Consider the following 108,036-nt stretch of genomic DNA (forward strand, 5'->3'; position numbering starts at 1 on the left):
TTACTGGAACAAGATGTTCTCTTTCATAAGATTTAAAATACAGATTTCAATAGGGGTCACCCACAGTACAAAAGCTGTCATTCACAAGCCCCTTCTTGATTATAGTCCCAGTCAGCACTATTACCTCTAAAATCCAAACCTGTCTTTAGAAGTTACTAGCAGATTCATTTCTCGTCCTCCTCTGAAGCCCCACAGATCAGCCATTGTTTGAACTGGGACACTGAGTGGAGCATACTGGTGCTCTTACCTGTATTAAGTTTTGGGTATGTAGCTACTGTGCCTCACTCAAGGTTAAACAGACAGTTAGATTTCAGATCAAGAAGGAATTTTCTCCCCAGTCAAACTGGCAACAGCTGCTGGATTCCTGCCCTCCCCTGCTGCATGAGCCATAACTCTCTTCCTAGGATCACCCAGGAATTTTTGTCCCAGAAATCTCCTGCCACAGCAGAGGTTGTCATGAAGCACCAGCAACGACCCAGTTCTCTTCCTTCTGTGGCACGCTGGAGTTTACAGCTTCTGATCTTTTGTGCTAGAGGGATTCAGGTTGGTAGAGGGTGTTAGAGTGCCTTCCAGCTCACAACCGGAAGAGAAGGAGCACAGATTTTCTTGTGGACCAAAGACTTAACACCTATTATATCATTACTTAAAATCACAGGGGACTGATCTCAGCAACACAAGTCATCTTTATAAGTCCTATACAGAAATGCCTGAAGTGCCATGCCAAAGTCATCCATTGTTACCACCACAAGCTTACATGGACTGGATAAGGCAAAGCACATCAAGCAAAGCTCCATTAACTGTCTTCCCTGGCTGATCAGTACTATTTACAGTTGCAGAAGAGTAATTTCCCCCCCAAATACTCAAGGCTACTAAATACACAAGTCATTCCTGAAAAACAAACAAGAGTCAGCTCTATTCATATTTTGTCTCTAATTCCAGCCATATAGTACCCTCAGATACAATTTTAATTCACTAACCAGACTGGACCACATAAAAAGTTAAATCAAAATTCAGCTTGGGGACCAAAGGGTCACTTCATTAATGAATTGAGCTCCATGCAAAGCAAACAGAAGATATTTTAATAACAGCTTTCTTCAGCAGTAAGGACGGAAACCTGACTGGTACACCTGTAGCACCTCAGCTGGGAAGAAGATGATAGCACCCTGCATTCCCCCCTTCTTCTCTGCAGCTCCGAAGAGAAAGAAGGAACTCTTCTCAGCTAAATACAACATTTCTTTCTCCTCCTCCACTCCTCACATGATAAAAGACGTGATTATTGCAACGGTACTTTCTCCTCAATCTGTGTGGCAGTCAACCTCTTCTGAAAAGCAGCAAAAGCAGCTGCATCAACAACCACATTTGGGTGCTGTTTCATGAGTGACTTAAGCCAATATAACTTCCCCCCACCCTGTTAAGGACTATTTTTACCCAGATCAGCAAGCTGATCCAAATGATTCAACATCCAACCCAGCAAACAGAGAGCAAGCTAATTCCGAGCTAGTATTTAAATAGTTAACAAGAAGCAGTACCTTTAGGGCCCCTTCATTTCCAAAACTTACAAACATACCCAAATACTTCCAGGAGATATTCCTGGCTGGTTTTACTTGATTTTTGCCACTTATGGACCAAAAGGAGCTAAAAAGCAGCAGCTTGTTCTGGACCTTTTCCTCCCACGCCAAGATTAACAGAAATACGTCTCCAAAGCAGAGAGCAGCCATGATCCGATTTGTCCCAATCCCAACTCAAGCAGCTTTACACCACCCTCCTAACAAGATCAGCACTGACCAAACACCATTTATCCGGCCTGATCAGAGATGGATTAGATAATGAAACCCTAGCTGCATAAGCTGTCTGAGCATGCTGGCCTGAGACAGTGAAAAACTAGAAGCCCAATAAACTTCTGGGTTAGTTTAAGCTTTAAGGCATTCTGCCCCACGTTTGTAGGAACTAGATACTATCTTGAGCATCTTCCTATGGCCTAGCTTTTATATTTCATGTTAACAGACAAAAAAATACACCATTAGTTTTAAGGTTGCATTATTATTTTCTACAGTTCAATGACTTATTTCAGCATTATAAACTGTGCTCATAACCTGAGCCATCAGTACTTCAGGGCTGCGCACAGAAGAAACTGTAGCGAGTATAGCAACCCAGGATTCCTCATAATCGGCCTAGAAACACGAGGTCATGAAGTTTACACAGCAACACCCTGTGGCTCTGGAACAGGAAGTAGAAAATTGACAGGATCTGCAGGAAAAACAAGGTACAACAGTTGCTGGTGTTATTTCTAACTTCCAGAAAGCCTCTGGTACATGGGGGGGAGGGGGGGACACTGAATATTTATTCCTATCTCTCAAAGAACAGGCTCTTAATCACTTTTGTAAACACTACTTACACTTAAACGTGGAGAATTTACTAAAAAAGAAACCCTTTTTCTAAAATAAGATACTTCAAAAGATTACACTATCTGAACAGAAAACCTCATGAAGGGCAACCTTCTGTTAAGTTTTGGCTTTTGGTTAAAAGGATAGAGAATCTTCAAATTATTAAAGAACGCATCTTCCTAGCTAAGAAATTATTTGCAAGATTGGCTTCATATTTGGTATTTTGCACTTACAACCATGAGAAGATTCTTCAAACAAACACACCACCCTCTTTAAGCCTAAAAAATGTCAAGTGAAACTTCAGGGGGGGAAGGGGGAGGAGGAGAGTTATAGCAAAACTTAGAGAAAATATTTATATCATGCTAAAGATACCAAACAACCACAATATGGAGCTCCTAGTCTGAAGGACAGAATATATGGAATATAAATAAATTTAATTTTAAAATTAAATTCTACTAATTGCATTTCTCTAAGTACTTTTCCCCAAATACTGCTAGAATTGTAACTGTTTGCCAGCTCACAACATGGAAAACCATAAACAACCCAACCCTCTGCTCAGATCCATAATTAATCCCTGCTACTAGTAACAGCATTATGCATTGTGTGCATATACTGTGATAGTCCCATGGGTGAATGCTCCAATCTCACTATTTTGTACTATTCATTGAACAGATAACAAAACACTTTCTGATTTAAATCTAAAGGGGAGCCTTTTCTGTACTTAGAAATTGTACTAGTTTACACACACAAAAAAATCAAGTTTTAAGATGGTTCAGTTAAACCAGTTTAAGACCCTTTGTGGGAGATTTTCAAATGATTTGCCACTGGCTTACATTGATAGCAACCAGTTTAACCATTAATTGTAGTTAAACTGACACATCTCACATAGCTACACAGGACCTATGCCTCAGACCAACTCCTAAGAGCTAGAAAAATTTCCTATCACTGTGTTGATACATTCATTCATAATTCTCTAACTATACACAATGCACAAGCATTTCTTCAATACTGGGCATCTTTGCCTTGCAGTTATGCACATTGTCTGAGTCATACTTTACACCTATGTGTGGGAGAAGATACTATTTCAAGGAGTAAAAGAGCATAGTGTGCTTCTCACTGGCCCTTATAGGAGCATGAGACGCAGCATTCAGGTGTGAAGCTCCAACCTATGTCCAGCCCACACCATCAGACCGGGCAAAGAAGTGATTCTGTGAGGTGGAGAGACCAACATGAAAGGCTAAACATCAAACAGAAGTACAAACAAAACCCTCCTGCTGTAAGACATTAAAAAAAAGTAAGTCTTGAGCGTGCAATCTGGGGACAGCCTAGAAAATAAAAAGGGAAAATAGTTGGCCAACAGTTGGTATTTAGATCAGAAGAGAAACACATTAGAGAGGACAGAATTCTCCCCTATGAACAGGATATATCAGTCCAAGCAAAAGTGAGAACAGAAACAAGTTTAGTTGAATAAATCACACCATTTTCAAAGAGCTCTAATATATTTGTTGCAAGAATGGGAAGCAAAAAAGCACCAACTGAATTGCCATAATAAAACAACCACACGTAACATACAGGCAACAGAAAAGAGAAATATCTGTACCTCTCTCCCCCTACAAATGCAAAAGCAAATGCACCTGGAAAGACCAATCCTTCTGCGATGATCAAAATGTATAAGCAAAAGAAGACAGGAACTTAATTTCTTATCCAAAGCTGTCATTCTCTTTACCAAACTGGAAGACTCTCTCACATGATGTCCTAAGACCCCTTTCTCTGTTCCCAAGAAGCACCTGAAATTAATCCTTATCATTTACAAACAAAGAATCAACAGAAAATAGAAAACATTCAATGCACGGTATATATATAACATGGAGCATATTAAAGGCCAATGATGATTTATCTTTCGCCACTCCTTTCCACAGCCTCTCAAGGCAAAGCTATCAGTACTTTTGCAGAATCTAGAGCCACAGAGGGAAATGCAATGACAGGAGAACTAAAGGCCTATTAAGCATCAAACAGGACAGACCCCTCAAAAATTAAAACTGTACATTGCAAAAACATATGCTCAGCTGAATTCATAAAACTCACATAGATCTCTGTCTGTGCCAGAGAAGGCATCAGATAACGTGAATTAACAAGGAGGATCAGGTCTCTTATCCCTTGCGTTATTCGATACCTCTACTCCATACACTAAATATCCCATCTCAACATGCTTTGTACTATACTTCCAACAAGCATTAGCTAGCCAACGCGCATGTTTTCCTCACTGAACAGGAAAAATTACGGGTAAGGGAGCAGCAAATTAAATCCATAACAAATAACTCATCCCCAGTCTGGGACAATAGAGGCACAGAGGAGTGTCTGGTCACTCAGACTAAGAAACTTATGAGATTTGGCAGACGAAAATATGCTAAAGGAGAGCAACTCCTTTTAAGGAAAAGAGCAGCAAGAGATAGCAGCAATTCTACAGGATTTATTTTGTATCTTTAGGCGCTATTATAGTTCTCAAGAATCAAGAAAGGGCTTCCCTAGGAAAAAAAAAAGCGGGCGTAGCTTGCGCAGACCGTTCCTGTAAAGGCAACGGACAAACTGCAAGAAAAAATAAAATAAAATATAAAATAAAATAAAATAAATCCTGTCCAAACCCTGCCTATCGTTTCTAGCTGCAAGTAGGAGTGGAGAGCCGGAGCGAGGGGCAGAGATGTCCCCCCCCCGCCATTGTATTTCCGACAACCCCACCGCGTGTCCGTCTGTCCGTGCGAAGGCCGCCCCGGGCAGCCCGCCCGCCCGCCCGGCACCGGCCCTGCCCGCTACCTGCATGCCGCCGCCGTCGGCCTCCGCCTCCGTCCGCAGCCGCTTGCTGTGGCCGCCCTCGGCGTCGTCCCCGCCGGGCATGGGCTGCTCCAGCTCCGGCTCCCGCTTCACGCCGCGGGCGGCCCCGCCGCCGCCGGCCAGGAGCTGCGGCTGCTGCGGCGGCTGCTGCTGCTGCTGCTGCTGCGGGGGCTGGCCGCCCTCCGCCATCCGCGCCGCCGGAGCCCCGGCCGCCCCCCCGCCGCGATCGCCCCGCTCTGTCACCACGACGCCCGGCCCCGGCCCCGGCGGCGGCGGAGGAGGAGGAGGAGGAGGAAGAGGAGGAGGCGGGCGAGCGCCGGCCCCGCTACCAGAGCTCCGGGCGCGGCGGGCTCCGACCCACCGGACCGGCTCGGTCACGGGCTCGGCGGCGGCCGGGGAGGGGCCGAAGCCCCTCGGCAATCTCCGGAAGCGGCCGCCGGGGCACCGAAGCAGCGCGACCCCCGCTCGGCAACCTTCGGCGACGGGCGGGGGCGGGGCCGCGGCGCGGGGCGGGGCCGTCGGCGGGCCGCAGGGCGCCCGGGCCGCCGCCGCTGCCGCCGCTGCCGCTGCCGCCGCCGCCGCGCCGCAGGGGGCGGCGGGGAAATGGCCGCCCGCCGCGGCGGGGCTGACGCCGGCCTCCTCCCCGCCCCGCAGCCCCCGGTCCTGTGCGCGGCGGTGGACACGCGCAGCCAGGGCCCCGCGTGGGCCCCTGGCAGTGCCCGCCCTGCCCGTCGCCTGCGGGATCGCCGCCTCCGAGGCGTCCCCGCAGCCCCTGCCCGACCCCGGCCCCCGAGGCCGAGCTGGGCCCTGCCCTGCCGCCTCGGTGCACCCTGCTCTCCTGCCTCGCGCCTTTCCACGGGGCGTGTGGCATGGGCCCGTCGCCCCTGCCTCCCCCTGCCCGCTTGTGGGGAGGTTTCCGGGGAGCTGCTGACCCCTCCAGCGTCCCCCCCGCTGGCTCCTCCTCTGCCCCTCACCACCTGCTCCTCCGTAGGACAGGCACGGCTGGGGTGTCAGCGGAGACAGGACTGCGTAATGCCGTGGGCATAGTGCTCTCACACCAACAATTTCTAGTCTACCTCATCCCCTGGCCACGAAGCATAAGCTGAGCTGAAAACGGGTTTTTGTCCCATTGTACAAGTATCTACGTGGGGAATCATCACAGGGTTTAAGGTGTGCTGTACAAAAAAAGTCGTTTCATCTTTGTCTGCTCCTAAAGGAGCCTTTCGCAATAAAAGGGTTGGGCCAGAGATGTTGCATTTTGGCTGATAAATCTTTGAACAGACCACAGGGGATGTCAGATCCCATACAGCAGGGCTGTTGCTCAGGGCATGTATCTGGTCTCCTGGACGTTTCTGGGCTTCCTCTGTGCTGTTCTGGGGACGTCTCACAGTGCTGGTATCTGATTTACTCAGAAAGTGGCTCATCTGTTTTTATAATAGCCTTGGTGGGATTTTCCTGCATTTTTCTACGTAATTCCTAACTTGTTCTCCTGCAAATGACTTCCAACCAGATGTAGACATCAGTCTTTAAACCTGAAGCCTGTTCATCAGCTCTTTTACACTCTTCCATGTTTTTGATTTTGAGAACCAAATTTTGAATCCTTAGCATGAATGTGAAGTTGATTTTATTACACAGCTGCTGTCTGGTAGCACCAAGGACAATGTCTGTTCTAGAAAAAGGAAAACACAAGCAGCTTTTGCTGTCCCAAAACTAGTTTGGAGGCCTTGGTAATTTGGTGGAGAACTAATCTGCAGATCCTAATACAACGTGCAGTTGGTTTTATTATGGCATGGGAATGGGTATTCTTCCTCTGATGGTCAACCCTTGAGAGGAAAAGGAGAAAACCAGGAGTGGAGGTGGTCAATGTATGTCAACACACGTGACAAGGAACCCTTCTTGACTTTTCAGATATCACCATATTCGCTGAAGCCAGTGGAACAATAGATTCTCTTGGTGTATCTTTACTCATCTGCTGATCTTCATGAAATGATAGAGCCTTTGATTTTGAATGACAGTTACAATACTTGACTCCAGTCTTCCCATACACCACATTCTTCCTGATCCAAAAATAGTTTTCAAGGCCATGTTTAAAACTATTTTAAGTGGTATGCTTTTGCTATGAGGTGCCAGTTTGTCTCTTCTGGTGACAGGGAAATCTCTTTTTTTTCAAAATGATTACAAATCCCCATGGAGTGGCAGGCACCCAGAGAACAATTACATGCAGTTTTTGTCTGCTCGCCCACCAAGGGTAAACATATGTCTCATTCATCTTGACTGGGCTTGATAAAATGAGCCAGACTGTCAAGCAACATTGAATGAACGTGTTCACTCCACCCTTAGCTTAAAAAGAAGCAGAGATTCTCATGACTAGGGTGCTACTCATTCAGAGGAAAGCTTTTCTGTATTTCTCTTCATCTGCATGCATCTTCCATAATTAACATTTTAATGGGGGGTTCTAAATGAAGATTACTGATTAAGATACTGCCTATCAGACACTGCAGAATGCTTCAACTACATTTTTAAGGGAGCCAGCCTGAAGAAAAATTAGGAGTAAACTCTCCCTCTGCCATGTATGTGTCTGCTTGATATTCCCCTTAAGGAATATCAAAAGAAAGAGTTGTTCTATGGTGCCCAGCCTCCACTTTTCTCTTTATCTTCCCCTAATCCCATTTCCACCAGCTGCTGCCATACAGGTGCCAAAGTTGCTGCTGGTTTCCCCTCACACCCCATGCTCACATAGCCTGCTCTGCAGAAGAGCGCCCAGGAGAGCCTGCAATGCATAGGCAGGGCCCTTGCTCAGGCATCTTCATCTGGCTGTGGTTGGCAGCCTGCACGTGAAGGAGTCCAGGACAACTGCATAGCACAGAGTGCCCTCAGCATGAAGAAGCTAAGACAAGGTACTGTGCCCTAACTACTGCAGTGACCTGCAGTTACCACTGGTATGCTGAATGCTGTCATCTGCTTTCTGTCATTATTGTAGTGATATTTGGTATTATTATTTTTCTGTTTTTTTCCATTTGCACTTAAAAAAGGTTAATGATTTAATCTTCACGGTAGGCTTGTGGGATAGATATTGTGTTCATTTAATGGAAGGGGTATAAGGCATTCCTGAAGTCACAAAAAGCTTTTGAGCTGGGACTACAGTCTTAATCCGTTGATTTCCTTTCACACAACCCAGCTGCCTTTTAGGTATTTGTATGTGACATCTGAGACATACTGAACAGACAGCTGACTCTTCTGTTAACCCTTTCACTGCTGCACAGCACTGTTGTCTGACTCCTACATGCCATTATTTTATGTACAAGTTTGTGGAGCACTCACCAATGCTTTGTTTCTCGACAAATTAAAAAGAGGCAGCTATATTAAATGTTATCCTTACAGAGCACACTCAAAAATTGGTGTGAAGAATATATCTTTCTGAACAAATTCACATCATTTGAGAGTAAAGTTTCTTTTTTCTTTTTCCCAGAAAGGCACCGTATGAAGGGGCTTGAAGGAATATGTTCTGGTGCTCCCACTGGACTGGAGATCAGGTGGCATCAGGACACTGGGTGTGAAGTGCAGAGAGTTGGATCTCAGTATGTGCTCTGGTGGAGCAGAGGCAATGACTCATGCAAGCTCTAAGGCACAGGCATGAAATGAGGCACAAACTCAGCTATTAGTCTTTGACCCAAAGGCATAGAAATCATTAGGAGACAGTTCAAAGTGAATCTCTTCGCTCCACCACCACAACAGAGAAGGGTTTCTTGCCGCTTCCATTGTCTACACACGATGTCTCACCCTGTTGACCTCACCAGCTCCTCTCACCCTCTCAGCCTCCTGCAGCTTTCCCCTCTCCTTTCCAGGGGATTTTATCTCTCTGCTAAGTGGGTCAGTGGAGATTTAATGGTTTGCCCAGCCCTACTCATTTTTGCTGCTTCTATCCTTCCAGCCAAGATCTTGGAGCCAAATGCTCTTCCTCCTGACAGCAATACTCCCACAGGTAGTGAAGAGCAGCTGAGGTAGTTTCTGCCTGCACTTTGGTCCCAGTTTCACAGGAAATGGTGATACAGCTTTCCTTAGTGACAAGCATGGGTAAATGTTTCTCCTTGCTTATCTATAGCTGGCTCTTCAGAACAAAGTTTTATTAACATAAGTTGCCTTTTTTTTGTCGCAGGTTAGCACACAGCCAAAAATATATAACGTAAGTCAACAAAATTCAAAGTTTTTTGTCATCTGACTTAAACAGTCTGTATGAAGGATGCCAGTCCTCAGGCAGTGGCAGGAGGCCAATATCGATATGTTACTCTGATGCAACAGTGCTGGCAGCTGTCAGTCAGCAGGTCAACACCCACAATGCACCCAGTCTTTTGCCAGGGCTACCTCTTGCAGCGAGGACATTGGGCTTCAGCAAACACCGCCGAGCACCTCAGCACTCCAGCAATGTAGCAATGGAGGCAGCTGGGAACCACCAAAGAGCTCCTAGCAAAACTTGCCTGTGCAGCCATGCCTTGTTATTTTCCTACCTGCTTCAAACCTCACTGAAGTGAAATTATCATTGCTGCTAATTACCAGTAGGCCTGTGCTTCTGTGGGGTATCATCATGTACAAAAGTTGTATTATTTCAAGTATACCAATGCTGCTAAAGCTATACGACACCTGCAGTGCAGATGCAGTTATCTGCATATATGCAGTTAGCATAAAGATGCTTTCTGCCTGCACTGCTTATGTCTGTAAGGGCAGGGAATAAAGTAGGTCTTTCAGCAGTCCTAATTTGAAAGGACCTTATAACTAGTTCTGCAAAGGAACTACACTCCCCCAAACATATGATAATAGATAACTGTGCGAAGACCTTGTCTGGGAAACAAAAGGTCTTTTGCTTTCATGTTGAGAAAGTGGGGTTGACCTCAAGATAAATAGTGTGAACCACAGAGGTGCCACAGAGAGTACGTGGGGACACAGACCAGAAAAACATTGGTTCTCCCCTACCTTCTGGATGCCAGAGAGCAAGGAGCAGATAAGTACCTGGCATTTATTTCCCTCAACTACCTCTCAAAAGTAAACCAGAGGTTAATGGAGGCTTGAGTTTACATCGATGGGCTAGTAGTGTTGGCTATTGATGCAATGCTTTGGTAGGCTAGTTGAAGCCACAATCCCTGCATATATGTGTCACTGGTTATATCCCTCAAGTACATCAAAGCTGTATCACCCTCTCCTCTCTCAGACCAGAGCCTGCAGGATCTGAGTGACTGTTACATTATTATTCAGGGTGTCAGTCTGGATCGGCTCACAGGCAAACAGACAGTACTAATCATTATTTGCAATTGCTTGTTTCCAAATATGCTGGAGGCTGTGCAGCTAAAGAAGGGCAAATGCCCAGCCTGAGACAGCTTTCATTCCCAATGTAACAGGCAGACAAAGCAAAAAGACAAAGCAAAACACCCACTGTCATGACTGGCCACATCATGAGAACAGAATGGTTTTGATCCTGTAACTTATGCTTGTTTTCAGGGAAGCACTCTGTCTATTAGAGCTCCTTAACTACAGCTCAATTTACTACATGGCTGATTTCTTGAGTCAAGGCTGATTCTTTTTCACTAATCGATTTATTGAAAAGCATCTCAAAGTGTATTGTTATTCACTGAATGCCAAAATAGGCTGGTCCTTAACATAACTAGCAACAGGAGAGATTCCCTAATGCAGAGGAAAGCTTGCATGTGTTTTCTACAGCAAGTCCTGTATCACCTTTCACTTCTGTGACTTATACAGGGATAAAGAAAGGGTGTGCGGTTGAAGCAGGCCCACACCCTGATGTTTCCCAGCTGTTAGAGCCTTCCCTTGAGACTGCAGCCGTCTGTGCAAATTACAACAGCATGAATTACGCCTCGGGATCCAAGCCACAGGAGTGTCTCCAGGATTGCTCCAGCTTTTTGCTATTCCAAACATTTTGCAGGCCCCTCCTCTTCTGCTGCTAAAGTTTTAGCTCTTTGTGTACTCCACACTCTCATCGTTTTCCAGTTGCATTCCTCATATTTTCCTTGGCCTCAACTTCCAACTGAAATTTCCACGTGTCCAGTTGTAGTTATTCAACTTTCCATATCATGCCACATGCATTATAGATGACTCCACCTGCTGGCTATTTAGTAGTCCAGCATTCGTATCAGATGTGTAATGCTACTTACTCATAAAAATATGATTACAAGTCATACCCTTAGATTGAACGTTTTCTGTAACAGATTATCAGTTTTCCTTTGTACAGAAAAATACTATGTGAATTTATGATAGTGTCATACCAATATTATACTGACATACCAATAAGCATTTCCAATCTGATTTTATCCTTTCACAAGGTTATTTGTTGCTGGTACAAAACACATTTCAAATAAGATATGAAAACACACATTTTTTAAAGTGGTTTCTCAACTCTAGGGATAGCTACTGCCTCTTTGGCTTCAAATCCAAATTAGAAAACATCAATAAAACCCAACAAATACTCTTCGTACAAGCCAGGAGGATATTTTCAAAGACAGGCAAACCCCACTTTGTAAAGAAAATCCCCCATACATGGTAAATGTGCATAAATACTAGGAGTTCACATAAAAACCCAATACGTGCATGAACACAGAGCCAGCTGGGTCAAGCACATTGACTCTGTCACGAGTGCACAGAAATCCTTTGTTGGAATTCAGCATGATATTTAAGCACTTGCTTAGTTTTAAGCATAAGGAATACCATTGCAATCAGTGTGATTATTGACATGCTTCTGGACCAGGCAAATACTTTGGTATTGGGCTGAATCAGGGCCATGCTTTGTGTGCATGGTCAGAGCAACTGTGTAACTTGCAGGCAGGAAAGTTGCATACATCTGTCTCAGAATATGTCAATCTGGTCTGCCAATTGCCAGTTCTCTCTTATCTCCAAGAAAATGAAATTATTTCAAATGTAATTTATAGTCCCCACTGCAAAAGTCTAACCCTCTGCCCCTGAATTATAGAAAATCCAGACAACACATAATCCACTACAGGAAATATAAATGTCTAATGCAGTTTTATAGGTGGCTGAAGGGTGCCAAGTTTGCTAGCCCAGACAATAGGTTGCAGATTTCTCAGTGGAAAACAAAAAAAAGGGGGTGGGAGGAGGGCTGGACTGCAGCTCTTCTTGGTGCTCCTCAAACCTTGGGAACTCCAGCTGTGGCTGCTGGCAAGAAGGGGCTGCTAATCTGGCAGTCTGTAGCAATCAGAAACGCAGCCATATTTAGTCATGTTTTTCAGCCCCTTCTCCTATTCCTGCCTGCTGAACAGCCATTTGGAAGGCGAGCCGGGCTACAAATTCAAATCAAAATAAAACATTATCATCCCATGCAAAACTCAGAAGGGGATATCCACAGACCTGCAAGGCCAATGACAAAACTGTGGTGGAATCCCTGACTGAGTGACACTGAAGCTGGCCAGAGATATGAGCCATGCGGGTAGGGGCCAAGTGTCCCAGAAATCTTCTGTATGACTCAGGATTACCGCTGTTGTGCTGGACCCACTCCCTCCAGAGGCTTGCCTCATGCTTTATTAATACCACTTATCTTCTCACAAGTTACACTCAGATGGAGTTAAGGTGGGAAGAGTAACTTGGGTTAAATATGGAATGGGAAAATTGCAATAGTTTCCCAAGTATGTGCTATAAATTCAAGCAATTTAGGGTGGAGAGGAAAGCTGGAAACAATCTGAGTATATTCTTCAGCAGTGAGAATGCACAGGTAAGCCACCTAAATAAATATAATTGCAATACCAGGCAATAACCATCTTATTCTGAAGGAGTCAATTTAGTTTTATCACCCAGACTCACTTACACTGATTTTTAAAGATACAAGAATTTTTTTTCTCCTCCTATTTTCCATTCTCTGGCCATCAGCTTGTTTGGGTGTCTCAGCTGCATGTCTCTTACCTTTATACACTTGCGTTTCCTTTCTATTTGACGTCAACGCTGTGTTTCCTCAGTTTGCAGTATTTGTTTAGAGGTTAATTACAATATCCATGTAGTGGACTTTGCCCTGAATAATATGCATGCTCTGTTTAATGCAAACTTGCACACACACATATAAACTTAAATATACGTATGTGCACACACAAACACACAGAGATATGTAAGGGTTTAAAAAAGCCTCAGGACCTGCCTTCCTGACTCAGCACTGCTCATTTCCCCTTCCAGCACCCGGCTGCTTTTTTGTGCACCGGCTGTTCACCCCTCGCCAAGTGCTTCCCCCTGGCTGCCAGGGCCTCCACCTTCTCCAGCTGCCTAGTGCGGCAAAGGCAGAGCCTCTCCACCTGGAGAGGGATGCTTTGGCCCTCCACTGCCCCTGGGGCTCCTGCTCTTGGGAGGTTACTGGGGATTTTGCAGGCACTTCCTCAGCTTGTGCCCTCCTCCATGGCTCCCTGCTGGCCAGGAGCGATGGAAACCCAAGCCTGGATGTGTGAGCAGATGGGTGGTGTCCGTCCACTGCAGCCCTCTCGCCCCCATCCTTGCCCCTGCTCTGGAGGGACACTGGCTCTCAGAGGTTGGATCCCCCTCCCCCTGCATCTCTCATCCCTCCGTTTTCATTATTTTTCTTTCCTCCCCTTTCCTGCAGCTGGAACTTTCCCTTGGGAGCCATTAGTAGGGGAAGGTATATGAGGAGAAATGAGAGCAAGAGAGGTTCATGAGCAGACCTAAATTTACCCTTTGACTGCCAAAAACTCATCAAATGCTCCAGAGCTACTGGGAGCAAGAGCCTACAAGCTGAGGGCTTGGTGCCCTGCCTCCCGCTCTTTCCAGGCATCCACTGTAATTAGAAAAGTCACTGTCCTTCAGCAGCCTGCTCACACTGCCAATGACTCACCTCAGTCCCCGGCAGCAAATGAGGCTGCTCATAAATATACACTCTGACCCCTGTTTTTCCCTCTGTGGAAGACATGTCATTTTAGCCCTATTTGCCTTCAGCCCACATGTGGCTTTCAGGAAATGCTGACTCACAGAGCTGAGGCTATTGAAATATAAGCTGAGACGAGTGCCATGTCTTCAAGGAGGTTCTCAGTCTGCCTTGCAGGCTGGAGCAATCCTTTCCAGGGCATTCTTGCAAGGCCTGAGGCAGCATGTTGTCAAAAAAGAGAAGGAAGAACTGCTCCATCTTTCCTTTATAAATACTCAGATTTAATCTTTAGATAGCAGACATCTATTTTAAGATTGGAAAGGCCTTGCTGGGTCACTGAGCCCAGACCCCTGCTATCACAGACATCATGTCAGATAATCCCTTTCATAAATTGCTCAAGCTCCAGCTAAAACACTGTTAGCAATTTTCTGCTTCCTCTCCTTCTGCAGGAAGAGTGTTTCAGAATTTGTTTAATAATGTGCTCCACTTAATCTAAAGTTGTTATTTTCATTTAGTTGCTTGATTTTGAAGAAAAAAAGCTAATGTTATGAGATTCATGACAAAATATGAGCTCAGTTATTAAGGTAATGTGAACACCATTGCCACCAAGACAGTCAGTAACAGGAAAAAAATGTAGCAGGTAAAACAGACTTCACCCATGTGCTTTAGCAATCAATCATAGACTGGTTCATCTGCAAAGGATCCCAAACCCACATAAACAACCTTCTGCTTCAACATGTACCCAGTAATCATGTTTCATCCCAGCACAGACAAATACCTATGGCACTTCCTCCATGCATCTAACTACAGCATGCACATCCAGATTATAATCAAGCTAAGTAGGCATCATAATCAACAGGTAACCTTGCCTGACTGTAATTCAGAAATAAATAGGATAACTCCACTTTGACCTGCTGTATCCTTGATAATTCATCCCCTTCTTCCAGCTTTCAACCCACAAGAAACTCTACAGCCAAATCCATTCTTCATCAGTTTGATATGATACTGAATTTTTAAATACATCCCAACCCATCAGTCACAGCTGGCATTCTCCATCCACAATTTTTACTTCTTCCTCTTGGACTGTAATTTAGCAGTAAAACCCTACCAGATCCATATGTCCCAAAACTTTGTCTGACAGCTTCTTTATAAGCCTATGTCCCATTGCAGACGTGGGTTTGAGCATCCTCTAATGGCAAGTTTCATATTTTCACCGCTGGTCTTTCTCCTGTCAATATTTCTCTCATTTTTTTACAGGGGACAGGAATTCAAATTGCAGAGCAGTAATTAAAAATACATAAAATAATGAAATATTTGAAATAATTAATAATGTAATTAAAATAGGTAAACTTATTTTCTGTGAAATATTGTATTATGACTGTCTTGCTCTGGTGTTAAAGCATTTGCTGGGTGGTTTGGAGAGGAGGGGAGATGGAAAAAAAAGAAAAAAGGAAAAATTTTTAAAAAGGGAAAAAGGAGAGAAGAGATAATACAGTATTTTGTCTATTCACTCCTCAGCAAAACCAGAATGCAGTGACTTCTAAACCACATGGGACCAATCAATATCCTGCCACAATATCTGGCCCAGTTAGCGAGCAGGTCTGTGCTGTGTATAACCAGAGAAGAAGAAAGAGAACACTCAAAAGCTAAGCAGGTAAAGTAAGGCCTGAGTCAAAACATAACTTTGCTGTCTATATAATCATTGCTTGAACCTACTGCTTGCTTCATTCTCACCTGGAGACTTAAATATGATTAATTAGTCCTGGTCTGTGCATAGAAGGGACCCAACTTTCAGCCACGAGAGGAGCTAGGCAGTGCCACTATCCAGTGAATGTAATGGTGTAATCATATTCAGTGAAGTATTCTGGTGGCTGAAATCAAGCCTTTATCTCCAGCCTAAAAAAGACCCTAAATGCCTTAGTTTCAGTAAAGGTAACAGACTGGTTTGCCTCTTTAAGCACCAGAAGCTCATAGCCTGCCCTGGGTAGAGGCAGGGATGCTGTAAGGGCTGGCAGTGAAGGTTGATGGAGGTGCTGCTGGGACCAGCTGGAAAGATGTCAAGGGATTTCTAACCTATGCTGTAAAAATTAAGTGCAGAGGGAGTTGTGGGCTCTTCTGGTTGGCCCCAGTGCAGGGAAAGTCCTACCAGCCTGCTTCAATTAGCAGGGAAAGCTCTGTCTGGGTGGGATGTGGCTATGTGAAGGTCAACCCAAGCTCAGAATGGGTTGTGAAGAGGGCATGAGCGTAGCACGTGGGGACATCAGCACTGCAAGACACCCAGTCAGGCACAGGAGACCTGGGCCCTGTACCTTGCCTCCTGCAGGAAATACCAGGAGATGTGATCAAGGTCGTGTTGCTCCCTTAGCAAAATATACATATATGCTGTCCCTGCAAGAGATCTCCCGCTTCTGAAATGCACCAACCCCCTCAGGAGACACCAGCCCAGGGCTCAGCCCCACATCCCAACAAGCAGGGCCACAGCTGAGAGGTGCCACAGGCCAGGGGCAGTGCCAGTGGGTGGCATCCTCCCCAGTGCTCTCCCCTCACCTCCCACAGCCAGGCCTTGCCAAGAAGAAAGTACGGGTGTTTCCAGAGAAGGCACTTAATGCAGCTGTGTCTGCTGAAGGATATTTCCTTCCTTCATCCCAATAGTCAGGAAAGGCTTTGTTTGAATGGGGAAATCTGAGTCAGCTGCCCACAGCAGCTCTCCAACCCACACACAGTTTGTTGCTAGCTGGAAAGAAGCCGGTTTGGGGAGCCTCCTGCCAGCATTGCCCAACTGCTTCCCAAATTCAAGGCATTTCTGTTCGTATAAATATAGATTATCTTTCCTAGGAGACTAAGAAGTTCAATTTATGCTTTCTGTTTGGTATGAATGTCTCATGACAGTTTATTTTAATAGTCTTGCAGCTTTTAAGAGTTCATGGTGTTGTTGTGAGGCAGTTTCTCCTGATGTGAGAACTATAGGTACTGTGACCCTACAGAGAGCAGGTGTCCCATAATCCAGTTTGTTGAAGTGTGGGGGGGTGGGGGGGTTGTTGAGGCTTAAAAGCAGTTCAGGTGGGGGAAGCTTTAATTGCATACAACTGCCTGTCATGGGCATTTTATGTTTGCATTCAATGAAGTGAACTGCTGCAGCGCTTCATGGCTCCATTGTTTTAAGGAGCATGTGTCTTAGCTGAGGTGCCCGGTCTGGCTGGCATCTCGGGGCAAAAACAGCCCTGCTGAAGGTCTCAGCTACAAAACGGGGCTTGATGGAAATACCTGAGGCCTCTGCTTCCTTCTGCCAATACTGAGAAATGTATTAATAATTGATGGCAAGGATGTTTTAACCTGCCTCAGGAAGATTTTTCAGGGCCTGGGGTCTGCCAGAGCCCAGACAGTACAGTTGAGCAGTGAACAGCCAGTCCATCTGCAAAAGAGACTGAGACCTTGAAATCTGGCTTTGACCTGAGAAAATATTTCCAGGTTCTCCTCATGATTATTCCAGATGCAGCTCTAGCCAGCACTGTGCCCTGTGGCAGGTACTCTGACACGGGTACACAGAGGCTCGGGCTGCTGGGAGCCTGCTGCAGGATTTGACAGGAAAAACACCTCCAGACCTCCAGCAGAAATTCACCCAAGCTGCAAGGACTGGTGGAGCCCTACGGTCCCAGTGGTCCCCAAACACTGCTACGTTATCCCACTCTCAATTCCCGACTGCCTTCAGGCCTTGGCACAAGGAGTCTGGCTGCAGCAGGACTCAGGGGAGGTGCAAGGATGGTGCCAGAAAGGCTGGAAAGGGCTGGACACCATGGTCTGAGTTGTTCCCTCCTCATTCCCAGTCAAAGCAAAACAAGGCGCCCCATCGTTGCCCAAGCCAAGCTCTCAGATGTGTCTTCTCCCTGGGTGGTAGTGTCTGATGCTGGATGCTGCTGACACCCCAATGTTTAGCACCATGCTTGCCATGTAATCTCCCTCTGCCTGTATGCTCATCCAAGCCTCAGGTGGCTTTTCCCTAAGTGATATGACTAGGCACACTTCCCTGAAGGTAGAACTTGCCTGTGGGATCCAGCCAGCTACCTGTCTGGTTTGGGAATTCATTTCAGAGAGGGGCAGGCAGCTGGGCTTAGAGGTGAAGGCAGCTGTGGGTTGAATGCCCACCTTCCACCCTCTTCTTTCCAACAGATATTCATTTCAGCCTTTCTTTATTGCATTGATTTAGTGTTAGACGTTCTTGTTTCCCTGAGGGACATCCAGGCTTTTCTTGGCTCTTGCTGAGTCTTTGGACCTGACACATTTCCATGCACAGTCCAAGGGCTAATTATGTGCAGGGCCTGGCAGCTCTTCTGAATTTCTACCTTCTCTCTCCATTACATGCCTCTTTGCTCCAGGGTTATGAGAGAGGGGCCAAAGAGAAGCTCTGATCTAGTCTCCTTACATGTTTTTTTTCCCCTAACCTTCCCATTCAGCCACTGTCCAAAGCAAGCAAGTCAGATCTTTTCCTAAGGAGGCCTTTCCAGACTTTGTTCATTCTCAAAGTCTCCCCCTGCAGCCTGCCTGGGGCTGCACTGTGCCCTGCAAGGCAGGGGCCAGCTCTGCAGGCCACATAACCCGTGGCATTGGAGAGTCTATGCTGATTCAATGTCCTGATGTTTCTACTGGTGGCAGTGGGGACGTATGGCCAGAACCAGTCATCCCTGCAGGTATTGTAAGAGAGCAAAACAGTTCTGTCAGCTTTTCCATTCAAACAACTCTGGTTTTCCTATCTTCTACCCAGGGAGTGGTTTAGGTAAATGATCTCAAGGGTAAGTGAAGTTTACTGTTTGTGCAGACTTCCTCTCTTATGCTGTACAGTTTTCTGCATTTTTCTCCACTGAAACGGGCCTATGATCCACACCAGCCTTCTCTTCTTTGTATCAGTCTCACTGGCTGTAAGAGAAAGGTGAGCACTTCCCTTAGCAAAGGGAAGGGGATGTAGCACAGAAAAAAAACCTTTAGTTTGACAGCAAAGAGAACAAAACAACCACCACAGCTCCCATGAGGGCAACACCAGATACATGTCAGACTGGGAGCTTTGGTTCACAGTTATGTGTCCAAGCTGTTCCTGCCACAGGGTCCCCTTTTCCTTGTGTGGGATCCCACTGAAGTCTCTTAACTGCAGATCCTTGCCAGGGGCATAAGCATTGTCCTTGAAGTCACTTCCCAAAACTCCCCAGGTGATGGGAACTGCCAACAGAAAAACAGTGAGCTGTACTTCAAGCAAGAGCTGATCAAGAGGTCTATCTGTGCCTTACCCACAAGGGCACATCAGTGCGAGACAGCTGGGTGCATCGTGCTTCCAAAAACGATGAGCCGGCTCATTGCAAGCTGCACGGCACACAATTACATTGACAGTAGAAAGGATCAAAAGCCTGTACAGCAAATTGGGCTGTGTGTTACCTTGTTAAAACCTTTTTTGGCTGAGCCAATACCTCTGCTTCAAAGCCTGCTGCAGTTCCTAATGACAGCATTAGCACTTCTTATGAAAGCTGATAGGAGTTGCCTGACATCTGAGCTGGTCTGTCCTCCAGAGGTGAGATCCTCACGTGTGCACTGGCTGCAGAGGATGCTTCAGGAAGCAGAGAGAGGCTCTGAAAGAGCCACCTCCAACCTGGGATGAATTTGGCAGTGTAGGCATGGCACATGCAGCCCCTGTGCCTTTCTCAACCCCGTGGGCTCAATGGGGAAGTGTCAGGAAGGAAATGAAACAAGAAGCTGTTGACACACACCCGCTGGCCACAGGGCAGCTTGGAGAGGCTGCATCAATCCATCAGGCCCACAGGGCTGTACAGTTTGCCACAGTCCTCTCTAGCCCTGAGAAGAGCCCAGGTTTGGGGAAAGGGTTCCAGAGGGAAGAGGCAGCCAAAGTTGTCTCAGTGCTCTTCCAGCTGTGCCTGGGCTAGGATTTTTCCCCTGATGGAGGGGAAGTGAGTACCAATTGCCTGATGATTCCTACCCAATAGCCCACCTTGCTGGGACCGCTTCCTGCTGAAGCTCAGCCAGGAGTTTGGGGGAGAAAAAGTGAAAGGCGGGCTCTGTTCTGACATGATGCTGTTTCTTTATAAGGCAACACACAGAGATCTGTTTCCCTGGATACAGCAGGAATGAAGAGCAAGAGGAAAATTTCTTCAGTTGGTTTTTTTTTTTCATTTAGTCATCACTTCACCCCCCAAAAATGGTGTAGATTTGCTTATGGGTCCAGCTGGTCAGTGTATCTTTTGGCTGTACAGTTTGGCATTTTGCTGCTTCTAGGAAAATCTATCAGCTGAACAAAAACAATTTTCTTCACTAGTATTTTGTCTCCAATAAGACTTTTTCCTGCCATGGAGCTCCACTTCTGTCTGGCCTTACATTAGGTTTGGGATGATGAGTGATGGCTTACACCCAAAAAAGCAGTTCAAGAAAGTAATCCATTTATCCTGAGTGATATGCCCTATCATAACACTCTTTTCCATGAGGTTTCACAGACTTTACATCACAACTGGGTAAAAGTTAATTAAGGCTGTAGTGTACCCACAATATAATTCCAGATAATTTAATTTTGTGCTGCTAATTAATGAGTAATATGGAATACTGAGGCCAGGCACTCTGTCATCATCAGTTCTCCATTTTTTCTCTCGTTCTTCCTTATGACCAGGATGCTGAGCAATAGTGAAACTTTTAAGGCAGACTTCCTAGTCAGGGGCATGCATAGGTATTAAGGCACTCCAGTGTCCAGTGCTGCAGAAAGAGGGTCTTCTGCAGCCTGTACACTCTCTTAGCAGCTGTAGGTAAGCAGAGAAGGTAGCCTGCCTTAAATATCCCTTCTGCAGAAACAAGCAATTGCCTAGTCCAAAGGTAACTGTACTTTTACCTAGTGGATTTTTAAGTGTCTTTCTCTGCAAATTTTTTTTAGAATTGAAAGGACCTTTGTCTGGCCACCTCATCTTGGTGAGAGAGGCTGCCTCACCGCACACAATTGGCTTGAGAATGGATTCCAGCATCTCTCCTCTCACGTACCAGACCATCATCACTTGAAACACTTCACAGAATCACAGAATCACAGAATCACTGAGGTTGGAAGGGACCTCTGGAGATCATCTAGTCCAACCCCCCTGCTCAGCAGGGTCACCTAGAGCACATTGCACAGGATTGCATCCAGGCGCGTTTTGAATATCTCCAGAGAAGGAGACTCCACCACCTCTCTGGGCAACCTGTTCCAGTGCTCTGTCACCCTCACAGTGAAAAAGTTTTTCCTCATGTTAAGATGGAAGTGTCTGTGTTTCAGTTTGTGCCCATTGCCTCGCGTCCTGTCGCTCGGCACCACTGAAAAGAGTCTGGTCCCATCCTCTCGACACCCTCCCTTCAGATACTTGTACATGTTGATAAGATCTCCTCTCAGCCTTCTTCACATTTTTCTTTTCTTTTTGCTGCACTGCCACGCATCCACACTGGCTTAAAAGGGTAGCAAGGACTGGAAAGTCACAGATTTAGATCTGGAGGGTTTTTTTTTCCCCCTTTTCTTTCTGTTTTGGCTCACTGTCTTGGCACCAGAGCAGGGAAAAAAGTAAGTCCAGGCAGATGGCAAATGGTTCTCTACTAATATTGATTACTTGTCCTGGAAGAAGGAAGGTTGTGTCCAAGGACATCTGGAGGTTCAAAAGGACATGTCCCAGGCAAGGCTTGGATCCAAGGCTTTTCAGGGAATGCTACGCAGTGGGATCTTGCCAGCAGGATTGGGACAAAGCATCTCAAGAATAGTTGGAGAAGCTCTCAGAGCTGGGCTGGGCTGGGCTTCCAAGACAGAGAGACCACCGCTCTGTCCAAGCCCTCCCTCACCTGCATCTCCTCCAGACACAGAAGGGCTGTGCTGCAATTTTCCATCATAGCTTACTCCCTCCCTATTGTTTGTGCCTGTCACTGAAGCATCCTAGGCCCAGAGCCATCTAATCTGTGCCCTCCTTTTAGACAAAGGTGAGGCTCCATTAATGTAAATGTTCCAAAGAAGTGATATTTGAGACAAGGTGGGGAGGAAAGGGAAGGGGGTTAAATCCCCTTCCTACATCTGGCAGGTCATTGTTGTGTTGCATGAAACCAACCGCAGCTAGCTCTATTAGAGATTATCTTCACTCTGCCCTTGGGCAAGCTGTAGCACAAACAAGACTAACATTCAGCTCCTATCTGTGCAGAAAGGATCTCCACAGCACAACTTGATGCTGCAGGTTTAGCAGTTCGCCTCCACATCCCTGAGGCTGTGACAAGGCTGACTGCTCTGCCCCCTCCACCACTCCTTTGTTCTGCCGTTAAAACAACCTGTAAGGGCCATGCTGTAACCTGTATCACTAAGATTATTTTTAGCCTGAGTTATTAATTTTAATTAATTTTAATTTTAATGATCTAGGTTACAGCATAGGCCCATAAACCACTGTGTCAGCACAACAGTCTGGTGCAGGGACAGGAATGCTTGCAACTAGCTTTACCACCAACCCTTGCATCTTCTGAAACTATACCCGTGTGTCTTCTCTTGCTCACACCCTTCCAATGCCTACTGAAGATCAAGGCTGAGGTTGGCTCATGCAGGCAATAGACAGAGCTAGAGCTTCCAAGAACAACTTTTTTGCAGGGCCCTCAGATCAGGTAACAGTTTAGCCACACTTGCTTATTACAGTATTTGTAACCACTCACCTACTCAGGCCATCCCAAACATCTCAGGAAAACCTGTGTGAGGCATTTAGCAACTTTAGAGATCTAAGGAAAGCAGCAAATCAGGAGCCAAGAGAACATACTAGTTCAAGGCTGCCCTCTGCAGGAAAGCGGAAAATTTTGTGAAAGACTCATTTCTGCCCTTCCATGTGGATTTATAAAGACGTGGAAGGTTGAAGTGTCAACGGAAAAAAGACACAAGGCTCCTTCCAGCATGCACAGGAGGACAGATCAACATCCAAGCAGTACACTGACTTTTGCACAGTAGGACAAAAACCAGCCTGAGCTTGAAGAGGTCAGCATACAGGTGTTAAGGCTGTTCTGGTCTGTATCACAAGTGTCTGGCCAGCTGGCATTATTTCAAGAAGATCCTATCTGAAGGCAATTTCAGTGTAATTTAAGGGGTACACTGTTCACAAAACTATCCTATACATTTCTGCAGAACAGGCTGGAAAGAGACAAGACAGAAGTATGTGGACCAATAGACTCCCAGATGAGAATTTCAGTAATTCAAATCCTGTTTTTAACAGCATCGGGATAAGGCATTAGTACATCAGTAAGTTACAGCCACACCGCAGAGCCTGTATTCCATACAACATGAACACAGCTCTGTTCCTTTATGCTGTTGCTTCGTGCAGCACCCTAAGAGACCCCCCCTCTTCATGAGCTGTTGTGCTTGAAAGTTTGATCAGACACATCCATTAAAGGGGTTGCTCAAAGGAAAACAAAGTGGGCTCTTGACTTCCTGAGTTCTACCACATAGACCCCTGCCCTCACCCCCAGCACAACAATGCAACTTGCTTTCATATATAAGCAAATACCTCACCTCATCCTCAAAGCATTAATCCCTATTTAGGGTTCAAAAATCTGCAGCTTGTGTTACATAACATGGAAAGTAGTTCACAATCACACTGACCCCTTATATGCGAGTATACCCATTGGTGCAGCAATACACGGTCAATCTTCTTCTGCACGCCTCCCTTTCCTGCCATCTGCCTACTATTTCTTATGAGAAGACTTCTGCCCTTCCCCAGCATTTGCTTAGACAGGAACCCCATGCTTTTGTGGCTCTAGAGTCTCATGATCCTCTGAGAACCAGTTTACTGAAGCTGCATCTTCATTGCTCCGTGTTTTCCAGCACTCCCTTTTGCAGCAGCGCTTGCTGGCTGTACCGTACGCCCTCTTGGTGAGCATCAGCACTTGCTTCTGAGTCACTTCCACTCACTGCAGCCCCTAGTGCAGTTGCTAACTCAGATTTTCTTATCTAGGTTTAAGTCTCAGCCAACATGGGATGAAAGGGAAGTGGTTACGATTATCAGAGCAATGTCCGTATTATGTAAGAGCAGACATAAGTCTGCAACATCACTTCTGCAGCTAATGAAGAATTTGATTTCAGGCCCACCAGTGAGCTGCAGGATCAGGTTTTCTTATCAGAGCTACAGCTGTGACACTACACAGGCAGAGGGTTTATGGACCCCAAACCTGCTCCAGCAGATGCAAGCTTCAGTACAATCATGAAGGAGGAAGTAACAGGTGCAGGAGCTGATATTATGCTCTAGTTTGCTATGCTACTTGAGCACCTAGGACAATTTATGGAAGAATACAGCCACAAGTTCCTTATTTCTAGGGAAAATGCTACAAAAGTAGATTACAAAAGGAGAAAGGGAGAAAGGAGAAAGGAAGATGATTGAAAGGAATTTTTGCTAATCCATTGATTAAAATTGACTTCTAGACATCTATCACTTCCTCTATCAACTTTTATTTCTTATCTGTGGAAGAATAGGAAGGCAAAGTGAAGAAGAGAATTTGTTTGCACAGATGTTGTAAAAGGTTTCAGACTCAGAAATACTGCCTTCAGACCAAGAACAGAGCTAGCTCAGCTCAAATTTACAGCCTTATGTTTCAAGTTAACTGCATACAAAAGAGGTGCATTATCTTCCTCTGAAGTTCCTGGTGGGTTGCTGCCAGTTGCCCCAGTAATACATTGTGGGTACTGTAACATCTGATTTCAGCTATGGAGAGTCACTCAGCGTTTGAGAGGGGCTGCAGCTCAGTTGACAGGACAGGCTGATGCTCTGACACCACCACTGCTTCCTTTAGAAGCTGCACACATGGTCTTCACTGCACCTACAGAAGGAGGGAACAGCGACACAAGCATGCAGACTGCAGCACATGGATAATTTTTATTGGTAACATCAGTGGAGCACCAGTAAACCATTACTGACTGTAGTGGTGACACACAGCTGAGGCACATGCTAAGGCACTTTTATTATATAAAAAAAATTTTAATTTTTTGTGACAGCAATTGGGACATGAGGCTCCTGCATTTAGAGCACTTCAGGCATACAGTATGATGCTTCATATTTAATTATTTTTACTTTGCTCATAAGTAGGTCTAAATGCAGCATATACAACATGGTTAAGAATAAAGGTAAATCCAGCAACCAGTGTACAGTGTAGAAAAGTAAAGACTATCTCTATATAACCATGGTCCCAATAGAAAGGCAGTGATAAAGACCTTTATTTTTTTTCTTAATTACTTATTATGAGATACAAAGGCCTTACATATATCTGTGCAGATTAAAGGGTTTTTAATATACTCTTAGTCAATGGTGCAGAATAACTAATCCCAACCCCTGGTTACAGAGCAGGTGCAAGAGGCTTGAACACGTCAATAAAAGAGGGATTTCCCCCCCCCCCCCCTTATCCCCACCCTCTGCCCATTACTCTATAAAATTCCCCTAGATTCTGCCTATTACCATTAAATATATTTGGTCCCCCAGAGATTCTCAGACAAGCACAAGGACATTCTCCTGCTTCCCCTGCCTGTCACTAACTACTGGTCCACACTACCTTAGACAAAACCGCTCAGAGGCAGAGACAATAACAGGACATCATTGCACTTCAGAGATCTGTCCAGATAATAAAAATGAGAGAAGAGAAAAAAAAAAAAAGAGAAAAGAAAAAGACAACTTTGGCAAGTCCTCCAGGTGGCCGATCCTGAGAGAAGCTTCCCTCCTCACCTCTCCCTGGAAACATGTGAAAGAAGAAAAGGTGAATTGCCATGGCCAAAGCACACCGTTATTCCTGAAACTGCTCCCAAACCTTGTGGGTGGGCAGATTAAAAGAGGCAGAAGTCTGAGGTCACTGAACATGATTGCCAAAAGCAAACAAAGAGGGAAGGGAAAGAATACAGGAAGGTGCTTCCCTGTGGCTAGGATCTGAAGACAAAAAGTAGATTTACAGCAAAAATAATCTTTCCCTAACCCCCACTCCCTCCAAACTGTGTAAGGATTCACCAGCAGACATGGCACAGACAGTTCTACAGGCCTTCGTAGTTGCCAAACTCTGCTGGTCAGATTTCAGAGCCCCGACTCTTTGGCATTAAATACAAAGAGGATTAGGAAACTGGAAAGAGGGGGAGGCTAGGAACACAGATGCCCGATGGCTCTAGATACACAGAGCTGGGTTTGCTGTGCAGATTCCCAGCCAATTTAGGAGGAGAGGGTTTGCAGAAAGTCCAATGGAAGAGGGGAAGGTGGATGGGTCACTCCGTCACATGTAACCTGGGTCAAATGGGAGGACTTATTCAGTAGCTTTGGCATCACCAGCATCTGCCTTGCCATCCACTTCCTCATCGGAGCACTCGCCTGCACCCTTCCTGCCAATCCGTCGTGGCACGACAAATGGCAGGTCCCCACGCCTAGGGAAGGAAGGACAGTATGTCAGTAACCCAAGATTTCACTGACCACCAGACAAGGCAGGCTTTGGAGAAAGGTAAGGAAGTGCCCGGTCACACTCCTTGCTGTGAGCAAGTGCCACTGTGGGCAATTACAGCAAGACTATGCTGGACTGGCTGCCAAGGTATCACATAAAACTCAGCCTTACCTGAGTTTGCTCTTGAGGGAGCTGACCTCTCTATTCATCGCATCAGCAGTTTCAGTGGCATCCTCCAGTTCACGCTGGAGCTTCCTACGGGATGCATTGGCTCGCTGGGCCTCTTCTTCAGCTTCCTCAAGCTGCCGTTTCAGCTGCTTCAAGCGCATGTTTGCCTTGTCCGCCTGAGTGTTTAAGGGAAAGAAGGTCAGCTTCTCCCAGAGTTACAGCACTGCTGCAGCTACAGCAGCAAGAAGCAGAGTTTCTGAATAACCCCCCCTCTTCCCTTCCTGAGGGCAGCTGCCTATGACTAGACAGCTCCAAGCTTTTCCTTAAAAGCATCACATTTGCATCTGTATCATCTTGTAATTATCACAGTGAGGGAGAAAGGAGAGAAATTCATAGGAAGGTTAATGCTAGAGCCTTCTAAATGCAAATGATACTTTGTTCACAGAAGGGAAATCCTCCCACCAGAAGACTCACTGATCCTGTGGGTAACTATACACACCTGATCTTTGTATTGCTCAGCATTACGCCTCTCATCATCCACCTGCAGCAATATATCTTTCAGCTTCTTCTCGGCACGGCGCACCTGCTTGCTGGCAGCCTGGCGCTCCCTACACAGAAATACAGTGACGGCTAAGACAAGAGATTATCTCCTGTTGTCCCTAACAACAAGACCTGAAACAGGCAAGTTAGAAACAAAGAAGATGCCACTAGTCATAATAACTCAGAGCAAAGGGGATGGGAGAAAAGATTTTCCAGAAACGACCAAAAAGACAAAGTCACACAGAGCATGACTCTTGAAGCTACTGAGGGACAGCAACACTCCATCACAGCTGCGGCTTTTGGAATGGTGAAGTTTGGAGGAAGTTAGCAGTCTGTACGATGAAAATGAGGAAAGTTTGTGAAGATCTTACTTCTCTATACTCCCCAGTACCTAGGATAAAACCCTCACTCATATAAATCAGAATCTGTTCAGAACTTAACATCCCAGAGCGGGTAGAGGCTTGTAATGCAACAATAGTTTCTGATGGGACGTACTTTGTCTCCATGTCCAACTGCTCTTCCAGCTGCACTATCTTTGCCTCCAAGGCTGTGATGGCAGCCTTGTACTTGGACTTCACTGCACTCTCCATCTCCTGCAGCTTAAGTTTGAGCTCCTTGTTCTGGCGCTCCATCTGCTGGCGAGCATTCTCATTCTTCTGTGCATTGCTGCGCTCAGCATTCAGGTCAGCATTCATCTGATCAATCTGGGGAGAGAAGAAGTACTCAGCATACTGAGAGTTCCAGCCTGAAAGGCTGATATTTCTCAGGCACCTGCTGACATGCAAAAGAAAAAATACCCACAGGGTGAGCTGAATGCCTGGAATATTCAGATGCAGAAAGCATCCCTCTGTAGACAGAGATATAGACCATCTCTCACAAATGTCTCAGTTTACCCAGCTTTTCAAAGTAATTCTTTGAACAACAGGTTTATCAAGCTCCTCTTATGGTGGGATTTGCCACCACATACAACCTCCTCTGGAATGAAAGCCATAGTTTGGCACTTAACGCAGTAATTATCAGTCTTAGTGGATTGCATCCATACTGAAACCAGTGGATTCAATACCTATGCTTTACTAATTTATCACATATCTGCTGTTTGTCTACTTCCACTACACAGAAGCAGCCTAAAAATACTGACTTTCAAAGGTGAAAGAGCAAGACTCAATCCACTTCTAAGCCATGGCTGTGGCTGATAGTTAATCAAGTAGAGGACTATGCTTTGGCCTACTGGAGTCAACAAACCACTTGGAAAGCCATCAGCCTGGAGCCTTGGCTTTTGAGAACTAAGAAAACAGTGTGCTTGACTCTCAAAGTCAGGCAGATAAAATATACCAAAGAACAGTCAGATTAAGATCATGGTTTCTATAGCAGCCTAACAAACTCCATATGGAATTTAGTTTGTTTGAAGAAGCATAAAACTGACAGAAAGTCACTTTCCATACACATTGTGGCACTGTTCAGTTTGCCAAATTGGAAAAGCATGCTACAGATCATATTTTGCGTAACCCCTTAGTGCAGGAAAAGAGACACCAGGAATTTCTGATAAACCTGGGAGACTGTTCCAGCTATCTTGTCTCATGCAAATGATTTTCTATTCCAGGATCAAAATCAGTGAGCTATGAGCACTGGCTGCCCTCTCCGTTTTCTCTATTGCAGTGTTCAGGTGCTTCATCTTGCTCATGTCTATGCAATATACTGCAGAGGGCCTCTACTGTACACAAACCAGACCACAGTTTGTCAGTTTACACAAATTTGAGAACCTCTACCCAGCCTGAACAGGTACCTGAAGATTTGCCTTCTTGAGCCGGTCACTGATTATCTCTGCATTGCCTTGCTCCTCCTCTAACTCCTCCTCCAGCTGAGCTATCCGGGCCTCTAGGCGTCTCTTCTCCTCCATGGCCAGTGCTCTATAGGACACAAGCATTAAAGTAGTGTTGGTGGCATTAGCGCCTTGGGGAAAACTTGCCATTTATAATTTTACAAAATGAGCTCGATCTTTCAAAAGAACAGAGGTACAGCACATACTGCAGTCTATATAAAAATAACAGTCTACAAAGTATTTTCTCAGACCAGCTCCTCCACCCTTGAGCAGGGGAGCATTACTCACCCTTTACCACTGTTGTTGGCAATCTCATCAGCCAACTCGTCCCTTTCTTGCTGGGCCTGGCGCTTGGCACGCTCAGCAGCTGCAAGTTCCTGGAATGAAAATGAGACTGTCAGTGATGTAATGGAAGAGTACCAATTAATGCAGAATAGGAAAAGCAGATATTGTAATGGGTGGAATGGTCTCTAGCTAGATTCAGACTTAACGATAAGACATAGCCTGTTTTCCCCCTACCCCATAGCTTCCTTTGTTTTGCCTCACTCCTGTCACAGCTGTCAAGAAAGGGCCAAATTCTGCTGCTGGAAATGGACCTTGTATTTAAGCAAAGAAAAAAGAAAAAAAGAAAAAAGGGAAATAACCACTCAAGCTTAGACTGATACACTTAGTTCTTGGCCAAAGAAAATGAACAAACCCTTGACCTGCACGCATACTCCATTACCTCCTGCAGTTGGATCATCTCTGCCTCCATGCTCTTCAACTTCTTCTCATTTTCTTTAGCCTGTGCCAAGATCTCTTCTCTGGAAGTACGTGTGTCTTCCAGTTCCCTCATGTAATCCTTCATTTGTGCCTGAAAAGGGAGAATAAAAAAGGATCAGTTTCAGAGCATCCACATGAACAGAGCTGTTTACCTTACAGGAAACATGGAGGAAAAATGGAAACAAGGACTTCATTAATTTTTAGCTAATCTTTTTTTAGCTAATCTTTTTACAGATTGCTGTAAATAATCCTTTTTCCATTTCAAAAGTAACAGGAAAAGCAGTAATGGGAGCAAATAGGGCTGCTTAAATTGCAGGAAAAAAAAAAGCCTCATCAGACACTATGGAAAAAAGCTTTCTAGTGAAGCACTGGAATGGATTGCCTAGGGAGGATTTGGAGTCTTCCCTAAGAACAGATCAAATAAATGCCTGCAGGAATTAAAGACATAGCAGAACTGTCTGGGGGCATGAGAAGGTTTAAATGATCTTTTCAAGTCCCTCTAGCTTTGCAGCTCCATAATTCTTTGCAAAAGGACTGACACAAGGCAAGGACTAGAGTGGACTCTCTCTACAGCTTGTCTCCCAAGGAATCAAACAGGCAGAGCAAGGGTTAGAACGACATTTGAAATGCCAATAATTCTTTCTGGTTAAATTGCCACAAGGCTCTACTGCTCCTGTGACACTGATGCATGGTTCCCATGAGGTGAAATCTTGCATCTCATTATTTCCCTAGGTAAATGCTTTACACAGGCAGCTAAAGCAGTTACAGCTCCTCACCTGCAGTCTGCGGAGCTGTTTGATGGCTTCTTCACGATTCTTGTTAGCAGTCTCTATGTGGCTTTCCAAATCCTTCAGGTCCATCTCTAGCTTCTTCCTGGCAGCCACAGCAATGGAACGCTGCTTTCTTTCATCTTCCAATTCCACCTCCATCTCCCGCACCTGTATGGAGAAATAAAGGTATCTGTGCATCAGCTCCTTGATTTCCCATCAGCCAGTTTTCACATCCTCCTAAGTGCAAGCATCTGACTTGTTTTCACTTCTCCTGGTGGGGTGGATGGAGCTAACATTCCTTACTGATAAAGCCACGAGGGTTCCTTTGATAGAAAAATTCTGTTCAGGGACTCAGCATACAAGGGAATGTGTCTTGCAGAGCCTTGCAACACTGCCTGGAGAGTTACTATTAACAAGGGTCTGTGGATGGGCCCTGTCTATCTAACCATCTTCGGACACAAGCGCTGTTATGTGCAGAAAACTTTCAGGATTTATCTTACTTGTCTAATCAGCTGTTTCTTCTTCTCTTCATTCTGTTCATCACGCCCCTGGAGATCTCGGTCAAACTGTGCCTTCATGGCCTGTTGGTTCACTTCTAGCCGCAGTTTGGCATCCTCTGTGGCCTGCAGTTCATCCTCCAGCTCTTCCAGCTGTGTCTTCATCTCTTCCACCTGCTGCTCCAGGGCTCGCTTAGCCTTCTCCAGCTCATGGACCTACAGCACATCACTACACATTAGGTTTCCTCAAAGAATGCAGGCAATTTCAGCTATCCTAACAGCAAAGAAGTCTGAGAACAGCCACTCACGTAAGACAGGATACAAGGACACTATATCTAGTCCTTATATTAGTGTAGAGATAACCCTCAAAGCCAACTGCTTACATACTTCTGAGCTGTCAGTGTGAATCCTGCTTACCTTTTAGCTCTGGTCATGTACGTGTGGTAAGGGGAGAAGAGGGAAGAAAGCATTTATTAGCCCAACCCTGACCTACAGGAGACTTACCAGAGCTGGATACCTCTGGTTCTGACAGAAGGCATAAAAAATTTTTTTATCCTTCAAATTTTTTCTTTTGTCTCCTGCTTATCACAATCTTTTGTGTCTTGAAATACTTGGGTTACTGTTTCCCATTGTCTAGCTACTCCTTGGTATTTTACACACAAGGCTTACATCATACCCTTTCCTCCTCCGCAATTATACTAGGTAAGTTCTATTTCAACCCATCTTTCCTGCCTACTGCTGTAACAGAAACATTACAACACTCCTAAACCCAAAATGTTTTCAGTTTTCCCCACTACATTCCTCTGTGTGTTCACACTAGTACAGGCTTTTTGCAGTATTTTGCTAACAGTATCACCTGCGTGACATTTCCTGCCCCGATTTTTAATTTCATACTTACACTTTTCCCAACATCATCCTTTGAACTCATCAGGTCTTCCATCTCTGTGCGGAACTGCTTATTGACTCGTTCCAGCTCAGCTTTCTCCTCTATGGCTTCTTCCAGGGCTCTGGCCAAGGAAAGGGCCTTAGTCTCCTTCTCACGGGCTTCTGCCTCAGCACGGTCCCGTTCTTCTGCGTACTTGGCAGAGATGCTTTTCTCCTCTGCCAACAGCTACAAGAGTATAGCATCAGCATTCTGAGAAATTCCTAACAAGCTCCTGACAAGCTAAACATGCATTTTTTATGTTAGTGCCTTCTTAGTAGCATTCTGCCTTGGGTAGAAGGAACTAAGAAAATGCAGCTTCAAAGATTGAAGCATGCCACCCGACCTTTAACATCAGAACTGACCCTGGATGAACAAACCTCTAGTTCACTAGGCCTCCAAACTATCATTTCCAGCTCTGATCTGTAAGCAACACTTTGAATTCAATCTTGTTGATATAAATGTTAGCCCCTTGGGAAAAGAACAGCACAAAACTTCATAGGCATGGAACAGAATGAGTTTACCTAAATGGCAACTTATTTCTCTGCCTTATATGCTATGCCTCCATTCAGAAAGAAATATGAATTCTCCATGCTTCAATGTCTAGATATTCTTATAGGCAGACCTGGCACAGAAGATGCAGCTACTTAACTCCCTGTGACTAAGCTATACCTGATCAAACTTCTTCTGCTTCTTCTCCAGATTGGAAACTGTCTGCCGCTGATGATCCAGGTCCACAGTGATGTCATCCAGCTCTTGCTGCAGGCGGGTCTTTGTTTTTTCCAGCTTGTCATATGCAGCTGCCTTCTCCTCATAACGCTGGGTCATGCTCTCCAAGTCCTTCTGCAGCTTCTTCCTGGCTTCCTCTGCTAACTCAAGGCAGCCCAGACCATCATCCATTTTCTTCTTTGTATCTATGGCCTAAAGGACAGACATCACAGGTGAAGCCAAGCCACACATAACACTCAACATGGCTTAGTGGCACCAGAGGAGTTGAGGAAGTAAGTCTGCTCAGTTCTGTGGTAATTACTTCAGTCAGACTTAGAAACAGTGGGATAAATGCAATACCATTATTTTGGAATAACGCTATATCTATGAATTCCCACAGGAGTTCTTAGATAGAAATTTAAAAGTAGTATGTGTTCTGATTATCAGGGACCTGATCATTTTCTCTCACTCAGGTCAGCAGGATCAGCCTTTCCCAGGAAAGGTTCTGTTTCTAGAAGTCAGTTCTGCATTTAGTTTTTACTTCCTTCAAGCCACACTTACACTTAACACTTCCTCTCCTCTCAAGGGTTTGATTTGTGGGATACAGATTCTGTACCTGTTGCTGAAGAATAGAGATCTGTTTCTCCAGGTTTCTCTTTGCCTCTTCCTCTTCTTCCAGCTGCTCTTTGAAACTGTTCTTCTCATCCTCCATCTGCTTCAGTTTAGTGCTGAGGCTCAGTTTTTGGCGAGTCTCCTCCTGCAGCAGCTCCTATAAAGCAAGCACCCCAGTGGAACTCAACACCTTTCCTTCAGATTAAAGACTAAAAATCCTCACCCATTCCCTCCAGGATGAGCACTTTTGAAGTTGAGTTTAAGTATGCAACTTATTTCACAGATAAGCCAATTGAAGACAGAATTTAAATAATTGTCTTCCAGCAAGTCAGTACACAAACAGAATATCCAGAAGGATCCTATTATCTGTTACACTCTGATAATTAAAGCATGCTTCTTCGCTACACAAGTACTATCTCCTGCTTTCCTGTACAGCCACTGCACAGTTCTTTCTGGAGTCCTCTTTGAGTAGCACACAAAGCATTAAAACTTTTCCCAATGGTAGCATGACTGTACTCTGCCATGTGACTTTCTCATATTCAAGTATCAAAGAAACAGACAACAGGCTGAAGTGATTTAGCACAGTTAATAACAACTGTTGCTCTTCTTAGCAATTCTTCTAGAAATCTTAGCGAAATTCTAAGACACTGGTCATTCACCAGCTTAGGGCAGCAACAATATTTATTAACTTATGCTGCCAGTACTTGCACTGAATGACCTATAGAGATTGATAAGTCCAGTCTTCAAACCAATGCATAATTTCTGTATTGTGCACCATCTTTGAGTCTGCTCTTTGAAAAACAGACTGAGCAGGCAGAACATCAATGGCAGTTCAAGGTTACTTTGTATCTGAGGTTTGCCCCCCTCCCCCAGTGTTCTGCTTGGTACTCAGTGCTTTGCCAAAACACTCAATTCCAGTAACAGTAAATGGTTCTTTCATCCTGATGTATAAGACTAAGCATGATTTTTCCCCAGGGGGGGAAGTCAGATTATTTGAATCTACCACTTTCCCATTACACGTTGTCAGATAAATTTCTGAAGTTAAATAGAAAATTTTATTCGAAATGACAAAAAACCTTGTTGTACATTGACTATGAAGATCTCAAACAAGAACCTAGCATTGCAGTTCACTTGTAGCATTAAATAGACTTAGAAGTCCTCCTCCACTGCTTTTCTACTTGAGAGCTAAGACAGGGAAAATTCCATGGGATCCGCATACTGAGGAAGCAGAAGGAAGATACTCAATACCATGCAGTATAGCACCTTAGCAAAATAGCCAGACCCAATCCTTTGAAGTGCTTTATAACCAGTATTTAACAGTGTCCACAGTGCTTTCTCACTTTAAACATTTGTAAGAGACACTGGATGCAACACACAAGGATGCCTCAGCTTCCAAAGCTCTCACCTGTGCATCCTGAAGTTGTGACTCCAGAGCAGAGAAGTCCTTTGCTAATTTGATTGATTTGCTGTCCGACTGGTTCAGAAGGCCTGTGACATTGTCCAACTCAACCTGAAGGAGAGATCAGAGTACATCAGTTATTAACAACTTTCTCTCCTCTCCAGCCCCTGTCGGAAACAGAAGCTAAGGAATACACATGACACTCACCTGCAGTTTGTTGACCCTTTCAGCCAGTTCTGTCTTCACTCTTTCACCTTCTGTAAATTTCACCTGCAGTTCTTGGAGCTGGGCATCTACTTTTTTCCGCTTGTGCTCAGCATCCCCTTTGCCCTGCAGCAGCACCTTCACCTCATTGGACAGCTCTGCCCTCTCACTTTCCAGAGCTTGTTTTGCTTTTTCAAGATTTGCTTTCACCTGGAGGGGGGGGAAAAACAGATGCAGATTTTAGATATGGCAGGATACTTCTACTAAGTGCATGTTTTTATTCCAACAAGCAAGCTAATGGTGTCCGTTTCACAGCTAAGTCTCAGACAGCTTACTCAGAAAAACTGACTTGAACAGCCAGTCACTGACAAGCAGAAGACAATTTAACAACTGGGGAAGACAATAATACTAGACAGTCTTGCACCATCAGATTTCCAAATTAAAGGTTGCACAGGTCAACAAGCGCTAGCAGCTGAAAGAACTAGACAGCATCATGGCTATGTAATATAAGATGCCTGATGGAAAAAATAATGAATGCAAATATTAAAAGCAACTGCATATATGATTCACAGTACAAGATGATCTACCAAGGGAGGAAGAAAACATGCATCAGAAGCCTGATGTAGGGAGCACTTCATATTCTTCTACAGCTTTAAGCCCTGGCCACTGCCCTAGAGCAACTATCACTCCAGAAAGATTGCCTGATTTGGCCTTATGCTTCCTGCTCCAACATACCCGTTTGGTTTGTTCCAACTGCTCTGCCAGCTCTTCAATAGCTTGTGAATGTTTCTGCCTCATCTCTTGGATTTGAGCCTCATGAGTCTTTGCCTCATCCTCAAGGGTCTTCTTCAAAACTGTTACTTCTTGCTCTCGCTTTGACCTGTAAAATTCACAGCTTCTATACAGATGCCAAGGACAGAATCAAACAGACAGGCATATCCACTAGCAGTATCACTGATGCAGAAGAATGACGAGGTCTGGTTAGCACTACAATCTATAAAGACACTTTTCAAAATTAGAACTTAGCTTCGCACCCTTCTGAAGTTTGTAAACACAAGGTCACAGCATTATTTTCAACCTAAGAATTAAACAGTTTGAAAGCATTAATTTTTCAGGGGTATCACCACCAGTGTGGTTAAGGAGCAAATTAACTTTCATACTTCAGGTAGGGGAATGTAGTCTTGACTGCAGCTTGCACACCAGTTCCTGTGTAGTCACTGAAGCTGCTAACCAGTCTATTCTGATAAAGACTTGCTTTGATAAGAGACTGGATGCAGCAACATTCATTTAAAAAACAAAAACAAGCAAACAAGACTGGACGCATCTAGCTGTTGGAATTACCTGAGCTCCTGTTGAGCAGCTGTAGAATCTAGTGTGTCTTCTAGTTCTGTTTTCAGTGCCTCCAGCTCCTCTCCCAGATCCCGCTTCTGTTTTTCAGCTTTGTTCCTGAATGCTCTCTCTGACTCCAGGTCTTCTTGCAGTTCAGTGATCTGGGATTCAAGCTCCCGGATCTTTTTCAGGGCCATGTTTTTCTGAGCTGCCTCCTCTTCCACCCTGCATTCAACATAGACTTCTGGTCAGAGCGAGATTTAAACCATATGTAAATTAAAACCACCTCTCCTGACAAAAATGATCAAGAAAAAATGCTGGTAGTGATCAGTTCTGCAAGACTATGTTTAAACTTCAATCCATAGATCATCCACAAATTCTAAGTTCTATCTCCCAATACTTGAGAGGGTAAGATTACTTACCTTAAAGTAGGTGACAGAGAGAGACTGACAACAGAAGAAAGCAGAAGAGAAAGCACCATTTTACACTGGAAATTGGACACTTGACTGAATAAATAAATACAGAAACTCAGAAACTAGCACAGAAAGATACAGTGTGTTGCCACTACTTGTTAACCCCCTTTGAAACCTTGCTGTTCCAGTGAAACGTATGCAGTGTGATTAACATTTATAGTCTAGTTCTGTATAGAGAATGTGGAAGCGTGCGGCAGCCAAAGAACTCTGATGCTGAGTACACGGATCATTCAGTCAACAGACTGAAATACAATGGCCACAGATTCCGTTTGATCCCTATTCCAAAGTAAGTGACACAAGACAAGAAGAAATACTTCCTGATCTGGTGGTCCCAGAGGTCAGATTCTCACCTAGCTAAGGCTGCCTGTAGCTCCTCTTCCTTCTTGGCCAGCTGCATTTTGAGTTCTGCAATCTGAGCCTGCAGCTCAGCAATCTGGTCATGTAGATCACTGGAGTCTCCTTCAAGCTTTCTACGAGTCTTTTCCAATTCTTGCCTCTGCTTCTCTTCACGTCGCAGACGTTCTGAAGGAGATGAGGACACAGCAGTTAGCATGGCTGAAGCATACTCATTTAAAGAACATTGCACAAGACTTTGTTGCAGGGGAAACAAAGCTATCTAAGCAATAGTATCTTTCCAAGCAATACAAGTGTCCAGACAGTAGTTTGAGTGCATTATTCTGTCAAAATCTATACATGCAGCTGCCCTTATATTTTGTCTCAAACCAGATCTGGGCAAAGTCCATCTCCCTCACCTGTCAGCCAACCCCCCCTTCATTGTAAAAGAATAAACAACCAGCACAATGCCAGTCCCTCCTAACCCACACCACAGAGGCACAAGCACTCATTAAATGATGCTGAACACAAGATACCCTCTCCCTTTGCTGAAAGGGAAAAAGCTGACTCCTGCTGTGTTAACCAGGCCAATCTCAAGATGAAATGCCTCTAGCTTGAGCTCTGAAGAACTTGTGCAAACAGAAAATCACAAGCTACACTAACCCTGACAGATCGATGCCACTGGAAGTAGAAAAGTGAAGATACTTCCACAGCAGGAAAAGAAAGAACCAGCCTCCTCTCTCCATTGGCCTGCTGCTTTGGATAGGATTTTTATTTAGACCAAGGGCTCAGCTGACAAGGCACATAACCTTCAGCCAGCCAAACAGCTCTATCAAACCAATCAATAGCATACACACTACAGCACTAGTTTTTAACCCCTTAGAAACAAGAGTGAGTCTAAAGCTCTAGAAATAAAATTGATATTCAACAAATATTAAGAGGAAGCCATCTAACACTAGGCAAATGAGTCCCTTGCAGGATCTTTTTACCTTCCAGGTCTGTGATCATAGCTTCATGCTTGTTCTTGAGTTTGGCTAAACTCTTAGATTTCTCCTCCTCCTCTGTTAGGTTGGTTGTAAATTCAGACATTCTGTCTTCCAAGAGTTTCTTTTCCTGAAGAATTGAGAAGATAGTGTCAAAGCAGTTGCTGGGATTATAGGAGATTTTTCAGAGCTGACTGTGCTTAAAGATGTAAACATCATGAGTGCCTACTTCTGCTACAAGGAAACTCGGAAGCAAAGAAATCTTTTCAAGATTCCAGTCAGTATTCAAATAACTGGTTACTTAAAGATTTGCATTTGATAGCCTTTTCAAGCTGAAAGGAAAGTCAGTTAATGAAGTAACTGGATCCTGTTTGGTGTAACAATGTAACAACAAAGGCATGCTCAAGGATTGTGATTTAGTCAAGGCTATATAATCATACAATACTGACTTGCAAAGGATACAGGCTGGCAGTTAATTTTATAACTAAATTCAGGTCAGAGTTGCTCATGACCAGAATTGAATTAATTCATAAGTTCCCCATAACATAGGAAAGCCCAGCCTTTGGTAGGTGGCTCCAGGAGAGCATTCTGAGCATCTTTAGCTGGCACAGGGAGCTGCAAGAGTCTTACCTTGGCCAATTTGATATTCTGATCTTCCAAAACTATCACATCTTCTTCCAATTTCTTCAGTTTGGCTTCTGTGGTAACTTTTTCTAGCTGCAACTTCTGCCTTGCACTTTCCTCTTCTTCAAGCTGCTCCTCTAGTTCCTTCATAACACCCACATAAAAGCATGACATCTGTCAGTGCTGGTCACTGAGCAGTATAATAGCACAATACCAATACTAGGACTTGGAGTGCATCTTTACCCTTTCTTCAAAGTAATATTATCACTTTACAGAAGTGACTTTTTATGCCATGGCAATGCACCACACGGAGTTCTTACAAAAAAATTTTCTAGAAGAATAAACAATACTATTTTGCAAAGAAGATTGCTACCATCCCCAAAACACCTGGTTTAAGCAAGGCCTTGTCCAATTATTTGACAAGCAACCATAATCTTCGAGAATGGAACAGCCCATTCCAGAGGGCTGTCTGAGCACCTTTGGCTCACCACCAGTATTAGTGTGTTCTATTGCTATTTCCACAGGTAGATTTTCTATGCTACTTTTTCATTCTCTCCCGTTCCCCTCCCAGCTGAGACTGCTGACCGCTCTCTAACCCTTACTATCCTCTTTACTGACAAGAGATGACATTCCTAAAGCATTACCTGAATGTTCTGCTGCATTTTCTTCTTTTCAGTCTGCAGATGCTGACACCGTTCTTCTTCTTCCTCCACCCTGGCCTCAAGATCATGACAGATCTCCTCTAGTTCTTGTTTTTTGGCCGTAAGGCGAGCTCTTATCTCCTCAGCCTCAGCACACAGTTCAGTTTCTGCTTGCAGCTGTTCCTGCAGCTGCATTTTCTCCGCCATTAGCTACATCAGACATAAACCCAGAAATTGCCGTAAGATAAGCTCCAATTCACCAAAGCACTTAGTGATCTGTGGTAACTGCAGTTAGCTTGCTCCTATGTTCTGCAGTTACAAACTTAACCATGGCAGCAGCCTCCTGCTGCTAATCAAAACCTAAATGTCAAAATATATTTAAGCGTCTGTTCCCCTTTATAAATCATGCATCACAACCACATAACATTATATTTACCTTAACAAATTTCTAAAGATCATCCCATTTGAAATAAGGAGATTATCTAATTTTCCCCCATAAATGTAACACAGATATCAGCCCTACAGAGTAACAATCCTCCCCCCACCTTCTGTGTTTCAATCCAAATGGATGCCATTAGTGACCAGGATGAATTCAGCAGCTCTCTGTGATACTCAGCCAAAGCAGACTTTTCTTCACATAATGGATATGGCAGAGCCATAGCTGCTCACTGTACAAAACGACCTGCTAGCAGAACCAAGCTGGAGAGAAGGGCAGAAGAAACTGAACAAGACAGTAGCTAAGCTACACTGTCAACAAGCAGGAATCCTGTAACTTGTCTATCAGACCACTAAGAGAAAGGAAGAGCCTTCAAGCAGTTGGACAGGTAGAGAAAGTGAGTTTTATGCATGAGATCTGCCAACTCACCTGGGCCTGGAAGGTCTCCATCTCACTCAGTCTGTTTTCTGCAGCTAGCTGCTTCTCCTTGACCTTCATTAGTTCTTCTTCCTTGGCCATCATCTCCTCTTCCTGCCTGCTTACTTGCAAAAGAGGTTTCACCTGCAAAGGAAACCAAGGCAATAGGAGAAGTGTAAGAAAAGGGAAAACAACATGGAGAAACACTCATGCACTTGATGAGCATCTGCTAAAACAACACTTGATCAGCATCACATCTAAATGACTGACCAATTGCCACAAGTTTTGCTCTGAACACTAGCAGAATCATGGAGGACTCGATATAGTCTACTCTGCCAGTAACTCTGTCTGCCTGCCCATCCTTTCCTCCCAGCTGGGATGCATCAGGAAATAGATGGGTAAATTCCAGGAGCCTCAAGGAACAGAGACTAAATAGTAACAGCAAGAGAGTAAAAAAGTTGCTGTACATTGGGGCAGTTCACAGGAGGTCAATGTAAACAAAAACCAAACACCAGCACACTCTCTGCTCCTACATATTAAAAAAAGAAAAAAAAAAGCAATTTCATAGAAAAAAGAACAGTTTAAACTCTGTTATCTATTCTGATTTAGATGAAAAGTCTCACTGCTAAAAACTAAAAAGCAAGAAATCTCATAAATTAAAAGGCCATATTTGCATGTGTTCACTATCTTTATAAAAGGTAAAACATGTGCAAGTCTAATAGTAAAATCAGATCTTAGTGCTTTCCTTTTGCTCTTACAGCTCCAGAGGAAAAAGATAAGCCTCTCCCCATGTAAACAATCTCTGTCTTACCAAACTGACTAGCCAAGCAGTAACTGGCTTTTCAAAGTGCCATACCACCAAAGCAAGCCATCTTTTTCTAGGCTTGAAGTACTAAAAGATGCTCTTCCACAGCATTAATTGCACATAGCCTTGCACTTGGATTATACAGGCAGACAGCACAGTTGTAAAATATTGCCTCTACTTATGATATTCTGCACCTAAATGGATCAATGTGTAGTTGCAAGCCAACTCAGTTCCAAAGGAAGCATTCTTTACTCTGTTTCAGGATAAGAAGCTGAAAATGCAACCATAGACCCTTTGCCAAAATTGCAAAGGGAATACAATACCTTGGTGAACAACCTCCACCATTGCCAGTTCCTCAGTTTCAAGTAGGCAGCACAGTTCCTCTGAAGCACTTTCATGGCTGTCAATTGCTGCTGGCGCTTAGCAAAGGCTCTGCAAAATAAGTGGAGGTCAGACAACAAAGAAAGCCACATTTGCACACAATTATCTCCATCAAACCCTTTATTAGATACCTTTGAATTTTATTTTTAGAAGGTCCCCTCCTAAAAATCAGAGCAATGTTTCCAGTGAACATCCTCTAGCCTTTTAAGTCTTTTATTGCTCTGGTAAGACTGGTTATCTCTTCCTTTATTCACTTTCTTCTTAATTAAATAATGTTTTTCCCTAATATCTTCTAATCTGGAAAGCCTCACTATTTATCATTTCACACAAGAAGATATGAAACACAGAAGTACATTTTCCTGCCAATCAATTTGACAGTTACTACTTTTGTTTGTAGAATGTACCATTTGCAGTCCTACCTAGTAGTTTAAGAGAAATCCTACATCTCCTAATCAGAATTGTACTAAGACCTTTTCATTTTCACATTTGCAGTTTGCAGCTCTTCCATCAAAAACCTTGACTGTAGTAGAGTTCCTACAGAGAGGAATAGACTTTACTGCTCTAGTAGTGCATGGGATAGCAGTACACAGTTTTTCTGCAGGTGCACGAAGCCAAGCATTGCAGAGATCAGAAAACCCTAAAACAAATATCAGCTGTTACATACAAAGAATGAATCATGGCCTTTCTGGAAAAAAATAAAAAATAAAAATCACTGCTAGTTATCTTTTCTGAAACTTGTACCTGAAGGGGAGGAATATGCACACGTATATTGTACTTTATAGAATATGGTCCTTACTTTCTGGCCAGGTAGCCTCTGCAGCATGCTTGGAAGCCAATAATGACATCTGTGATCTTCAGGTCTCTCTCTTCTTCAAGATGAGCAAGGACTCCAGCTCTGAAAAACACTTTACTCTGTCCAATTCGGTAAAGGTTGGAATCCAGCTCCAATGCTTTGATCTAAAATGAGAGAAAGAGAAGAACGTATCTCAAAGACTGCTTCACGTGAAGCATCACAAAACGTATCTGTCTCTCATGGCTGTAAGATACCCCTTAGCTCCCAAAACAGACCTGTCCCAATTACAGGAGCTGGAGCTCAGTCAAGCACAGCATGAGATGGAGGCAGCAAAGGACAGAAAATATGATAGAAGGCATTGTTTAATACAGCATCAAATCAAGCAGTCAAAACTACAAGGGTACTGTGAGAAACATGTATCTGGTCTCAACCGTCCTTTTCCTTTCCTAAAGGGAAAGGCATCTGTTGATCCTTCCTATTCAATTTTTCCTAGTCCTGATCTTCGCCAGAAAAAGCACCCCAGCCAGTTTTCCCTTCTTTTAAAGGATTTGCTGCCAATACTTACATCAGTTAAGAGGAAGAAGGTACATTCCTTTGAGACAGGATAAAAGGGAATCCCTTACAGACAGTTTCAATTCAGTTTCCCCTAGTCATAAGGCTACGGAGCAAAAGCCTTCCCTTCAAAGGAGGCAATTCTGCAGAAATTAATTGGAGCCTTCATTGAAAGTGTTTGTCGTCAGCAGGCCATTCCAAAGAGCTTTCCTTGAAGCCCATATTTCAAGCATGCACCAAAGACAATGTTAATGCCTTTAAACATTTTGATTCTATTAATACCGCTGGCATTTCAAAGTGTATGCATCCGTGGAAACTGAAAGGCCCTCTTTGCCTAGGATTATTGAACCTCATGCTAGCCAATGGCCTACAACTGTGAAGCCAAGACACACCTTTTTGCATCCTCCTTCTCCCAGACAAAACATTTGACTTTGGAATTTCAGTCTGTGAGTACAAGATATATTTAAAATGCCTATGGAATGCACAGCTTGAATAAATTTTACGGAAGTGCTGGGGAAATCTAAGTAGAGTTTATGGGATGTCTTACCATCAGCACACAAGCCTGCTTTCCATCCATAAATCCTTTGGGAATTGCATTTGGAGTTAAGATTTCATATCTGAAGAGAACAAAGCATTAGACTAGTTAGACAGGTATCTCTGGAAACAGAAAATTTCAGTAATGAATTTCTATGGCATCATGAGTTTGACAGCTTCTGGTATTGTTGGAAGAAAAAAAATTTGCATCTCCAGACAACAGAGTATGAAGCTGCAGTCTTAGATGATGTCCTCTACCTCTCACCTTAACTAGATGTTTACCAGAGAAGAAGTCACAGATGCTCTTGGAGGCTTTGGGCCAGGGAGTATCAAGAGACCAATGTTCTATGTGACTGCCTTTCAAAACAGGGGCAATTAAGCTTCAATAAAATATTTCGGTTACTGCACCTATGTCTGAATTTTGCCAGGTTAAAGACTGCTTCAGATTCTTTTCTAGGCTATACCTTTGTCTGAATTCCTGAAAGACGATTCTGTTGGGGAAACCTTGACGACAGATACGGATTCCCTCCAGCACTCCATTACAGCGAAGTTGATCAAGGACCAAGTGGGGGTCCAGTTTGCCAGCCTAGTGAAGAAAAGCAGATTTTATAAGTAGCATATAGCTTTTATATGAAAGGTTTACCCCCATGCCCCCGCCCCCCCCTTTTTTTTTTTTTTTTAAAAGCGGCAAGGTCCCATCCTTTTCTGTAAGAAGAAAGTGAAGGTTCTTATGTCATCTTAAGGAGAACTGCAAAGATGAGTCTTCAAAATTCCAGCAAGTACACTGTTATTTAGGATGACCTTAAAAACAGATACTGAGAAAAGAGGACCTCTATAAGATCCCTTGCAAAACCTGACAAGGGATAAAAACCCAGTCATATCCTCCAGGAAGCCCATGTAAGACTGCATATGCTGTAGTGTTATAACTGCCTTTACCTTTTTCTCATGGTTGGGGATGATGCAACGGACGAAGTTGGGGTTGGTGTTCCTTAAGGTAGCCATCAGTTTAGCCAGCTGTTCCTTGTAAAGCTGTCCCACTGTTCGGAACATACCCTTTCTGGTTTTAAAGGCCCCTGGCAATGCTGTATCTGACATGCCAGCCACCTGATCCAGCCCAACAATACGATCAACTAGAGAGAGCATAAGAAAGAACATTAAAATTCTGCCACAACCAAAGGAAGCATTGGAACGTACAAAGAACATCTGGATAGAACAGGATAAATGAGAGGAGCTGCAGGATCCTTTTTGCTTCATCTCTACACAGATGTTGACTCCTATACAGTACTTGTGCAGGGATAGGAGCAGGAAGGAGGAAAAAGAAAAAAAAAAGAAAAAAAGGAAAAAGAAAAGCAACAGCTCACTACAGGAAGTTTGAGTGATGGAGTCAAACTTACTCCCAAACATACTCTACTGATACTACAGAAGGCAGCTCCTGAAGAGCAATCTAGAAGTGGCACAATAAGTTTCAGATGCTTCTACTTGTTTAGATTACAACAAAAAAAATGACAAACCAAGAGTTCTAGCTGCTAGCCCAGCAGAGTCAACTATTAGTTAACTCTAATCCAAATGGGGCCACAGTTAGAGAAAAAGCCCAGCTTGACTCTTGTGTTACATACAGGAAGAACTGCCATGACTGGCGATCAGAAAAGCCATATCTACTTGTAAACTGAGCAAACATGGTATGAAGTCATGACAGACACCAAACTTCAAGATACCACTGTTTGAATTATTTTTGGAGTACAAGTATTCTATGACTTTGAGACTAGACAGTTGCATTAACACTACCACTGGGAGAAAGTCAGAACTCTCTGCCCCAACAGTTTTCTCCACTATGCCACAGTGACATCCAAACACTTATGAAGCTATCATCTTGATTGGTGGACTCCACATACACATTTTTTTTCCTCCCAATAAAAGCCAACTAGATTCTAGAGTAGAAGGGGCAAGAAGAAACTAAAGTATTCTTTTTCCTCACTGCTTTACAACACTGAGACAAAAACTCAGCCACCCAAACAAAAAAAAAAGCCATATCCCTACAAAATTCCCACACTCCTGAGCACATTTTTCTAAAGGGCTTCAAGCTACTAGTTCTCTTTAATCTTTAGTGGTTGGCTGATGCCCACTCTCAGGCTCCCTATCTTCACTTCAGAAAATACATAACTTGCTTCTGATTGAAAAAAATCCATCAAGAGAAGCCCCTACAAAAGAAGAAACAATAAGAGATAGACACTTTCATTTATACCTAATATTACTTTACAACTGCACACTTCCAGAGCAGCCATTAGAATAGGGTCAAGGTTGTCTTATCAGAAAGAAAAGAAGGTTATGTTACTAGATGACATCACAGGGAAATCCACAGAAGAGCGTCCCAGATTCTAGCTGGAACAATCCTCTTAAAATCTTTAGTCCTCCGGTCTACATCAAGATAGCAAAAAAGACAGTTGCTTGCAACAGAAGATTCAGCTAAGAACAATACATGAGAACTGATCAGCTGTGGTCCAGTTGACATGTCAAGTTCAAAAGGATTTTGTCAGCCTCACATAGCAAAGGCCTTGTTAGGCACAAGTTGCCAATAGCCATTTTTCATGCCGTACAAGTTACTTTGCCAGACTAACTTTCTTTTAAACGATTAGCAGCTGAAGTTAAATCTCATCACTAGAATCAATATCCAACTCAACTTCAGTTTAAATGTAGCTTCAGGAATCTTCCTTCCAAAGCTTGCAATGAAATACAACCTTGCTTGCTCTATGTTCAAATGGTTGACAGGTATTTGCTTTTAGCTGTCCCTATGCAAGTCTTGCAAGAGCATCATTAGCGCCTGAACGTATCCATATTTTTCATGTATCCACTTGCAAGGTGAGAGTTTGGCTTTTGTTTTTAAGTCCATGAGGAACTACCAGCACAAAGCAAAGGAAATGAACAAGAAAGACAAGCAGGTATAGCAAAGGGACAGAGAGAAGTTAACGGAAGCATGTCTTGCATGGTTCTAGGATGCATTACACACATGACAACAGCTGGGTTTCTCAGTCACCTGGTTCTAGATGAAGAATAGGAAAGTGTTGATAGAAATAGGCTCTCTGAACGCTCTGCATCTCTGCAACAGACAGAGACGTCAAAGAAAACCCAAGACAGAAAGTGACAGCAACAGTAAGACTCAAAAGCAGATAAACCCAGAGAAGAAAGAGTAAAATACCAAATGACACTGCAGCAAGAACACGCCAGTCACCAGGACTAAAAGCCATGTTCAACCTCAGATCTTATGTTTGAGTGCTGCAGCTAAACCAGCTGCTGGGACATAATGGCACATTCACATTTTAGCCTAGTGCTCTTGGTTTGGAGAAATAACTGCTATATGAGTAGAAAGCTAAACATAAGTTGATGCATGTGAACCTTCCTCTTCAGTTACAGTAAACTTTTAATACAATACCATGGCCTAAGCAAAGAAAGTTCCAGACAAAGCTCATCTTTGTGGTTTAGTTTACATGGAATAATGTAGCACATTTTACAGACTTTTGATGATCAAATAAATTCTTCCAGGTAAAACAGAAATAAGAAAAAGGATTAATAATGTACCATCTTTCCACAGCTCAGACACAAACTTATCCGACGACTGGTGGAGAAGAGTAGCAATGTTGTCATTCAGCGGATCCATATTCTTCATCAGCCACTCATCTGCTTTATAATCCACCTAGAGAAAATATATGCGTCAAGAAACTAGGGAGGATTTTCTGCAGCACAGGATGTAACAAGATCCTGCAAGGCTAAAAATGAAGCACTGAGGTTTGCACAAGCAACAGTAGATTATCAAATCATTCTTGGATTTGCCTTTTGAAGGCATCTAAGCAAGCATACCTACAAATTTCAAATCCTAACAAACAGTTGCATAGTCTGTTCTGTCAATAAAAGGAATGGATATGCAATATCAGTACGCACCATCCAAAGAGTGACAAAAAAAACACTGCACCATCACTTTTGGTGATGAGGTCTTGATGCAAGATTTCTGAAAAGTATCTCCAATTTTCACCAAGTCACAGAGAACAAATTTAAATTGGTCTCAAGTTGACATGTCTTCAACTATATGTATAACCAGTACCTTGCAGGCAAGTTCCCTAGGCTGTGTAGAGATCCACAGTGATGGAAAAAACTCTGTAAAGTCTCCCACTGGTTTCCCATGGTCTCCCATAGGTAGTCATATTGGAAATTAGACATTTTTTAAGAAACAGTGGTTATGCATCAGAAAATGTAGCAGATGTTCTGAATGTTCATATTTTAGCTACTAATTCTTTACCTTGCCAGCATAATGTATGATACAGAAATCAGCTTTGTCTTTCAGCTGTTTTGGCTTCTGGAACTTGGGGTGGGTGCCTTGTTCTTGTACAACCTTTTCCACAAAGCTTTTGTCTGTCGCTTTTGGGAACCAGCACTCTTCATCCAGTAGGGCCAGTATACCAGGGGGCCCAGCCTTGAAGTAGGGAAACATCAAAACAGCATTAAATACATGACTACACTGATGATTAACAGCTTTAGACAACTAGAAAAAAAAGAATATGCAAACCTGACCCCTATCACATCAGTTTAGCTACTTCTGTACTAATAGAAATTGCAAATAACCCTCCAAGGTCCACATCTGGATTCTGAACATAAACATAATTCCGAACATTCTTCTATAAGAAAGGTGTCTTTCATGACAGCATATATTTTTCTGGGGTATCTTAGAGTGAAAAAAAAACTTTTTAATAGAAGGAACACTATCACTCTGTTCTCCAGATATACAGAGGTATCTAAATGCAGATACCATAGCAGAAAATTTCACATACTAGTCCTTACTATTGGAACAACTACTATGAAACATATGTATTTCCAAGCTTCCTTAGAGCAAAACGAAAGCATCAGAGGTTTATGGCTTCTCATTGCACTTGCAGACGACTAAGGTAGTTTTCACTGCTTATTGTTAAGCCACAGTTATGCATCTAGCACCATGCAGATCTAAACAAACCGAGACAAATTTGAGAGAAGACCAGATGGCTGACTAGGTGATCTATATTTATGCAATACATCCTACAGGAGGGATACTAACAGATTTTTTGGTGATATATACTTTCAGACAAGAAAGAAACTGTTCACTTCTGCTTCTAAGCAAACCACTCTGTCAGTAGAGGATTACAAAAGCCAGAAAGCTAGTTTCCAATCTACGTCATATGCTTGATGGCAAAAGTAATGCAGCCATTTCTTGCTGAGGGTAGGAGAACAAGGCTTCTTACCGGCTTCTCTATGAGATCAATGCAGGGCTGCAGATCCAGGCCAAAGTCAATGAAATTCCACTCTATGCCCTCCCTCTGGTACTCCTCTTGCTCCAGAATGAACATGGTGTGGTTAAAGAGCTGCTGCAACTTTTCATTTGTGTAATTAATACACAACTGCTCAAAGGAGTTCAGCTAATGAAGAAAAAGGTAGAGGGTATTTGAACAGTTGCTTTTGAAGACATACCTACTGTTCTGTTAGCACTAAAGATCACATCTGTAGCTGAGGAATTCTAAGTGAGTGTTCTGTGTAGTCCCTGAGGTGAACAGTACTTTGTAAATAACCCCTTTTGCTTATGAACTGCATTTCCCGTCACATGTAACTACATCGCTTTTACAATCCCTATGGGAGTTTACACACACTGTTCCTCAGTCTTTTCCTCAGACTTTGCAAAAGAATGCTTAGTCATAAACAACAGAAGAATTACTGCAGCTACTTAACCTGGGATCAGAAAAGCCTCTGGTTTTCTCACAAACTCTGAGCTGGCAAGTCCTCTTCACTGGCAATGGGAGCCTGAGGACGGATTTCTGAGCGTGAGGACTGATAAGCCCCTTTTAATCCTCACGTACAAACTCATAGGGAAAGGAAAGTCGGGGAAGCAGTTTCTTCAAAACCTCCAGATCTCTTCAAACTCCAGGGACAAGACTAATAACCAAGGATGCATCTTCATGTTAGACTACACTTAATATAATGAAGTTGCTGCAGAGAATGATCCTGCTTTTACTTCCTCCATGTCTTTGTCATTCCTAACCACATATTTCCAGTCCCTTCCTTTTCATTAGGTGCAGCAACCATGCAACCAAAGGTGGAGTTAGATCAACAACCTGATCAGAGAGAAACAAAGCAACTTTTCTGTGGAATAGTTTTCAATTTCATGAATGAATTGATCCAATTCACCTTTTAGCTGCACAACTCAGGTGATAGGAGTTGAATGGCTGGGATGGATGGGGATGACGGGATAGTTCTTTTCTGAGGGGAGCCTCTGGTTACTCCAGACCAAGTATAATGGGAAGCCACATTCCCAAACTAGTTTCAGGAGGCAATGATCTGGTCTAACAGTTCACTGCCGCCTATAGGGGGAGCTCCCACTTTCCTTCTTTTCCATCTCTCCCTACCTTTCCCTAAGCTCTTCAACTACTGCATTTATCCTGCACCAGTTTTTATGCTCGGACTCCCCTCTACAGACTGACTAAATTGTAAGCTACCCAAAGAAGAAGAATTTCTGCAGGACTGGCGAGCTGAACAGCACAGGAGCCTTACAGTGGTGTGGCCAGGAATGGCAGAGAAGAAAAGGAGCAAGATCTTTTTTGAATCAAGGAGCTGTTAAATTAGTTTAGCTGTTTGTGAAACCACACTCCTTGATCCCCCCTCTTCAAGTGGTTGGCAGAAAGGAGCATACACAGGTCAGAACATGTTTTGAATCTCATTTGATCTACCCTGTCTTTGTCTTTTCCAAAATCCATTAGCAGGAAGATAAAAAATGGTTAGAAGCACTTTTTATAGTGCTAATAGGTTTCAGTGGATCATACTTTAAATGTTTTGAGGCAGACTAGAGGCGGACATGAAATATTACGTCCAATGGTGACCCATAATTCTGCATGGTATTTGAAGACTTTTTTTCCGTAGGCTAGCAAACATTTAGACTCTGCAGTGTAGTGAATCAAGAATACACAGAACTATAAAGTTAAAATATTTGTGATGCACATGCCAAAAAAGTTGTAAGCACCAGAACATACAGCAATGAGAAAAAATACTTCCAGAATACATACAATACTAGAGAATGAAGCACTTTGACATATTATTTAATAACTTATCTGTCAGTTCAAATCAACAGAGATCTCAAATACAAAAGTGAAATACACATCTTTTGCAAAATTATTCTACTCTTTTCAGATTTTAAGTGATTTTCTTGCTTCATGGTAAACTGTGCAGACAACAAGAACCAGACATCTCCTTACCTCAAAAATCTCAAAGCCGGCAATGTCAAGGATTCCAATAAATGATGCACCCTGTCGCTTGGTCTTATCCAATGCCTTGTTGATACGCATAACCAGCCACCGGAACATACGTTCATAAGTGGCTTTAGCCAGAGCCTCAATGGCAAAGTCAGCCTATATAGAAAAAATGACAAGAAAATATATAAATAAATAAATCAGGAGATGAGTTATAGTCCAGAGCATACTGTTTTGGCACCAAGAGCACAACTATAGCCCCCTCTCTACTCCACCTGACTCACTGAACAAGGCTCATTTCAGAGATTATTCACAATGAAAAGCAGATAGCACAGTGATACTCCATAAACAGGAGCAAAGAATGTGTCTTATTAAATTAGCATGTCAGTGCCAAACTTCAGGATTCTGCTTGTTCAAGAAACCAATGCCTGGTATTCAAGAAATAAAAATGATGCCCAGTCCCTTCCAAAGACTACAGCTTCATAGCATTTTTTAAGGGGTTCAAAGAAAAGCATTAAAATGTTTCTGTAATTTAGGATTTGTGAAGCCTGACTTATTTTCCTCAATGCCACTATCCATGATTGATGCAAAAATACTATATGGCAAGAAAACAAATCTCAAAATGGAAATGCATTCTGTGACTATTTCTAGATTTCATCTGGCGTTCTCTTTCCAATCCCTTCCATGTTATGGGGGCATGTTTATGAACACAGAGAATAAGGGTGTGTTCGTGAAGGAGCAGCATAGGAAGTAGTCCCACACAGTAAACATGAGGACTTTGCTCCACTCAGAAGGCAACTGGCTCCTGGGTCAGGTTTCATTTAGAGCACATTCAGCACTGTCCAGGTCAAGAATATTAAGAAACATATGATCAGTTTCAAGGTCAAGTTGCAAATTCTTTTACCCCAGCAGCCGATCTACTCAAAAACAGTGTTTCCTGTATTACAGCAACTTGGAAATACCATCCTTGCATAGAGCACTAAAGAAACTTTCTCCCTTGAGATAGGCAGTCACCAAAATTAAATGAGTCACATTCTTATTTTCTTCAAATGGGAAGAAGTGCTGCAGGGAAAGGGTGATTTCTATTTCTGTACAGATCAAGCAAGGAAATACTAGAAGTATTTCCATTGTACATTATTCAGGTGTGGTTCCCATACACTGCAGCCATAAAATGGCTATTAAATGCTACAGAAACCTTTAACACATCTGTCAAGTTTTAACCTTGCTGCCACAAAGCTAAGTACTCATTCACTTTTACAGAATGCATACCTGTTCTTTGGTCTGAGCTTTCTGGACATAATCTCGTCCAACCTTGATGCGAGGAGTCAGGATACCTCTAGTGAAATCTGTCACATTGATACCCAAAAGGTGAGACACTTTCTGAGCAGCTAAAGAGAAAAAGAGGATACAACAACAAGATTAGTGTTCCTTTGTTTTTCCTCACAGAAAGCAAGAGAAATTCCTGCAACTGTATTCCTAAGAGAGTCATGAAACAGCTTCTACAAACCTTAAGTGAAGAGCAGGTTAATAAGATGAAGCAAAATATTTTCAAAAACAAAAACCCTGAAAAACCCTACAACCCACACTACAGGTTACTGAGCTTCTTCAAGAGCCACAGCAGTAAGTTTGATGCAATACTCTTGTACCATGAAGTCATAACATGGAAGCTTTAAAAAGTTAACAGTAGTCTGCCATCAATTTAAAGATACCTCTAAATAACTGACTTCTTAATCAAGCTAATTGTTCTGTCTTCATCTGCTGATTAGCCTTTGAGACAACTCTATTTCAGATTAAAGATCCCAAATCAGCCCGCCTATTCTCCCTGCTAAGACATCATTTAAAGCATAATTTCCAAGATAATAATAGCTAAAAATATAATCATGCTTGCAGAGAAATTAGCAACCTCTTATCATATTTCTGCAGTACATCTATAATGAAGCTCTGAGAGATAAGTCTTCCAAAAGATAGCCTTCTATCATATGAAATGTGGTACTATTTACACATGTAACAATGGGCAGTGCAATTAAAATATATATGCATGCTTTATACCCACCACAAATCTATCCACCTTACTCTTACAGTTACAAGTCTACCTACAAAGTTAATGAAGAATATTTCCTTTAATTCTTTAAGCAAGTGTGATAATACAGGTTTGTAGGAGCCATCATTCTTACTCTGGCTAAAACACACACACTGCATATTCCAGTGGAGTAGCCCTTTTAATTTGGTCATGATGTGTATTTCCTGCCTAGTTCTATCACAAGAGCAGTGCCACATTCCTGCCCATGGGTGGCTGCAAACACACACACTTGGCAAAACAATGCATATACTTGCATCTATACAAAGGAGCACTTCAGATCTTCCAACAGATAATTTACCTTATTTAAAAAAAGTATACACACACACATATATATATTTATTTTTCATATACACACACACACAACTCCAACATTCCCTATGTACATTCTTCCACCTGCAAGAACTTCTTATAGGCTTTTTTTCCCCTGAGATTTTTGTGGGTTTTTATTTGGGGTGGAGTGGGGTGGGGATGAGGTTGGTTACCTGTATTGTCTGGCATAGAGGCTTGGTCTGTATTGCGCTCTTTCTTGAAGACGATGTTGCCAAGTTGAAGAACACCCGAGATAACCCTCAGCAAACCTTTTAAAACAGTAGAAGCTCAGTATCAGACATCACCAAAAGCTCAAACACTGTCAGGCATGATAAGAGCAGCATGTGTTGACACTTTATGCTTTTTGACCACAGACATCAAATTAGAATAGGATGATGACAAGACTGGATGGGTGGGAACTGTCCTGAAATTCAGGCCCTTCTCAACATCCCAAAGATTGTTCTGGAATTTAGGAAAAAAACACTACAGATAAGTAACTCCCCTGTGAGACTCCGATTCAGAATATTGGGCTTTCCCAGTCCCCCCCCACCATGCAAGACTATGCAGCCTGGGAATTTAAGTAATTCTCACCATCACTGCAGAAAAGCAGGAGAAAGGACCCAGGGTCATGCCCCATCCTGTAACATCCACATTTTTTGATAAAAATGTTTTTTTCTGTTAGAAGGCCAAAATTCACTATTTTTTTTAAGGGCTACTTTTGAACACACGGAAGAGCTAGTTATTAAGAGCACAAAACAATTAAGAGTAGAAAGTTTTTGTTCCTTAAATCTCATATCACTTTCAGTTGCCTGACCAAGGTCTGTAGTCATTACAGTTTATGAAGGGCAGCAGGCTGTGAGCCATTGAAGTGCCTATACTGTAACTACTGCTAATGACATAGTGAAACAACCTGCCCACTGCTAATGATGTATACAAACGCTTCAAATAGTGCACATCACAAAAGCAGCATCAGATGCTAAGACAGGAATAGAGTTTTCAATACCACAGCATAAACTCAATTTTTTTTTATATATATATATATATCTACACACACACATACACACACACACTATATATATATATATACACACACTATATATCTCAAATCAAGGCTCACTGCATAATAGTTTCTAGTTGCCTTGAGTAGGTAAAGAGCCACTCACTCACAAAGAGAACTTCATGCCAAAGACTTTTTTCATCCTCTACTTTCTATTGTTTTTTTAAAACAATATCCAGCAGAGTGAACAAAGGTTCCACAGATGCTACTTCAGGACTGACAGAAAAGAAACATACATGTTCCTAGTGGCGTGTTATGAAATCTAACACTTTGACAGCTGACTCCGAAGTCCTGGCACTCAGACAGACAGATTATTTTGATGTTGTCCCATATAAATGAAGACAGTTAGTGTTCAGACTCTACACTGAAACTAAATAAACCTATTGTCCAGCCATCTACTATAGATATTATTCTTGTAAGCCTAAAGGAAAATTTAATGCACTTCCCACCTTGAACAGCAAGCGCAAAATATTCCAGCTATCTTTGCTGAAGTGGTTGGAACGAATAGCTCATTTATTTGACAGCAAAGACATCCTAGAGCATACATAAAAACATAACTCAAAGAACTGAGCATAGCAGGACATCTTGACAATAAATCAGGTTGCCAGTTCTTTAATTAAGCTTAGGCATACATGTCTTCACCTCCATATAATAGTTTCAGTTTCAGATGATTCAGGATCACAATAAGTTTACCAGCCATTGTACTGAACTGTAGACAACGGTAGGATGGATTTATAATAGGCTGGACTTTGAAGAGCAATAGCTAAAGCACAGGCACATATCCCCCTGCAACCACAAGAGCTGCAACCTCCAGCAGAGGAACCACTGACCTCTTAAACCACCACAGATGCTTACTCCAGTGTAGGGAAAGACAATCCTGGTTTTAGAAGACCATATACATTTAGAAACTGAGATTCTGTGGAACACTGGTTCCAAAGCAGTGAGGCAGATTACAAATGAGACGTAGCACAGAGTTCTGGTGAATAAGTACCACTGCACTTTGTGCTGGCTGCCAGCAGTGCCAGCTTGGCTGTCATGGTACTGTGCTCCCAGAATCAGAAAATATTAATTTCTGATCAGCAGTTCAGTGTTAAGCTGGAAAGAATGACACCATGATCAGGCAATTCTCAAAGTACTAATTCAACCACTGCCGGACTAGATACTTAAAAGTGCAGTAGAAGAGGGAAAGCATGCAGGCCTTATACAAGATGAGTGAATTCTTGTATCTTGGATGTGTAATTGATAAGCTGGATAAAGAACCCTTAGATTGGGAACAAAATTAGCAAACAGAAGCATGTCTTGATTGGCTGTTTAACTTCTAAGGCTAACTGCAGTAGCTGAAACTATGCTGGTAAATCCTGAGACTGATTGGCTCCAAAGCCACTAAATTTGCTACTTGCACACTATGTGGAAGAAAAAAAAAAAAATCCAATAGGTCTAGAGCTCAATTGTACTTTAGATATGGTTTGTTCCCTCTTTCCATTCCTTGTATTTTCAAGCTCTCCAGAGGATTCATACCCATCTGCTCCTCATCTGGGATGCCCATGATCTTCATTGCTTCCATGGTCTCCAGAAACATGTCTTTGTCTTGCTGACCCGGGATTGTAACATGCCCATTGGAAAGGAAGCGATATTTGTTGTAAGGCTCCAGCAGCAGATCAGCTTAGGAAAGAATTGAAAAAGCAAAGTTATGACCTTTGTTATGGACAACAAGTTACCACTTTGAGCAAATTTCTGAACTGCATACGTTGCCAGGTCAATCAAAGTGAATCAGCACTCCTTGGAAGGTCAGCTATAGGTACCTGAAACTCACTTTAACATTGGACAGTAATACCATTACAAATCACTCCCAAATACAACCTGCCAGTATTGACTGGGTCTTTTTCTCCTGTACGATAGAAAAAAGAGAGACAACATCACTTGTGTTATGCCCTCTCCTTTCCAGCCAAGAGCTGAGGACCAGATTTAGACATACTTAAGATCCTAGAGATACTTTTCAGAATTCAGGATATATTATGCTTAATTATTTTTGAAAAGCTGGCTCTTAGTTCTCTTTTCTGTTCACAGCAAACAGAGATGTAACTTGCTGGATGAATCTGGTATTAAGACCAGCTTTACTGGCAGCAGAACAGTTAAGACTTTTTTTTTCTTTTTTTTTTCTTTTTTTTCTATTTTTTTTTTTTTTAATAAAAGTAAGAGTGTTTCTGCCTTATTTCTTTCTATTACCTCCTCTGGAAAATTCTGCCAAAGGAGTGTCCATCATTATTATGCCCCATCTCTCTCTGTAAGAAGCAGAGATTAACAAGTAAATTGCCTTTAGTTTCAGATACCTTGCTTGTTTCAACTCAGGTGAAGGTTAATATAAAAAGCTCTTGAAATAATAGCAACTATAAGGAAAGGCCTCTCCTGTCCTTCCTCCAGATCAGTTTACAGCTCTCACACAACATGGGCTCTGACTAAGCAAAGATCTCTTAGGCTGAGATTTTAAAGCTAGGTGCACTAGGATCCTAGACTTCTAGAGCTGCTTAGATGCCAAATGCTTTGCTCCATTCAGTTAAATGCCGAGTTCATAATAGCAGGATCATTCCTGCACTGAAGGGTTTACACCATGCAAGACAAGACTAAACATGGGACAATGATTTAGATAAGGAATGGTGTAGAGTCATTGCTGGCAAGGAGACACATATAGGAAGGAACCAGAGAAGCAAGTTTTCATGAACTGAGAAGTACAGGGGGAGGGCAGACAGATGTATAAGTGTGGGGAGGAAGTGGAGGAAGGGTAACTATCTCTAAAAGCAGGAGGCAGAGCCAAAAAAATACAAAGGAACAGGAATAGGTCCTGGTCTACAGTGCTTGGGATGCTCTGTCATTACAATGAGGGAATACCATAACTACAACAAAATCATACTTACTCTTCAGATGCTCCCCTGCCCCAGACAGCAGGTAGTAAAAGATGTGAAATGTTCTCTCCTCTTTGGCTTGACGAATTGCACGCGATTTCTCCAGTAGATCTTTACAAAGTCAAGGAACATGGTATGACACACGAATCGCTTCCTATTCTATGGCAGGAGAAAAGCTAGTACTACCTGGTGTTCTCCTCACACCAATTAACAGGGGCATTGATTTAGCAGTTATCACCAGTAAACAACCTGCTGAGCTTCCGGTCTCAGTTCTGCCAACCTCTGTATGATGGCTGTGATAAGAGAGGCCTAAATGATAAAAAATGAAGAAGCGGCCACCCTTCTCCACCTCCCTTAGGCAGAAGAGAGAACGGCTCATGAAATCCCAAAGCTATTCAACTTATCAGAGTTTACATTGCCATTCCAGCCTCCTAAGACTAGAAGTCATTTAATCCATTCAGAAGAGATTTCCACCATGACCACAAAGGTTACAAAATACTCTATGAAGAAACAGGAGACTACAGCAGGAATCTTGCTAGCATAAATTTAAATGCCTCCTACCACATTCTCAACCTCACAAAAGTCAGTTGTGAAGAGATTACTAGGTTCTATTATTGCCACACTCTACACCCTGTAATTTCTTTCTTTTAAATAGCTATATGGCATGGATACAGGTCTCAATATTGGCTCCAACAATGTAGCCATTGACATCAAAGTTGATTCTGATGAACTTGCCCTGAGAGGAAGATACAAGCATTAATATTAGAATTCATTCTGTCTGGTAACAGTAAATAACAAGGGCAAATATTTTTTATCCAGGAAATTCAGAACAAGTCAGGCAAGTTTTATGCAAAATACAAGGTCAGCCAATAGGCAATGCCTGTGATCACTACAGTGGCTTAGCAAATAAAGACACCAAACACTTACCTGTAATAAGGGCATTCTCTGACAGCCTACAATTCAAATTCATTATGTTTCAGCCTAGATTTCCCACAACCAGTCTTTCTTCGGTTTCACATGCCATATGGCTTAGACAACTCTCTCCCCACCCCCACAATCTTATCTTCAGCTATTTCCATTAAGTTCCAGTCCTGACTCCCCCATCTGCCTGTCAGACACTGCCCATTGCTTACCAGAGCAAGCAAAATAGGGACCACTATTTGCTCTACAGAATTTAAACAATAAACAAAAAACACTGACTTTAATCAACTGAGAATAAAAATTGGCATAGGCTCTTTCATACCGGACACTCACTTCAAATAGCAGTGTTTTCTGGATAATTCATTGAATGATATTTGCTTCCCAGATTCATTTGAGGGAAGCCACTCACAGACAACTGTTCTATTCCAAGACAACAATTAACTCAAAAGCAGAACAAGTCCACCCTCCCTTCTTCTTCCCCTCTCTTTGGAAAATTTAGGATACTGGCACGCAAGCTGGATAATACTCACGAATCTCGAGGAGTTGTCATTCTTTACTGTCTTGGCATTTCCAAAGGCCTCCAGGATGGGATTAGCTTGCAGCAACTGTCTCTCTAGTTCTCCCTGGAGGGAAACCAGAAATCAATAAAATAGGTAGCAATTTGCTGCATTAAGCTTGGATCAAACCAGCACTGAAGGTTCAACTCACACTAGCTTGGCATCTGTTGTAGAGAAGCCATATTAAACCTTAGAAGATGCTCCCTCAGACTTTCAAAGGAGACTTATTAGTTTTCTGGGTAAAACGGAATTCCATTTCATTCACAATATGCCTCATTCCTTTCCTCAACACAAAGATCTCCACTTACAGCGCTGGCTTTCTGTTAACGAGCAGCCCTTTAAAGCTACTTGGCCATAACATCCCAAAGACTTCCCAGGATCAAAGCAGAAGACCATTCATTCTATCCAAGATCATGCCCACATCCCAGAAGTGTCTTGCCATCCAAGCAAGAAGAGTGAGAAAAATCTTAGTTTGCTATTGCAAGACAGCCCTGAACTCTGCTGGTTGTAGGTTCTAAAATCAGTTTGAAGAGCTCCAAAATAAATAAATAGAGTTTTCATGAACTAGAACATCCTCCACAAAACAAACAAGGAAAAAACCTCCTTTGTACAGAGGTGCATGAGTGCACACGTGCGCGTGCACACACACACACAGAGAAAGGAAAATTAGTGGCATCCCACAAACTGCATGATTGCTTGTGTTCTACTGCCATATTTGCACACTCCTCCCCTCAAGGAATGCAAAATGCTGGAGCTGCAAAAAAATCACAACCTTTATCTCTGCCAAGTACTAGATCATGGGAGCATATACACCTTTCCCTGCAGGCTCTAGATATATCCCTGGTTGTTTTTAAAATCGCTTGTCCTCTGTGCTAAAAGCATGGAGCTCCATATAATTCAAGATTACCTAAAAAGCTTCTAGAGACAGAAAATGACAACTTAGATTAATGTTTCTCTTTTTAGCAATTACCTGTAAGTACTCAAAGCTTCCTGAGGCATAACAGATGGAAACTGAGTTTGATTCTTGAGAACTGGAATTCATGGGCAAAACTTGTAAGGGTATCTCTAGAGAAAAATTTTTCCCATTCATTCTCAAGGTTCATTATAAAACAGGTCAATCCTTATACTGCCTCTCTAAAAATACATGCAGTTTAAAAAAAAAAGAGAGAGAGAGAGAGAGAGGTACCAGAAACTGAGCAAAGAACTTTAGGTTTTTATTTCTTACTTCCACAATCACTTTATGCTTGCAAAGCGCAGAGCCAAATATGACCCTCAGTCCCTGTAGAACTGCGCATTCACAGAAGAGACAGCTGCTGCAAACACTTTCATTCACTGTCATGTATACATAACAAGGAGTTTTAGCCTTGGAAAGGAAACCTAAACTGGAAGATTCACTCTCTTACAACAGTGCCAGCGTGGGGTTTTGTAAGGAGAAAACCTTGAAACTAGGTTTCAGCCCTTGAAATTGTGTGTCAGTCATATTTCCCCCTCCTATTCCGGCACGTGCACTGAAGTTGGAACACTCTTCTCTCACCCTCTTCTTCCTCTCCATCCTCAATGAACTCCTAGACCTCTGTTTGTAACTGCAATCTGTTGCTATGGAAGTGAGTAATGTCACCAGCTTAACATTTCAACCCAACTAAGGAACAAGGAGGGAAGAGATCAAAAAAGCATTTTTCTCTAAATAGAAGTCAGGCTTTGACATTGAATCTATTTTAATTATTTGGCTAAAAATGAAACGAGGGTCATGCTTAGCTACACAAGGATCAAAAGTTGATAGAAACATGTACGCCACAGACCCTTTGGATTTTTTTTTAAATAATAATTCCTCAGGAAGAAGTGTCATTAATGACATGTAGGTGTTGGTAAATTGTATTTTAGAAGTAATTAGGTCACTTCAGCCAACAGGCACGGAGAATGCTAGCTCAGGGAATACTGCGATATATAGTTGTGGGAAAGAAGAAAAGGCTAAAGTTGGTCAAATCAGTTCTCATAATTTGCCTCAGCATTGAGATATGGTAGTAAAAGCAAGTTCTCAGCATGCCACAGCAATTGCACATAAGATTAAGTAGCTGGGATTACTGTGATGTATCTGTTCCTCACTTGCATGCACTGTAATGCTGTCTTTGTTTAGATTTTAAAGTAGCTTTTTTTTTTTTGATCTTAAATATTGAAGGTCATCTTAACTGAAGGAAGAGACTTCATTATTCTTATGTAATGGGCAATTTCACAAAGCAAAAAACAGTACAACACAGAGCTGTCACAAGCTTTCTAGAAATTCTCAGGTTCCTATCATTAATTGCAGGCCCTTGACCTGAACCTTGACACAGCAAATTTATACAATATTTGGCATACATTTGAAGTGCATACAATATTTCTCATGCAAACTGAGGCAATAACAGCCATTGGATCTGTTAGCCCTGGGTTGGGCAGTGCAGACTCTTGAGTGCAGTCTTTTCCCTCTGCTCCAAAGTTACACCACCAGTTTAAAGCAACTAAAATCCTTGATATAAACTTATACACTGAATTTCTTGTGTCTCAAACACAAACACCTTTTGGAATGATTTCTATGCAAGATAGAAGTGTTGCCAGCCATTTCTTTTTCAGGAAATATGGAGAAAGGCATCAAAACTAGCTTTAACAGAATTTAATAAAAATAAATAAATAAATATATAAATGAAGTTGTCTCCTCTGTGTTTTTTAAACAGGGATTTGCTTTTGTATTCTTCTTTGCATTCATGTGAGAGATTCAAGTAACAGGATCCCAACAATATCGGCTTGGAGGGGGAAAGAGGAAGAGACTATCAATAATCCAACCCTCATTACAAAGATTTAGGCATCAACAACTATTATCCATGAGTTTCTGATTTGCTGTGAACCTTCTCATCTTGAAAAGACTACTATGTGATTTAACAAGTCTGTGGAGAGGCAGAGACTAAGAATGGGAAAACATCAGTCCTGCTTCTATAAATAAAGTTTGATTAAATGAAAAAGTGGTTACATAATCAGACTCAGTAGGCCCTAAAAGCAGCTGTAACGTGCTTAGTATTCACGCCATGCATCTAGAAGCTATTTAGCTGAACATATATATTAATGCATTGGCATCAGTGGAAGCTGCCACTATCTCCAAAACAGAACTACAGCTGAAGAATATGTTGTATAATCCTGACTTCACTTGAATACTTGGGAAAACAGGAGCTTACGTTCGAAACTTCTACTAGAAGATAGTCAAGAAACCTTTCTGGAAAGTGAAGCACCAGTACTTCCTATACTGTCATTGGTTTTAAGTTCCATGCCTAATCTTGTTCCTCGGTGCCAGCAGAGGAGTTTTTGTTTTGAAGAATAGAGATCTGGCACTACCATACTCTATCCTAAAGAATAAGACTGCAGTGATCAGAGACCTGAGAGTAAATAAATAAATAACTAAATAAAAAGTTTTGGTCTTCATAAACCCTCATAATCTGACTCCAAGTCTAAGGTTTGTAAAGAACTGTTGCCTAAGGCACTCATTACAAACTAACATTTAAAAACACCAGTTCAACTCTTCTCTGATAAGGCCAGTAGCTACTGTTTAATCACAAAAGTAGATCAAAAAGTTAGTTGTAAGACTTCTCAGAAGATCCTTCAAAAAATCAAACTTGGGCAAATCACACAACAAGCCCAACATGGAACTGTTTTGTTCTCCTAAGATGATCTTTGTCCTGCTTAGGTGGTTGAAATTTTGCTCAAGGATAAGTAGTGGAAGAATGCTTAGCTCAAACCCATGATTCTATTTTCCACATTAAAAAAAAAAAAAGCGGGGGGGGAGGGGGGGAGAAAAGGAAAATGTTTCTAAATACAGCTACTGACAGCCATGGAAAAAGCTTTCATGTGTCTGAAAGTTTGGCACATAAAAAGTTATTTTTTTGGTTGGATTCCAGAAGCCACTTATTACAAAGTGTGCACATACACACATAGCATTTCTGTGTGCAGAGATGCTCTCTTATTCATAAACTCTACACATATAACACCTGCCTACACATTAAGCTACTAAGAGAAAATTTTTTTATGTAGAGATGCAGTGGATGCACTTGGCATCTGGCTTTCATTACATAGCTCAGCACTGAAAATTTCCCATGTGTTCAGCTTTGGCTAACAAGCTCACAGTCCTGGAACATCCCATCTGCAGGACAGCTTCCTCCTGACCTTTCTCAGCAACCTGCACCCACAGCTAACTTCTGGGAATAGAAAGCCGAATACCTAATTAAATTTGTCTCACTAGGAACACCACACATAAACATTCATGGTTTTAGGAAAGCCTGGTCCAGTCCTATTGCCGTGGAGGAATACTTCTTTCCAAACAGTATACCTGGGAAAGTCCTGCAAGAAAAGCCTTAAATGCAAACTAGTATTGAGCACAGAAGACAAGTATTCTTGACATTATTTTAGTCTCCAATTGAACATCCTGACAAAAAGATTACTGTGCACCACGCCAAAAAAAAAAAAAAAAAAAAAAAAAAATTGTGAATTGTCTATGGGATTGTTCTAGCTGCAGAAAGTGATATTGGTGTGGAGTGAAAAGCTGCTCAAAAAAAAAAAAATCACACAATGGGACAGAAAACGCATTCCTGGTGCAGAACGTGCAGTAAACGTGCAGCTCACCTACGAGGGTACAACTGACGAATTCGGCAATAGTCCATCGGGGGAGAGGGAGGGGAAAAAAATATAAGTGAGACATCTTCAAAGTCCTCCCATCACCACCACCACCACCCTCCTTTCATGTGCTGCAATGCTTGGCTGTTCTCCACCCTTTTAATGTTTTCCTACAGTTTTAGAGTTTTCAGCTGACATCTACTAGCCTACCACCACATTCTCCACTTTGAGAAAGAATATAAAAGCCAGCCCTGATATATAAAGGTATTGAAGAAAAGAGGTAACTCCTCCAGAGAAGGATCAGTTTTAAACTGCCTTGACTGTTTAAAAGTGATATGTCTGTGTAAAAAGATCAGATTGAGTGATGCTTCATTCATAGTGTTCCTAAACACGCTTGCCCATGAATCCAAGATGTTGTGAATGAGTTTATTCCCACTGTAGCTCCATTGAATTCAAAGGAGTTATAACCTAGAGCAATTCCTTAGCTCACATTTTATGGCAAACTTTTATGATTTCATAGTTAACTGTTCTCATTTTATGATTTCATAGTTTACTGTCCTCCTCAGTCCCCAACAGACGTTTATATCTAGGCTTTTATTCGGTAACATGGCTTTTACCAATGTCAACCAGTAGAAATTATATTGTTGAAAGCCAGCACAGTACTATAGCACCATGAAGATAAAACTGGGTCTTACCTGGTCTTTTTTAGACTTGTGTGAGGAAGCAACATGAGCCAGATACTGAATGACCTTCTTGGTGTTCTCTGTCTTACCAGCTCCTGATTCACCTCTGAAAAGAAAGTCTGCGATTCATTCACAAAAAAGACAGCAGGTGATATATTCATATTTCTAACCCCCAAAGGGCTACAGAGCTCTTTAACTGCATTCTGACTACCATGACACCTCTGTCAAAAACAACAAAAACTGAATCATACTAGAGAGCGGTAGCAATACAGCTGGGACCACAGGCTAGCCTTCAGCCAGTTTCTCACAGGGTGTGGGTTGCATGTGTGTATACAAAGGAGGGAACAGAATAAAGAACTACGGTTTCCAGTCACATGGATGGTTTCCAAGTGGCTGACAAGTAATCTGGAGGCTGCTGTAGAGTTAGGGGCTCAAAGGTAATGAAGTGAATCTTTCAAAAGGAAGCCTCCTGAGTATAAAAAGAAACACCCTAACTCCTTGAGCAGAACTCACTCAACCAATTTCCCCACATCTAGAAAAGAAACTGCTGTGTCAAGTGAGAGTATTTGTTTGTTGCTATATCAGCCTCATCAGTATGAATGTACTTAAACACAGCAGCTGTATCAAATCTTAAGGATTCTCCAAGCCATTTCCAATAACAAAACGGTATTTCCCTAGGAGTTTGAGACAGGGACTATTTCAAAATTACCTTTCTTCCTGAAGTGCTTAAGAAAATTATTCTGCTGAAAGGATTAAATGCATAATGGGGGAGCTTAAAAAGCCAAATACTTCCTAGACCCTCCAATATTACCTGGATTTACTGACCCCCACTCCCAGCACACTTATAAGTAAAAGAACCCTCCAAGAAAGATTTTTAATGCAGAAGCTGACACCAAGACAAGCTGACAATTGCAACTACTCACGTGCAAAGTATGGACTGATCCTCTCGATCTAGAATAAATAAAAATAAAGAAATAATTCTAAAACTGTAGTCAGACCAAGACTACTTTAAACTTAGATTTCTATGACAGAAGCTTATCAACACCAAAGACAAAAACAGGAGCTAGCAAACTCCAACAAGCATCCTCAGAAATATGGCCAGGCAATCCCTTCTCTGGCAACAGAAGCCAACCTCCCACCATCTGCCAGTCAAAGAATAATGGCACCATCATAAAAACAACCACGGTTTGCATCACAGTTTTCGTACAAACATTACAGAACTCCCCCCGCCCTGACCCTGAATGTTTCTTTATCACAGGGCTGTAGTTCAATGCAAATCTACTTGTCCTTCATCCCACTCCAGCCCTCACTCTTCTAGATCCATACTGACTATGAGAGTTAGCAGCAGAGTAGGGAAAATGGATTTGGAGGAGAGTGGTAGTGGACAGGGCAAAAAAAATCCCAAACTCTGAAAATCCCCATCAGAGGTTTCCCCCCCCCTCCCCAAAAGAAACACTGGAAGCCCAGTGAGAAATTTTTGCTACTGATCTTATACAGAATTGAGTTGAAAACTGCAATGCTGAGCAGCAGCTTAAATCCTATGCAGCCAACTGATTCATGGCACCATCCTCTACTGTATTAACTGAGCAGCTGGTAATGGCAGAAACCTTTTCTCTTTCATGCTGATACACCACAAAAGTCAGGAATAAAAAGACTGTATTGTATGCTAAGTAGTAGATGTACTAACTCATGGATTCAACTCCCAGCTGTGGATGATGACATCTTTCCAGTTACAGAACTTACTGCTCTCAACCTACCCACCACTATCTTCTCCAACATCTTTAATCTCCTTTGAGCTTTCATTTATGATTCCACTTCCTCATACACAATCCTTGACTAGTCTTTCCACCATGTCTTCATTCCACTGCTCCTCCGCCACTTTTATGCCCACACGCTCCTTCTACCTTGGTTTCACTTTTCATCCCTCCCTCCCTCCTGTTCTTCCCCTGCTACTCCAGGCTGCACCACACTGCTTCCCTATGTCACCAGGAACCAGCCAGTACTGAGCAGACTGGAGAGCGTCTGTGCTCAGCAGCACAGCAGCTCTGACAGTTTGTAGTAGTAGTTACAGGGGAAGTGAGACCTGTTCAGACATGGAACAGACTCAGGCACTGCAAGAGTTATTCATGCACAGTCTTGCATCACACAAGAGCTATGGGGACACCTGCAGAACAGACTGAGCCATCAGACTCAAGATCTCCATTAGTTTGGAAGGGCTTTTTTTTTTTTTTTTTTTTTTTTTTAAACAACACAAGATTCTTAACGTGCTATCACAGAGATTAAGACCTGAGGACACATCACATCATCCAGTCCAAGAACCTGAATATCACTGCAGTTAGATTTCATACAGTTACTGTCATTCTTCCCTTTTTCCACATGGAGCTTGTATTGGACTAAAGTTTAATCTCTAAAAAGACAGCAAGGCTCGAACATCCCTAAGAGCAGAAAATTCACTGAATTCCTCCAAATAATTTATTTCAGCTATAAGTAATTTTCAGGAGTACGTTTCTGAATGTGACTGTCTCCATATTTTAATTATTGGTTCTTCCTATTCCTTTCTCCTGTAGAGTACCCAAGTGCACTCAGTGTCCTCTCACTAAAGAGGCACTTAGAGGATATAATTGAGTCACCATTCAAGCTTCTTTGTGCAAGATAAAGAGACTGAGCTCCAATGAGAGAAGGCTTTATAGTCAGAGAACGTTCAAGTATTTGAAACTACTTTCTACAGCCTTAAACATAGCCAACACAAATAAATTTAGTATTTCAGCCCTAATCTCACAAATCCAACAGCAACAACAAAATCTATCAACTCCACTTATTAAGAGGGAAGTATATCTGGCCTTTGAACACATTTTCACTGAATAGGAAGAGCAAAAAACCTACCAAACTCTGAGATTATACCTTTTCTTAAATTATTCTGAAACTAACAGTGGAAGCATCAGGTTCCCATATTACAAATAGGTAACTCCTGTGCTACAGCTTCTTAACTAGAAACCATTTGTATGCGAACAAGCGCACAAAATTTAGAGGAAAATAAGTTGCTTTACCCCTGTTGATACCATTCACAGAAAGAGTAGATCTAATAATCAGCCCTAAGACAGGAAGAAAGTATGTAGAAAAAAAATTGCTACTCAGAAGGTTCTAGCACAGCAAGCTCTAAGCATTCAGAACTAGGTCCTGCAGCTTTACTAGCATTGCATATTCAGTTTTTCAGGTGCTGAATTATATTTAATATATTAAATATTTAATTTTAAATATTATATATTATGCCTTTAAGAAATGCACTTCTTTTGCTGAGGGACAGGTGAAGAATGGATGTTACCTGACTCCGAAGGCCCCACCCATTCAAGGTTCCCAGTGGGTCAATGGCTCAGCAGGCACATGCCAACCTTCTGCGTAACTGGGCACTTTGAGGGTGGATCAGGGGAATAACTAATGACTCATTTACAGACTGCCTCCAGAAACATATTCTTCAGTAGTGGTGACACCCGGATGCATTTCTCGATCATGAAACAGCTATATGAAGGGAAAAGATTTTGTCTCTGAATAACATCTGACTTTGAAAGCTTGACTGTGAACAACAAGCAGCCCACTTGTCCTAGAAAAGGTTGCACTCACATTCAAGTACTAGAGAGGCTCATCTAAGAAGCCTTTTTGAGGAACAAAAGATAACCCAAAGGATGCTACTCCTACTAACTCCTGGTAACCAATTTTGGCATCTGAATTATGAGCCGAGGCTCCCCATACAAGCAATAAAGCCCTGGGTACTTAAATCAAATAGTCTAAATAACACATGCCTTCCCCTTTCCTCTCCTCCAAGAGGGCCTCCTCCTTATTTCAGCAAAAACACTGGCAAGCAGCTAGATAAACCAACTGCCCAACAGAAAAAGAGATGACCAACATCAGATAATACCCAGAAGCACTTTGGCATTGAACACTTTTTGTTCATGACAAATTTTGTCATACTTGGTTGAAAGGCTCTTTAGATGCTCTTCCAAAATGAAGAAGGTAGCAACACCAATCTGTAGTTACCAAGGAAGTCAAAGTGCCAAACACATGTTCTTTCCACACCTTAGTAAAGGGTGAGGCACTGTAACTGGTGTGCAGGCAGGCAAAGGCATAGACCATGTTCAAAGCCCTCCTGGTACTATGTTTTCCTCCTCCAGCACACTTTCATGGTGGCCTGCTGCAGTCGTGTTAGTCACCTCTGCCTTAAACCAGCAAAAACATACCTGCGAGTGCAGGCAAGTCACCGGCAGTGTGCAGACGCTGCCATAAAAGGCAACATTCCTGTTTGCAGTCCGGGGGAAATTCTTTCCCAGGACTGCAAAGCAGCAGTCATTGGGATAGCTGGAATTCTTCTAATTGTGTACGAACAGACAACTCAAATAATGTGTTGAGCAACAGGAAATTGGAGACTACCAAACAGCCAAAGAGCTAGCAACTACAAAAGCGTAACTCTTAGACACAGTTCCAGCTAAGAATTACTCTAAATACCAATATTCATTCTCCATGCAACTCTGACTTGTGCCATCATGATTCAGAACTCAATTGCCCAGACAAGAGGCACCCTTCCCCCTCCTTTTTTTTTTTTTCTTCTTTTCTTTTAAAGGATCATTCAACACAGGAGTACTGCATGACTTCAGTCAGCACTTGCCTTTATTCCATTGTCAGTTGTGCAAGCAACCTACTCAGCAAAACAGAATGTGCTGGGTACCATAAACTCGGTTGCTTACAATGACACAATCAAGAAACTCCTGATTAAAAGAAATCTGCATCTGCTTTTCTATCCTAAACAAAGTTACTTATTAAAAACAATCCAGAAGAGCAACTCATTAGTTAATTATAACAACATTTCTGTATTTCAGACCAGCTGGCAAGGCAAGCTTTTTATCTAGGCTCTTCTTTAGCTCTCATTACCACAGTATTCAAGTGATCATAAGAAGCAGCAGCCTCAAGCATCCAGAAATTCAGGATGCAATACATCCTTCAAATTTAAGCTATACAGCAGTATGGTATAACTAGACCACTAGATTAATTGTTGACTACATTAAAAAAACCTTAATATCCAGCTCATTCTTGACTTTCTGCAGCCCCAAAACATAAAACTCATTCTAGACTGCTTCCAGGACCTTTCAGCATTTATTAGAAACTTAATTAAACCAGAATTTGTTTTGACAAGACAGACATCTTGTATATTAAAAAACCTCAGTCAAATATTCTACTGCAAAATAACAGATCTGAATGAATTCTGGAACTGCTGTGATCAAATATGTTGGTATAATTGATAAATGAATAGAGTCCCAAACTCCCGAGTTTGTTCTTAGATGTTTTGAGATTGAAGAAGAAAAAGGTTGGCAAGCTAGAACAGAATGTGCAATTTACGCTATGCATCTCAGTTACCGAACATCCTAACAGGCCTTTATCACCCACTTCCTCTGCATGAGTGACTCCAGTTTCAAGCCTGTTCATCGCCATAAAAGGAGAAGTAATATAGCATTCACACAATGGTGACATCATCTCTCCAGCTAAGAGGAAGTGTAACTGAAAGGCAGAGGCTTGGCTTGCAATCCTCTGCCTATAGCTGACTCATTAAGGCTAAAAGCTAACCATAGCTAGATGGTACCACCCACCTCCTAACCACTGAGTGTAATGTCTGGCAGAACAGAGAAGCCTGGCCCTCTAGGTTTCCGTTACTAAATGCTTCTCTAGCATTGCTATGAATGCCTGTAGCCCAGCTTCGGCAACTGGCTGGCTGACCAATTTATAGAGTTGACCTAAATCAAGTTAGCCTTAAATGCATGCAAGTGCTTCAACCATGCGGTAGCTTCAGATCTTCACTCCCTCCTCGAGCACCTCTTCTCACCTCAACATAATCTTACAAGCAGCATCCTTCCCTCAGTGCTCTAACACTTGAAGAGCCCCACTGGCAGAAAATCTAATCAAATATACCCACAGTGGTGCTTTAACCTACATGCTGGTTTGAGTAGGATCAAAACCACCCCAGTGAAACACCAGAACAGAACCCGAGAGCCTGCTTTTGCATTATCATTCAAGGAACTGCGTTAGAGAGAAGTTTCAAAACGCTAACAGTCTGTCATTAAAAAATAAAAATCAAATCACGTCAAGGATAAACATAGCATGTTCAAGATAGCTTTCACAACAATAAAAGAGAAGTAAAAAAAAGGAGAAAGTCACTTGAGTTGTCAAGATTCAGTTTTGCATTTTCTGAAGCTTAAGGACAGTCAAAGGAGAAAAGTAAATTTCACTGCAAAAAAATGAAATATATCCTAGTGGGTCAAATGCAAATATTTATTTCCTCAAGCCATTTTTGGACTAGAGGCCATACCCACTTCACTAGCATTCCATAACTGAATCTGAAGATAGCAAAACAGGAAAACAAGTTAGCCTGCAATTTTAGGTTACACAAGTGTTTATGAAATTCTGACAGGAAAGAAAAACTGGTATACAGCCTGCAAAAGCTCAGGCAGCTCATGATACTAAAACAGTGTACAGCAGAGAGACTGACAGCAAGGGCAGAACTATTACATAAGCAACTGCCAGAAGACTCCTGCTCTGGTTTAGAGGAATGAAGCAAAAAGGGTGTGGTAACTAGCAAAAGACAAGTGGGCAATGGACTTTTTTTTTAGCTTCTTGTTCTATTGAAAACCACATTTCAAGACACAGATTTTCACAGCTGCATTTAGAAAACTTAAATAATTCAAGGCATGTAAAACATCTCTCAAGGAAATCAGAAACTGTGTGCATCTTTTCATGCCATTTGTGTGCGAACACCATCAAACAATCATCTTCCCTAATTAGTATTGAAAATTAACACTGCCCTTTGCATTAGAAATTTGGACAAATCTTGGAAATAAACTAGTGAAATCACAGACTATTTTCCATTGGTTTTAGTGGAAACAGAACTTGACCTTTACATGCAACTTGAAAGAGACATCTGTGTTCCTACGGACCTGAACAGCTCTGTCAATCAGGTGTCCGTAACTGGTAAGCACACACAGCGTATCAGGTAGAAAATAAATATGCATTCAGGGACAGTGTAATGTACAGTGCAGCATAACAGATCAGTACTAAGAAGCAAGCAGCGAATGAAGAACTGAAACCAATAAAGTTAAAACAGAAGTGTTCTACTAACTTGGAAACTTAAGAAATACGTAAACACCTGAGAATTACAAATAAAATACTTCAAGGTCAAGTTCTATAGGATCACATCCAGGGCACTGTTTCTTGTGAAAATGACAACTGGGTCTAATGTGCATGTGAATGTGTTACATAAGCAAGTGATTTGTCTTACAGTAGCTAGCATTGTTTCTTCCTTTAAGGTAACAAGGCTAATAAAAGCCATGACTTATACGTGAAGCTACTGTACTTCAAAAGTTTGCCTTTTAAACACCAAAGCCAGAGACTGACTAACTCCTAAGTGAATACCAGCAAGGTGCTGGCTGCATAGGCTCCTTTGCAGACTAATCCAGTGAGGTCAAGGAGGGTTTCATCACTGTATAATGATTTTAAGAGTTTTGCTCAGTGAACTGTTAGGAGCCCTACACTGACATGTGGAGAAACTGGACTAGAAGGGAGATGGAGTACATTCATTAGAAATGTGCTGTCTATTCCCTCTCCTACCTGTCTTGTTGTTCAGTGGGCTGAGCAGAAACAGAAAGTAAGCAAGCAGAGTACATTCAAAGGAAGACCTTTGAAGAAAGCATTCCAAGATAATCCTACTGTTCCAAATTACTACAGAAATTTCACGTGGAAACTGGCATTAAAATAACTATCATGCTCCAGACACCAATGAAATTTATAGCTTATAATCAGTATTTGACAGAAAATCCCTTACATGAATTTTGAACAGACAAACAGAAATAACTGGACAGCCTGAACAGGTGCTCTTCAATAGCTTTGAAATGTTTTTCTAAATAGATTCCCTGGAGAACATGAATTGAGGTAAAGAATTTATCCCTCCAGTGCACATCTGCTGTATTAGAATAATGATTTGTTTGCTCAGGATACCACTCCACTTGCAGCCACTAAGTTTCAACTTTTCAGTGCCAGAAAGTAATTCTTCTGAAAGCAATCAGATCTGAGGTTTCTGGCATCCAGGTTACCCAGGGAACAAAAACATTAAGACAAATGGTTGTTTTCTTCAAAAAACAAGTGTTCCACATTTTTCAGAGTTCTGCTCTTGAAACACAAGAAGTATCTTGAAGAACCACGCAACAAAACAGTGTTATCTCATTTCTGGGTTCCAGTGTCTTGGGGTTTTGTTTTGAGGGTGGAGAAAAGGAGGGAGAAAGAACAAAACACAGAGAAAAAATACCACTTTGAATATATCTTCCATCATTTTACTGCTTCATGGAAGAGCCTCATGAAGTTTAAAAAAAGGAATTTAGCCTCTATTGAATGTATAAATGCCACAAGACACTTTTTTTGAATGGAGAACTCATGGCAGATATACAAGAGAGGACCAAGCTCACCCATAGCACATCTGCATGGACACCTGAAAAGGGTTAAATATTTTCTGGATTTGCAAAAGCTGAAATAAAACTCTCATCTTTCTCTCCTTTCACGATTCCTTTCCCGCCTCCCCTCCCTTTGAATGGCCTGCTTATCAGGATACCATAAATTGACTAAAAACTAAACAAAAATCAGAGTCCAAACTAATTAACATTCAAGGCTTTTCCACTCTGTCAGCTTAAGAGATAACTATACACCATGCTGGCAGAAGTCAGAGTCACCAGCTTGTTATCCTTCTTCAGACCTTGAAGGATTCCCTGTCTTCTGGGCTCTGAAAGGAGCCTAGGGCACGACAGTCTAATCCTAAATGCCTCCGGCTCATGTGGAGCACTGGACCCTTTCATCTTCTATTCTCAGTACAGATTCCTGCCATAGAACTGGCTGCATCAAGCCTCCCCCACAGCTAAGCAAAACTGAGAAAGCAGAATAGGAATGTTGCTTTCCATTGCCTTAGAGGCTAGCCAGGACCAGAGGCATTGCAACAGCTTATCCACCTTCGCTCCCTGTAGCAGACAATGGAATGCTACTGTTACCCTTTGTTTAGGGTTATTTGCTGCCTTAATTCAATCTCAAAGGTTTCTGCTAACACACATACAAAAATATGAAGCAACACATATTCAAAAAACCTAACAAACCTAGTTAAACAGGCCACAGCAAGCTAGTTCAAAAGCTAACAGGGAATGATTTTCATGTCTAAGTGTTCCAAGGAGTCAGCAACTAGATACCTCAAACCAGGCAGAGAAGAGCTGGGGCAAACCTCTGGATAGCCAATGCTGCTGAGAATACTGTATAGCTAGAGCTGTTCTGGGAAAGGTGCAAAGACTTAGAGAATCAGCTAGAAGCAGATCTACAGCCAATCCTTTTTATTGCTCACTTGCTACTGCTTCCCTTACAGTTGGAAAGGTAAACACTCCAACAGAGCTCATAGAGACTTCCCAGTGCTAGGAAAACAGAGGCAGGGCAGCCAGTCTTTAGCTTTGTTCACCAAAACAATTCAAGTTAGGGATTTCTGAGTTTCAGACATCGCTCAAGCAGGGTGTGATGGAGACACCTTCTCTTTTGAAAGAAAAAGAAAATATCCACTTAGAACAATCACTAGCTCTAAACTGCTATCAGACCAGGGAAGTCACCTGTCCCTTGTTAACTGCAGAATTACAACTGCCTGGATATCCCCTGCTGCATACTGATGGATCTGGCAGCAATAAAGGACACGCTGCATGCATATGGTGTTCCAGTTTGACTGTTAACTGTAGAGGGAAGAGGACTTTTCCAGTCTCATTACAGAAATGCCAGAGAAATTGTTTCTGATGCTACACAGAAGAGATTTCCTTCTAAAGAACAGTAACTTTGCTAGGGTTAAGTCAGTAGCTTGTTAAAGGAAGACAAACGTTGGTACTTCAACTGACAAGGGGTGGGCATGAAAGAGAGAAGGAAGTAATAAAGGAAATGAAACAGTGATAAGAGGTTTATAGGCAATCATGCTGCCATGTATTGTACAGAAGGCACATCTGTCCTCATCACACAAGGCAAGCGAGCTCTAAATCCAGTCTTTGAAAGAAGTGAGGTACAGGTCCACAGATTTCTTTTTTTCCTCTGTGGATACAGCATTCCTTTCAGAGCAACACATCAGTAGTATATCTGTATTTTCTCAACGGCTGTCATATCTTTAGCAAATTTCCACCAGTACCCTGCCACCAGTCCTCTGCAATGCATCTGTATGGCTCACCCTTCCTCACCCATGGTTTTTTTCAATATAGCTTAATTTATCCATCACATTAGGTCTCCCACATGCTCTGCTCCCCATGGCACTGTATTCAGGAATCTTTTTCAGCATTCTCCATCTGTAGGATTTGTTTAAAGCCACTAATTTGGGCAAGCAGAAGTTTTTCTTGCTCCCTTTCCATTCTGGGCAACTGTACTGTTATAGTCCTGTGTTTGGAAGCGCAAGCAGTGCAGAGGGCAGGAAAAAGCAGAAGTGTTTAAAACTTAGTCTGATTAGAATTTTAAAAAGTGATTTTATTACTTCTGGCTTTTGTTCAAAAAGGTGAGGCTAACAACAAGACATAGAGAGACAGATACCTTAATCATCATTAGTAGTCATCAGAAAATGAAGGAGCAGTCAACCTCATACACACTGTGCCAAATCAAACTGTCCACTATATCTGTTAAACACTATAGAGCATGCCTCTCCATATAACCCTGACACAAAGAGGAAGAAAGAGCAAAATACCCCAATGCCTGAACACTTGTCAAGAATCCCAAACACAAGCTTTGACTCTGTGAAAGACCATGCTTTTCTCAGAAGGAGGGATATGCGCAGGACCTTCAGAGCTTCATGCTAAAGAGTCCTCAAGTGACAAACAAACAGCAGACAATATATTATGGCTCTTTATTTCTCATTAGTATACACAGAAGAAAATAGGTCAATCTACTTGCTTTCTTTTGTTCTATGAAAAGCCAACCGATGTATTTAATACTATCTGATAGAAAGTTTTATCCTTAACAGAACAAGAGTGTTGCCAAACAATTCCTGCTCAGTAAAACTACCACAGACTATCACATGTCAGAATGCTAAGTCGCACTAAGCTGGTTTCATCTAACCAGTCTGGGTGACTGGATTTTCATAATTTTGTTAAAAGCCTCCATCAAACAATATACATATTTGCCCTTGTACGGCTGTGGTTCCACAGGCTTGCCACTTGCAAGAGAGGGAGGATTCACTACTGCAATTCTAACCTGCTCTTCTGAACCTTCTGCATTCACACAGTCCACTCCTTTGTCAAGTTTAGCATTTGCCAGAACCTTCTGTACACGGCTGCAATCCACCAGGACAGCAGAAAGCTATTCACCTGAGCACAGAAGCTGGTACAGAGTAGGCACAGGTGCCTGTGAGCAAGGACAGAGCGGGGCAGAACTCCTTTTAATAACAGAGAACTGATGTTCCACAATGTTTTGACTGCAACCTTGATTTGTGATTTCAATAAAAAGAAGTCATTATCTCAGCCAGCACTCACCTTGCATCATACTCCTATAGGCTGTGTCTGTAATGGCATAGATATGAGGGGGCATCTCATGTCTCTTTTTGCCTTTGTACATATCCACTATTTCTTCTGAGTATATGGGCAGGTTCTTGTAAGGATTGATTACTACGCAGAACAGGCCTGAGTAGGTCTGGAAAAAAACAACAACAACAAACAGCAATAAAGACAGGAATTAGAGTTTTGCATACTTGTGTCTTTTAATAGTACGTTACTTGAAAAAAATCAGTCCTTTTTTTAAAGTAGTTCTTCCAGTGAAGCCATGTGGGATGCTTCCCACTAAGCAATACTAGAATCTGAGTAACAGCTAGTGTCATATTAATTTGGGTGCTCAACCTTTCCAAGTATGCACAGAACATCAACTGACAGATTAGTCACACTGATATCAAACTTGTCTATTCACTGGCTAATTAACAGTCCATTATGACTGGCTTTTCCTCTTTTCAAAAATCTGTTATTTAAGCCAAGTGTCAATTTTGTTGTATAAGATAGTGCTCAGCTCCTAGAAACACATTTTATTACGTGCTTCCTCATGTTTGTTAAAGCCTACTTGCTATAGATTTGTCCAGTAATTGATCAACTACAACATAATAAAACTTCATGAAAGAACAAATCAGTTTTCATCTGACCAGAAATACTGCAGCTGATGCAGGGAGACAGCAGATACCTATTCCCTTTCATGGATGGCACTGAGATTAGCACCATGTACAAGATCTTGTTGTCCATACACAATTGTTTTCATATGAATGGATATCTGCTGAAGAGGGGAAAGAACATAAAACTCATCACCAAACACTTAATGATGAAAAAATGTCTGATCAGTTTTGTACGGCCCTAACATATTCCTTGAAAAGGAGCTGGGATTGTTTCTTTTCAGTTATCTCCCTGCTCAGTTACAGTCACTCCGTAGTAAATAGGCTGGACACTTCTCTAGCTGGGAGAGACTAGGTGAATTTTTCTTCTACAGAGCAGATTTTTTTCACAGGTTTATTCAATGAAGAGTTGTTCCTCTCTCCTACTCTTTTAGTCAAAACACTACTCCAACGCAGAGCATCCAGCCAGAATAGTTACTATAAGAAGAATAAGACCAGTGTACTCCTTGGAGGTTTTCAAATCCACTGGAACAGTTTGAATTAAGTGCTGACCCTGCTTTGAACAGGAGGTTGGACTAGATGACCTCCCAAAGTCCCTTCCAACCTGAACACTTCCATGATCTATACGTAACAAATATAATGAGAACCATATTCAAAACTGGAAGGCCATTAATGCAGTAGAGTTCTGAATGGATCAGTATATAAAACAAAGTACTCCATGCTTGAAGAGTCAGGAATACTTGCCAAAGTTTACTTTTAATTCATCTCATAGGGTAATTCATTAGATCTGCAACAGCAAACCTCGATTTCTCAGCTGAAAGCCACTGGCTTTAGTTCTGCAGTTCTAAGGCAGGACAACTGTCAAAATGTTTTCAGAGAAAGTATCAAGCTTCTACCAAAAAAAAAAAAAAAAAGCTGGAACAGAGACAAGAAACAGAAAATTGATACATCTTTGAGGTCTGGATATTTTAAAAAAATAAAATAAATCTAACAAACATTTACTTGCAACAGGTGTAGCAACAGCATAGGATTCTTAGAATTTCTAAGAACAGCATTCCAAGCCTTGCTCCTGGGATTTAGAGCTACCTAGTCCCTGTCAATTCTGGAGGCTGCCATTTGAAGCATCTGGATAAGAGTAGCTTTCTAAAGCAACTTGCAGTGCTACCAGAAGAGAGTATTTTCTATTACTGCCATCTTATTTGTTCCATCAAGAGTGTTTTGGGGTCGTGAAGAGTTCTCCACAATGAGCGCAGGGAACATTTAAATTTAGCCTCTTTAGATAAAGGTAAAGATTAGACTACAGTAATCATAAGGGTGAAAACAGCATCTGTTACACAGTTTATGGTCTTAAACACAAATTTTCTAGGTGCTGACAGCCCACTCAATATACACAGCAGATTCACAATAAGAAATTCAGACACAGCTCTCACTCTCCCTCCCCTAGAAAGCATATTTTTTATAGGCATTTAAAGCTTCCTTTTCCAAACTCCAGTATAAACTACTGGGAAAGGTTTCCAGAACTACTTTTTATATTTGAGGAATATCTGAATAGCTTTTGGAAAGAAATTTAATCTTTTCTGAAGTGGTAATCTATAAAAGTAAGATGAATACCTTTTAGCACAGGACTTCTAAAGCTCTGGGAAGCTAAACTTCAGCGAAACACCCTAGTCAGGTTAGATTTGAGATATTACTCAAAAGAAACAGCTCAAGGAGTTTGCATAAAGTGACCTGGCAATGCTAGCTCCTGTGGCCTCAGCCTTAAATTCTCTATCATGTCAGACAGTGCTTGTACAGTGCAGAATAGCAGCTGAAAGACTGGGCCATGCTTTCCCGATCCTTGACTACACTGGTGGAAGACAGAGCAAGAAGAAGAGGGAGAAGGCATTGTATTCTAGAGTACTATGTTCACAATACATGCGGTACACCCTTCCCTTATGGTGGCACAAGAATAGCTGACATTGGAGTCAAATGAACTTTTAGAAGAAAACATGTAATTTCATCAGAGTGCTGAAAAACAAAAACTCTTTAGGCTGCCAGTTTTCCAGTTGTTAGCATAAACAACCATCTTACATCAGTCCTATGACAACAGCTATATGCACGTAGTATTCGGAAGAAGATGCCCTACTTAGTCTTCCCCTCCCTCCCAATAAAACCGTACCTCATGCCACAGACCAAAACCTCCCCCTCCTTTGAAGAAATTAAGTTAAATGCCTGTTTCCTACTTTTTGGGCAGTGGCTGCATGTGCTTCAAGAAACGAGAGCAAAAGAAGAGTGGTAGCAAATAATATGGGACTATTCAACAAGGAATTCAAAGTCTGCTCGTATTTATATTTGTGCGACGTTCTATGTCTGCATTTGCTGATGAAATAGAAACGTCATTTTTCAAATGAGAATAGCGTGAAGGTCTGATGCTGGATTGAAGCAGTCTGCCAGAGAGAAGAGCAGCAATTTAGAAAAAGGGAAATATTAATGCCTTCAAACTGCTGAAGCCATGAAGCAGATATGCAGAAGGAAGCCATTACCTTCTTCCAGCACTCCCACTCGCCACCTAAGGGTAGTTTCCTTACAGTATAGTGATCTCAAACTGAGACAGAGTGTGAGGTGATATTTTGTGTCCAATAAAGAGAGGCAACAAGTCATGGCTGGCATAGGTAACTGAGTGAGACCACCATGTCAAGACTGCTGGTCAAGCACACTGGCAGAGCTATGTGCAGGAGGCAAGTAGAATTATGTTGAGCAGAGGCTGCCAGTCCTACCACAGAGAAGGCAAGAGTCATCCTCATCTTGTTAGAGGAAAAATAAAGACTCATGTGCATAAATCCCTGAACTGAACCCAAGGCTCCAGTTGAAAGGCTAATCTATTACAGTCATAGCTGGCTTGGAAATCTGTACTTTGCTTCAGACATTACTATCTCAAAATAGAATTCTGGCATTAACTTTCACTACTATTTCTAATGATGCACAGGCCAAACTGGAACTAGTTTTATTTTTCTAATAGCTACACTAGCTCTGAAGAGCTGGAAGGACTGTCTTCAGCATGGGACAAAAAGCTGGCTGCATCAAAAAGGTTATTTTCTAGCATCTGTTAATTCCAATGAAATTATTGAAACATGTACGATTGAGCTTTAAGTTTTAGGTTGAATCCAAAGGAGGCAGTTTAGGTAAACAACACAGAATTTGAAAATGATCTTAAAATAAAGCATTCAAAATAGAAAGGGTTAATATGAAAGTCAATCTGTCAGGAAGTCACCACAGCACAGAACCAATCAGCACACGGGAACAGCAAATTGGTGAGGCAGACTGAAGTTCTTAGCTCTTGAAATGTCTGACACTCCCTGTTCAATATTTCTCTGCACTAGCCTTAAAGTTTCCCCCCCTCCTTTTATAGGACGGATAGACATAAAAATATGATTTAAAAAAAAGAATCCTGCTGGCAAGAAAGAAAGGCCAAGAATAGAACTAAACTATGCTTATGATCTTTCCAGAGCCCTCTATGCTAGAGATGCATTGCATGTATTCTCCTTCTTCAAAAGGATTAATGATCAAGCAACAGCCACTCCAAAGAAAGTGTTTTAGGCCTTCATCCTAATCTCCTGACTTGCTGAGAACTGCTGACAGGTGAGATCAGGCCATTTCACAAGCGCACAGAAATGCGGTTTTGGCAAGACTAAGATTCTGTAATAGAGCATTACTATGTTAGGTTTACAGCAGTGAAGAGTGCAAGGGCTGTGTTTTGTTTTTTTTTTTTTTTAATCCTCCTTATAATCCAATTAGAAGAACCCTATTACCATCACAGACCATGTTTGAAATTTCAGAGGATATCTTGCAAGACATGTGAAACAGCCCATTGCATAGCATGTAACAGACTTTAAGATGCTGTAGAAGTGTTTTCAACAACTTATTACATAACCTAGCAATGTTTCCTGTTCTAGAAGCATTGCACATTAATTTGATCTTGCACATCCTATTTCACCACAGTGCAAGGATTCTTCCCTTTGATCCTAAGTATAAGTTGTTCAGCTCAAGAGTAGCACCCTGAGACACTGCGAATAGATTTTGACTAATTGTCAGAGGAGTTATTCAACGACATAGAATAACTAACTGCATCAAGCAGCAACCACATTGTGTCTCATAATTTTGACATCAGGAAGCAGCATTCAGACTAAATTTATACCAGCTTTGCATCATCCAGAAGTCCTCTGATGATTGATGCAGCAGTTCTCATGCCTCTATGCCACTCCAGAAGAACAGTGGTCACAGCACTAGCCAGACCCAGAGTTTCTAGTTTATGTTCATGCTCCTTAACTTAGGAGGCAACAGTTCACAGAGGCTTCTACGGGAAATGGACAGCTAGGGTGAACTCCTGCTGTGTGTTGACCCAGACACCACCATTCCCTGCTACAGCAACAGAGATCATCTGCAGCTTGCCACAGAAGACAACTAGCTAAAAGACCATCTCTCCCTTTCTGTACAATGAGGTAGTAAGCATTGTGTGTGTATGTATGTATATATGTGGATATATGAGGATACCATCTTAGGCAGTCCCATTTTAATTCTGTAAGATCAAGCAAAGATTTGTTTCAGGGAGGACGCATACACCAAGAGACATTGGTTCCTGTTTTAAATAGTCACTGCACCAAGATTTTACATTACCACTAAGTTTAATGATCCATTCCATGTCTCTAGAGTATTAGTAAGTACAGGCTATCAAGACACACATCTGTTGGCTAAACACAGACCACATGAAGAAGAAAATCAGAAGGAAACTGGAAAACTAATCAAGGTTCCAAATCATCCTCCTTCATCCTTCCCTATTTCTGCATTTTGATATCTTAATGTGGTAGTTGCCACACACTTTATTGGGTATGACTGTTGGTCACATACAGGTATTTTTATCATTTCTACAGCAATGAGAAGCAAGAGTCTCTGCTCTTGTCCCTTTTGGGGTGGAAAGAAAGGGAAATATTTCCCATCCGCAAGCATATACAGAATGTGTGCCTTCCCTAGAAATACACTTTAAGGCCCAGAATTTCTGCAAGACACAAACAGCTTGGCATTAGCATTCTTTCCCACTGAAGCTCCAAAAGTGAGAAAAAGCAAACCTAAGTGTTAGGTATATATCAGGACTGTGGCTTTGTAACTGCTCGGTTCAGTTCAGATCAGACTTCCTGTTTACCACTTTCCAATAGCTCTCACTTCTTGCTGAAAGCAAGTCAAATGGTATTCAAAACATATTCAGCAAATGAAGATATTAAAATATAAAGACCGATTTACCACAGCATTCCTTGAAAGTTTCTAACTAGAGTGGGATTGGCATAGTTTAGTGAAAAAATCTTAAGTAGAGGGAAGAAGCTAAGTCACATGAGAGTTTTGTACAAGGGCAATTAAAGGTTAACATAAGCAATTGAGAAGCAAGTTCATGTACTGTGTAATCAGGAACTCCTTCCCCAATAGAGATTATTACTTACATAGATCAGTCCAGAGTAGTATCTCTCCTTCAAGTTGTGAAGCACAGAAGCCTCATTCAGGCATGTCAGCTCTGCCATATCTTCCACTTTAGAGAATTTGGGAGGGTTCATCTTCTGGATGTCATCCTTATTTATTTTCACTTTCTTCCCATTCTCTGCCAGTTCCACAATGGCCTCATCTCCTACTTCTTCCTTCAGGCTAGCTGCCTCAAACCCATTCTTCTCTGATGGAACCCATACCAGCTTCTTGGCTGCCCAGTCAGCCTGAGTCAGGGGGTTGTTGATGATGTTTTTGTCCACATAAAGGTATTTATCTGCATCTCTTTGCGCCATTGTGTTCTATAATTAGGGACCTGCCAGAAGAGAAAAAAATAAAGATTTTTAAAGCCTTAAGCTGCCTTGCAAACTCCTAGAGGTAGACAGGCACATGCTAAGAACTCTTGAGTTCTTGGCCAGCTGAGCGTGACTTCTCTCCTTTAGTTTCATGTTAGTAAGCACTGATAATCGTCAAACCTCCAATCTGGTCAAGGTTTGGCCTGCCAAGAGGATGTGAAAAAACAAACTAGCAAGAAGTTTAAAAAAAAAAAAAAAACACCCAACATGCACACTCAAAACACTGACCATTAAGCATTTGGAAGCCATCATTTGGCAGAAAAGAGAAAGCATAAAGTGGCAAGCATCAAATAATTCGTAAGATGTGCCAATATTCATAGCATCAGGTCTTATGTTAGTGCTTTTTAGGTGAAGACTGGCCTTTCAGCACTCTAGTTGGTAGAGATATTAGCTCAGGAATATCATGTCAAATGTTTAATCAACTTTGTTTTACCTCCTATCACTTTGTTCTGATAATCAAGGAATCAAATATCACAGCTCCTTAGAAATGCCATATACCAGCCTAGACAATACACAAGATGCACCTTGCTCCTAAGAGACATCATAGAAAATGTGAAGAGACCAGTTAAAACAGAAACTAGATACTTTCCACTGCCAAGTTAGTGGCAACACTCAGCCCACCAGTCAATATCTGTTCTCCAGTCTCTCACATTCGATAGCAAAATATCTTCAAGACAGTTTAGTAGGAGAAACTTGTCAGGAAATTTTACAGACAAAAATTCTCTATAGAGATCCTCCTATCAAGTTGTTAAAAAACTGTGGCTGGGTAGAGGAGAGAGCATCACCACTAGAAGAGGGAGATTGAGGCAGCATGCTCAGAAAATGGCACTTGGGATTTAGTGTTTCATTAAAACCAGAACACTATTGCCAAGGAGCTTCCAGGTTATACAATGGCAATTTTACTGGTGCCATTCAGAAACCCTTTCAGTCAATAGAAAGGACCATGTATCAAGGCTCATTAACCAGCTAACAGCAGTCTTTTTATAAGGTCCCATAAACATTACTGCTTGGATTCTTCTTCACAAAGGTGTCACTGTCCTTAATATATATATATTAGTAACTTAGGTAGGACATAGAGCTCTACCAACAAAAGGAAAGGAATGGGAAATGCAAATGTCAATATTCATGTCACAGAAGGCTGTCAGGAGCTACAGGGATAACATTTCTACAGAACATACTCATATTTACAAATAAGTCTGCAAATCAAATAGGTGAAATCTGACCGCAGATACCCCAGACAAAAGGGTATTGAGGGCAGGACAGAAGCTGTCCAACTCTCAAAATATGCATGTGAACAACAATAGCTGTCGCATCCCAGCATTAGCAAGCAGTGAAGCCAGAAAAACATCAGCTATAATAAAAATGGGTACAGATCCCCAAATCAATCATTTGTAAGCATGTAGGGAAATTCCTTTCAAGAAATGTATCACTGTAGGTGGTACACCACTTTGTGCAAGGGACTGTATGGATAGCTATATATTCACAGTGAAGAATTCTTTAGCAAACAGAGAGAAAATTAATCCAAAAATAATACTTCCCTTCAGCCCAAGTTTAAAATCTTTGTCTTAAGCCTCACAGGAAATGGCAGTCAGCTATCCCACGCTTTACCTCATCTTTCCTTCCCCACAAGATCACTGACATTTCCATCTCAGTTACCACTATGGTGATTCTCAGCATCTCCTCCTCTCTAGCTTTTCATATTTTCAGTCGGGACTCCAGATCCTCCTGGGGACGCTATGAAGGGATTTGTGGCAGAGAACCCCAGCAGACTCATCACACTCATCTGGCCCTCTGAAAACTGCACAAACAACTTTGCGCCATGGCAAATACAATATAGACAGTTTCAATCCCATGAAGATTTCTAGTTAGCAGTTAAGCAAGACATGGAAATACCAGATTAAAAATCAATAGCAGAAAACAACATATATTTTGTATGTCATTACTCAACTTTTCAGTCTATCCTCAAAGCAGAGTATTTTACAACAGTAAGAAGCAGCTCTGAATGGAGCCCAGTTCACCTGCTATGTTAAGATCAACAGGTTATTTTAGCATAGCTTCAAAATTATATTGACTGTTAATTAGTAAGAGTTCATGTTAAACTGAGATTGGAGCAAAGAAAAGAAAAAGAGGCAACTCCTTAGACAAGAGTTAAGATTACATCAGAACCTAGATTCAAAAAGCACTCATACAAGCCAACTCCGAAAAAAACCCTAATTTCCGGGAAAAACAAACATGCCTACATCAAGGAAAGCAAAGAAATAGCACTCTGGTAGCCCAGCGCATAAACAAAAGTAATTAAAACTGCCTTTATTTAGATAGTTGGACAAGATGCAATTAAGAGCTCACCATGAAGAACATGAGCTGTCAAGAGAATTCAAGACTCCACCACAACAGCTGGCTCAAGAAAATACATAGGAAATAGAGAAAAATGACAATATAAAAAAGATATTGAGACTCTATGATGCTGCAGAGTATCCACTGCAGGTTGTGGTCAAAGGGTTAAAAAAGGGAGTGGAGCGAAGGAGGGGAAAGAAAAAAAAAAAGGAAATCAAGCATTCAATTGTGTTCACAGTTGTATCAGGTTTGGCAAGGCAACAGCTGTGCTCTACCCTTCATTACACAGTTTCCTGCATATGCAACTCCCAAGAATCTAACCAGTTGCCTTTTTTGGCTATAATCAAGCAGGACACAGAGGCAGTATGCTTCAGCTAAATTCAGTTTCATCATTTCCTGAGGGATCCTAAGTAACCAGCCTTCTGAAGTGTCCTACATTAAACTGAAACATATTCCTGACTCCCTTGCTGCTTGTAGAGTACATGCATTCAGTACACCTTGGAGATTTGTTCTGGGATAAAGACTAATTATTTTTGGTAAGAAATACACTAAACCACAAGAAATCTTTCAAGGGGTATCTCCAGCCAGTTATAGATCCTAACAGAATGAGAAAAGAAGGTAACTACAGAGATTGATCAAATCCCTTACAGGAGGAGAACCCCTAAATTATCTCACCTGCAGCAAGACTGCATTCTTCAGTCTCTAAGGGATCATTATATAGTATCTATCTCTTTTTATTCCCAGGACTGGACACAAAAACTATTCCAGACAGAAGATAAAAGGCCTAACATGGCTATTCTAAAATCTCAGCAAATGCTTGACTTTTTTTAATGCCAGGACTATTAACTAGTGAGATTAAAAGAAGACGGTCTGCACATCAAATTTTAAGCACACTTGAGCATTATCCTGTTGTATAACAGCACAAAATAGCTTTATTCTCATCAACACAAACAAGTTTTCACATGCTCCAGAAAAAGTAGAATCCACAGGTATCAGAACTAAGAAACTGGAGGATCACACTAAGGTAACATTGTATCATTGCTATTCTCAAGGCTGACTTGTATCCCACAGGGCCTCTAAACTAGTGATGCCACAAACCAACCATTAATTTGCCTTGTCAGCGAGAACAGTACCAACAGAGAAAACAGATTCAGCAAGTTCCATCTCATGGTCTTCAAAATTTATCTTGCTGTCTTATGCTGTATTTCACTAGACATTTCTAAAAATCCATTAAGTAGTCAAGTAAGTAAGACTTGCAGCTTTGTAGCAACACTGTTCTGAATGTAAGCCATTACCATTTTAGGAACAAATCAGGAAGCAATTTGTTTGCCTGGTGGTTTGCATTTTGGGTGTAGATAATTATGTGGGGCAAGGACATTTATCTTCACATGAATATCGTGCAACTGCCAGATGAGAATACCGTTAACAATATTCTTTTTGATACAATATTAGTCTATAGGTAACAAGGCAAAAAAAACAGAAGGAAGAGAGACCATCCTACTTTGGAGTTTAAATGCCTTCTTCCTAGTATTGTTTCCAAAAATGAAATACTGCAGTCACTTCCCTATTAACTTAGTATGTTCCCTTATTGTGGTTAATAGTTGTCTGAAGAATAGGCTGGTCAAATCTTGCTTGTTTTCCATTTTCCAGGTGCAAAAAACATTCTTCTTCCATTTAACTAGCTACATAGGTACCACAAAGATGTCATGCAGTTACAGATGGGGGTAAGGAGTCTGTACAGTCCCGAAGGGAGGGGGTCAAGATATTAATAGTATGTATCCAACCTTAAAAAAAAAAAAAAAATTGTGAGAATCCTTTACATACATATTCCCCTGCAGATTCTTTTGAGATGAGTGAATTAAACACTGGCTTTACGTTAAGATGCTATCCATTCCCTTTGAACTAGGTAGACTTACCTAAACCCTCACTGCAAGACAATCATACGAACAGAAGTTTGCCTTACCCTTCTTGCAGTTTTATAGCCTTATGGTTTGGGTTATGAGATGCTTCTCTCCTTCAGTTAAGGTATCAAACACTTCCCAGAAATCTAGAAACAAACACCTTGTCCCATTTGAAAAAAGCTGCCTCTGCTAAGGTCCTTTCCTCTGGATTACAGTGTTTGCAACTTCTAAAAGTATAAAACATTATCTGTTTGCAATTTAATTTTCCAGAACTATTTGTATTATCCCCCCTTCCCCCCCCCATGTTTACTCTTTCAGCAGCCACAGAATTGTTGTTTCTGGGACTGCGCCACTGCTCAGTAAGATGAGCTTGGCCTATGTTAAACTATCAAGGTAATGGCTGAAGTAGAAATAGAATATACTCAAGAGCATTAGTGGCAGTAGTTTTAGCACATTTACTAACAAATATTACAGTGCTAGCTAGGCAATGAAAGGACTTTTAGTTAGAGTAACCCAAACTGTCATTTAACTAGGGATGGCCACAATATTCTTTTCAGGCTTCAGTCTCATTTCTAGCAAAGAGACATTACTACAGTGGGATAGGTGGCTTTAATTACAAAGCATTTCCCTACTTCAATGAATTACTTTGAGAAGATCCTATAGTATTTATGAAACACTGGGGCTATGGAGAACGTAAAATAACCAGACAAATGCACTGTATACATGCCAATTCAGATCACTATTTTAGAACTTAACTATTTAAGACTTTGAGTCCACGTGAAAAAGGATATATGTGGGTGATCAATTTTCTTCTGTTGCATGTTTAGCAGTAAGACACTGATAGAAAAACTTTCTGTGATTTCCCATGAAGTGATTCCACACACAAGACCTGTCTAGTGGCCTTTATGCTAGCACTGCAAAAAGACTACCCCAAGGATCAGGGTGAGGAAAAGAATGAACAGTAAATAGCACTGCAAACACATTTAGACTAAAGTTAATTCCCTTCGTTTATATAGATCACATTTCTCAAGCATTTCAGGAACACAGTTCACATGCTCTTTTCAAAACTGGTTTACCTTTAGCAGGTTGCGACAGAATAGCCTACATCACAAAAATCCTTTCACAGAGTAAAAAGGATATACACCATTTCTACAGGCAAGACAAGACTTTTAGATTAGAGAATTACAGCATTACTGGTCAGTTACAGCTCTATTTCTATTATAGCTAAACCCTCCTCAGTGAAGAAACTTGATTCTTTGTTAGTATAGAGCATTTAAAAAATAATCCGACTTCGAGAAGAGGCTAGCGTTACAAACTAGAGTTTGATCAATAACAGTCATATGTCAGGAATCCTTGTCAAACGTACAATCTGAACAGATAATACTTGCCTTATTTTCGCAAACTCAGCTATTTCACTTTCCCCAGACAGCTGAATATAGTTCACCAAAACAACAGAAGCAGTTGCATTTAAGAGCAACTGGAAAGTACAGTAAGTAGCCTAGTTAAGTGGCTAAACTGTCTACAGTAACCATGAACTGACAACATTAAAAAAAATAAAACAAAGACTACAATTCCCTTGGATTCACTAATTGTTCAGGTCTCATCTCACTAGGAGAGATCAGGCTGACATTTCACAGCTGCATGTGCCACGGTTTTTATGGGAAAGAAAATTGCAAAGTTTGTTAATATAGATTGATCTAATTGGTAAGTAATATGAAAACTGAAGTCTGAATCATTAAAGCTGAGAAATGAATATGCAGGGGGAAGAGAGGAAGGGAAGGGCAAAAGCTGACAGGAAGCTGAGACAGTTGAACTGGTTATATTTACTTGTTTCTGAAGTTCAGTATACTGTGACATACAGTGCCTGATGCTTCAGACAAAACTAAAGAATCACAGATTTCAGTTATCCCACTAAAGAATACAATATCAAGCAAGTACAAGAATTTACTATTAATATTCCCTCACATATAGCCTCCTGAGCAGAAGAGGCATTCAGTTCCACTTACCGTTTTGTTTAGAATGCTGTGCTGCTACAGAGACTCATTTCTTCTAGTTCAGCTTTATTTGGGATTCACAATGGTCACTATTAGGCTTACTGTAGTTCACTGCTTTCCTCTCTAGTCGCATTCTGACGCACACGCTACATTGTTGAAAGATTTATTTCACAACTGGAATGCAGATTGCTGGCAATTATTGTTGCAAATTCAGTTTGACTGTAGTGCTGCCCAGACTTGCCAGCTACCATGTTTATTACAGCAAGTTAAACGCAAGGTACAGCTTTAAGTGCCTTCTCTCTATGCACAGGGCTTCTAGAAGCAAGAACAAAGAATGTGTTTATCTAATGTATAAGTGATACCTGTATTACACAAGAGCAAACTGATCTACTGAACTGATCTACCCATTAAGACAGAAGAAAGGAATTGAAGGGGACTCTACGACTTCCAGGTGTCCTAAAGGCATCCGCCAGGTATCTTCAGAACAATGAACTTGGAATAAGTGTTTCTCAATCGCTGTGCATCCAGTTCTCTTAATCAGCTGCCCAGCATCACTTTCTGATGTGTATGAAACAGTATTTCTACATTCTACTGTAACAGCTGACACAGGAGATTTGCTCTGTAAAACAAGAATTTTTTGTGGCAAATTACAAAGGCTACAAGCCATACACAAGTAAGACATTGCCCTTACAAGTCAGCTGAGTAGTCACCTTTTCTTCCCACTATTCAAGTTAAGGCCAAGATTAGATCCACACTGCAATCAGAAGCTACAAGTACAGCACATGTAGATGTAACACAAATCAGTGTTGATCTGGAAAGGCCAGGTCTGGGTAACAAGATAGTGAAAATGGGATAGCATAGGCTTCCCCATAGGTTATACAAGCACAGAAAAGATCTTGGGCAACTGCAATGCATGCCATAAAGAAACTTAAACGCTAGCATCACTAAATCTAGCTAGGTTAATGCTGACGAGGATATGCTTGCCCATACTTTAAGTGCACCTTCTCACCGCAGTGAGACACAAAGACACATGACAATGTACATGACACCAGTCAAGTTAATCAGTGTTATTAAGCCCGTGCACATTGTTTAAAGACACCAAATACTGGTTTAGGGAGGGGGAGGGTAGCCTTTGTTAATGTCAAGGCCAGTCTTTAGCATGACAAAACTAGGTTGGCTGCCACCCAACCCCATTCACTTTGAATAAATATTCAAAGTTTACAATCCTGCATAATGCACTTTCTGCAACTGTTGTTTCTCATTAGTGCGTGTACAGTACATGCCTTCTCAGCAGAGGAGAGAATTCCTCTTCCAGAGACAGTATGCCCACAAGGAAAACATTCCAGGGGGAGAACACATTCTTCGTGACCACTCAGCAAAGTAATCCTGCTTAAGAAGACAGCTGTAGTTCAGAAAACTGTTGCCCATCCCTGCTGTTCAAACTGTTTTGCTGGAAGACTTTTTGCAGGAGACATAATGGACGGCAAAAGTTCTGATCAGGCACACAGACTTCCCTGGGGACATTGCATCGGAGGGGGGAAGAGCTTGGAAAGTTTCAGTCCTTTCTTGTTATCTCAAGGTCACTTTTCATCCCTTCCCTAACATTCCGATTTAAGGCTAAGATGATATCTGCCAAGAACTCTTTGGGGCACTTCAGCATAAGGCAGTTCTTCTGCCCATAAATAAAACACACAGTTTTATATCAATTATATCAATTTCAATTAACACCCCTTATCATCTTTCTCAATTACAGGTCTTCTTACATCACAAGTGGAAACAAGGAATAAAATAATTATGTCTACTTAAAAGACAGAGAAGAAAAATACGGCTCACTCATTCAGAGACAATTATTTAACATGTATGTGGCTATAGATCAAGTCATCTTACAGGAACAATTATTCTTGCTTATGTTAACTAAGAATTTGTTTCGGTCTCAGCATCAGCAATACTAATTTTCTTCCAGCTCATATAAGAAAGAATCAAGAAAAACTGCAAATATGGCTGGCAAGCCATTTTAGAAGTATTTTTACATTGCAGTGGGAATCAAGCTTTTCTAGATACTAACAGCTCAGTCTACTATACCAAATTATGACAGAGTACAAAGTTTCTGCCAGATGTAATACTTTCATTCTTGTTTCAAATAGCTCTGCTCCACCATTAACAGCAGCTATGGAAATGGTAGGCAAAATCCCTGGCACAGAGAAGCCTACCACCCTGGCAAAGATTAGCCTACCACCTCCACTCTTCTGCCTGTGCATACGGATTCATTAAGATGATCCACCTCTGCTTTTGGAGGTGATCTTGGAGACAGGGAGCAGGAGGCAAGCGACTCTTTCTGGACATGAGAACAGGGATTCCTACATTGAAAGAAGAGCTAGGTAGCCTTAGGCTTCAGGACATATCGGAGGCCAAGTTGAAAACAACCTCACTGACCGTAAATACTAAATTCAAGATGGACTGAGAACTTTGAAACATTCCGATTGCAACATTTCCCTATTACCTCCAAGGTCTTGCACAGCTTCACGACCCCTGCATAGCCATCCATTGTAGCCACTGTTCTAGGGAAGGCTCTCTGGGGCCGCACAGCATACAAAGAACATTTGCCTGTTCTGTACACCTCAGCCAAGTAATTTTCTAGTTAGTTTCCTCTTTTCCAGGCCTCTGGTTTCTTCTCTGAGTGCCAGATATATCAGTCTTTAAAAAAGAACAGCATTAGGCATCTCCTGACTCTTTGTCATTTTAGAATTCACCCAACCATGCCCTCCTGTCTGGATCTCCTGAAGCACTGACTTTTCTATTAAAAGGGAAGAAAAGATGCCCATCCTTCAATCTGAAGTGAAAGCAAAGGTACTTGAAGCAGGAACCTAGTCTGAACTGTTACAATCAGGGCTATATGGCATAAAAAGTTTTCTCCATTCTGGCATTATAGGAAAAGCCACTTTTTTTTTTTTTGGGGGGGGGGGGGCAGGCAAGGGGGGAAGGGAGGCAGAAGAAAGTTTTCCTTGACAGAAGACTGAGATATCATGACATTCCACTGGCCCAGAAAGAGAACGCAAATATAATTTGGAAGACTCCACTGAAGTTTTGCCTTTTGTTAACAACAGGATAAAAAAACAAGATGAGGAAATACTAAACAGAGTAGCAGAGCTGTTTCATGTATTTCCACCATAATTAGCAACATTTTCCGCAACCATACACACCACACTGCTGTGGCTGACTCAAGTCTATGCGATTCTCCTCCCTTTACCTACAGAAGAAAGAGCTGAACCATTAATGTAGTTTTCTTTTTCATGATAAATATTAACCCACTGCATTATACTGGTTTTATCAGTTAAATCTGCAACAAGTTTTTAGAGCTTTAAGGAATTAAAGTCTATCTATACAGTTCTGCCCAACAGGAAAAACTTAATATTTGCCACATAAAAGACTTGAGAATAAATTCTCACTTTGTGGAGGAAGAAAAAAAATTGACTACGTACATGTATACGCTAATGCTACACAGAAAATATGCAGATATCTTATCTTTAGAAGTTATACCAGTCAATCTAATAAACTGAGAATTTCACCTTTAAAGCAAAATTATAGCTAATGCATCTTGCTCATCCCATTTGTGTGTCCTCATTTTACATTTCCCATCATAAACTTGCAGTTTAATGCAGTGTAAGTTAATATATGCTAAACTTTGATTTGGAAAGAGCCATTAAAATAATTCAGAACATTTTACTGCTTTAACAAAAGGTCAAAGATTTTAGGATCTGCTATTAACATTCATACTGTCACATAACCCAGAGGATAAAACCTAAGTGAATTGGTTTAAGTCACAAATTAAGCCACAGTTTAAACAGAGTTCTCGTGCCTGCTGAATTAAGGCTATTTCTATCTTATTTTGCACTTACGCTCTTCTTTAGGAAAAGAAAATTCCTTTGTCAGTAAGCAGATATATCCATTTGAAACATGACAGTTTCAATTATCCCCAAATACCTAATTATTATAGTCTACCATATTCCTGCATCCATTTATTTAAACAATTCTATAAAGTCTGAAGAGGGGAGAGGGAGAGGGAGAGGGAGAGGGAGAGGGAGAGGGAGAGGGAGAGGGAGAGGGAGAGGGAGAGGGAGAGGGAGAGGGAGAGGGAGAGGGAGAGGGAGAGGGAGAGGGAGAGGGAGAGGGAGAGGGAGAGGGAGAGGGAGAGGGAGAGGGAGAGGGAGAGGGTTTGTATTTACTGAGGAAGTTCAATGAAAAGTAAAATACATTAAATGGTAATCTGCTGAAAAAAAAACAAATTCCATTAATACCAAAAAAGAATGTTCTTCTTGGACTTCTTTAAATGCATTTATAAGCAAAAGGTAACTAAAATTCTTATGTAGATAATATCTGTAATCACTGACTTATAAATTAAATTGGCTGTTTCTGGATACCATCTATGTTTTGGTTCTCCCCAATTCCATCCCTTCTGGCTTCTTCTATTAATTGAACATTTAAAAAACACCCCACCCCATCCCTCAAAAAACAAACAAAAAAGGCCAAGGAAAAAATATCCTCCTCTAAATTTTAAACCATAGATGATTAAGCTGTAACTAAAGCCAGAGAATATTTTTTCTTCATCCACAGAAGAAACTGTCAAAAGTCAATTTATCATCTCAACAAACTGGTTCCAAGCGCTTAGCCAGGAGCTTCCTCTTCCAGTTCACTGTTTTGACTCCAGATTTACACTGCATGTTTGTTGCCAAGTTCTTATATTTAAGCGTTATATATTTGTTCTAATATGTTTAAGCTCTGACACAGACTATCAATTTTAAAAAAATGTTATTAATAAAAATTAATTTGTACTTATACTTTTCTCAAAATAATTGATTTTATTGATTCTGAGCACAGCGAGACTGGAATATCTTGCACTGAATGGCAAGCAAACCTATAGTGTAACAGTCCCTCCCTAGAAGAGCTTATTGACCAAAAATTATTTTAGAATCTCCTGTTTCAGCCACAGATAAAGTTCATAGTTACCTACAAACTGATTAGCAGGCTGTTTGAAGTTATGTTTGGAGAAAAAGATCGAAGCCTCTACAATTTTTCTGTAGCATCAATTCAATATTTCCATGTTTTTTCTTAAATACTTAAAGCAACTCTACGTATGTCAGTAAAACTTGTTGGACTGAGTGTAGGACAAGTCTGACTTCAACTAAAGTCAAATCACCTGCACCTCCAGGTTAACTAAAAGAGCCTAAATTCAAGTAAACTGATGAAGTCTTGACCCCCTCCCCCCCCCCCCAAAAAAAGTTGAATGTACTCTCATCACTACAAACAATAAAAAGGGAAGTAAACTATTACAAGAGCATGCTTTAAATCTTACATTTTAAACAGGAAGTGGCCCAGAAAAAAAAACAAAAAAACTTTGACGGTCCTGTACAGTCAGGTAAGCTGTAAAATTTGTCTAAACCTCTTTCTTACAAATTTGAACGCCTACTTTGCTTTCATTCAAATCAGCGCTCTGGTTCCGTCTTGAGGCATACATCACAATGGATTTCCTGCCGAGACTCACTAAAATGGTAGCTCTTGATGAATAGAGGTATTCATCAGTTAAGGAGATTTTATGATACAGATTTCCAAGTTAAGTTTCCCTCAATGTACACTGATCATAAGCTTCAGTTTACTGATATCACTTAGCCATGTGGTTTTATTTACTGTTCTCAGTGGAGTTAGTATATTCACGGTAGGAGAATTTTAACCTTCTAGTCACAAAGACAAGCAGAGTTCAAATGCTACATACAAAACTCTAGAGGCATAAATTTCATAAAGAGGTTATGGAGTCAAACCACAATATGTAGCACTGTATTTCATTATACCTTTCTGCATGCAACAGTAATACATTTGCATTATTTGTTTCAGAAGTAATTTGCAGTAGACAAATATGCTATATCAATTTTACAGTTCCTACTTTGCCATGTTTAAAAAAGACACGACTTAGCAGTGCTAGACCCCATAGTATCATGCAGTAAAATCAATCACAGTCCTGTTACTGGAAAGTTGTAGTCGCCACTATTTCCTTAGACTTTTTAGGATGCTCAGAGAAGCAGCATATTGCCTTGAACAGTAACAGACTAAAGGGCCATTAACTAAAAAACAGGCACTAGTTCATTATGTCACGCAAGACTGGGTTGGAGTCAGGTCAGAAGATGCTAAACTGCTACAGTAGCTTCTTGGATAGCAAGAGAAACCAGTGCTGAGATTATTACTTCAAGAACAAGTTCTCACAGACACACAAAAAAAAAAAAAAAAAAAAAAAAGAGAGAGAGAGAGAGAGAGAAAGAGAGAGAGAAAGGAGGTGAGGGAAAGGGGAAAAAAATATAATTAAACCGGGGCATGAAGTTAATACTACCCTGTAAATTGATGCATTTCATTTAGTAGGACAACGCACATATGCATTGGCTTCCACAGCAGTATTACTGTCCTATCACACTATTTACCTCAGGTTGCTAGCTTACACATCTTTTTACACAAGAACACTCAGTTATAAGCATGATGTGCTTAAACTGAAAAGCAACTTAAGGTACAAGGTCACCAAGCCACCACAGAGCTAGAGCAATTGCCAGCAAAAACAATGCTGCTGTAGGCAATCCTGTGTTGTTATAGCCTTGTTACAACCCACAGAAGACTGAACATCAGGCACACAATTTCTCTACTTAACATGCAAACAGCTGTGCCTCGATTATAAACTAAGAAAACAAAGACTATTAAGCTATTTCTACAAGAAATCAAAGATAAAAATGTATATTAGAGGGCACCGAGCACAGTGTTGAGCTGAATAAACAAAACCATATTAAGTCATACATTCGGTTTTAAAGAACACCTCTTAGTAGATATGCACGCTAACTTTGTGCCTCTAAGGTTTACTTTAGTCATCAGTAAACTTCAGTATGTTATCCAATAACCTGAAGCTAGCACACAAGAAAGCAGATGTAGTAAAGCAGGTGGACGGATGTAAGACGACCTGAACTTTGACTTCCCCTTTCAGTAAATCCTAGATTAACCATAAGGGTGCCTGTACCTCCAAAGGGCCCACTTGTAATCTCACCCTCTTATAGTCACACAGATTCCTTAGTGACATGATCCTGGGCAAGACACAGGGCCTGGGGTGGAGGATGAAGCAGGAGATTCAGAAGACTTCCGTATCCAAAGGTCCCAAGTAATTCATTCCACCCAAAATAGAAGTGGAAGAACTCTGAAACTGGAGTATCTGTAACATGTTCCCTCTCCCAGCTGCTCAATATCCTGGGATTCACAGAACGAACCTGGATTTTAGGATGTAGGCAAGCTATTTTATACTTCAAGTTTACTGGGAGATTATTTTCGTGCAATTACTAGCCATGTCAGCATACATATACTCCCTCTCATCTGCATGCAAATAGCCTGTCAGAGTGCTAACCTGTGAATTATCCATTATTATAAATATTTAGCACAGTATTTTTAAAGACCTACCAAGATAATAACAATTCAAGTTTTTGAGATAGCTTGTTGCAGTGGTAAATGTAAGCCTCAGCATTTGTACTAGAAATAATTGCAATGCCAAATACTGCTGTTTTAAGTACCTGCAGCATTTGACTCCACTAGACGCACTTTTTAAATCAAAGATGAGTACTAGAGCTACTACTTGCTACAGTTTGAACACACCCTCATCCTCTGCACTTTCACAATATCCACCAAAATAATGCATCGTACAACACAGACTATTTCAGCCTCCTAAATGAGAAATTCTTATAATTCCTTTCCTAGAACTTTACTGTGTACAAATAATTTTTTTTCATTATTATTTTATATTACTCATTCATTAGTGATCTGCTTTAAAAATTCAGGTATAGCTATCACAACATATTGGCTTTCTTAAAATGGTTCCAAAGCATATTAAAATTCACCTAGAGGGGAACAAAAAAAGAAAAAAGTTATTCTTTCTTCTCTTAGGATGAAGATACCACTCTGGCAAATACTGTCCTATGGAAATAACTGGGGGGGGGGGGGGGGGGGAACGGGACACAGAACCATTCTAGAAATATCCTAACAATCTATGCAAACAAGGTCCAATAAAAAGCTTTCAGGTTCTACATATATTCTTCTGGGATGGATGCAACGCGACCATTCAGTCACCCTGTTTCTAAATAAACAGCCACATACACACTTCCCTGATAAAGCAAACTTTGAGGTCAAAGTCTCCTCTCCAGAAGACTTCCAAAATCAGATCTTAGCAATACAAGTCAATTATCCAGGAGATGACACCATATTACAAAGAGAACCACAAAACTCACCAGCCTGGTGCTAGTTGTACCCACTTTGAGGTGCCAGGCCAGTAAATATGAAATGTTCAGATCTGTTTCTGTCAACCACTAGCACTTTTGCAGCTATCTTGAAGTTACTGAAAATTTTGCCTGTCTGTCTCCAGAAAGACAAAACACACGTTTCTGTGCCTTTTATTCACAGGCTACTTATATATATAAATAAATGCAACAAATAAAGCTGTCAAGAAGGGGTGCATGTCAATTTAGTCTGCCTGACATGCAGCTTCATGAACTGTTGCCTGATTTCATTTTGTAGTTATTTTCACAAGGTCAGACTAGCCACACAGTCTCATTCTTACACAGTTCTGGTGGTTACTATGAACAATTTCAAAACCCTTTTGTACTAAAAGCAGTTCCGTTTATGTTTTATAAATTGTTTCCCCACCATTACAACTTTCCTATTAGCAAAAATATTTGCTTATCTCATTTCAGCTTAGGGAGAGAGCGCTACAGTTGCAGACAGTACATCTATGAGTCAACACATACCTGCACCATGATTTGCCATTTTCACTGGAACCGCACGGCAAGTGGACTTGGTCACATTGTTACCTGGTGACTAATTTCAAAAGCATCTGTACACAGGCAGTAACTGATTAGAGTGCTGTTATGTTGGAGTTAAAACTTTATCATATCTAGGCTTACGGAGAGAAGATGTATTTGAGAGTGCTAAGGATGTATAATTTAATCTTTCAAGACATGGTTCAACAACCTCCATTCCTCCATGCAAATTAACTTATATTTCTTTATAATGTCAGGCAGAGATGCAGACATCACATTCTGCAGGCCAAAGTCCATCTACTACAACATCTCTTCAAGTCTGAAGCTTGAACTTCTTGAGCATTACTTGACAGATGACTCTGTTTAGGACAGACCTGCTTACTTAGAAAAAGCTTAGATTCTTAGTCCACTCTGATGGAGTGCAGCTCAGGACATCATAATATGTGAGACAGAAGAAAAACCTATGGATGAAGAGCACAAAAGGTGTTCAAGAGAAAAAACGGTGAGGAAGAAGAGCTGTAAGGAGAGAGAGGAAACAAATAAAACAAAATAAAAAAGATGAACAATCACTACAAGAAGAGCTTCCTGACCCATGCAGTTTACTTCTGAAAAATTATGCTGTATTCCTGGGAACACAATATTGTTTTAAGCCTCATTTCACACTGTGTTCAGGAAGATTAGAAACAACCCTGATTAAGTCCATTGGGTACACACCATCGGCAAGGGCTGAGAAACTTGTTACTTTCTACACCTACTGGAGACAGGTTAGTAACAATATCACTAAAAGCCGGAGAATTTTTCCCAGTTTGCTGGAGCTCATGCCTGAAAGCACGAGCTATCTGCAAGACTTTCTACTGCAAGCTTCATCTTGCCCTGTCACTCCCTCCTCCCTCTCTCCTGGCTTCACTGTACAGACCAAACTGAATGAGGAAGTCAAGATCTGAGGGCGGAAGCCAAGCCCATTGCAATGTCTGCAGGAGGATTGTCAGCCTGTGACTCAGGCTAGAGCCCTGACAGCTGCCAAACGGTCCTATTTTCCCCTACCCGTTACTTCCAAAAGAGGGACACTTTCAACACAGCGGGGGAAGGGGGGAGACGCACCAGAGGGAGGGAGGAGGGACGGTCCGGAGAAAAAGAGCGCGAATACCGCCACCCTACCTCCGAGGAGGCCAGTTAGCAGGGCGTGGAGGGCGAAGAGAGGCAACTCCCTGCGCATAATGCAACCGTGCCGCGCATAGCGCGACGGCACACACGCTCCCAAAAGCCAGGGGGAGGGCGGGCCGGGGGGCGAAGGCGCGGAGCATCCAAGGAGCCCGGCCGGGCTGCCTCCCGCCCCGCGCCGGGAGGAAGGGGAAGGGGGAGGACAGGAGCAGCAAACAGCACCCCCCGCGGCGGAGGGGCAGCCCCTGGCTCCACCGGACAAAGAGGCGCCGGGGCCGCGAGCAGGGACAAACCGGAGCCACCCGCGCCCACCCGCCCGCCGGCTTCACCTGAGTCCGGCTACAGCCTGGGAGGGGGGGAAACGCCGCGGCGGCGGCGGCGGCTTTGCTCCTCGCGGCGAGAGACTGGCGTCCTCACGCTGCCGGTTCCTCCGCAGGCACCGCAACCGCCTCTCGCTCACCGGCACTGAGAGGCACCCGGCCGGGAGGAGCCGCCGCGGCCCAGAACGCCGCGCCCGCCTCCCCGCGCCGTCAGCCAACCGCGGCGCCCGCAGCGGCGGGTTGACGGCCATCGCCGCCAATCGCAACCCGCCGCAGGGAGGAGGCGAGCCGTTGAGGAAGCGGCGAGCCGTTGAGGAAAGGGGCGGGGCCTCGCGCCCTCCGCCGTTAGCAACGCCCGGGCGCGCGCGGCGCCCCGCCCCGCCCCCTCCGCGGGCGAGCCCAGCCCCGGGGGCGCTCGAGCAGCAGCGGCGCGGACCCGCAGCCCGGGCGGCCCGGTGGCGGCCGCCGAGGGACTGGGGAGGGGCGGGCAGCGCGCCCCATCCGCCCCGGCCACTGAGACCCCGAGCCTGCCCCTGCAGGCCAAGCCATGCCAGGCCGCTCCCACAACTCCTCGCGCCAGGCCGTGCCAGGCGGGCCCCACAATGCCCCGCGCCGGGCGGGCACCTCCGCCGCCGGCCCAAGCTGCCCCGCAGCCTCAGGCCCGCGTAGGGCGCGGGCCCCGCGCCAGCCTCTGAAGCGCTGCCATCCAGGCACGCTGAAAAGGCTTCTGGATTACTGTCCACAGCCTTGGCCACCAGTGCGCGCGCAGAGCTGGGAGAAGGAAACTTGGGTTCAGCCGCCAGTGTGGGGTAGCAGGGTCATGGGCTACGGCCCAGTCCTCCAAAGACTACACTAAAAATTCTCAAGGAGAAAGAATGGAAAAAAAATCCCTGCACAGTCAAGCAGTCCCCATCCAACCTGGGTATTTATTGTGAAAAATAACCAAAAAAGTAAGATGCATGTGAGAATTGCTTTATATCCTATGAAGGGAAGGGACTGAGGCAAGAGGGAAGCAGAGACACAGGCAGACACTGATGTTGCTGAGGCATTTGAACAGTCTGCACTCTGTGCACGTATTAAAGTACACTCAAAATGGATTAAAAAGTGCATGCCAAAACAGTAGAGGTGTGAAAAGACATGGCTCCTTCTCTTCAGGGCTTCCTACATTCTCATAAGGAAGGCAAATGTAGGCACCAATAACAGAAACTAAAGGCTAAGTTTACCAATGAAAGTTAATATCAAAGTTACAACTGGAAGAGGCTTGGATAAAGAAAGAGGTTAGCAGAGTTCAAGAAGCGTTTTGAGTAACTTGTCCAAGTGAAACATTTCCGGTTTAGAAAGATTCATTTGCAGCAATTTGGAAACAAACCTAAACGTTTATATCTCAAGGCACAAAAGGCAGTGGGAGAACCGAAAGCAGTGAAAAATTTGTACAACTGAATATTAGGGATACAGAGGTGTCGTTGTTAAAGATGAGAAGTGTAAATATAGGTACGAAATAGAAATGAGAATTTCACTTGGCAGTGAGAGAAGGGAACATACAAGACAGGTCTTTGCTAGTACTTTGCTAGAACACCAGGACAGAGAATGGAAAGAAACTGGAATTAGGACAAGAGACAACTAGAGATACCTACATTATCAGACGCCTTAGAAGGTGATACAGTTGACAGTGTCTAATGACTCATTTTGATCAGTGAAAAAAGTGACCAACATACAAAAAGGATGCTTAGTAGTTGAAAGACAGGTTTTAAATTCTCCCACCAAAATGAAACAGAATGAACATCTTGGAGGTTACTACGTATACCAAAAGCTCTTTAAGGAGAGGAGAGGCTGCCTCTTTAGCCAAATGACTCAGGGAAGAAGAGCAGTCAGTACCAAGCCTAAATAAAGCTTTTAAAGGAGAAAAACTAGCACATCTTAGCAGAGAAAGTAAGTATGAAAGACAAAATGAACTGACAGTGGCAGTAATGTGAGGAACAAAAGGTAGTGAGTGCAAGGATGAAATACAGAGATAAGGATGTCATTTTAAAAGAGGGGAAGATAGAGAACATTTTAAATTTTCTGAATCTTTTCTGATTCTCATACTTTCAGATGTACTCTGTACTTCCTGAGTCCAAGAGTTAAGTCATAAGGCTGGACTGTCTTCTAAAGGGTTGTTGTTTTGGCTTTTTTTTTTTTTAAGAAATTTGAAAACTCTGTTCCACTCCTGTTTAATCAATGGCAAACCTCTCTTGATGACTTCAGCAGTAAAGCATCAAAATGAGCTCAGAACAAAGATTTCTGCAGTTTTACTCCATCCTTTCCCTTATCAAGAAGTATTCCATTTCCTTTGAAAACTCCAAATATTTCCCTAATGTGCAAATTTGTAGATTTGTGGTAGCTGAGGCAAGTCAAATTTGAAATGTCTGCTTTCTGTAGCTTGATTATTTTGAAAATACTTTTAGATTTATGCTTGCCAAATATGCAGTGCAGAGGCTTTTTGTGTTGATCTGGTGGCAGGAAGTTACCCAGGAAAAAAAATACACCTCAAAGAGAGAAGTATGACTAAAAAAGTTGTCATGTGAATTTTGTACATCCATTACTTTCTACAAATTCATATAATGTTTATTTGATCCTTCTAATCAACTTCAATCACATTTTCCATTAATGTTTGCAAGACAGCACCTAGTGGAAGAACAAACCTGTAATGGTCTTTGAATTCTGAAAGACAGCATCTCAACAGCAGCCAGGTTTACCAGTTTGGGGGGAGTAAATTAACAGAATTGTAGCATTCTGAGCTGAAAAATTTCTACTAAGCACTGAGCATCCAGAGGTGCTTCTCCAATTTGTCAGCCTTTGCTACAGACCAAACAAATGTTGAAATTGCTGAACTACACTCTTTTCACCCACACTGGGCTAATCCAAGGCAATTAGGCTTGAGTTTGATTGCAAGCTGTAATCCCTGGGAGAAGCCTGCTCTTCTGTGGCTAACACTAAATGTAGAGGCATTTGATTTTTATATCTAACAAACAGGCAAAGTAGCTAAACTCATTTGAGGAATAATTTCCAAATGCTTTGCATTGTAGAAAAAAACTCTTCCAAACTGTATTGCTTACAGACAGAGAGGGAAACAAGAAGAAGGACAAGGAGACAAAAGGTGTTTACTTCATCAGCGAAGTCACATTGCTAAAGTCACTAACCACAGTGACTTTAGACAGAAACCACACATGTACAGATCTGCAGAATGTCACAATCTGGTATTGCTAAGAAGCCTCAACTCTGCTTTTCAGAAGCCTGAAACACCAATAGTTTCAGTGCAAATTCATAATTAGAATTTCTCAAAAATGCATCTCTGTACTGGCTTTAATTTGTACAGCCATAGCAAGGAGCAGCTGTAAATGCAGATTAGAATTTGAGGGGGGGTTGTTTGTTTGTTTGTTTGTTTTACATACCATAACAAAAGGAAGTGGCTCTTTGGAGGTGAGTATGTAGGAGAAGAAAGCAACATATTACTGTGGACTTCACCATTTACTGTCTGCATCCTCTGAACAACCTGTCTGGAAAGTAGGCACCAGCTATTAGAAAGCATGTAAGTTTCCTTTCCCCAAACAGTGATATACTGATTCTTTATTTTTTTGCTGCTGCAACAAATGCCAAATCCAAATTGATTTGTGCAGAAGAAAGAAAACCATGAATTTAAGACCTGGAAGGAATGAAAGCAAGTGATGTTTCCACTGGGGAGTCAGAGCTTACAAATTCAGTGACTAACCATTTAAGCCCACGTTCTAGCTCTGTTTGTCCAAATTCTAACAGGAACAGCTGACATAAAAGACCTGCACTGGATCGAACTAAGGTAAATATGGCCCAGTAACCTGTCTCAGAAGTGGCCAGTAGCAGATGTTAAGACGAGAATATACTTGCCCTTTTCTTATAGAGTGATGTTATCCTTAGCATGACTTCCCAACTTCTGGGATGGCTATCAAAAAGGTACAGCTTCACTGGCTCATTTTCATATGTCAGAGTGTAATTCCATAATGTTCTCTTCATCTGTAAAACTGGTTAAAGATGTCATCTATTCTCCCACCAGCCATTCATTCCCAGTACTGTGTCATAGCTTACCACTTCCCCAGTGGTACCAATGCAGATATTTCAAAAGCCATGTTGTAAACTGGATCACTGAAATAGAGTTTAAAAAGAAGGTTAAAAAAAAAAAGATTAGTTCACTGATCTAGTTTATAGGCCCACTGAGAGATGCATCAGCACAACTGAAGAGATTAATCTGAGGCACTGTGACGGGAGTCTTTCAAAATGAGTTTGCTGATGGAGAAATGTAAGATGGAACTATACCTGCACCCCAAGAGAATGGAGAGGAGCTGTACCTAGCATACTATAGCATTGAAAACAGTTATTCTACTTTCCACCTCTCCCCACCTCCCCATCCACACAGTTCTGTGTGAACAACGTGCTGAACTTCTGCCCCCTCACTGTGGTTCTTGCTTCAGTTTTAGTAAAAGAGGAACATGTTTTTACTTTCCTAACATATTAATGACAAGATTCACAGTTGGAAGACAAAACATACACATTAACATCTCTGCTCAGTTGGGATACAATTCAGAGGAATAAATCTCTACCCTCAGTTGTTATCTGGTACAGTAAGTAGATTTACCTTGTGCCAGAGTCCGTCCGTTTAATAAAACAGGAGTGACATTTACATTGTAGAAGGGACCTTTATTGGGGAACCAGGTTATCACACAGTTGTGCTTTCTGAAGTCATGGGAAGTATCCTCAGCAACACATCTGAATGAAAACTCTCCATCTCAGGCAGAGGAAAATTTTACTTGGAACTTTTGATTTCCTCCAGACCCTGAGATGGGATTACAGCTCCATTATGCATGGTTTGGGATCGCATTCCTGATCTAACATACTAAGAATAACAGCCCAGAGCTCTTTACCTTCTAATATAACCATCACTGCAATTTCTAAATGCAAGTGCAATGGTAACCATTATATGCTTTTTACTTAAGTATATCCTCCTCCTTACCTTGTTTCCTCTAGCCCTGTTCTCTTCCTGTTCAGCATTTTCTGCCAAGCTTTAAATTCCCAGAAAACTGCCATCCAACACCATTATACAAAAGGGCCAACAGGAATACAAGCCATCCAGCAAAGGTATCGTTACCCCAAAAGCAAGATTTAGAATATGAGTTGTCTGCCTTTGGCCTATCCAGACTTGTCCAAAATGCCAGCAGAACACATCCTGTTACCTACCTTAGATAAGCACAGTAACTCTTTGCTGCAGAAAATAAATTGAGCATTTTCAAATACAATCTGTTGTGACTTTGCTCCTATAGTGATAATTCAGCCAGTAAGAGGCACATAATTTTAGGCTTGTCTGTCCTGTCCTCACAGCTCTGTGGTTCAACAATTGCTAAGGATCCTTTTTTAACATCACAAATACTTCATCTTCCTTCTCCCCTTTCTCAGGGGGGGAGTAAGAAATGCTTCAGATTCCTGAGTTTAGAAGGCTTGGGGGCATTCTTCTTACTCAGCAGAGGATGAAAGGAGGAGAATAACATCCCTCCCCAGCCCCTTTGTAGCCCTGCAGCTTTCATGCTTGTGACACTCAGCAAACACTTTTTCCAGGCTTGGGTCAGATATTGATACAGAAGAAATACTTAAAAAGATTGACAAATCCATCTAAATGCTGTTTTCCTCTCCCTGGCAAGGTAGGACCATGGAGAGGTTAACATTCCCTTTGCTTCTCTTTTCCTTCCTAGGTGTCAGGCAGGGCCACATTTTCATAGAACCAAGAATTCAGTAGCAGGCTAAGTGTGCCATTTGCAAAACAGAACTAAGTTTTTCTCAGTCCATAGAAATGTATAAAGGTGAATGGTTTTTAGCTACTTCACAATTTTTTCATTGTTCTAATTGCTTTTAAGCATCAGTCACTTGTAATGATCTCTAAACAAAAAGCATCCTACTGGGTGTTTGCTCCCCACTTCCTCTCCCCAAGCACCTTCTTTCTACAGCAGGAATTTAGTCTCCTTTTTTCCTCTCTACAAAAATGAGAGCAACCCTACTTTCAGCTTGCTGCCTTTCCTGAGGTTACTATATGAGCTTTTGCTCTGCTGATGGTGCCTCAGCTTACCTCATGTTTGCTGTTTGTTTTTGGGTTCAGCCTGCAATAGTAATCAAGGCCAAATATTTGCTCAAATGAAGTGGCTCTGTGGTTCTCATTCCTGTGAGCTGGCTGAGGACAAAGTGAAACTAGCTTGAAATACTCTAGTATGCCCAAGAGATGCTAGGAACAAGGGTTTTTTCCAGTGCTGTAGAAAGTCATCCAGATTCTCATTGTAGCTTTGTTGTGGGAACTGCAGGGGAACTAACTAGTTTATAGCCTGTCACAATTAAAAACACTGCTTTTGTCTGTCAGAAACCAAAGTCAGTCTGGTCAAAGCCAAACTTTGGGCCCATTATGTTGGGCTACAGCTCTATAACCAGAAATAAGACTCAATGTGAAGTAACACAAGCATTCATCCTCTTCCGCAGGACTGAAGCCCACATTTTTCTGATAAGAGGAGGCTACATCCTTTGTGCATGCAAGTCAGCTGCAGGTCTTATAAACACACCCACAGATTCTCAGCATAACATATTGCGAGCTCTGTGTGTCTGGAGCCAGTGCATGCTTTGTTCAACAACCCCCCTTTCATTTCTGCCAAGATTCCCTCCCACATTTGGGACTTTTTTCCTACTCCCTTGAGAGCTTCCTCAAATCTCCCAGCTTCTCCAGCCTCCCACTATCAGTATGGACTGTTCTGTATGGCTGTGCCAGTCTGCTCTCCCTTCAGAAACACATGAGCCAGTGCAGGAAGCTGGCCACAAAGTTAAATGCATTGCCCCAAGTCTCAGCTCCTTGTTTGGATCATATGAGTGGGACAGAGACTGAACCTGCAGTGTCGGCTTGGGAGACAGAGGTTTAAAACTAGCTCTAGGGACTCACTGAGCTGCTATCTTTGTAGGAGGTGAGAAAATACTGACAGAGCTGCATGAGGTGTCATCACTGTGGGAAGCCACCTTTTAGCCAAGGTGTAGATGGGAGCTCCATTTAACACAGTCAACTTCTTTCCCACTTATCAGAGCATCATTTCCTTGGATAATTCTAGAACAAAGAAAGCAATTCACTGGGCACCCTGAATGTTTGCATAACACATAATTCCTGTAAAAAAAATCAATACCTCACTGAAGAGTAGCAGGCTTTCCAGCCTCAGGCTGGCACCTGCTCCCCAATATTCTCAGTTACCAAGAGGAAGGAAGGTGTTAGAGAAATCAGAGGAAAAGAACAGAGGTGCTCAGAGGTGCTTTTTGTGAAATTTCTGTGTGAGGTAACCGCTCATATTAGCCTGAGATGAAAGGAGTCCTGCAAGCACTGCTAGTTTCTGCATTGGCTCAGCAAAAAAAAAAAAAAAAAAGGTAAAAAGGCTTTTGTGGAATAGATTTCTTGAACTTAGAAGTACAGACCCATGTGTGATACAGGTCTAAAACATGAAATAAGATGATAGCTCTACTCTTTCCTACCCAATGGGTCAAGGTGTTTAACCTGGGGTACATCGTGACCACTCCATCCTTGTATTTTCTATTTACATATAGATTAAAAGCATTCTTCAACCATTTACTCTACCATTGTCATGATTACAGCTGCATCTAATACAGAACATTAAACACCTGTATACAAGTTTGTGGCTAGTTGTGAGACAACACAGAGACCTATAATTCTTTGACTCTTTATAGAGGAATGTACGTGTATAAAAATCTTTTGAATTTTCATAAGCCACCGCTTAGATGTGGGATAGCAAAACACAGAAAGATGAAAACAAGATGCTCACGCGATGATTCAGCCTTCCTGCAAAGTTTCTTCTAGTAGCCATCATAACCCTGAAAATAATCATCCCAGTCCCTTTTTCCTGTGGGCTAAATACACATCAGTGATCAGGATCATCATGTTTTGTTGTTGTTGTTGTTCTTACTAGGAATTCATGAGAAAAAGCTTTGCATTATGTGGAGGGGAAAAAAAAGTCATATGCAGGAAAAGGAGGTACCCGTTTCTTTTTTTTTACATAAAGAATGCTAAATCAGGTTTGGCTTTGCTAGGGGACATACCAGCTGTCTCCAAGCTTTTTATTATGATCTCTCTTGTAGTGTAATTGAGAAAGCAGGGTGTGGAACTTTTAACAAAGGCTCCCCTTTGTAGTGTGTTAATTAGGCACAGGAGTTAACAAAACCCCTCAGTTATAAACAATTACCTTTCCCCAGGCTTACTTTCATTTTCATGTTACCACGTTTTTACTAATTTTTCTATTAGTTTTCCAGAGTGGACAATACTAATTTCTAAAATTAGTCTTCTAATTAGGAAGGGGGGAAAAAAAAGCAGGAAAATATGTAAAGCAGGAGGTAAAAAAAAGTATAATTGGAAGCACTTAAAGACACCTTGTTTGTGCTTCTTCAGGATGCAAGAGCCCAAGTCTTTTCAGATCAGTGTAAAGTCTCCTTTCAGTTTTAAAACTGAAAATCGAGATTATGCTCCCACAGAAGTGACTCTAGGTGCAAATGCCTGAGGCAGGGAAAGAATCTGATCTGGATTCCTATGCCCTGAAATGAGCACTACCCTCACCCCCGAGGGAGGAGAAAATAGGAAAGCAAGAGGGACTGTGGGCTGTAATTCCTCCTGTCCCTCTCTATCAGTTTCATTTGCAAAGCAATTTGCCTTAAAGAGAGCCCTGCTTGGCTCCGAGCACATCCTTTTGCCTCCCCCGTGCCACTCAGACCCAGAAATGCAGAACAACAGCTGGGAAGGGAGAGGCCTCTGCCCTCTTCCCTGCAAACTAAGCTGCTGCTTCATCCTGATAATAATGACCTCACCTCTGAGCACTGAGCTGTCCCACAGAGGAGTGCCAGCCACCCTGGCACTAGTACCTCTCCTCCCTGCCATGCAAGGGGAAGGAAGAAACCTAGGGCCTCGGGGCAGTTTTTCTACCCCACAGCTGAAAGAGGCAACTGCAATGATGGGAAATTCTGGGGAAAAGAACAGGGTCTTAACACTGAACGTTTTACACCTTTCGCTGTCATGAAACAGTTCATATAGCTGCCCTCTAATCTAATTCTTTATTGAATTTCTGGAGCAAGGTGGAGCGAGGCCCTTTAACCCAAAGCACTGGGAGAAGCACACTATGATTCAGTCTCTAAGAGCATAATCAGTGTTAAACTTCACCTCCCATCTGTGGTAGTGCTGTTTTCCCAAGATCTCTACAATGTAAAAGGCACCCAGATATGCAAGCACAGATGAGGGGCTCCATCTTTGTTCCCAGGAACGGAGAGACTTAGTATTTAAAATATGCACTGACAATGAATTGCTTCTTTACTTAGAGAAAAACTGAGAAGAGGGAAAGGAGTAAAGCTCAGCAACATCAGGAATAGGTAAATAATTGTCTGATGGATACACCAGGTCTCCTGACCTCTTGTCCAGGACTTTGCTGCTGCTCAGCCCACAGTGTATTCCTTATCATGGCAAGCTGCTTCTTTCATGACACAGCAGATTCTCCTCTGCATTTACGTATTCCCCACTGGAATATACTGCATCTCAGAAAGAGAGATAGGCCCTAGGGAGGTCATTTTCCTAGAGAGAAATGGCGGAAGATGGTCATTTGAAGGCTCACGTTAAGTATATAAGACTTGCAGGACAGCCTCCTCCGTCAACACTCACAGTGGGGTCTGCGCCGCACACTTAAGTCTCCTCCTCTCTGTGCCTCCATGTGCCCCAGACCCCTGCACTGCCTGGCTGAGTGGAGTGCAGGGACCCCACAAGGGAAGCGCCCCAACTACGCTCCAGGATGAGGGCT

General features: G+C 42.1%; 2 protein-coding genes across 11 annotated transcripts in view; both read right to left on the bottom strand.

The window, feature by feature from the left end:
- RBFOX2 (RNA binding fox-1 homolog 2) overlaps positions 1 to 5,415 on the bottom strand; it is a 210,699-nt gene extending 205,284 nt beyond the window's left edge. For all 9 annotated transcript variants that reach the window (XM_067309187.1, XM_067309177.1, XM_067309249.1 and 6 more), the window contains exon 1: positions 5,196 to 5,415. In XM_067309187.1, the coding sequence (XP_067165288.1) occupies positions 5,196 to 5,402 (207 nt within the window). In that variant the 5' untranslated portion in view covers positions 5,403 to 5,415. The remainder of the gene's footprint in view (positions 1 to 5,195) is intronic.
- A 19,538-nt stretch (positions 5,416 to 24,953) lies between these two features.
- Positions 24,954 to 98,319, bottom strand: MYH9 (myosin heavy chain 9). Of its 2 annotated transcripts, none has more exons than XM_067309260.1 (41): positions 98,177 to 98,319; positions 81,240 to 81,592; positions 75,155 to 75,311; positions 64,529 to 64,556; positions 63,618 to 63,711; positions 58,264 to 58,356; positions 57,485 to 57,548; positions 56,825 to 56,923; positions 55,431 to 55,574; positions 53,029 to 53,124; positions 51,736 to 51,854; positions 50,473 to 50,625; positions 48,475 to 48,648; positions 47,502 to 47,675; positions 46,787 to 46,901; positions 44,150 to 44,343; positions 43,678 to 43,799; positions 43,227 to 43,296; positions 42,131 to 42,291; positions 41,277 to 41,385; positions 40,161 to 40,292; positions 39,299 to 39,505; positions 38,661 to 38,798; positions 38,037 to 38,160; positions 37,065 to 37,236; positions 36,254 to 36,466; positions 35,648 to 35,792; positions 34,916 to 35,122; positions 34,715 to 34,819; positions 33,314 to 33,466; positions 32,662 to 32,910; positions 31,966 to 32,178; positions 31,071 to 31,283; positions 30,577 to 30,738; positions 29,763 to 29,891; positions 29,327 to 29,415; positions 29,003 to 29,126; positions 27,715 to 27,923; positions 27,179 to 27,287; positions 26,683 to 26,855; positions 24,954 to 26,497 (listed from the first exon to the last, which is right to left on the bottom strand). In XM_067309260.1, the coding sequence occupies exons 2-41, from the start codon at positions 81,570 to 81,572 to the stop codon at positions 26,380 to 26,382; spliced, it is 5,883 nt and encodes a 1,960-aa protein (XP_067165361.1). In that variant the 5' UTR covers positions 81,573 to 81,592; positions 98,177 to 98,319; the 3' UTR covers positions 24,954 to 26,379. The 2 variants fall into 2 exon arrangements, with proteins under 2 accessions (XP_067165361.1, XP_067165367.1); XM_067309266.1 differs by lacking the exon at positions 98,177 to 98,319 and adding an exon at positions 87,874 to 88,030.
- Between the last annotated feature and the right edge of the window lie 9,717 nt (positions 98,320 to 108,036).

Source organism: Apteryx mantelli, chromosome 1, assembly GCF_036417845.1.
Source record: "Apteryx mantelli isolate bAptMan1 chromosome 1, bAptMan1.hap1, whole genome shotgun sequence".
In the NCBI taxonomy this organism is placed as follows: Eukaryota; Metazoa; Chordata; class Aves; order Apterygiformes; family Apterygidae; genus Apteryx; species Apteryx mantelli.

Excerpts from the sequence above, each read along its gene's own strand:
- MYH9 (XM_067309260.1), bottom strand. The coding sequence starts at position 81,572 with ATGGCGCAAAGAGATGCAGATAAATACCTTTATGTGGACAAAAACATC. Across the intron at positions 50,626-51,735 it reads AAGCTCAGACCAAAGAACAG|GCTGACTTTGCCATTGAGGC; the intron begins GTATGCATTCTG and ends TTTTCTATATAG. Across the intron at positions 46,902-47,501 it reads TCATACATTATGCTGGCAAG|GTGGATTATAAAGCAGATGA; the intron begins GTAAAGAATTAG and ends TATTTTCTCTAG.